Raw genomic sequence first — 130,489 nt, forward strand, 5'->3', positions numbered from 1 at the left:
GAGAAAAGTGAAAATAAAATACTTTGAATCTCAGCAGAGATTTGATGTGGATTTAATCCCAAGATAATTTTGTATATTTGGGCCATTCTTATTTACTTGGGGGTGATTTGTGTGGAGTTAAGAAAATGAAGGTTGGAAAGTTAGTTTTTCCTTAAGCAGCTGCATAAAATGGAGATTAATCTACAAGTCAGAATAGAGCCCTGACTATTTTCCTTTACATTTTAGACTTTGAAGAGAAATGAACAGATCTATATCCGTTATTTGACTTCTGTAATAGAAATAGAAGTATGATGAATATATTTTTCTATCAGTAGTCTTTCACAAAGGTTGTTTTCCCAGTCATATTAGAGCTATATTGTTTATTTTATCGTGTTACTTTCATGGCCACGTGTGGTGCAGTTTTTAACTGTGTTTGCAACATGATTGTTAGCTAATAAATACCTTTACAGCATGAGTAAAAATAGGTAATACCTGTTGCAGTGTGCTTAGCTGTAGAAAAGTGAATGCTAAAATAATTAGTCATTCAAAAATGGTTGGTTTTTGTTGTGGTTTTTTTTTTTTATTTTTTTTTGAAGTGACAAATTGCAGTTGTTTTTTTCTTCACCATTTGCTTTCCCAACCTAGAAGGTGTGGAATGAGTAGCACACCTTCCCTCTGGATTTCACGAATGAGAATTTTGGAAATTGCACAAATTACCTAGTAAAAAGGCATTGACTGTATTTTTGAAACTGCTAAAATGTTCTTTAAGGCTTGTTAAAACCTTGTCAAAAATTACCATTGCAGACTTCATTTCTTTTAAAGTGAATGACACAGCATTTTTTGGCAAGCAGATTCCATGTCAAGTTTTGTTACAAATTTAGTTTAAAAATACCAAATAACCCATTTCTCCTATTGTTTAATTAATTAGCCAACCTATGGGAAGGATTCAGATATGGGTAGAGAGAATTCTTAATATCGCATTTTGTTCTAAGTTGTTGGACAACATAAAATCTGATTTTTTTTCTACCATTTGTTATTATGAAGAGATTGTGAAATATAAACTGATGGGTTGAGAACCAGTCCTGCCCCCTGAACAGCAAGGGCAGAGGCAGCAGCAAACCACAGACTGAGCCCTGCACCCTTGGTCATCTCTCTACCATTATTGTCACACCTCTGGTGCAGGGGTAAACCAGGTCTGAGAGCAGCAGTGGGAGCTGGAATTGGGAAGGGGTTCCAGGTCTGAGGGTAAGTTCATGTTTATCCTTTCACACATTTTCTTGAGTGAATACAAGAATGAGGCATAACTGGAGGAGCTGTCAGGGACCATAAGCTGATCTGGTTTTCCATGGGCTTAGAGGGACATTGCTTCTGCTTAGTCAAGAGTGGCATGCCTTAAAAATCACCAATTGCCAAGTCACAGGCCTACAAGTAGCTGGGATTAGCTTTGGTTCAGCGTTTCCCTGTGATGCCATAACTCAGTACAATGGAAAGTCTTTGGCTCTGCTTCCCTCAGGGATATTCCCTCTGTGGCACAGAAGTCCTCACTGATGGGGAAACAACGTCCTTTTGCTGCTTGGCAGTAAGAAATTGTCTTGTGCATAGTCCTTGATAGTCTCCTTCCTGCCAAGTGTGGTAGTTTTTGTGTTTTCAAAAGAGGGATTTGTTCTTCTGACTGATTTTTCAGTGTAGCTTCTCCTCATTGCTCTTTCCTCAGCATGTTGCTAATTCTCACATATTCAAACCTTGGCTTCCTTGGGGGAAGGATGACAGGTAGCTCTTTATTTTATTTTTTTTTTATTGCTTCTATGACTTGCTGCATCCTCGACAAATCAGATGCTGTGCAATTATATATCTTGCATCTCTGTTAGCATTCCCATCAAGTATGCCTGCAGAACCCTGTCTTCCATGCAGTCAAGTTCTCCCTGCATGCCACCAAAGCAAGGGAAGCACTGCAAAGCATAAGGAAAAGTCCTCTTCTGGCTATAGAAACTTTCTGCAAATCCTAAATCTGCTGTGGTCACTGATCCTAGGGTCCATTCGTATGCCAGAGTGATTTTCCACTGCCAGAATGGGAGTAAAATGTCATTTCTGGTGAGTCTTTTTCTTTCTTTTAATAACTCAGTCTACTGTATGAGAAAGTCTTATGAAACTTGATTGTGACTCAAGCCACAGTTCAAGAACACCTTTTAATTAGTTTCTCTGGGACTTCAAAATTTTTTCCTGCAGTTAATTGTTGAAGTGGGGAAAAATACTATAGGATTTCATGGATGCCTAATGGACGTGCTCTAGAAAGTCAGACATGAATAATCCCACAGCTTGTGCCATTCTCTAATATTCCTTCATGCCTTATATCTGCACTTTTTATACTTTCTCATCTTGTAAAAGATTTTTTTTTTTTTTTTTTTTCCTCCCTATGACTGGATGCAGCATTTCCATACAGGGGTCAGACATAAAACAGGCAGCCTCTACTCTCCCAAGACCTTCTGGGATTCTGGTTAAAACATCTGGAGAAGAGTTCTGCACAATACACTGATGCAGCTTTCCACAGCCCATCAGGAAGAGCTCCAGGAGAGGCACTAAAGTAGTGTGGATCAGCTTGAGAGTCTCTCGGATATTATCACTGGATATGATGTCTATCTTCTTCTCCATCTTAAACAGTCGCAATACCATTAAAAGTCAGTTTGCTTCGCAGCAGAAGTGGTTGTGTTTCAGAAATGAGAGGAACAATCGCTGTGTGCACTTGCCAGATGAGTTTCTAATGTGCTTGGGGATTCTTTTCCATGCTGTAAATTCAAATTACATCTCATCATGTGCCTAGTTAAAGAACAGAATGTGTCACAGTAGAGAAAGGGAGAACCAGGGACAGATTGTGATCCTGTTGGCAATTATGGAAGTCTAGACTACTTCACTGTCATTTCCTATCCCAGGATAAATGAAAGCAGGGTAGAGGGTCTACTGGGGAAGAAAGCAAACAAACTTCTTATACTCATATTGGACAATTTATGAGAGAGTAGTTCTTGTATTTCAAGTGATTTAAGTGCTAGGAGCAAAGCAAATATGTAAACATAAATATTGTAAGTAAGTAAAAAATGTAGCAGTTTATTTTGATTTTTGGCTTTGTCATAATTTCTTTTCATTGCATCAGAGATTGCTTTGGGTTGGAAGGGACCCTAAAAATCATCTAGTTCCAACCCCCCTGCTGCAGGCTGGGACACCTGTCACTAGACCAAGTTGCCCAGAGCTCCATCCAACCTGGTCTTGAACACTTCCAGGGATGGGGCATCCACAACTTCTCCAGACAACCTGTTCCAGGGCCTCACCACCCTCACAGTAAAGAAGTTTTTCCTAATATCCAATCTAAACCTTCCCTCTGTCACTTTAATGCCATTCCTTCTTGCCTACCCATACAAACCCTTGTAGGAAGTCCCTCTCCAGCTCCCTTCTGGTCTCTTTTCAGGTACTGGAAGGCCACAGTTAAGTCAAGCCTTCTCTTCTCCAGGCTGAACAACAAAAACTCTCTCAGCCTTTCCTCATAGCAGAGGTGCTCCAGCCTTTGGATCGTCTTGGTGGCCTCCTCTGGACCTGCTCCAACAGCTCCATGTCCTTCCTGTGCTGGGACCCCAGAGCCGGCTGCAGCACTGCAGGTGGGGTCTCAGCAGAGCGGGGCAGAGGGGCAGAATCCCCTCCCTCCATGGTACTTTGGATGCAGCCCAGGACACGTTTGGCTTTCTGGGCTGCCAGCACACATGGCCAGCTCATGTCCAGCCCCCCATCCATGAGCACCCCCAAGTCCTTCTGGGCAGGGCTGCTCTCGGTCTGTTCATCCCCCAGCCTTGTTGGTACCAGGGGGTGCCCCAAGCCAGGTGCACAATCTTGCACTTGGTCTTACTAAACCTCATGAGATTCCCATGGGAGAAGGAGCCTGTCCAGGTTCTGGTGATACTGCTGTGTCTTGAAGCTCCCAGGGAGTGGATCAGGAAGGGAATTTACTTGTCTTGTATCACTGGCCACGCTCAATGACCCAGGCAAAATGTAAAATTAATTAGCTTTTAATATAAAATTTAATGTATGTTTCCAGAACGCTGTAATGAAATAGAAACTAAACTCATATTCCAAGTAATAATGAGTGATGTAGAGACCTGAAGAAATGTCAGAATCTAAATCTAAGTAAATCCTCAGGGTGTATCAAAAATTGTAGCGAGCACGTTCCCTACAGCTTCTCCATAATTTTTTAATCTTTCATTAATCATGTCTAGCTTTATTATGACCATCTTTGTGCAAACCCTGATGTGTTCATATGTGAAATAGACATTTTGTGTAATAGACTGTATTATTTGCTATGCATGGAATTATGAGTTTGTTTGTTTGTATCATCCCAGGAATGAGTGTGTCACTTCTCCTGGGCATTTAGTGGCACAAAGCCATTAAAATGCACCAGCAATGACCGCTGGTGCTTTACAAAAGGAAGCGATAAAAACTTTCTTGTCATGTTTAAGTGGCAGGGGAATTTAGGTATGTTCTTCAAAATGCAATTATTCAACTTGGAGCACAGCCAAGGCAGTGAGACTAACAATGTGTTTAATCTTTTGAAAAGATGGCATGGGATCTTTAATGACCATGTTTTGTCGGTATCTCGGATTTATGATGTCTCTCAGAGACAGTTCTTGTGGTGTCGTGCTCAAAAGACATAATTAGAAGATCCGTAACTCTGCTGAGCTTTGTTTCAACTGGTCTTTTTCAGAGAGATGTGCATTTATTCAGTTTTATTTCTAATCTGTTCAGTGCAGCCTTGTGATGTCGGGGAGCCAGCCCTGGGAGGAAGCAGCTGGTCTGACCCCATGCCATCCATTGATGGGGAAGCTGTTTCCCTGACAACGGCAACGATGAGAAACCAGAGAGCGGCTCTTTTCCAGTTCATGTTTCTTTTTCACTCGCTGGTACAGGCACTCATTAGCTTCTGAGGAAGAATCAGATAGCTCCTATCAATCCAAACTAAAGCCAAGTGGAACGGTGGAAATGTCACCACATTTTCAAGATTTTCAAGGTTGTGAGCTTCTGTGAAGCCTCCCTTTATCAACATTAATTTTCTACTTAAAAGTATTAACAAACTAGGATTTTTTTTCCCATTTAGGAATTATTAATGGCACTGTATCAAAACAAAGAAGTGGGGTAAAGGGTAAAAATTGCTGCTGTACCAGCTTTGCTTCACGCTTTGTGCAGGATGCCTTTGTGTGCACAAGAATGCAGTTAAAAGGGAGGGTTTGTGACTCAGGGCTGGAGAGCTGGTGGACATGGAAATACATATCTGCCTTTTTATTAAAACTCCTGACATTTTGAGTTTCCTCAGGAAAAAGAGAAGCTGAGAGACAAGAGAAGGAGGTGACAGTCAGGTTGGCACAGGAGGCTGACAGCAAAGGCATGCTGGTGTTTTGATGCCTGTGCAAATAAGACCTGTGAGTTGGAGTCCACTGTGCCTCACGTGAACTCTCACCCGGGATACTGTCATTTCTCTGACGTTTTGCAAATGTTTTTTTCCTTGAATGTCTAGTGAAAAGGACTGCATGGGTTGCAGGGCAATAATAAAGAATCCAGAGCTTTTTGACTTTGGGGAAGGGACCCTGGATTTATTCTGCTTCGTGTAAGAAAAACCCAATTTCTTGTTTTCTTACATTTAAGTTAAAAAATACATATATGTGGCACCAAAACAGTGAACTGAGGAATTACTAAAACATTAATTCAGCAGAACATAAGCCAGAATTCTTATTTTATACCAGTACAAAATATTTGAGTAATTTAACACATTAATTCATAAAGAGCAATTTTTTTTTTCCTATGAGAATGGTGTTACCACAAAAGTTTTGTGAGGCTTTGAAGACTCCCTCTGACCCTCCTGAGAGATTCCTGTAACAGAGGATTTTGTGAGAGGAACCTGGTCCAATTCTCCAGATCCAGTATGTCTGGTGTGTGTGTGTCATAGATCATTGCACTTCTAAAATACAGGCTGGATTTCTGCCAATTCCTGAGGTAGCTTAAAATTCTGGGCAGACTGTAAGATGTTGCTGACTTACCAGGTAGCATGAAATGCAGGGAATATACACAGATATCCAAAACTTGAGTCTTAGCCCTGCAAAGGAATTAGCCATTCCTAAACTGAACAAACAAGTTATAGCTATGAATAGGAAGCATAAATCTTTCATTTTTGTAAAAGAACTTATTTACAAAAGCTCTGTGCCTTTAAACAGTATTGTGGTTATGAGCTATAAAACTTAATGACAATCATATTGTTGTAGGCACTGCAAACACAGCATATTTTAATGTCTCAACAGTTACTGGTCTTGCAGATGCTCTGAGCAGACCACTGATCTTTGGTGTTTGGAGATGGATAATGCCTGGGCTATGGGATTTATTTATTAATTTTCCCTAGGAGGTGTTAAGGCAGCGGAATGGGTGTATACGAGAGGCTGCCTTATCTTGGATTGCAACATGACAAATTTTTATGCAACATCAGGCTCAATTCATGTGAAACTAAAGCTCTTAAAGCCAGCACACGCTGATCTCCTGCAGGAAAGGTAGCATCCATCCTCCTGCCCAACATGTAATTTTGCTGCAGTGTCATTTCATGAGCAAGCATTTTTCAAACATGCTTTTGGTTGGCAGAGGCTTGGTAGCAAAGAATAAATACCAATTAGCTGTATTCAGCTGGAGGGCTGTTTGCTGAGGTGGGGTCAGAGAGGGCCATGTTGTTAGGAGATGGTTGCTGTTCACTGCAGCAGCTCGTCTGTAAAAACAAAAGCAGCATTTTAACAAGGGAGAAAAGAAAATTGAGGAAGCTGGTGGTCAGAGTCTGAGCAGCAACATGTTAAACATAAACATTAACCTTTTATTCTCATGGCTGTGGCTTTTTTTTTCAGTGTAGTAAAGGGCCTTCTCAGTATTCTGCTATTGCTTTGCTTTGTTTTGGTTTAAACTGCAGCATTTTAGCATATACTTAGCTGGGTGATAACACATTCTTCCCTCTAATGTCCAGATATTGTTTTATCTTTTACTTACAGCAACGTCTCTACATATGCAGAGACAAGTCTGATTTATTTTTTTAGGCTCTTTGTAGGGTTTCCCAAAATAAAAACTACAAATGTATTTGGTTTCCTTTTCAACACTCAAAACTGTGCCACCAAATTAAATGTGATCAATAAAACCCTTCATAAAAATGTAGACAAAATGTGTTGCTTGAAAGGCTTCCAAATTCTGTTCTGTGCTTTATTTCTACTTGAGAAATGCACTGTAGATCATTATTATTATTATTATTATTATTATTATTATTATTATTATTATTTTGGGGCTATAATCTGTTAGGCAGTGATCAAAGTGAATGTCTGAATGCAACACAGCCATGAGACTGAAGGAGGTGGTAAAGGAAATGGAATTGTGCATCCCATATTCAGTGGGATTTTGGTGACAGAGGAAACTCCTTTCCCACTTTATTTGCAGGAACACAGTGAGACTGGTAAATCATGGACTATGTCTGTATTCTTCTTTCTCACAAAAGACTACACTCAAAACCTCAAAAATCTTAAGCATAGCATTCAGAAGAGGATCAAAACTAAATCTTCATGGCCAAAATGTACTTCAAGACTGGAAGAGGTGCACTCTGATAATCAGGTTCATCATACCTGGTCAGTGTGGAAGGCTGATGGAGGCCAGATGAGGAATGCTGGTGGAACATGGACACCCTTTTGATGTCCATGATACCTCTGGAGGTCCCCTGCATTCAGCCTACTCTGCAAATCTGGCCTGTGGTTTCACCAGTCATGGTAATGCCAAATGAGGGCAATGAAACACAGTTTGTAAGCAAAAATCCACTACAGGGATCCTCTCAACCCCATCCTTCTGCTGGCTTTGGAATAAATAGAATTGCAGCAAAAAATTCAAGGATTCCATTTAAACAGGGATCTGTCCACCAAACACCTACCTCAAGTATAATCAAAGCTAAATATTTGAACCAGAGCTGACTCAGCCAGCTATGGTGAATGCTGTGACAGCAGATATTAAATGTTACCCTGTATCAAGTACAGAGATATGAAAAAAATTGAAAAGTGACACCTGTCTAAGGTTGAATAAAACTCCAGTTCTCTGTGAAAAGGAATAAGTTGTCCCTTCCTTACATGCTTTTTTCTGCTCCAGAAGAGCATTTACAGGATAGCTGCTCATTACATGTGCACTTACCCTGCAATGCAAGTTAAACCTCCCCTCTGATTTCAGGGGCCCTCTGGGCACTAAGCTCCTGCTCAAAATCCTTGAAGTCTGTGTCAAAATGGCAGCTGAGAGATGAAAGAACTGCCCTCCAGGTGAGTGAGGGAACGATGTGTAATAAGATGCAATTTGCCTAAATGCAATTGTACCTGCTGAACGTCATGGTGCAGCTTTTGGGAGAAGGCCTGGATGGAACAGCAGAGGAGACCTGAACTGCTCCAGCCCCATCCCAGGGGCTGGAGTTACTCATGCCAAACCCGGATTGGCAGGTAAAAAACCTTCACTGGAACATCAGCAGTTCCAGAATAGTGTTGGGACGTGATGCAGACTGCCCTTGCTAGAGATTTATACGAAGGCAAACTTAAGGGGAAGGAGGAATCTTGCATTTCCTTGTGGGAGGTGTTGAGCTAGAAAGAAGTTGAGCTTGGATTAACAAGTTCCCAGTGGGTGGAGGTGCACAGCACCTGCAGCTCTGTTAGCTTCCATTTGAAGCTCAGCTTTTTGGAAACTCTCCATGCTATGTCACTTCCTCGGAGACAGCATTTTGAAAAATAAAGGCTCAAGCACCAGAAGAAATGGGAACAATCCAGGATGGGGGTTTTGTGCTGGGTTTGGGAAGGTCTTTCCTATGCATTTGGATATGGTTCGGGTTTTTTGTTGCTCCAGAAATTATTTATATATATAGTACCTAACAGAAAATGTAAAGCAAACCTCAGCACAGAGGTGTTTTAATCGAAATGCAAAATTTATTGCTTGAAATAAGACTGATTTAAAACAAAAAAAAAAAAAAAAGAAAAAAAGAGAAATCCCTTTTAGACAGTGTTGTCTCATCCCCTGAGAGACTTGTGATCCATGAGCTCTTTGATTCAATTCACATGAGGCAGAGATACTGTCTAATTACTGAGAAATTAATTTGAAAACCAAAACTCAGACCCTTTTTGCAAGCACTAAACACCCATCCTGTCCTGCACAAATTAGCAAACTGTGTGTGTTCCCTATGAGTCCCCATAGGATAATTTACAGATACACATGATATTATCCATTTTGTTCATGTTTCCAACACCTTCAAAAAATCCAGCAATGAAAACATAGCATCTACCCATATTTGACAATGTTGATATAGAGGAAGCTAAGTATTTGAGAACCCTTTTTAAGTATCCTGCAGTTCTTGATGTTATATTAGGGCATGTCTAGTGTCCTAGCCATAGGCTTACCTAAGCTCCCCAGGGAGCTTTATGACTCACTCCTGGTACATATATATTTACTTATATAAATGCTGTAGCCTCACACACAATCTGAATACTTCATACATTACCTCAGCCTGTTTTAATTGCTTTTGCATCTCCTAAACTGTTACATGTTACAAAACAGGCAAGGGGAGGATCCCTCAAGGTCATCTGGTCAAATCCTCTCTTCATGATGAAAGATTATTTAATATACTGTATTTTTTAGTGCTTGGGCTAGGCTTCTTTTGAACATCTCAAATAATGAGGTTTCTACTGCCTAGCAGGAAAGATTATTTCACATGGTAACAGACCTTGCCAGTAGAAAGTTATTGTTTTTTATTTCCTAAAGCTCTTTATCACCTTCCAAATGCTGTAGTGAGATTTATACTCTTTGATAACTGTCTTGAAACACCTATAATGAAGCCCTGTCTGGAAGAAATGCATGAATTTCAGTAAGATGAGGATAGCTAATTTTGGAAAATTGAATGAAGATAGAAGGATAAGGCTGAATGTAATGCACATTATCTATCCATGTATTCAACTAAAGGAAAAAAAAAGACAGAAAAATTTACTTCTACTTCTGGCATAAAAATACTCTCCACCTTCCCCTTATTTCTGATCAGAACTAAAAGAAGTGGATACTTAATCTGCTCAGAACTATGATATTTAGCCACATTTAAAAAAACAAACCACATCTTCCTTTCAAGTTCTTGAAATCTATGAATCTGTATGAAATCCTTTGGATTGAATAAGATTATATATGCTAATAGACATATAGTTATTTGAGGCTGTTCCAGGGGGCTCTTGTGCATCCTTAAGCTGTCTTGAGCTAGCTTAAGAAACTTGATTTTTTAGGAGATACAGGACTACTCTTATTTAAAAACAGCCTTCCCTAGGGGAATATAAATGCACATTCACTCATTGCTTTCGATAATGTTGGGAACGTTGTACTGAGACAGCTGAGGGCATGAGAGGGTCACAAAATTATATCCTAGAGATATAATTTTTTTAAAGCTTTATACAAAATATAGTTTTTAACATTAATTCTGTGATGAATTAATAGCTATTATGGGGCCAGCTTGTATGTGTTGTTGGCATAATCGGAAGGAAAGAGTCTGAGCTGAATTCAAATGAGAAATTTGAAAATGTGGTATCATTTAGGCTGCAATATCCCCAGCTGTATCTAATTTACCTTCCATAGGTTTGTGCTGGTCTTTATTTGCCACAAACCCATCAACTTTAAAGAATTAGGGACAAAAATTGGGGAAATGCACACTAAAGAAACAGGGCTTGAAGTGATGTTTCATCTGGGTTTACCTGTCAGAAGTGGAAAAACCATTTAACTTGCTTTACAACACACTTACTGTACATTAGACCAGAAATACAGATACCCTAGAGGGGGAATATAAAAGGCAGAGCTGCCAAAATACTTGGTGAAAGATGAGTTTTATATGGCCCATGCTGCAATGGGAAGTGGGAAGGGAAATGTGGAAATTGTGTGTGTAGGGGAAAACAGGGAAGTGAGGCGGGATGCTTGAACTCATCGAGCAGCGCAGGAAGCTGAAGCTCAGGAGAAAGCAAGCACAAAATCTGTATGCAAGGAGGAGGGAACAGAAGGTCATGCAAAGGGGGAGGCCTGTATTTCGCCCATCTTTGCTTAAAGGTTGGTGTCATTTGGCTGAAAATATCGTGGGGTTTGCAGTTGATCTCATTCTTAGGACTTCAACCTCCTGCATGTGAGATGAGGTTAAATTCCTAATGGTGCCCTCTTCTGCAGTTTTCCTTCATTTCGGTACAATGAGTCACCCATAATCACAAGAAACGTTGAGGTGCAACTTCTGGAGCCTTTGACCAGTTCTTTGGCCAGACTAAATGATGCCAGCTGTAACAGATGCCTCAAGGCAAGGCAGATTTGTGCTGTTTGGAGCAGTTCATGAAACAGTAATAATACCTTCATTCACATTGTATAAATTATTTATTTGTCTTCTATTGTCACCTTCTGCAGATATGCTAGCAAGCAAATTAATTTGCAGACTATTCGTAGAAATAATTGAAGAGAGTATTGAGAACTCTTCCATTTATTTTTGGATGTGCACTAAATATTTGGATCTAAGACCTACACTCTAAATGGTATGAAAAGGTTATTTTATTTACTGAGTAGATTCAGATCACCTTGACTGAGAAATTACAAATGTGTGAAAAACTTATTTGTTATTTTCAGATCAAATACTGAGTATTTTCTAAGAGGTTAATGTTAAAAATGTGAAGCACTTGAAGAAAATTCAACAGTAAGAGAGATGCCATATTTCCTGATGTATTTATTAACTATTTATTTAGTTTTTTTAATTCACAAAATACAAAGGCAGAAGGGCATAATGAATTATGAAATATATTCCTCTTCAGCTTAAGAAAGGCTAAATATATTGCTCTTCTAAATACAACACTGCTGTTTGACATCTTCTTTACTCTGAAGGCGGGAGGTCAAGAGAATGCATTATTTATTGAAGTGATACTTGTTTATCCTGGAAATTATAGTGTTATATATATTTATATGCTTGTGTATATGTATACACATATTTATGACTGTAAATAAATTAATATAGCTATATCCCTCATGACGAAAAAATGGGAAATGTTGGGTATTCATCATTGTGAAGCAGGGGGAAAGGGTTTTCCATGAGATTTACTGGAACTGAAAAACAGTTTCTCAACTGAAGAACAAAAGAAAAAAAATGTTAGTTTCAGTGCTTACAGATAGATAGGGATATTGGCATATTGGAAAAATTGGGAAATGCAATGATGAATCCTTCAAGAAGAGTATCAGGGAGCATTACCAAGCAAATGAGGATGAATATTGTCAGATAATGACCATCCAGTGCTCAATACACAAACAAAGCTGAACAAAGTTGGATGGGGATTGTTAAGTGGACATGAACAAATCAAGATGAACAATGAGAGATGATGGATTTTGAGTAGGCAAGAAACAAATTACAATAAGTGATGTCAGGTGGTGTTTATAATGCATCAAAGAAAGAGAAAAAAATGGTTTTCTTTCTTAGAGAGTTTACTTACCCTGGATTCCTGAGTAAAGCCTTTTCTGTATGAGCTTGCATGTTTCAAATTTAGAGCAACTGTCTGACAATTAGACGATATCAAAAAACTTCTAGTAATATATTTTTTTTAACACTGCAAATGTGTGCCATATTTTCCTGGTAGCTGGCCACCTCCTTGGATTTAGTTACAGTTATGACTGTTGCAGTGAGCTCCTCATTTAAAGAATAATGTCATACTGTGAGTGCTAAAGGAAACAGAAGGGCTTATTAATGCTCCTAAATTACATTAAGGTTTTTATAAATATGAATGCTCTGGCTTTTTCTGCTTATCTATTCCTCCCTTGTTGTTGATCATTAAATTGAAATTACATCATATTTTTGTCCCACAACAAACAGAAAATACACCTTGTTTTATTCAGTAATCTTAAGGGCTGTGGTGTATAACATCCTTATATTTTGTACTTGGATTAAGTTGTGATTTTTATTGATGATAAGGGGCCCAAGATATTGAGGTCCAAAGTGAGAGGCAGCTGAAGGGATCAAACCCCAGTTATTCGAGTAGATCTTAAGTCACAGCATCTTAGGCCAGAAAACCTCAAGAGACAGGTTAACTGGGCTCCCTTCATTTTGGTAGGTTTGGGCTCTTGTATCACTCACTGTTCCTCACATGTTTGTGTGATATTCTCTCTGTAGCATCTGCATTGGTGAAGGCAATTAATATTACCTACTTAATTAAACTGAAGTGCTTTCTACTTTAAAGCAAAGCACGATGCAGCACTTGCCAGTAGCTGTCTTGTGGTGGTACTCAAAATATGGGCACATTTTTCTGTATTTGCACTGTCCTAGCCTTTCCCTCTTTCCTTGTATTGTTAGCCAGTGTAGATTTAAAATCTGATTTGTGCTTCTTGCACAGAAATGTGGGCTGCTTGCACCAGTACCACAGCTGTATTGTCCTGGTCCCTGCTAATGATGGCCCCCCTGAGGCACTCTGAGTGGGCAGAGAAGGTTGGGGAACTGTGTAACTCCTTCCTCATCTCTCTGTGGCTGAATGGAAGGCCCCAAAAAGTTGCTTGATGAGGCTTTTTGTTGTTCATGTAGTCTGAGTTGGATGAACAGGAGAAATACCTACAGGATATTCTCAAGGGGTAAAAACAACAAAAAAGACTTATTAGCAGCTTTAGAAAATCAGAGAACTTTGGTAAAAGGTTTAGAGCCACATTCAATCAACACAAAACACTTCTCAAAGCATTAACTTGGCCCATTCAACTTTGGAAACTCCAAGCTCCTTTTATTTTAAGTTACTCAAAAATTCCTAGAAGAGGGAATTAGAAGAAGAAGAAAGATAGAAAAGATATGGGAAAAGACACCTACAGCTACTGACTCCTGGGTTCCAGCAGTGTCCAGCTGATAGAAACTCCAGAAGGTAGGGCCAAGAACATCTGATTGTCTCATGGCTGGCCTTAAATACCCCTTGGCCTTCCCAGGCCCTTCCCCCAGATGGGTTTTCTGGTCATTTGGCCACTCAGGAGCTGGGTTAGGGGCTCCAGAGATGGGTGTGGAGCATTTCCTCCACTGTGCCAGGGATTGGCACCACTGCTGGCCTGGGATACAGGCTCTAGGGATGGGGGGTGTTGGGCAGGGCACTGCTTCTCCAGGGCAAGGCCCAAACTCCTCCTTCCCCCCCACTCATGCACCCCATAATATCTCAAGATATCAACCTTTCCAGTCTCTCCCACTGAGTCACCTGCAGGTGATAATTTCCCATCAGATTTTCATTCCAGGTGACTCAGTTTCATCAGGCTGTGCTGTTTTCCTCCATGGTCTCCAGTCAGATGTGGCAGAAGCGATGGGCAGGGTGTGACTCACACAGGTTCCTTAGGCTGTTTCTATCAAGACTTGTATTTTTCCATATCACTCTGCTACTTGGAACTTCTTGTTCTTGACAAGAAGCAAAAGGAAAAAAATTTAGAAAAATGTCTGTTTCCTCCCTTGGAGGGGTAGGTCCTCCTGTATTAGTAGCACTCCTGGAAGAACCAGGGCAGTGGGAAGCCATTAATGTTTATTTAATTAGCAGTTGCATTTAATTATCCCTTTGGTTAGGTTTATATTTATGCGTTTGTATAAGAGCTATCATTTCATCTAAGCTTAAGCAGGAGTAGTTTAACCTCTAAAATGTTATGATATCAGAACTTTAACAAGGCAGGAAATTTTCAAAAGCACTTAGCAGATTAACTGGCCATTCTAAGACACAGATACTAATTACCATTATGTCTGTCAGGTACTGTCATATATTGAAATATAGCAGCCAGAAAAAAGAAGACTATTGTCTACTATGAAAAATCTAGGCTTAGAATTTCCATGCCCAAAGCTGTCTTTTGATGTACCTTTATCCTGTGTAGCTGAAAACCTATCAAAAGCTATTTTGTAAACTGTTAACTTTTAGAAGTGTTACCTAAAAAAAGAAACTGTCTTCTGTACAATTAGTGGGGAAAATGTGGGAATATTTGGTTTAAATTACCAGGAACATTTATGAATTACAAAAAAATCATTGATATTACTGCAGCTGTGAATCCTCCAAAATATCCAGATGTATTTTCCAGTCTGAGCAACAATACTGTAAGCACATGTAATATGACAAAGTTTTTTGTCATTGTCTTAAGTCCTGCCAAATTCAGTGCCTCTGGGCTCATTTCCCATAGTTTCTAGTTATCTCATGACTGCCTTACAAAGTGCGTAGTCTCGAATGTTACAAAATGGACTTTCTTGGTTCCAAATTTTGGCGTGTTTCTCCTTCGAAAGCAAGGATTTTTATTTGGTGTGTTTGAAGACTCCTAGTACAGCACGAGCTGGTTCCAGGTCAGATCCAGTGAGAATGACTTTTTCTTTCTTGTTCATGATTGTCAGGAAAAAAATGTGCTTCTTGGATATTGGTCTGCCTATTTTTGCAGTTTGGGAAAGAGAAAATTATTAGCTGATATTTTGGTTAAAAAAAGCACTGATGACGTTCATTTGCAATATTTTAGTATCATCACAGGATATTTTTTTTTTAGTCAGTTTGAGGTTTCATGCAATGAAATTATGCAACATTTTTCTCCCTAATACCACTATGTGCCATCAATCTGCCATTCAAACTTTTAAATCTGAATACCCTTCAGCTTGACACTTTAGATATGTTTGTGAATAGAAATTGAGCTACTTGTTAGAAATGCTGCACACCACTGTTTTCTGGGTTTTATGTTCCTTCTGTCTTCTTTTTGTGTATTCTTTCTGTCTCTTCTTAGATATTTCAGGCCATAAAGCAGCTAATGTAGGAAAGTTAAGTATAAAAGAAGGAGGCATTAAATATAAAAAAGGAGGCAATGTCTAAGTTTATGAACTTTTAGTAATTGTATGACCTTTGATAAGTACGTCAAGGTCTGCAATTATGAAAGCTATTTATAAATAGCAAAACAAAATGCATATATGTGCTACTGAATCAAAAGAAATTGTTGAATTTTGCTCTAGTTGGTACAGTTTCAAATTTTTTTGTCTGTAGTATAAAGCACCTTGGCCATGTAGTTTGTGCATTTTCTGAGTAGCCTTTTTCCCATACGCTGTTCTTGCCTTTCCCTGACACTCCACCTTGCTGACACCTGTAAAAAGAAGTGATATTTAATTAATCATCACTTTAAATATCATCAGGAAAGAAAATGGAATTGAAACAGCCCCAAGCCCCCTAAGTGCCTCATAATATCAAAACATTAATGCTTCAGCAAAAGATTACTTTTTTCCACATTAACCATCTGATAGTGTATGAAGAAAAAGAGGAAATAATGTGTCCAGCTACTGGCAGATTAACTAGTTTTCTTAGTATGCTTATGGGGTAGAAAGGCTGATCTGCTGCTACAGGGATGGAAGCTTCCTGTTCAAGCAGGGAAAAAAAAATAGCTCTAATCCTGATGGAGGGGTATAAATCTTGAAATACTGAATTCAACTGGCTGCACACAGTGTTAGGCTTCAGATGTACTGAGAGGTTTAAGCTAAACTCTTTGGCCAGTGACAATTACACTTTTATTAAACTATGCTTGCCTTGCACTTGAAAGTGCCAAAAAGGGAAGCAATTCCTGTGGCCCTGTCATGTTGATTGTCTACCTGAATGAAGCTAATGAGGTCTTAATACTGCACTGGTTACTCAGGCAAGGTTTTAATTAATAGGTGTCACATTCTTAATGTCTCATGCATCTTCCCTCTGTGGTGTTTCCCTTTAGCTTTTAAATTCAGAATTGATTATGTTGAATGCAGGTCCCTTCATTTTGTTATAATAGAAACCTTTTCTATTAAGATAAATGGAAGATACCTTTTTTTATCATCTTGTGATGTTTCAGTGCATAGTTACTATTTCAGGCCCTGTGAAATGGTAAGCAGTATCTTAAAAGCTTTTTCTCAAGTTTTGAGAAGGCAACAAAATTACAGTCAAGAAGCTGCTTTTTTAAATTTTCCTTTTTTTTTTTCCTTTTTTTTTCCTGTGTGTGTGTGTGCTCTTTTCCTCTGGTGCTAACCAGTTATTAGTTCAAACTCCTGTCTGCCAAACCCTGTAGAATAAAATTTTTTGAAGTAGCATCTGTCTCTTCTAACAACTTGTGTGGATTGCTGTGGGAATGCAATTCCTTTTCACTTGCCTCCAGTTCCAGAAGTGCGTGTGTGTTCTTATCTATGAAGAATGAATCTGCAAAAGATCTATATGCAAGCCTTTGTATGATAGACAAGAAGGGTTTACCTGAGGCACACTCTCCTCATACTATAAGCAAATCAATGCTGTGCCCTTGGAGTCAACCAAGACCTAGAATGGAACTCTTTTATAAACTCATAAATTGCAGAAAAGCACTGCGTCTTTTTTTTTTCTGTGCACTAGAATAGTGTTTTGTTCTACAGATCAAAATGAAGCTGCCTAATAATGAGGCTAGCCTGAGGTTTCTGGTGAAGTTTTTTCACCCTTATTCAGCTGGTTCACTGGCAGGATACCTTCAGATTTTGATGGCCTTTATACTACTGCCTTGTTTTTTGGTCTCCATGGAGTGGCTGGAATCCATCTTTGTGGAACTTCACTGACATCTGTGGAATTTCACATTTGAAAAAATCATTTGAGGTTTGCTGAAATATTATTGCACATTACATCTGATTGGAAACATCAAAGGAACTCCTGTTTTGTGAGATTAGATGTGATATTTTGCTGTGTATTTAGCGCACAACAAAAACAATGGGTTTAGGCTCCTAAATAGTGTGGCTGCTTTCAAGTAGCTCAGCCATTGCTGCTTATGTTAGCTGGGAGAGGTAGAGGAGCCCAAGAAAGGTGAATTACATGATTTGGTATGAACATGGGATGTTCACAACCAAGCAGGCAACTTCAGAGGGTAGGCAGTAATCTTCTGTGCTGGTGCAGCTCTAATAGCTGAGACTGTATGACAGCCTTTCCCTTCCTGGCTCTCTAAGGCTCACTTCCTACAGAAATTGGAAGTAGTAGGACAGTCACAGATGGTTCCAGCTGATGGCTCTGTAAAGCCCTGAATCCATGCCTGCTGAGTACTAGGGAAGCAGCTCCTCAGTTTTCTGTCATGTCCAGCCAGCTTCTGTGACTCTGTGTCTGGCTGTGCAAGGAAGCTGTGCCTGGCTAGTGGACCTGAACCTTATGGCAGATGTGAGATAACCTCATGTAATTTTCTTCCTGCCCCAGCTGTGTTCTCACAGTGGTGGTTTCAGTCAATTTGGTGGGTGAGTTCTGCTTTTGCATTCTTATTTTTGAGCATGCTAGTGTTTCTTTAATCTCTGTATGTGCCCATAGTGTTTCAAGGCAAGTCCTTAATTACATGTTGTTTTTCAATTCAGCACCTAAAGGGCTCACCAGATAGTATTTGCAAAATTGATTATCTTTGCAGCTAAGCTCTAAGATTTTTTTAGATCTTCTAAAAGAGGAGTTTGTTTGTTTACTTGCACTCTGTGGACCACAATTAAACATTGTTGACATACTTGGGTTTGTGTGTGGTACTGACCAGTAGAATTTATTAATGTTTCTGGATAGCAAGGCAGAGCTTCAGCTGTCAGATCTATGGGCTGTCCTCACAATGAGGACAGCCTTTTTTCCCTGTGGTTTCTTAATAGTGTTATACCCATAAAGCTGAGAGTCTGTTTGTCAGCTTTTCTGTTCTCTGGATAAATGCATGAATTATTCTGCTTTAATTGCTTCCTACAGGTATTTGCAACTAAAAACTTATATTGCATGTTGTCTATCCAATCAGGAAACAGAAGCTAAACCAATCAAGCTGTTCTGGGGTTTGGGACGCAGGAGAGGTGATGTAATCTCTCTTCCTCTCTCTGGAGGAGGAAAATTCTTATAGAGAGCAATTTCTAGATGTACCATCTGGTCTTTCATACACAGAAATCTCATGACCTGGACTAAGACTGAACACGTTGTCAAATAAACAGGGTGTTAGAATAAACTGTTTTCCCATCCAAGTCACTGCTTAGTTGTGTGCAAAAGATACTGCTAGGGCCAGAATGAAGATTTGAGCCTCACAGGCCCATGTGATGGTTAGGTGCTTCTGTTGAAAGATTGTTTACCTGAATTTCTGCTCTGCTGGTGCTGCTTTAGAGTAGACAGTAGAACCGTGTCAGTTCCTATGAGATGAAGACTTGTCCCCTTCATATCAAGAAGGAAAGGGAAGCCTATTTATTTAAACATTGTGGATATTATCACAACCATCCTTTATTTTGTTTATTTTTGAAACTTTATCTTGGCAGAAGATCTTGCATCTGGTGGAATGACACTGTTGAGTGCTACCACTTGGGTTGCTGTTAATATTGCTCTGTGATTTGTCTGGGAAACAGGATTATCAGGGCTGCTGACAAACCTGTGCAGCAGAATTTCCTGCTGCACAGACCCATCTCTGACAGCTTTATTTTTTTCCCCACCCTGGATGATTCCTCTCTCTTCAGAAGAAGTGACAGATTTGACAATATTTGTCCTGCCACCATTTGTTTATTGTGTGCCCAAAGCCTGTGAATTATGATCTCCTGACAGATGAAAAGCATCCGAAGTTTATTTTTGTACCTCCACAATTACTATCATTATCTGGTGGCTGAAAAGGAGAAAGAAACTTCTAGTGAGTACTTTTGTTAGGCTAAGCATGTTTGTGGGCAGTCCTTGACACTTATCATTCTTGTGTCCAGTTACCTCAGGTTTGTGCCTGGCAGTCCAGTTCTTTCCCATTCCCAAACACCCAGTGTTGGGAGTGGATTAGTCTGGGATAGGCAGATGTTCACATGAACCACAGACCAAATCTAGGAAAGATGGTTAGGCAGTAAAATATCTTGCTTGCTGGGGGGTTTCGTTTTTTTCTCCAGTTAAATTTACTTTGTTTGAGTCACTTGTTTTGCAGCTCATTGATATCACATTTCCCTACTTCCCATTTAGGAAGGAAATAAAATGCCTTCTTTGAGGAGTATGGCATAACCAGTCCTTCTCACATCCACCTTCTCCTTCACATATCTCATATAAGAAAGGAGGAGATCAGGTAACATCATTCCTTTTGACTCAAGCCCTGGAAGGCCCTGAAGGAGCCTCTTCCCAGGCAATCTCGTGAGGGTCTGCTGCACTCTGCCAGCCTGGTTTACTGTGAACTCTGAGTCTGTCCCTTTTAAATCACACTGCAAAGTATCTCATATTTAGCCTTGCATGGTGCTGAGAGCTAAAAGAAGATTCTCCATCCTCACTTCCCCAACAATATTTTGCTATTAATGAGTTTAACACCTCTGCTTAATACAGCCTTGTTTGGCTGCCGTTAGAGATGTGACGTCAGTTCAGAGTTAAGAACTCTCAAATTATTTTGTCTGTCTCACAGGTTAACTGACTGATTAGGGATAGAAACTGTAGGTCCAGCTGATTCATCAAGCTAATTAATTAAATTAATTCATCAAAATCAGCTGTGCCAAAATATTGTACTGCAATCTTGGTACTGTGCTGAAAATACAACTTATGTAACGTTCCATGAAACCCTGTTTTTTCAAACATTAAAAATACTGCAAAGGCAAATAATAATGCACCAAAGAATAGATAGATTTTAAGACAGATTTAAGCAGTGACTGTGCAAGAAGTCCCAGAAAAATACTTGATATTTTCTATTATTTTACTAGCTCTAGTAGAAAAGAAGGTGAAGGGAGAATCTAATGGGTAATATACTTAGGGGAAAAAAAAACATTGACGGAGCTTTCTAGCTATGAAAAAAAGAAAAAAGAAAGCTTTCATATCTGATCAATGTTTAATCTAACCTCAAAGTGGAATGTTTCTTTTCCCTTAGCAAAGAGTAACTTTTTTCTTTTTCTTTCTTATATAAGAAATCTTTGATTTTTGAATGCTCAAAGAATTAATATGTTTCATTTTTACGTGTATTTAAAAACTGATTTTTGTATTTTTTTATCCTTTTATTTCTCTTTGGCCTATAGAGATCTTTAATCTTCAACAATTCAGGTGTGTATGAAAATGCTTCACCCAAGCATTTGTGAATGCTTTAGTGATTTTTAGTAGCTTTGAAAATTTATTCTTTTTAAGCTAGTATTAATATTGTTCAGTCAATCTAAATTTATTGTGATTGGAGAAATGTTGGGACCCTGAGTTCTGAGAATTTCAGCCTTTCAGTGCTGAGAGGCAGTGATCCTCGGAAACACACTGTATTGGATCCAAAAATCCTGGGAAAAGCTTCCTAAATTGTGTGATAACACTGAGGTTGTCGCTGTGTAATTAAAAGTTATGTCACTGGGTGGAATATGTAGAAATGTAGAAAATTAGGTTTAGAAGATATAGGTAATAATAGGTTACAATATGGAGGATTTTGGGTGTGGATTTACGTCTTCTTCCTTCTCGTCCTTCTTCACAAATCTGAATGTTCTGCCATTGGGTCAAAAGTTCTGCACTGCAGAACATGAAAAGTTACTAATTGGATTGTAAGTAAAAACATATCTCATAATTGCTGAGTTTAGACTTTAAAAATGTAAACTAAATTTCACTACACTTCATAGGAAACATCAACATTTGAGGCTTGATTTTAGATCTGGGAGAATAACAACAGTGAAAGTGGTGGCAAACTTTGTGACTAAACCCACTTGTCTAAACTGGGATCTAAACAGGGTTTTATCTTTCAGTAGACCAAGACATAGGAGAGCTAAATTACGCCAAGTAATGTCCCAATGAGACCCTTGTTGTGTGCTTGTTGTCAATACACAAAGGTATTGAAAGTGGTTTTTGTTTTTAGATGAAGATTAAGTTCATTTCTTCCTCAAGGATCTTCCCTCCCTTATGATTACAGCACAGGATGCACAGTCTTTCAGTCTCATGAACATAAGGTCTCTTTGAACGGGGATGAGTGATTTTTCCTACCCCTCTTTTCTACAGCCTTCTTTATACCATTTTGCTTTATGGTAAATCTGAAGAACGTGGTTTTCTTCATGAAATATTGAGTTTTAAGGAGAAGGATTATACATATTTCTTTGTTAGCACTGATAGCAATCTTTGTTGTTCAAGATAAAGCAGTCGTGCTCTCAGATGAAAACACACCTGGGGATCCAGCGCTCTCACTCCCGGCTCTGGAGCCACAAAGTGCAAAGCCTCTTTATACTCAGTGCTGAAGGGAGGAGTGTTATCAATAAATGAGCCTCTCTTTTTTGTTTTCTGTGTATTTCTACCATCTGCAGGAATGGGAGATTTTCAAACTGTGTTTTTTAAACAAGGAGAAAATGAACACAAGTAACTGCAGAAGTGTTAATAACATTTAGAATAAGTTTTCACATATTGGAATAGCTTTTTTTCCCTCCACCCTGGGCACTCTGTCCCGCTCAGGCTGTGGAAAGCAGTCAGAAGAACTGAGCTGCAGATGTCTAGTTGGCATCAGAGAGATGGACTGGCTCCACCATCCCTCTCTGCCTCTCCACACGTCACCACGGGGAGGTTTTGGAAGCGTAGGCAGGAGAGAAGTGGCTGCTCCAATGTGGTATTTCCAGTAAGTGACACAAGCTGGAAGAATTCTTGAGATTTCTCTTGAAACAGATGCGAACAGACCAAGAGCAGCTTTGCTTAAATAACTGGTTTCTTCATGAGCCAATTCTTCACTGAAAGGATTTTGGCATAGAAGTACATAATAGCTGTAATTTTTCTACTGATATAGCACTGTTCCTTTTATATTCAAATAAAAAATACCCTTGCCTAGTACATATGTACAATGTAAGTTCTATGGAGCAAAACCCAATCTTTACCATCATTGTGTATTTAGAGTGCAGAAGGGAGATTGTAAAAATCCTGCACGTTGAGCACCAGCAAATGTTCCTGTCCAGATGTGGATGGGAACAAGCTTCGCAGGAGGTTATTAAAAACCAGCTTAGTATAAGAACATTATTTGTTGTAAACATTTAAGGTAATCCCAGGCTCCAGTGTGGTTCTGTAATAAGGGGTTGCTGCATGTCATAGCTGATTTACTTTGTTCTTCCCCAGTTAACTTGAGGGAAGGTGCAGTTCTGGTAGAAAGCAGTACTCTGGGTCATTTATGGCCAATAGAATAATATGTGGATAGTGGACGCTGTGAAACCATTTAAGTTCAAAGGTGCTCATTTTGACAGAAAAGATAAAAGTAAATATCATTACTTAGTGACAAAGCAAAATGCCCTTTGTGTTTAGCAGAGTGCCAAGAAGAACTTTTAGACCACTTAATGAAAAATATCATGCTATTTTAACTTTTCTACTTGCTTCTCCTTTAAAATGATGGCTTTTTAAACACTGGTAGGTAAATATAATATTTTCTTCGAAGACATTTTTCTCTTCTTGAGACAATTAGATTGCTTAACCAGTTTCCAATTCGATTGCTCAATCAGTTTCCAACTTTTGTTATAGTATCTGCAAGTATTTTTTCTTTAATTAACTATTGGAATAATATGGAAATAAAACTTGAAGTGAATGTGACACACCTGGGAGAAAATATTTTCAGCATAAAGCTGCCTAAGTTTCCGGTTCATACCATTCTAATTGCTTATACAAAAGCAATGCTTTTTTTTCTTGAGACAGCAAATCATAATAATGGGAATCTTAACTATGGGAATTTCAGGTGAAAAACAATTTTAAAAACTGGTATCAAAAGAGAGTGTTTATATTTTACACTAATTATTCTTTTCCCCAAAGCACTGCGTTTTGTTGCCCTTGAATGAGCAGCAATGGGACACCCAAGAAAGGGTGTGAATCAGAGTCTCTTCAGTGAGTAAATCAAACTACTGCAAATCACACAAGCAGACGATCTGGCTCGGAGTCCTCAGCTGCTCTAGCAGCTTTCCCAAGGGTACAGACGTTGGGATGATCTGCTGCTGTTGGTAGGATGGCTGTTTACTGTGGTGCTGCTGGCACACTCCCATCACTGCCTGCAGCTCCAAGAGGAGTCAGTGCTGTTCACATGGGGCCTTTGTGCCAGAATAAAACTGGCCCTGCCATGATACTCCTCATTCCCTCAGTGAGAAGAGGACTGCTCCATTTGGAAAGGACCATTCTTAACATTTAAAATACCTCACTGGTTTACAATGCTTAACAGTGACCCTGCAGAGAGGGACAGAATTAGTTAAAACTTGCATGTGGAAATTACACTTGGAATGTACTATCATGCACGTACATTTGAATCCTCTTATGTAGAAAACCGATTTTCAAGGGATTTTCCTCCAAATATTCCAGTAGGATACTGGAAGGAGGTAACATTCTAGCAGATATTGTTTAATATGGAATTTAAGCCTGCTGCCTGTGAGCTTCGGTGATGGTCTGCAGTGGGTAGGATTGGGAACTGCTGGTTCCTTTTGTTTTTTTTGGAACACAAATGATTTTATAGACCACCATCAGAACTCCCCTTAGACATCTCTGTTTCAGGTTGTAGACCATAGCCTATTTATTCATTCCTTATGCTGAAGATGTCCTGTTTTTCTCCATTCTTGTTGCTCTTTTAATGAAAATTTTCCAGTTCTGCTACAGACTTCTGGAAAGAGGGGTCAGAACTGCCAGAATTATTCAAAATACTGGCATTCTCTGGGTATATACACAGAGAAAGAATGATCTCTTTTCTTTTTCCTCTGTTCTTTTTCTATCAATAGATATTGTTTGCTTTATTGATTGCCTCTCAGTGCAAGAAGGGAAAGAAATGGGTGTGCTTACTCTAAGGCACAGCAAGAGTAAGCATAGTTGATGTCTAATTTCTCCAACATCCTTGGAGGAATCTTTCCTTGACTTCAAATATGAATAATGTAGTTTTTCTTCTCTTATCAAAGACAGATTTGGGCAGAGTTAACTTACTGTGTTTACTTTGGAATGGGGAGATTTGTAGAGAGCATTTCAGGAGGTGCTCTTGAGTTTGAACACAAGAACTAATTGAAAATACATTATTTTTTCCTGGACACTGTTGGTCAGTTTTTTTTTCCTGCTTTCAGTGAAGGCAGACGAGGCATCAGAGAAAAGCTGATGCATTTGATACTGGATTTCCTGTGTTCTGTTCCTCCTGGCACCAGGAATCAAAGAATTAGCACGTCTCCTTTTTGCATTTTGCAGGAGGACTTTTCTAAGCAAAGTGCTGTGGGAGTTCTCAGCCCAGCCAGTCCTCTCTCACCTGTGAGCACTGCAGGGCTTTTCACCTCTGAACTCTGGAGATGACTGGTTTTTTGTCATCCCTGCTCCAAATGGAAGCTGGAACACAAGGAGTACATCCACCACTGCTCAACTGATGCACAGAGAAGTGTGGGCAGTTTTACAAAAGTGCTGGCAGCAGATGTTTTGCTGGTGTAAAGCATCTTCAGCGATCCTGTAATGCTCTGCACCAGCTGAGGATCTGCTCCTGGTTATGCATCTGGGACTTCAGGGTGCACTGAAAGCAGTTGAACTTCCCCCATGATCATTTAGAAGAGATCTTGATCCTTTCAGAGCTTGTGTTTTTCAGGCCTTGTAATGACATGTGCTGGTCGTTTCATTCATTTAATCGAAAATAATCATCAGATGGAAAACATTGTGACCGACAAAAACAAGGAGTTGCTTCATGGCTCATATCACAAAAAACTTGAACTTACAAAATCAGGCAGGTCACAGGGCCTTAGAAATGTATCAGCTTTCTCCATAAGCAGTATATCCTTCAAGTCAGTGCATTAACATGGGTTCTATGAGCAAAAATCTGTCTGTTTTTCTCAGTGACTCAAGCATATTGCTGCTGTTTTGTATGTAAGACAGGAAGGGGCACAGCAGTTTCTACATACTGTGTTGTAAGAACATCTTATGAAGTGTCTGTGCCTCTAGTTTTGTCAGATTACATTAATTGGCAGTGAAAATCACCCTCAAAAAAGATGTATGCAAATGTTTTTTCTGACTGCTTGCACCTGAGACATTTGTGGGATTGCTCACCTTGATCTTGAGGGTTATAGCTCTTCATCTTTAGGTATTTTTTGTTGACATTTTCAATGGATGTTTTCCCTAAGAAGAAGAGTCAGAAAACCATGAATGGCTCTTTAGGCAGTTACATTACTTTAGAACAGCAGTAGGAAGAGTGATAACATTAATTCTAAGCTCAAAATAAAAATCCAGCCACATTGCACTGTCCACCTTTTCATGGTTACCTTTTTCCACATGGTTGTCACACATTCACATGGTAAATTGCTGGATTCTGAAGGTTTTCACTAAATACTACTTTTTTTATTTTCTTTTTTTCTTTTATTTTAAAAAATTGTTTCAAAGTAGGTTTTGCAGTTTTAAATGCATGTGTTTCTGAATGGCTCATTCAGGAAAGAAATAACACCACTCAGCTTCACAGAGTACTTAGTGGTTATGCACTCTGAATTTACAGTTCATAGCAAATGGATGATCTACTTACAGGAGAAACATTCTCAAGAGTCCTGTAAGCAATGAAGTGGAGGAACCGTGTGTGTTCATAAATAGAAAAATAGGTAAAATCTACTGAACAGAAATCATTAACATTTCTGTTCACAACGATAAACTAGAAGGAAAAATCAATAGGTAGGATAGTTGTAGTAAAATATTGTTCTAAACTATCTATCAGGTAATAGTTTCCATGGCAGATTTACGAACCTCTTCTGGGGAGCTTGAAGCTTGAGTGTGTTTTATTTTGTTTTTAAAAAAGCATAAAATCCCATCCAAAAGGAAGGGACAAGACATCAAGGGGATGTTTTAGTATCCATCAGAACCACTAGAAAATGAGCCATTTGCATTCAGGGCGTGTGAAGCACCTGTGGTTTATTGCTCAGAGAGAGTTGGAGGATCATGGGCTGGCAGGGGCACACAGGCTGAAGCTGAGAGCCTCTTAAAAATTCCTAACACTGAAGACATCAAACTGGGAAGTGGAAGGACATGTAATGCACTCTCTTCTAACAATACTTAAGGAATGCAGGAGGTATGCCTTTCCCAGATGCAATTGCTGAATGTTAAGATTCAAAGTGTCTCAACGTTAAGGTTAATACTGTCACAGAGTTAAAGATGGTTGAATAGGAACTATAAATTGTAAGACTGAAGTACTGCAGGTGTCTTGTTGGAAACCTTGTAACTGCAAGTTATGTCTGATTTTAATCTGTTGTACAACTGCTAATGCAAGCTCCAGAAGCCCACATATTACGCCATAATTACTGCTGGTCTTGAAGCCTGCAGCTGTCCGATTCCAAATATCCCAGACACCACTCGGCATGCCACTGCTGTAGCACTTTCTCTTCCACTGAAGCTCTGAAGAACTGGAAATCTCAAGACATTAAAAATATTAGTGAACACTCAGAAAAAAGGCCTGAAACTCAATAAGTATGCTAATACCTCTTCTCTCCCCCCACACATTGTCTGAGCTTTGTCAAAGGGTACTGAATAAAATCTGTAAATTGGTTTTATTTAGTAACTTGCAGTTCCACTCTCCAAGGGACTTCTTCAAGCTAGCAGGAGGTCTAACCTGGCTTTTGGAATTGCCCAATGTAGCTTTCACTGAAGACTGTCCAAAGGGTTTGTCAGCACCATAAGTTTATTAGGATTTTGTCATTTTCATAAAAGCCTTGTATCTTGAGACTGTCAGACTGACATCAGTCTACTGGAAACCACAGGTATGATTAAAACAAGAGATAAGCTCCTGGCTACAAAGCTGAAAGGGCTGTTGCAAAAGGAAGGCATAAAGCAGGGAAATGAAAGGTTTAAAATGTGCCTGAAAGCAATCTTTTATCCAAACCACCACATAAGATTATGACTGATCTTAGATTCCATAGCTGAGGGCTCATGCACAAAGCTGGTCAGAGAACTGTTTTTGAGAGCAGATGTGTGAAATGACTTTGGGAAGGGAGCAGCTCAGTCCTGCTCTCCCTGGGCACTCTCTGACTCAACACATCCTATTTTTCCTTGGTCTCACACAGGTCTCTGGGAGTCTCTTCCTGTCCAAAAAAGAAAATGGCTTTGTTAATAAACATTTCTACTTGTACTTACCCTGTCTTTCCTCTAATTTTCTGATGCATTCATTTCTCCTGTATTGAGGAACCTACTCCAAATGTGCATTGCCATTTTAGTCCTCACTTAGCACGTTTCTTTGGGCCAAAAGGCTTTTCGTACTCCACACATTTTTGCTGTTTGAAAGACTTTATTTTAAATTTATTATGTTTTCTAACTTTTTCTGAGCTGACAAGATGTTATGACCCACCCTTGAAGGTGAAGGTGGCTGAGAACTACAGAGATGAATGTCTGGAGTTACCACAGAGCTGTAGAATCTCTTGACATAACTGGTCTGGGACATGAAGAGACTGTGTGAGGTGCTTTCATAATCAGAACAACGAAGAGGAAAGATCTGAAGACATCATGAAGCAGCAAACCAGACGGTCTTGTTTAAAATAGGTAAACAAAAATAATTTAAATTTTCTGAAGAATCAATGGTTGCTCCAACAGAAAGCAAGGGTGAGTCTTTTCCTTACCAGCTTTTCTGTTTTAAAGGATGGAGGGAAGGTTAACTATAAGTTCCAGGCTCTAATGATTTTTTTTTTTCTCACTTTCCTTTGGAATTATGCTAAAGCTAATTGCCTCTCTGGGGCTAATTGCCTCTACTGCCTGTGGTTAAAAAAGATCCATCTTGGGTTTAGCTCATACTTTCTATAATTCTTTAACATAGAATTCTCATTCAATTCTTCAGTTCTCTTTCTCTAGGAAAATAAAAACAAAACCAAAGGAATTAATTTACAACCTTTTTGAGTTTCTTATGGTATCAACCAGTCTTTGGAGCTTCTTCTTTGTTGCTTTGGAGAGGTTAAGAGCAGTACCCCCATGATATATTGTACTATGATCTGTTTCATGTGCCTCAGAAAATTCAGGTGCAAAGTAGACATCCTAGAAAACTTATCTGTGAGGTAAAGATTTGGTTCTTCAGAGTGAAACTCCATCACCTCAATTCATCAAATGCATATTTTGTGTAGGCAGTGTCATATGAATTTTAGATGGTTTGTTGTCGCATTTTGGACCTGTTTTTCCCTGACCAGTTAAGTTGGAATTCAGTTATGATTAATCACACGACCTCTTCCAGTAGATAAATAGTCCTGCTGCAACCTTTTACCAACACTCTTCCAGTTCACAAAAAGCTACCTGACTGCAGAACTGTGACCTACGTTTCTATGAACAATACATTTCTGATTTGGTTTAGTTAGGCTTTAATTTTTTCATTTGCAGGCAGATGTTTGAGAGACATCAATGTGACAGCTTCCAAGTAAAAGATCTTGTTTTTTACCCCTGTCCCTTATAAATCCCCTGATCTCCCTGTTTATTTGAAGGCACAAGGCAAATTTCAAAGGAACAGCCAGCAGGGAAATGCTGCATTTTTCATCTGGGTGATACATATAGAAAGTGAGAGACTGCTGAGTCAGGCACAGTTGGCTGTTTGTTGCTGCCTAAAATCATTAGCAACATGAGATTATACAAAGCACCTGCTGAAAGTTCAAAAGATCTTAAGGGAAACCTTGGAGAATGATATTAAAGTCAGACTTGTAGTCTGTATCCTGCACAAAAATATAAACAATTTCTTTTTCTGAGTGCTTTTATGGCTCGACTAAAAAAAGGTGGGAAGGCAGTGTGATATTCCATGGCTTGGCACAAGCCTTTCAGATTGCCCAACGTGATCTTTGAAACACATAGTGAAAAGGAGGAGAGGAATCATTCTGATGTTGTTACATAGAGAGGCAGAGCGCAGCCACATCCTTTATTGCTTTTAAATCCACTTTGTTCATCTTGGTAGGTGCGGGTGGCAGTGCTCAACCAAAACTACAGCTTTGAAGTGCTTTGTTGGCTGATGTACTCAGCTGTGCTGTTCTGAGTGTCAAGGGCCTCTGTGTAATGCAAGAGGGGAGCTGGGTGCATGGAGAGTCAGTGCTTTAAAAGCTTGAGTTAACCAGCAAGAGGTGCTGGACTGGGGGATATGGCTGAAGCCCTGCTCCTTTCAGAAGCAAAGTTACCATATTGTACTGTAGGAGAGCATCTATCTCTAGGCTGATTTTCTTCTGGTATGAGAAAGAGTAGACGAAAGCACTCGATGAAACACTGGTGAAAAAGTAAGAAATGATCATGAAACCTTTTATTCATTTCCCCCAAAGTTAGAGCATCTCCTCCAATTTTGCAGCTGAGTGCTGTAGCTGTCTGCTGCTCTGCAGTGCCAGATTCATGAGTCACATCAGCTTGAAGGTTTTCACTCTGTTTTAAGTCGTTAATAATTCATTGGGCTGGAGTGGAAAAAATACAACCACAGCCTAATGACTTGGGGGTCTCTCTGGGAGAAGTATGAAGTGGGTTTCTGCCTGCACTCCACTACGTACTTAGCATTATGCATTCATTGAAACAAGCTCTTGCTGGGTCAGCTCCTCCCTAGGTGACTACTGAGATCACCAGGATGTGGTTCTTCCTGCTCGTGTCTATCCACTCTTTCTCTCTGTACTACACTCCTCATGGAAAATGGAACAGTTGATAGTATAGAGTTTATCAAAGTGCCACTTTTGAAATTTTACATGTCCTGGTAGTCTGAATCTTTCCTCTGGTGGTAGGAGGTACAGGTTCCAACCCCTTCAAGGAGAGGATGGAGATTTGATTGTATCTTGTGAGTGAATGGGGGAAGGCACTTGTTCCTCAGTTACAGTTTACTTTGCAATCCATCTGAATATTTGTACTCTGAAAACCTTCATTCTCATGGAAGAAAGGAAAACTGCACCAATTAGTCATAGTGGTTCATTTGGAAAGGGCCCGTCTTAAAGCCTAGCCTTAACTTCTGAAGTGCTAATTGGTCTTTCAAATATTATTGCTAACTTAACCCCTTTGTGAATAGCCAAAAGAAAATGAGTGGTGTTTTTGATACCTTTGAAATCATCATGTAGTTATGACAAAAAATAAATTCCTCCCTATTTTCAAATCTGACCCTTTCAAAAGAAATTCAAAACTTTTGCTCAGCGGGACTGTAAAACTTTTCAACTATTATGTCCAAAATGAAGCAGGAAATAAATGTTTAAAATTACTTTCTTGTGTACTTTAGAAGTGTTGCTTTAAGCCTTACTTTTCTGTGGAATGGCAGCCTCAAGTAGAAGGCTGTGAATTCGCTTGCTGTTGGCATGTTTCAACCATGTCCTTCCACCTCCTGCTGTTGCCAAAAGCAATCAAAATGCCATGGATGCAGTCCCAGGAGGGTTCTTCAGTGGAAGGGGACTTCCTGTGGCAAGGAATCAAGGTTTTTATTCTGCTGTCTATCCTGGTTGTGGGAGGTGTTTGGAGAAGGAAAGGTCTGCAGCCAAAGCGCTTCCGAGCCCTGCCAGTCCCTTCTGCTGGAACAGGCTGGTGGAGCGGTGGGCGCTCAGGTGTGAGTTAGAGCAGCTTTTTAGTGCCTCATGCTTTGTGCCAGGGCTTGGGACAGTTCCCAGCCACTCCCAGAAGGCAAACAGGCTGAATTCCTCTGAGTCTGGCACAGTATCACGACGGCTGGGTTTGAGAGTACTTTTAGTACTCAATAGCAATTTTCTAGTGCTGTGAACATGACATTGTCTTACCTTGCACATTCTATTGTCTTGGCTCCAACTGAAGAGTCATGACATTCCAGGAAGAGACTGTGCATGCATTTGTAATAGCTGTGTGTCTTAAACACTTTTGAAAGACTTTCAGTCTTTATATATTCCAGTCTGAATCAGATTTTGGATGGTCAGGAGTCTGAAAGTAAGGAAGCATTTGTTGCTAGGAATGATGATAATAAACAGAGAGAATGAGAAAAAAATGACCACCTTAGGAAAACAAGGTATGAGACAAGCCTGGAAGAGAAAACAGCAAAGAATAAGCCCAAAGAAACCCCCTCCCCATCCCCCCCCGAAAAAAAACCCAAAACCAACCACCACCAAGAAAACAAGCAAATGAAAATCAAGCCCTGAAAGCCCAAAGTCTAGGAGAAAATGAATACATGGCAAGCTAAACGGATTTTCTTTTTTTTTTTTTTTGTTTTGTACCTAAAGAGTGAGCTTTTTCAGAGCTCACTAAAGAAGTAGGTAAAGGCTCATTGTGAAGTCTTTGTGCTTCTTCTGGAACAGAGGGCTTTAGTTCAAGTCAGTCAGTCAGGTCAAATTTATCACTTTAGTCTGGAAGTTGGCACATTACTGCTAAAATCAGGGAATGTGTTTTAAAGAGGTTTTTTGGCTTGATTAGAGATTAGAAACTTCCTCCTAAACTTTTTCTTTTGTATAGATGCATATGAATCCTCTACATTTTTGTTTTAGCACATTATTTAATCAATAGATTATTGTCTGTGGGTTTGTAAAATTGAGAAGATATTCCAGGAACTGGCACAGCATATCTGATGGGAATAGCTGTACTTTGTTTCCCTTGCTTTGTGTCTGGGAGCACTTTCTTCTGCCTCTTCTGTTGTTAGAAGTCATCCTTTTCCTTCTAGATCCAACCAGGAAATATCTGAAAAAAGTCTGATAATCCCCTTTCCAAACATTGCATCGTCTTATTTAAAGAGAATAAGAGGTATTCTCTTAAAACTCTGAAGTATCTGAGAGCGATTCCTTTCTCATTTTACATATGGGCAGTTGAGGCAGAAGTACAAGCCATGAGCTAGTGTCTACAGAGCCAGGTTCCCAGCTTGGAAGCCACCCAGTCAGCTCTTTTTTTTCTAGAAATGGAGAAGAGACATGCTTCAAATTACCTTAGCATGTTGATGTCACCTTGCCAGTGAAAGCTTTTATCCTAGGAGGCACTTTTAGAGATAAAAAGTACAAAAACCAGAGGCAGGGGGAGGCATAGAGTAGCCAAAGTTCCTTTAAATTTAATAGGATTCTAGCTGGACAGGTCTTAAATTTATTTTTCACTGCAAAGAAATGTGCTTATCAGTGCTTATTAGATTGTTAAATGTGGTTTTTTGGTCATTCTCCTCTATATGGAATTATCCAGGGTACAGACAAATAGATATTAATGGGCTGTGAGGGTCATTATTATTCAGTTCTGAATGCCAAGTTGTGCCGGATCCTTTTCATTCCTCCTGCACTTATACAGCTGTGAGTTATCTATATTTCTATTTTCTACTGTCTTTTCCCAGCTGATCCTTTTAAACATACTGTTGTTTGTTTCCTTTCAAGTACAGAATAAATGTCGATTAGTTCCTTGCCTGTTTTGTGACTGACCCTTGAATCTCAAGGGTGTAAAATCCAGGTAGCTCTGCATGTTGTGCTCATCTGAAAATGGAGATTCTGCCTCATAATATTTAGCTGCTTTGCACTGACAAACTTTGAATCTAATGAAAGGGTTTGCATAAGAACAGAGCCCAGTGAGTACAGCAGAACAGGGGAGTTTGGGCACATTTGTCACCATTACCTTTGTAGTGTCTCTTCCAGTAAATAGAGGATTCCTTTCAGTTACGTTCCTGCTGATTTCCCGGTGTCCACTTTCATTCCGAGATGAAAAGAATCCAATTCGATTTTCTCTCTCAGATCTACATATTGTTACTGCTCTGCCCTTACTGTACTTTTTACCAGCTCATTCTTGCTAATATGCTCGTACAAAATTTCTCATAAATGTTTAATTCCTAACAATAGAGTACCGGAATAATTTCCGTGGTACAGAAATGTTCTGCTGACCAGCTTACCGGAGTAAAAATGCTAATATGACCCTTGGGTCAGTCACACAGCCGTCTTTAATGTAAATTTAATACAGTGATTCCCCTGGAGATGGAAGATGGCAGGCTTAGCAGAGCTGCACTGAATCAAAGTACCAGTATTTAGCAGCCCCTGGTTACCAGGCTACTTACTGCTTACCTCTGAGACCAGGGAAGATCATCACAGAACTGCGTTTTGAAGCTACCCATCAAATATACAACTGGCTATGTTGTATGGAGAAAGCTTTTTGAAGATTTGATGAGAGGTTTAAAAATAATAAAGGACTGGGTAGGAGGAGGCAGGGGGAAAGGCAGAAGATACTGGGTTCCAGTGTCCCGCTCTCTTCTCCAATTGTTTCTGTGTAGAAAAACCACAAAAAACCCAATCCATACACTTGATATCAAATAAAACATCATATTTTTCATAAGCTGAATAGATGCCTTGGAAAGCAGCCAATGAGGGAATTTTCCACTTGTGCTGCCTTTGCAGCCTCTTTCAAACCTACTGTTAAGCAGCAGGGGCACATACGCACTTCACTCCCTTTTCTATTATGCAGCTATGACACATTAAGCTCCTTGGAATGGTATTCATATTTTATCAGCTCTCCTAACGTCAGTTCTTTATTTATAACTTGCTTTTTTTCTTTTTTTTTTTTTTCCCTTTTCCAGCCTGTATATCTAGACTTAGTAAAGAAAGAGACCAAAGCAGTTGAAGAAAAAAAAAACCACCCCAAACCTCTCTATGAATTTAATCATACCTTTCAGGTGGTATGTATGTTTTCACTCAGTGTTTAAGAACTCAGCTGATCATTATTTTCTCTTTTCATACGCAGCTTGCCATGGCACCCTCTACAGGTCATATCTGATTTGCTTACTTTTAATATAGCACCTTTACTTTGAAGAATAGCAGATTTTATTCCCTAAAGGATGATATTGAATCTGTGCCTGTGATCTGCCAAACTGCTGAGCTTTCTGCACAGAAAAGCACCGAGGGTCTGGTCAGATTTGTGCTTATTTGTAAATGCAATGATACAGGCTTGACTTTAGTGAACAACGCTTATGTATGGGTAGCCTTGTTTTTATAAGCTCAGGAAAAGTGTTTTGTGCTATTGAGGAAAAGACTGATTAGTTTATATGCAGATTGCTATCTCATACTGTTGAAAGTAAACTGTAATACCAACAGGAGCTGAATTTGCTACCATAACTCCACTAACCTGACCAACTAGTCAAGAACACTTTGTGTAGGTAGAGGAACTGGTAACACTTTTGGTACAATTTCAGTATGTTTGTTTTGTAAATAAGTTCTGTTTTTTCAGAATATGAGAGAAACAGCCATCAGATATTTTTCCTATTCTGAAAAACCAGGTCTGCTACTCCAGGAAGATCTGTCCTCAGTAAGACTCTCTCTCTCTCTTGCTCTTGCTCTCTCTTTCACTCCTGCCTCCTACTTCCATCATATATTTAGGCATTTCTTAGCCTGTGTTTCTACAAGCAGGAAAACATTTCTCCCTGGCCCACACAGGCCAGACCTGAGCCACAGCCAGTGAGTCCCAGCCAGAGGTGGGGGTTTTGGTGCTGAACAAGTGTAAATAGCTCCCAGCACAAGTGCCTTGCATGTGAATGTAGTCAAAGCATTAACAGCAATGGGTAGATGAAATAATGTCTTCACACCCCCATGGATATCAGCAGAGGATTGGGATTTTATTGGCTGTTTGGCAAGGCTGTATCACAGGAAAGGCAGGTGGTGGGGGGAATTGAGGATGCTTTCTTTGCTTTGTGAACAGGATTTTAATGTTTGCATTATTTGGAAATCTTGAATGCCAAGAGAAAAGCCAGCATCTCAAAGCTGGGAAAAGACATAGAATAGAAAAAGAAGTGTTAAAATCTCAATCCTTCCTACTTGGAGGACACTGCTAAAGGAAAAATTGTGGAATGTTGGCTACCTCTGAGAGGATGAAGGATGAATTTGGCTTCATTTAGCAGAGCAATAGCAACGTCCATGGGACAGACAGCACAATGTATTCCCACCCCTCTTGGTGGGGCAGGGTTACTGTTCTTGGGGAAGAAAACTGGAGTCTACTGTGATGGCAGCACAGCAGGGCCCTTCTTATGTATTCCCTCAGTTTAAGCACAGGCATAAACCTAAGGGATGTGACTCACTGTCTGACGCTTTCCTGAAAAACAAACAAAAATAGAGATAAAATGAACAACATGAAAAATCCTTTGCCCACTGTAAAGATAAGAATCTAAAAAAAAAAATCTTTTAGTAGGACTTTTGTTTCACTTTCCTTCTTAGGTACAATGTGTTCCATGAAAGATTTCAAGAAGTTTTGAATAGAAAAAAATGAAACAATGTTTTAATCTGGTGACTCTGCCATTGGCTTTAGAACAGCAATGCAGCATACAAGTGGAGTGCAAAAATATACAACTTTAATGCCATGGTCAAAGAAATGATGCTCTTCCACTCTAGTCTATCAAAAATATTCCCTTGAGATCTCTGCTCTCAATGTGATTCCCTCAGTGCTGGGCATTTCTCAAAGCCTTTTGCATCTGCAAAATGTACTGCTAATATTTACTCACAAAAATGTTGGTGCAAGAAGTTGGAGAATTAAGGCCTCAGGCTTACAGAAATGAAAGGAAACCTGCTTCACTTCAAGGCTGATTTTTGATCTCGGGCAGTTATCATTAGACCTGTTGATTTAGTTAAAATTTACCTGTATGTTTCTCAACTTTCAATTCAGTATTCTTGAACTCTGAGTTTTAAGAAGTAGTTGTAAGAAGGGAATTTGGAGGATATGAACACATTTAGGTGTAAAGGTTCATAACCTCTTAGAGTAATCCTTTCTTTTTATCAGTGTCAGACAGTTTCAGCTGTACACAGCAAGCAAAACTGGATATGACTTTGAAGTGTTTGAGGAGGATACCACATTCTTGGTGATAATTCTAAAGTGCACTTGTGCCTGTGTTGTTTTGTTTTTTGGGGTTTTTTTTGCTATTGGCTTGTACAGATCAACCACTTCTATATCTTTGGATTAATAAAAAGGTAAAAGACAAAAATAAAAATCTTACATTGAGTACAGTGTGAACACATCAGAACAGACAAAACCAAAGGCATAAGCAGGTGCAGATAAAACACAAAGCCTGTGTCAGAATTCATCACAACCGAGTAAGCTGAGATTCTCTTTAACTTCTCAAAGTGGGAAATCTGGTGAACACTGCCATGTTTGCATATGTGTGAGAGTAATTTCAGAGAGAGGAGCTGACCACTCAGGTGGTTCTACACAAATTTGAAAGGTTTTTATCACCACCTTATGTCCTGTGGAGTACTAGAATCCACAGGGAATAAACACTGTAGCAAGAATTCAAAGGAAGGACTCCATAGGCAATGTAAATCCATGGATATTCTTCTGAATATTGAATTTTTCCCAGTTTTCACCGGTGTAGCTAGGAACAGATCTTGGCACTTTCCTGGTTTTGCTAGGAAATATAAAATGTCAAGTAGCGATTCAAAAAATGCTTAAGTCTGTAGAAACTTTGGTTTTTTGCAGACAACTTTTTTCTTTTCAGTGAATTTTGGTAAGGTTTTATTCAGAGTTGTTAAAGTAGTCTGCAGAAATAGAGAAGGAAATATGTATCTGAGCTACTGGTTTCTTTAATACGGGATCAAGCTTCTTTAAAGTCACTCTAATTTGGATGTTGAGATCACAACACTTATTTCAAGATAACGAGTGTAGTGAATTTGGGGGAAAATGCTGTAATTCAAAGATATCTTTTTGTAAAATAAAATGATCTCTCAGACACAAGCATCTTGATCAACCATTTTGCTTCTGCATTTTAATGGCAGGATGAGCTGTAAAGAGCTTAGATTTTGAGGCCAACTAAAGCAATCATTGTGTGTAATTGCTTCTGTTTTACATGTGCATTCTGATTAAAGTCTGAAATGTCTGAGCTGAAGTGACCTGGTTGAGCCTGGTTGTAAGTTTAAGAAAGTGATGGATAAAAATGTGTCATGTTTACATCTAAGGTTATTTTGCTGAGGAGTAAAATTGCATAATAAAAAAGGTTTATTATTGAATGCAAATACTTGATTTTAAAAAACCATTTTGATATGTAAGATATACAGTTTAAACACTTTTAGCTTGAAGTCTTCTCTGGTAAGTGGAAGCAGAATCCATGAAGTATTTCTTTAAGTTTAAAATGAGATTTAAATAATTTTAAAAGGTTTACAGATTTGAAAGCTATGTTATATAGGACAATTATAGAGCTCATTAATACAGATGGAATTGGTCTCAAGCTGCAAGACTGAAGCCTGAGGCTTTGTTTCAAATTACCTTAAATGTGGGTTTAAGCTGACAGCAAAAAATATGCCTAACTTTCTTTGGCACATTCATGTTACAGAAAGCAACTGTGCATAAAACATAGCAGGAATTTTGTTTTGATGCCTGAATTATATTACTCTGAACTAAATGTTTGCCCCTCACAGTGCAAACAGTGCCCTGTACAAGCCTACAGTTTCACACAGGTACTAATTATAGAGAGAAAAATAAGTTGGTAGTAAAAATCAAACCAGCAGTATCTTTATTATTTATATATTGTTTATTTTCTTTTGCTTCTCCTCTTAACCACCTGGTTTGTGGAGAGCTTGTAGAAGGGAGCCCTGAGGGTTTAAAAAAACCTAAATAAGAGGATTGGTGGTGTCAGCTGGTTGTGCCAGAGCTTTAACAAGATTGTGTTTTAACCAGAAACTTTTTAAAAATCAAAACCCCAGTGTATGGCAAATATGTAAACAAAAAGTGGGGAGAAGAGGAAGAAAATAGCCTAAGTGGAGCTCTGTGCTGTTACGGCAAGACTGGGTTATGGTTAAACAATCTTGTTTAAATCAAGATTGGCAACGTCTGTGCTGCACTGCAAAAATAATCATATGGGGAACACAAAACTCATCCCTGAAAAGAGAGAGCAAGAAAAGAAGCAGAGAGACAATCAGGACAGGAATCGGAAGCTTGGAAATGGAAAAAAACTTCGAAGGATGTATCTTTGAGGAGAGAGAAACCAACAGGGTTGACACCCGACAGAGAGTTCAAGAAAGGTGAATGCAGAAGCAGGAAGCTGGGTAGTATCATCATGGAAAAAGTGAACAAATTAATTTCATTTTGAATGAACATTCACTTTAAAGAAATCTGTTGAAAAACAGAAGACACTTTTAGCAGGTTCAGGCAGGGGTTTTGGAGGTCTAGCTGAGTCATTAAAATGTTCCAAGTAGAAATAGTGAAAGACTGAACACTTGTCTCTCAAAAATAGTACATAAATCCTTCTTGGTTGGTAACTGGCATAGTACAAAACAGAAAATCACTAATTAAATTTTCTCTATGACATAGATGGTCTGACATTGGCTTAAATTATGTATGTTCAAGACAAATTAGCACTTGTTTTGCTGCTTTGCTACTCTTATACCCTTTGACTTAAAAAATGCCTTTTATGTGTTTACCTACCAAGAAAAGCCTTTAAAATTAATCAGCTTCTTGCATGAAATGAAATCATATCTAATTACTATTTGAGGTTAGTTTAGTATCACATCACTTCATGTTGGGCCAAGAATGTGTCAGTATGATTCAGTACACATCCTCTTCCATTGCAAGAAAGAAAAAGTGTACCTTTTTTCCTCTGGGAACAAAAGCCCTTTTTATGCCTGATGGTGCCACTAGGAAATTGTTCAAAGTAATTATATGATGTTGTCCTGCATAATCCCAAATGTTTAAAACGATGTACCAAAAGTTTTATACTGTTAAGATAAGTTATTAAACCTTAACCAAGGTATTATTTTATAAAATATGCTGCCATTTAATTTTGTTCTCGGTTTTGACTTAAAAGCAATCAGCTTTTCCAACTGCAGACTTGCCACAATTTGTACTTCAGTTTTAAAAACGTAGTGGTTAGAATAAAGTTTTGAGAGTTAGTTAGTATACTGTAAATTCTGGATGTTAAGTGTGTGTAATTGTTCTGGGATAATCTAAACCAGGTAACAAAATAAGGATATTTCTTATGAAGTCCATGACCATAAACCAGGAAACACATCATATGCTTTGGAGAAAAGCATTTCTCAAACAGATCAAAATGTCTTTGAAGATTATTCAAATCAGATAAAATGCCACCTTTTTGTTTGTTATATTTATTACAATCTTTACCTTGAAACCTGTGCAGATATTCTTACTGCAGATATTATTCTCATGATACCATGAGCAAAGCTGAACGACCTTCTCCGTACCTTCTAGAAAATGAGACATTTTAAGACACTGCAGTAGTTGCCATAAGCAGTATAAAAATGTTTTTGGAGATTTTGACTGCCTCCTTTTTATGATCCACTTCACAAAGATATTATTATTTTTTTGAATCTGGAGTATTGTTTTTCTCATCTGCAGAGAACTATTGCAGATTCTGTATAAGGGTTTAAGAATTTTTTATTAGAATAGGAGGACTTCATGTCTGCAAGGTGCATGGTGCACCCTCATTGTAGCCAGCTTCTAGCACCACCCCATTTTCCTCTCTGTAGCTGCCACTAAATGATCTCCCAAGGTGCAGTGGTAATCCTGTTTATTGCTTATTGTGCAGAAACTAGCTGAATATCATTCATTTTCTGGTTGAAATGAATATTCCATTTCTAGGGTGCAGGGTCAAGCTCATTTCCTTTTTTGAGATACTCAGAATCTCTGTGTTGATGGTGCTTTTCAATTATGGATCAGCAGGAATTTAATTAGAATTCACAAGGCTTTCTGTAGGTTACTAGAGGAAATGTGGAATAAGGTATTGGAAACTGCTTTGGGTAGAGAAATCTGAACTTTCCTTAGCAGTTCCAGAGTAACATTAAACTCTACTTTCTTCACACTGGTATCTAAGGAAGCTTCTAGGATCTCAGTTTCCAGCAGATTTCAAACTCAAAGAGACTTCTTTGGAATTTGCACTCCAGGAATTACAGTTCTTGGTAAATATTAGCAGCACCATAATATTTAAACAAGGGGTGATTCCCATTCATTGAAGAATGAGAAGAGCCTCTACAGCTCTTCGAAATGACACCTTCTTTGTGACCATGAATTTGTAGCCATAGGTTTGTGTAGCTCTCAAGTTCACTTTAAAATAGATAAGATTGATACATCAATCTTGCATCTTTTATAATTTTTTTACTTTATAATCTGCATTAATTTTCCAGAACATTTTGCTGTGGCTGAATCTTTATTCTTCATTTTCTTCCAAGATCTACCATCTGCTTCAGAATACATATCAAGATGTGAACTATCTTGGTTATAAAATTATGTCATTTTGAGGACTTGCTGAGACACTCTTTCAATTTATTTTACTCTTTTATTTAAAAAAACCCCCTAATCCTGGATTGTGTGTTTATAGAAATGCACCCTGTCCTACTCCACACAGATATGAAGGAATGAGCTTATGACAGTTGTGAGGCATTTTTAAACATTCGTTTTTTCAAAGCAAAATTCCTGGTGTTAAAAATAGGCTTCAACAAACTTAATCTCTTTAATCATATGGCTATCAGTAGTCCTCAACTGCCTGGACACTCTGAGAGCTGGTCTTTATTGTTGTTGTTGATTGTGGGTGTTGTCAGTAGAGGTATAACCACACGTGATAGAAAGTGACAACCTGAAAACAAAAAGAAGGAGCCTGCTGTTAATAACTACTATGCAAACTGAATTTTGATTTTTAAACCCAGTTATTTTCTGTGTAAGCCATCTCTCCCTGCAAATTATAGTGGAACATGTCAATTTGTTTCATGGTGATTCAGTAACAGAGCTCATCAAGCGATGTGTGCTGCAGACAGAGGGAAGTAGATAATGATAAAATGATCCATAATAAAAGAAAAGCTGGCCTGTCTGCCTTCTCCTGAAGTTGAGTGATCTGAAAGTAGAAACCAGGAAACAAAAAAGTGAGATTCATTAAGAGCATTAGTCCTAACTGTGGTATGGTACATGGAAATGCAATCAGAGGAAAAGATCTGTGGAAACAGCATGAGGCCTTTGGAGAAGAAACTGAGAAGGAATAAACATAAAGATTGCTTGTGATTAATGAAAGGGAGGAGCAGGGATTTGCTAAATTAAAAACAGTATGAAAGGAGATCCCAAATGTTGCTTTTACAGGGTGTTTTTTGGGTGAACCTCTGTGCCTTCAGGAGGAGAGAATGATACAAATTCTGGCACTCAAAAGACAGCTCCTTCTAATATTGATGTGGAAAAGCATTTCCCACATTAAAGGAAGCATGGAGGAAATAAAACATAAGGAGTTTCTTTTTTTTGTGTCTATCTATATTTATTTCATTCATATATATGCATGAAAATGTAGTGCAAAGATGTAATGTGTGATTATTCCAGATGAAGATTAAAACAAATACAGACTTTCCAAGATCTATGATAATCTACATTTTGAAAGTGCATGGAAACATTTCTGGAGAAATTGATCTATATCTCCTGTCACTGTACTCGACTGAAATATAATTGGAATAAAGTGTTCTAAGAAAAGTAATGAACACTCACAAGAGAGATGCTGCAATAGCCAAAAGTGTAGCAGAAAATCAGCACCTGAATCTGTGCAGAAGAGCAGGGTTGGTACAAATGGCTAAAGAAAGAGTCAAAGAAATCCTATCCCTCTAGGAAAATAAGGGAAGTCCTATAAAGATGTTTATTTAGGTACGACCAGCCCTTAAGAAGGATTATGATAAAGGTTTTGCAGCAGTTTTCTTGGGCTGAGAGGCAGGAGAGTAGAGAAATGACTGGGGAGCCGTGTGCAAATGAAAAGGGTCCATTTTCTACCAAACTTTAAGGAAGGGTTAGAAGCAATTTTGACTTCAGGAATAAAAGTCATTGGTCATGCTGGGCAACACTTTTAAAAGGTAATTTCTGTTAATGTCGCACAAAGCTACTGGTTTTGTGTATGCAAAAGATTTGAATCATCTGGTCACAATATTCTTGGAGGTTCTTTTTGTGGAGGGTTGTGACTTGTCTTTTTATTTAAGACAAGGTCTGTGAATCCTGGTATTATTTTCTTTCTCTCCTGTCAAAATAACAAATCTTTTGCTTTTGTACCTGTGTACTATGTTTGAGATTAGTGAGGTTGTCTCCAGAGAACCACTGGATCTCAGCAGAGGTGATATGTCCATGGCCTGCATATCTAAGAGACATTTCTGCTGAAATAAAAGATATCAGAATTTCTGATATTTTGGTGGCCTCAGAGTCAACTGTGTGTATTTCTCATGCTTGAGCAGAAATCCCCTAGATAACAAAGTATTCTGCAGGGTAAGCAGAGGCCTCAGCAGCTGCACAAACAATCTGAAACCCATGTTCTTATGAGCCACTGTAAAACAATATTCAGACAGTAGCAGTATTCTGATTTAATAGCTCTTGTTTACAGATCAGAGAGTACCACAGCATGCAAATTAGGGCACTTTTGGCTCCCTGCTGATGACTGTGCTCATTCCTTTCTAATGCTTTCCAGAGTACATGCTCCTCATTTCTGCATTTTTAGCTCACGCTTTTCCTGGTGCTTACTTAGTGAAGCCAGTGCTCTCTTTTACAGTACTTGGAGGTGTTTCTAGAGCTGTGTGCATTTTACCAGTAGGGCTGGTGCTTTATCTAGAAGGAGTTTTATGCATTTTAATGTGAAAGAGTATTTGGCGTCACTGAATTCTACAGTATAAAGCAAAAAAAAATTTGGGGTGCTAAACTTATTCTATGATAACAATATAATAGTTCTGACTTCTGAGTGATGATGGAAAGGGGGTGATTACTGGCACAATGCCATGCTCACTTGCCTAACCAGATCTATGCCAGGTTGCATTTAACTCACCTTCTTTCTCAAGGATAGCAATCTAACAGAGCCGGGCCTCCCAGTTGCTTTATGAGTTTTTAAGACTGCATTTTCAACTGGAAAACATACCAGTTAAAATCTGTTGTTTTGAGGGATCATTCTTGATTAAGAGGAGCTGGTCATTAAGTATTTTCAGGGGGCATTACTATCTGTTCTCATCACAATGAAGATGGTAGATTTTTGTAAGGGAAAAAGAGAAGACAGAAAAGATCATCTGTATAATGTCCACCAGGGTAGGTCCTTCCAGATGTTTTTGGGTCAAGAGTAGTAAGATAGACCAGTCCTGTTAGCAGCTTGAACAATGTTTTTCCAGAAGAAAATTCCAAGGAGAATTCAAAAACAATTTGTGATTTGGGTAGGCATTGAAGCTTTTTGGAATACCTGGTGTTGCTCTGACCTGTTATTGGTATCATTCCCAATCTATGCCTTATGGTTATACTAAATTTGTTACAAAGATGGTACAGGGACTGCTGTCCACATTACTGGGAACGTGCTAAGTTGATTAGTCTTGGAAACAAAATGTTTCTTTAGAAGTTATTGTAGCCTAAAATTGCTCTTGTTCTGATCAGAATAGCTTCTCAAATGCAAGGATAGTTAAAAAACCAAACCAAACTCACAAAAAATCAAAAAAACCATAAACAAAACCAGCTCTGAAATCTGTCTGACCTTATCAATGTAAACTGTGTTGACAGGTCTCATCCATGGGTACATGCAGTTTTCCCAGCAGGCATCAGCTTTTCTTAGGTCAGCTTCTGTCTTTGTCAACAGCAGGTTTGAGCTGCAAGGATGTCTTCCCATAATGGAGAAAGAGTTCTCAAAGCCCCAGTCTTACCTTCTTCTAATTACAGCAAATGTAACTTTAAATTTGCATCTGTTTAAGAATAACAAAATAGCAAACATTTTGTGGGCAAAAATAATGTACTTTTATGTGAATCTTTTGGATCTGCTTCCTAATGTATTTCTCTTGCCTGCAAGATGGAAGAGGAATGCTAATGTATTCTGTGTACTGTTATTTTGAACCTGCTGTTATAAATTTATATGAATATTGATGCTGTATGAATTTGTACTGGGACATAACAGGAAGATTTCCATAAATTAAATGAATACCATAGACAGGAGCATGGAAAATCTTTACCTGAAAAGATACACACTGCAGACAGGGCTCTTAATTCAAATGCTGAAGAGAAACATAGGTGGCTTGCCCATCCCAAGTGGTCATGAATTACCACCTTCACATTAATGGCTGTGCATTGTTTGTATTCATGCTGAAATTGATACCAAGTAGTCAGGTGACTGCACAATATTTCTCTTAGGCTACAAGAATAAAGAAACAATTAAATTATTCCAGATGGACCCTCCTCAACATAAGCCATATCATCAAAGGCTCAATTAATTAGTTCCATGACTTCTCAATACATCATGCTCATGTCATCATCCCACAAGCAGAGAACAGCACCTGCAGCACTGTCAGATTACAGAAAGGAGTGGGCAGAAATCTGGTAGGAAAATCTAGGTGCCTCTATCTTTCCAGTATTCCTACTATTATTTTTTTTTCTGGTGAAATGAGGCATAAAACTACTGGAGTGACTTTCTCAGGATTAACCAGGAAGTGAGTAGCATAGCAATGATGCTGCATCATCTAAATTACAGGTGATTATGTAATTGAATAGGCAAAGCCTCCTTCCAATCTTTTAGAAAGGTCATTTTGATATCTACAAAATAAATTTTCAAAGACAAATAAAATGATGAGCATTTTGTGGGGAAGCTAAAGCACACATACTAAACTGACAGAAAGCGATGGCAAGTCAGCATGAGAACGATATGTCTAACCAGAGCAGATGCCCTGGCCTGATGCTTCCCTACCACCTCATCACTTCCTCTGGGCCTAGGCATTTCTTTTGTTTGATGGTATTTGAAGCAGTCTGAATTACCATGTGCTATTTTCATTGTGTAAATTCTTAGGCAAGGACCTCTTTTTGCAAACCGATGCTGTCTAATTTTTATGTAAAGCATTTTGACCCAGTCGTTACCCATAAAAACATTCATTCAGTTTCTAGAACTAGTCTGGCATTCCAACACACTATTTATATTCAGTTTGCAAATTAAAAGACATTTTTATTGGTTTAAATCAGTTTAAAGGTGCTTTGATCCAAGAAAGTTGTGAGGACCCACCTGCAAATTAGGTGATCCACAAGCCATACCATTCAAAAGCTGTAAGATTTTCCTGCCTGAAAGAGCCAGGAACAACAAAAGATTGGTGAGTTATAACAATCCAGAATCTCTGAAATCTCCTTTTCTGGTTACCTGAATCAAACTGAACTTTTTAAAAGCCATTGTTGGCAGGCACTTAAAAGATTAAATTGAGAATGGGGTGGGTGTGTGGTGACAGAGAGGGAGAAAGTATAAAAGATTTTGCTACATGCTCTTTTTTATTTTGTCTTCCTATGAATATAAACTGTAGCAAAATGCTTTCCCAAGGCTGTAATAAACCAAATTAATCTCCAATATATTAAGATTGGTCAACATTCAAAATGAGGATATTTCCCTTCTCTTTTAATATCACACTGCTAATTTGTATTTTGTTAAGACTGTTTTTTTATCTCCTCTTTCAGTGTGACATTTTTACTTGGAACATGAGATTTAATAAATAATTCTAATGACAAGTGAAAGAAGAAGTCTGTTGATATGATGGATAGGTCCATAGAGGTGAGAGTTTAAAAGGTTTCTTTTTGTTTGCTTGGTTTTTTTTGGACTGCATTTTTTTATGGGGACAAGGCTATGAAGGATACCTCAAAAATATTCACAGTCTGTTACTAAGGCCTGTAGTAAAGCTTCCAGTTTTGGTGTGTCAAATAAATGCACTAATGTTGGACCAGTGCCAAAAAATTGCACAAAACTCTATTCCTGTAACAGCTATAAATAGCAGGAGGTGCTCTGTGCTAGGGAAAGCCAGTTTTTGTCTTTACTAGCCAAGCATCCACTGCCATGCTGAAAAGATTATTTCTTGCGTTGCAGTACCAAGCAAAGGCAAGCCTTTCAGCAGTCAGGAAAACACTATGCCTCTGTTTTGTGGAATGTCAGACCGGACTGATGGTCTTTCCTGGCTTAAAAATGTGTGGCTTTGCTCTGTGCCTTAACCTTGTAACTTTTATTTCAAAAGCCTGATTTGAGTCCAGAGGTCTCTCCTAGTCCAGGGGGTGTTTGCCTGAGGGCGTTCTGTCTCTAGATGTGTTCACTTCTCAGGGGAAGTGGATGTTGGATGTGGGCCACACTGCTGGATATATTTCACAAAAATATAGTTGCTGGAAGATCACTCAGTAATCTGCTTCAAAATATTGTATTGTCTTACCTGATTGCATGCAGACATGAGCTCAAATCTCCCGCTCCTCTGCTTGTCACGGTCTGCCTAAATGAGGAAATGTTGTGAGGGGTTTGGCTTTTGGGTCACTGCAGATGTGTGACTTCAAAGCAATTATTTTTGGTTAGATTCACTTTAGTTCTGCAGTGCTGTTGTTCCCCAGAATTCTGGGTTGTTGTTGTCACCAACATCTCCATGATAAAGCTGAAATGACGTGGCTCTACACTGCCCTTGCTACAGCTGCCTCCTCATTGAGATCACAACCGGCCTTTTGACAGCCAAAGGGAATTAAATTCCAAGAGGAATTTAAGAGGCCAGCAGAAGACAAAACTAGAGTGCTGAGGAAGCAGCACCAGTCATAATGAAACTCACGGAACTTTGAAATAGAGGGAAAAATTGTAAACAATGGTTCTTGAAGAAAACTTTGAAAGGTTCCTTCTATTACGGTAGAACCCATTTAGTATTCAAAATTTTCTCTGTCCTTGACAAAAGTCTTTCTGAATGGTGATTAAGAAATAACAATCATTGATGCTTTTGGTTTCAGCATTTTAGAGAACAAAGCGCTTTTTAGAACCACATCATGGACAATGAAACAAAAGCACACTTGTGTTTGCCGTGCTTGGTAGCTCTTTTTGGGTTGTGTGATCTCTAGCCTACTGATTTTTTTTTTAGGTATTTTTAAAATAAATGTATGGGAGGGGAAATTTATCAGCTCAGGTCATTCTTCAGTCTTATTTGCTCAAATTACAGGCAAATCCATTTGCAAATTCCTAAATCTTGAAACAATTCTTTGTATATTGTGTAGAATTTTAGGTTTTGCAAATAGAGGTGGTCCACATCCCATGCCACTAACTTGCTGGATGAGACAGTGTTCTTGCCTTTTCTACCTTGAAAATAACACCCTCCCCTTTCAGTGCAGATTGTTTTATGTCACTTTAATTCATTTAATGTAGTTTTAAATAATTTATGGTTCCTGAGCTATTAAACTAAAGTGATTACTTCAAATGACATTGCTCTGTGACACTGTTACAGAGGGAAGGAGTTCAGTGGAGGAATCCACATACTATTATCACTCCAATTTTAGTTGAACAGTGCAATAATTATTTGAATTAAATGGTTTATTAGGTACAGAATACATCTTATTGAATCACAACAAATAACCCAGGCTGAGGACTGGAAGCTGGGTTAAATTCCCAGGGGATAAGTGTGCTTTTGTACCATACTGCCTCTCTGTGTGGAAGAAGCCAGTACAAAGAACAGATTTCAGTCACCTCTGAGAACAAATCTGTGACACTGTATTTCTTCTCCTTAACACTACATTTAGAATGAGAGATGTAATAAAATTTAAGTATAAGACTCTTTCCTGCATTTCCATTGACTCAATAGTCTGTAATGGAAGGTAAGTCAGAGCAAAATTCCTTTTAATGGGTTTGAACAAAATAAATTATCATTATTCAGTAATCTTGAAATAGTTCAAGCCCTTTCTGAGAGTTTGAAGAGGAGATGTCTACAAAACTTTGGTCACTACCAATGTTTCATAATCATGACCAGGACACCAGTAATTAATTTAAAGAAGAGACTTCCTAGCCTCAAGGGCATGAAATAAACTGAAAAAAAAAAAAATAGTGCTCCTGTCAAGCGTTTGGTAGGTAAACTAGGCAAGGAAGCCTTCAAGATCTTGCAAATAAAACATTTACCACATGGGAAATGCATAGGATTCTTTGTGGTGTTTAATTTTTTTTTTGTTTATTCAGTGGTTTATTTGTTTGTTTGGTTTTGGTTGTTGTTGTTGTTTTTGGGTTTTTTTTTGCGTTTTTTTAATGATGTTAGGCCATATACAAGAAACAAGTTTTTATTTCTCTATTTGGGTAGATGTTAATTCCATACCAGGAAGTTCCCTTTGATCAGCTGCCTGTTAAATTGAGTTTTACAACCTATTTGTCTATGGATTTGGGTATTTTCTGTTGTCAATTCATTTGTTTCTACCATCTTTATGTAATTTCAGGGTTTCTATTATGTGTTACATATTTGGCTTTCCCTGTGGATTGTGACAACCCATTTGAAAAGAGCAGGCTAAGAAACGAAAAGAAAATTAATGTCACCCTTCTGAGATTCTCTCTATAAGAAGTGGGCTCTCTTTGAAGTATAATCCTGCAGGACTCCAGGTTGTTTGGATTTCTCTGTTTTTCTTGACTCAGGTTAGTTTTAAGACTTCATATGCAGAAAAGAGCTTGGTCTTCTGTTGTGGTTGCTTACCTCCTTCTGAGAGTTGCAATGGTTTGCTGCCCTTATGATTCATAATGGTTTCCCATCTGCTACTTGCTTCTGCTCAAGATGCTGTGCATTTTTAATCTCTGAATTGTTAGGTCTGAGTTGGTTTGGGGATACACAGCTCCCTCAGAGTGTCTCCTAAACACAGGATTCTCCTCCTGCCATTTCTTCCAGTGGGAGGTTGCCGTTCTGAGAAAAAAAATGTCTATAGTGCATGGGTAGGGGTGCTATGGACAATGAAACTATTTCTGAGGAAGAAAATTTAGGTGGTGTCAGTACTGACCCATTGTGGTTCCATTTCTGTCTTCAAGAAGTGTATTTGCAGTGTGGGCAGCATCTCTTCTGCTGGCTAGGCTACCTTTAACACTTCCTTAAAATAATAAACTGGCATCAAAACTGCATCTGCTGGGAGGAGATGTGATACAGAGGCAAAATAAAATGCATGTGTAATTCATTTCGACCAGTCTTGAAAGTAGCTACAGGTCCTAAATCCTTCCTTTTTTGGGTTGCTTGGTCTGACTTGTTTAAAGAATATCTGATTTACAATGAAAAGAAAGCATTCTGACACTGTAAGATGTCTGAAATTGCATGAATTTTAAAAACCTAGGTTGAAAATATTAATTTATTTGTAATACTTCTACCACTTGATCTGAAACAGAAATGCAGTTTTTCCTCTAAAACTCCCATCAGGTAACAATTAAGCAAATGACAGGTTATTCCTGAATCAGCTTCCTCCATTCAGGAATGAGGATTTGCACATATTTATATTTACATATATATATATATATATATATATATATATATATATATGAAGACACAAATGCACATATTGTGTTCATTCCCCAAAGACATAAATAACTCAAAAGGAACCACAGCAATATTTCCTGACTTTGCAGAAAATCACCTTAAATCATGGGCACAAGGCTTCAAAGTGCTATCACAGCTAAATGGCAGAAGAGAAAAATTTTGGGGAAAAAAGCTACAAACCCAGCTCACTTCTTGACTAAATACTTAATCTTGGAACCATAGGCTACTGCAGCTAAAAAATGACCTTATTCAATATTTCTGCCTAAAATTTGCTATTAGGTTTATTTGCTAGCTCTAGCTACAGCCCCCACACAAAGTTTGCTGGGCTTAGTTCTGATCTCAGTTTGATGCTAGTTTTGCTGGGACCATAATTTGTTTCTTCATGGAATTGTTCGTGGTTGTGTGATTTAGCAGCACTGTGGTTTTCTTCTCCTTTGAGAGCCAACAGGTAACAAGAAAAAAGAGCCTAAATACCTTACTCAGATAGTTCAGCATTTCAAGGCAGGATTGAGACAGGAGAAGAGGAAAGGAAGGGACAGATTTTCTACTTCCAATGCTGCTTTATCTTTAGCCTTGTTTATCCAATGCAAGTTCTAGCCTCCAGGGAGACTTAAGGGAGAGTCAGCAAGATTTTGGGGCTCTTGGAATTATTTAAACCATTTTTGTATTATCTATTATTTTTTTTTCTATGGATCAAGACATGCATGCTCTGGGCGAATTCTGCTACTCTGAAAACCTAAATTCATGCCACATGTCAGAATATAAAAAGCTTTTGAACATGTTTTTGGTGGGTTTTGTTAATTTGTTGGGTTTTTTTAATATTGTCACAGAGTAAAGAATTTTCATAGTCAAGCCATGCCTGAAATCTGAATGTGTTCCTAATCAATGTCTTATTGTTATTGCAAAATGGATGTCCAGTAAAAAGCATAGAAATATACTGAGGATACTTTTCTATCAGAAAAAAGAGGTCTTAATATATTGCTGCAACCATCTGAGGTGAACACCTCTCTGCAAGTTTCTGTCTGTTTTCAAAATTTTTTCATCATCTTCCTGAGAAGAGTAATAAATCATAGTTGACAACCCACATAAGAATTTACCCTAAAATATTATTGGTTTATTAGATGGCTACCTGTGTTTGAAAACTGACAAAGAAAAAGAAGAATCCCTTTTGAAGCTTCCAAGTTCGCTGATTTGAAACAGATCCTCAGATCACTGTAACTCAATTGATCTCAGTGAAGCAAGGATCATTCTCTATCATTCATCACATTTTGTGCAAATAAGTTTTCTAATTCATGGAATTCTACAGGTACCAAATAACGGCTCTGTCTTCTCCTGTCTGTAATTTGAATAAGATGAAGAGCCTGTTTGATCCTTGGAAATGGCATCTTGGGCAAGCTGCACAGAGATAACAAGCACCTTTTAAAAACAGCTTCATTATGCTCCCTTCAGATACTGGCAAGGGCTGGAGGTGAGAGAGTGGCTGAGATGGATCATTGAGCTGATCAGATATGGCAATCCCTGTGTTTTCTGTGCTCTTGAGGATGGCAAGATTTTAAGCAAGCATGAACATTTCACAGCTGCCTGGTAGAAATCTGTTTTATTGGTTAAGGGTTCCGGGAAGAAGGCACATTTCCCAGAGGTTGTGGGGAAAAGTCTATAGCATGGATGCCTAAGATGATGATGGATTTATATTTAAGTGACAGTTTGCAACAGACAGCTCACTGAGGAGCAGAGCGCAGAGTCTTTTATTATTTTGCAAAAATGCAAAAGTATTTGTGTTACTTCTGGTTTTCACAGGGGTTGCCATTTTAGAGGGGAACAAGATATTTAGGATTTTTACCCCAGGAATATAAAAATATTTTCTGTTTGTTCCGACTTTAAGATGGGGAACCTGAAAATGGCAAAGACGGGTGCAATACCTTATATGACCCGGTAAATATCTGACAAATAAAAATGCTCATGATTGTAGATTTTTTTAGCATATTTGAGACAATAATCTTTAATTAGAAGAATTACTGTAAGAGAGTGTTTTACTTTGGTATTCCAAAAAAAAATATAGCTAAAGGGTAAATTAAATTGTGGCATCTAGTAAGGAGAGAAGTGCCTAAAAACCATTGAACATCAGGGGGAATAAGATACTTAACTCCATTAGACCCTTTCATAAATCTGCACAGTCACCTGTAATCATCTTAAAAGCTTAAATATTCCTTGCAAATTTGGCTTCCAGACTGCAGCTCAGAAAAATACCCCAATCGTGGGTAGCCCCATAGCACATACTTAAAGCTCTTTGGGGCACTGATTTGCTTCATCATGTGTGTTCCCATTTCCCAGCCTTAAAAAGAGCCTGTGAGAGTGATTCTGGTCAGAGAGTCTTTTATTTCCATGTCTGAAAGCTTTGTGAGCCTCAGTGAGCTAGTGCTAATGAAACTTGCATAAGGAAACACAGAGATGGTTTGATTTTTTTCCCTCTAATGCTGTTTTGGAATGTCCTTACAAAACTCATCGCTTTAGCTGTGATCTCTGTTCCCAAGAAAGAAGCTTGATTTGAAATGAGAAGGCCGAAACAAGAATCTGTTGATGGATTAAGCTATAAATACGAGTGATAGGAAGACTTTAAGCAAAAAGCCTGTTAACTACCCTTTAAATCTAATCTTGGCACTAGTAGACTCAGAAATTCAGAGAGGAGTGTTCAGAGCTGGAGGGGACACAGAAACAAAATAGCTGTGACAGTGCCCTGGTGTAGGAAGTGAGAAGCCCACTGGCACCCGGGCTGGCTGAGCCCTGGAGAGGGGAGCATCCCACTGCCAGCTCCTGGAAAGAGCCACATGCACCACCAAGGGCCTCTCGGTTTTTTAGATGAGCTTTGATTTGAATTTCCCAATGTCTGTGTTTTCTAAGGGACTCTGAAAGAAAAGCACGCGACTTCCTGGGCTTTCCAATGATATTCACATCCCTTGGGGCTGTTTGAAGAGCTTGACTGGGGTCATATGGTGTCATATGGTGTGCTCACAGATGTGGTATGTTTATTCAGCAGTGTGCATGCATTTGAAGTGAATTTGTGTGCATGTCTGTGTGTATAAATATATGTAAAGAATCTCAAATTATATAAATATATTTATATAAAATTAGACCACTCTATTTTCTCATTTTGATGTACTGTCCTGAGGTACCTCTGTTGTGGCATGGTGTTAACCTTCATGTCACTGCTGCTTTTCATCTTTTGCATTCTGTCTGTATTCCAGCTAAACTGGAAGGAAGCACTCAGTTTGTGGTACCATATAGCCTAGAGTTTTGTGGAATGACATTTTATATGTGCTACTTTCTCTTCAAATTTCCTGGAAGTTGTTTCAGCTTCTGCATTTCACTGTTGTCACCACTTCTGTCAAATAAAATGCGCTGAATATGTCTGCCTGTAATCACATGTTAATGATTTGTAGAGGGTGTTGTTTCTCTGACCCTTGAAACATTTCAATATTTCATATCACTTATTTTCACCTGGCCTCTGTGGGTGTGTAATAAGCAGAAAGAAAAAAAATTTCCAAAATTAAAGTCCAGTGTCTTGAGCTTTGTTAATGCTTCCAAAGGAGTAATGGTAAAAGGAAGGTTTTCGTAGGACCTGGTTTGACAGGTGGCAGCATCTCACCTGCACGCTCCTTGTGTTTCCCATCTGGCATGAAGTGGTAAGGACAGTCTACAAAAAAGTGTTAATCTAGTTTTGTTTTAATAGGTTGTTTGTTTTCCATTTCACTAAAGGTTTCCTGAGTGCTGACGGTTGCCTGATGAGAAGAGTTTGGGGCCGTGGTGCTGATGGAGCTCTGGATACATGACGTGGATGTCCACAGGTATTTCCTGTGAGGCTCAGAAAGGGGAATTGATGCTCCCCAAACTGCAGAGAGCTCCTGGGACCACAAGCTCTGGTGGCTGTGGTACCCTTGGTGGCCTTGAGCACAGATTAACATTGGCAGACATCCTTTGCCTTCTTCCCAGAAGCAGCCTGAGCTTTCCTAGGAAGCCCATTGGAGTGGTCCAACATACCTTTGGCAGAAGTGACCACATGCTGTCCTGGGGTGATTCCATGTCACATGGTGTCTTTGCTTTGCTTAGCAGCAGCTGAAAGCCCCAGACTCCATTATTTCCCCTGTTTCTGCAAAACTTTGCCTGCAATGCAAGTGTTACTGTATGAGCTGCATGTGAATCCTTAATGCCTAATTGAGATATTATTTGAATGAGTTCCCACGTCTCTTCATTTGGTTTTAATTAAAATCAATGAGGATATTGATTAAAAGACCATAATCTAATCTTTATTTTTAATATAAAGCTATAGATGAAGACTGTCCCCAAAAAAACCAATGGAAGTCATCCTTGTTGCAAATAAAGCCAGTTACTTCAGTTACTTGTTAATATCAAACTTGGATTTCTTTTTGTTTGTTTTAATATTAGCACACATCTGTATTTCACTGTAATTGTAGTTAATTTGCATTTGCACTGCTGCAGAATCTCAAGGGCACAAAGTCTGTTAGTATGTGTTGAGTAGCTTTTTTTTGTTGATTATTTCCTAACTTGTGTTGGGAACTTCTAGTCAGCAAACAGTTAAAGCAGTCAGAGAAATCTTTTCAAATCCTTTTCTAGTTTATCATCACCTTTCCAAGGCAGCACAATTACACATTAGGTTAATAAAAATAATAAAAAAACCCCCCCATAAACAAACAGATAATGAGAAAGAGCTCTCTTTTCCTTTCGCCCACGTCATAAAACTGATGTCTCCATAGGAAATTTATATGAACATTTATGACGTCTCTTTCTGTTTTGAAGTGCCCAGAATCATCTCTGAACATTTCTCCTTTTTTCCCCTCCTACCTCTTCCCATCTGCCACTGCTCACCACAGTGTTGGAATCATATGCTCCCCTCGAATCTTACTCTGAGGGGGTCTCACGTGTTCCTTCAGTTTCCTCCTCTCTCAAGAATTTTGGGGGCTCTTGCCTTTCTATCAGCACTGCCTAAAATCATGCTCTTGTGGTATCTGTGTTAACAAAACTCTTCTATCTCCCACCTCAGCCTCAGGTCACTTTTTTCCCTCCTTCCTTTGCTCTTGTTTATCTCCCAAACCCCTCTGCTGCAGCAGCTTCTCCTGCATCTGTCTTCTCAAGTCTTTATTGTCTGCCTTCTGCCCTTTCCCTACCTCAGAAGCAGCAAGAAGCAAGGCTCCTAATGAGCCATCCCTTGATCAATTTAAGGTGTGTGCCTCTAGCTTATTCTTCTTGATGTGACTGCAGCCCTTGACAAAGATAATCACTCTCACCTCCTCTGCTTTCTCTCTTCTCCTGCCTTGTGTGATTATATGATATCCTGATGACATGTTGTTGACTGGTCACCTACAAATCTGGAGCAGCAAGTAGTCAAAAGGACAAATAGTTCTGGCACCTGCAAGTGAAAAAATGATCTCTGCAATCTATTAAAAGAATACTTAAATTCCTTTCTAGATTTAGCTGGAGTTCTGTGTGCAAATGCTTCTCAGCTGAAATAATTGCAAAGGAGATTCTGATATCCTTACTGTGAATAGTACAAAAGCTCCAGGTTGCTCCACTGAGAATTTTCATCGAAATCAATGGGACTATTCCTGGAGTAAACAACAAAAATTACTGGAACAGGGTAAAAATAAAAATTCTATGAAATCTTGACTACTGTTTAATTAGAAGTTTCACTGCAGGATTTGACAATATTTTTCCCTTGTGGTGTCCAGAACAACAGATACTGGAGGCAACAATAATAATTCTTAAATGGCTGAACCGAGTCTTACAGGTAATTCTTCCTTTCTTTCTTTGGGTTGTAACAAACAGATATTGTCTGGCTTTTTTTATATAGTCAACTCTTCCAGGTAGGGAATTTGTCACACTTAATATTCATTAAGTTTCACTCAAGTGGAGTGTTCTGTATTAGTAGTAGATGATTATCATCAAGGAGTTATTATGTGCAAAGTACAACTGGGCTTACCATTTCCATGAAGAGTATCATAAGATATTTGTCACCACTCAAAAGCTCTCACTTCAGTGTTTGAAATAATGGGAAGCTTGCAGTATTGAAACTGATGGAAAACAAAGAGGCAGAGTAGATAATAAGGTTATAACAATGTTTTGGGGATTTACATTGTTTGAAATGAAAGCATGACTTCAAATGCCTAGAGAGATGACACAATTACACACCTGTTAAAATTTACAGAACCAAGAGTTCTCCATGGTCTGCTGATGATTAAGCTTGGGCAGCATTTGTGTCTGTAAGATATGAAGCTCATCCTATTTGAAGTGTGTGTCACAACCCTCTGATTTAATATAATGTTCACAGAAGTCAGAGCTTGCAGCATATCTCATCCAGAGTAAACTGCAAGACCAGAAAAAGCCCCAAGTAGACATATTTGTACACTGCACTTTATGTGAAATTCAGAGTCAGTCTTCTGTCAAGGTTTAATGTAGTCTGTTATTTCCCTCAAGGTTTTTTCCATTCTCTTCCAGATTTATTAGGTTTACAAAGATCTCAGTGGTTATATTTCTCTTTTAAGTGAATTAAACCCCTCTTCAAGTAACCTTAAGGTATCAATAAAATACATTTTGCATATTTTCTTTTAAAACTTTGTTTAGACTAAAGCCATTTTCACTTGGGTCTATCCTTTTGAAAAACGTAACTAATGCTTAGCTGAGGCACATGAAATCTGCAGTTTTTGTATCAAAATTCTACTGTATAAAAATTAAAACTGTGCAGTTTCCCAGTGTCCAGGTAAGAGACTGCGTGTGTAGGGGTGTATTTGTGTGTAGGTACGCATGGAGGTTTGTGTGTTCATGTACTTTCCAAAGGACATTTAAAAGATTAAACTCTCACTGTCTAAGGGAGCTTGAGGCAACTCAGTCACGAGATAATGAAGTGAAGCACCCTGCTTATTGAATGTGCTTTGTCTCAATCCTGCAGGAAGGTCTTCATGTCGTAGAAAACATTAGCCATTGTTTGCTGAAAACTTGGCTGAAATTCAGTGAAAAGATTTTTTAGCCTTCTGTCACTGTGAGCAGGGTATTATCCCTGCTCCTTCCGTTGTCCCCCAAGTGCAAAAGTGTCTTTCTTTTTTCCTCCTTTGCAATTTTTCTATACTTGTTTCATACAGAGTCACTAAAACATAGTCAATTCAATTAAAATGAAGTAGCCAGATTTCATCTGCATTCTTTTCCTCCTTGCTAAGGATTTATTTATTTCTTCATTCATTGAGAAAGATGCTCTGCAACAGAGTATATTTGACAATACATAACTCACAGTGCTCATTGTCATCTCTGAATTACATCTTTGTTTTGATGTAAGGGAACCATGCAAAGGGAAACAAAGCAAACAAAGTAGAAATAGTCCCTCACTGACTATACCAGTTATGCAGAGAGCCTGTCTGAGTTTTTGTGTGGGGGTTTACTGATATATTATTTGATTATATCCCGAACTTCTCATTTTTGATCGTCCAATAAAACTACCCCCCTCTGATGTTTTTAATTTTTATTTTGAGTGCAAAGAGTAGGTCAGATGTAACTATTCTATGATAGTTTCTTTACCCACCTTTTACAGTTATTCTAAGCCTCTTTCAGTACTGCAATATCATAAAATGATATTTCTTTTTCTTTATTGATTCATTCTTTCATGGAAGATTTATGTACATAATAAATTTTGGGTTACTTTTTTAATACTGAAGGAATGAATACATTCTACTCTTTCTCTAAAATTCTGCTTCGTATTTGGGGCAGTGAAGCAGAAATTAGTTAAGGCTGGGGGTGGTTTTAAATTCAAGTGTGAGTTCATTGCAGTTTTGAAGATGCCCCAGAGAAGATTTATGTCTTGCTTGGATGAACAACATATTTGCATCAAGGCCAAGAAAGAGAGTTATGAACCACAGGTCCCCATTCTGGAGATTTTGTAATCATCACCTCCTTGCTTTTACCAAGATGCCATCAGTAAACTACAATTTGGAAAGAAGCACACAGCTTTGCTTTGATATTTGAATATTCCCAGGCTTTGAGGCTGAATCCTAGTGAAGTCCTCAACACTAGCAGACTTGGAAATCTGTTCCTCTGTCACTGGCAGTGTTTCAGAAAGCTGTTACTGAACCTCGCTCTCCTGCAGCTTAAAGCATCCTTCTGATTTTCAACCTAAATGTATGAGCAGCCAGCTCAAACCAAGTTGTTCTCTGCCAGCATTGACCCCTGCAGTTGGTTAGCCTCAACCCATTCTATTATTTCTGTTTTCAAGGTCATTTAGGTTTTTGAATGGTATCTTTACTTCGCCTTTGATAGTACCATTCAGCTCCATACCCTTAGCAGGTCTTAAGGAGTCCACACCAATGTTTTGTGCCAAAGCTGTTAAAGAAAATAGGAGATTGAACTGATCTTGAGAGCCTCTTTGAGTGGTTCTGCTGGTAATCTGCTACATACAAATGTGAAAAGGTTTCTTTAGGTTCTTTAACCATTCTGCAGTTCTTTCTTGCAAGTAATATCAGTTTGCCACACTATGCTCAGTGGTTTTATGAAGACTAAGTACATTGAATATGGGGTTTTATATTTCCTAGGAAATCTCTAATCAAAGATTGGTTTTACGCAGAACAGGACCGGGACAGCACAGTTGCACAGTTAGGGTTGGTTACTTTTTATACTTTCTTTTCCATCAAACTAGGTTCTCCTTTCCCTTTCTTTGTCTCACAGCCTCTCTAAGGATTTGATAATAAATTATTTTTATTTTAAAACCCAAAGATAATTGTCTAACATGATTGCCGGCAGAAATGACACATTTATCTATAAATTAACCTGCCGATTTTCACTGTGGAATGTGCCGCTGAGCAACATAAAAAATGTATTCTTACAAACAGGAAAGGAGATGTTTCTGTTGTGCTAATTGGAAACTGAGGCATAAAGCTGATAAAAGCCATTTTAATTGGACACAGCAATTGTTCCAAATTTCTTCTAAGAGTGTGGTCTTCACAGCAAGAATAATCCTAAGCGTACCAAGAAAACTGGCCAATGATTCTCACTTTTCATTGAATGATGAAGATTTATAGGGTCATAAACTATAGCTCTGGCATTAGGAGAGTTACTATATAAATACTCTTGAATGCATTTTGAAAAATAACTTTTTTGCACACTTTCAAAAGGATTAAAAAAAAATCTGTAAGGCTTGATGGGTAATTCACAACAACTTATTTGCTTGACTGACCTTGAGAACAAATCCTCCAGAAGAAGTCAGTTAAGATTTTTTCACAGCTGTTTGTTTTTTGGCATTTCTTATGAGGCTGCCAACATGAAGATATTTTGACTATTGCTAGTAGCTCGTATACAACCACCACTAATTTTCCAAAGATAAGAGATTTCACAAGGTAATAATTTACAGTAATTTTCAACTGATTTCTCAGAAATCTTTAGTGGTTTTGAGCTCATCTAAACCACTACGTCTTTATTCTTATTCTAGTTTCTAACCCACCTACATTTTTCACCCCCTTTCCTTCTTGAAGTCAGGAAATTAGGAAAACTTATTGAAACTTATAATTTGCAATTTGTGCATATAGTTTCCTGTGTGCCCTTTCCCAGCTGTCACTTCTTTTGCCTTTTTCATAGCACCATTCTTTATCTTAAAGTGAAATTAATTTACTCCTTCATCTCTTTTTATCAGTCTTGGCTTTTCCTCATCTTAGATAATTTCTTCCTCTCTGTCTCCGTTTACTCAATGAAATTTCAAGCTTCTTCACTGATATACTTTTGTCTCTGAGCTATTGAAAAAATACTCCTTAGATTTGTCACTCATGTGTGCCATTATGATCATCTGTCATTTAGAATATCATTCCATGGGGTTTTATTTCTTTGTTTTTTATTTTTATTTCCCTGCTGTTTTGCTTGAAGTTTTACAATTAGGGGTCACCAAAAGTATCTAATTCCTACCAGTCTTTGGGTTTATCTTTATTACTCTAAGCAGGCTTACAAGCTGATTAAGATACCTGGAGTAGTATCTTGAGATATGGGAAATACTCAAAACTCTTCATTAACATTTGCTGTTTTTTGTTAAATGAAAAGTAATTATGAGTTCCATTGTGTCACACAGGTAGTCATTAGTGTTGAGTGCATCTTTGGGAAATAAGAGAGCAGATCAGAGCAAGGCTTTAAGCTGTGTACATCTATTTGCATACAATAACTATAATGACAGCCAAGAGACTCAAATGGTTCCTGGTGCAAGTAATTTTTTATTGTTTTTCCCCTTCTACTTTTTTGGGATGCAAGATCATTATGAGTGTGTAAATGTAGCAAGACAATGTTGTGTTTCTTTCCAGTGAAGATTTGGTATTAACTGCCTTATTCCAAATAACAGAAAAATAAACATTAATATTGGTGACTAATACAGTTTTTAAAATGTGCTGATCTTGTCCTTTTAGTTTTCCAGAAGATGAAGGTTTTCCTGTGACCCACCTTTTTGAGACTGAGGAATCCTTTGGAACACACCCAGGAGCTCCCAAGGGCCCTGGCCTTGCTTCACCTGGAAACAGAGACCGGAGGAGATGAAGTATGCTTGAGGCTCCCTCTCAAGCCTTGGTTCTGTCTATAGTAGCTTTAAACTGGATCAGATTAAGAGAACCAGAGAGGATAAGGGTTTAAGCCAAAGAAGCACTTGAGACAAGATAAAGGTGTGCTGCTCTCTGACTGTCTCAGGCCTAAGGGGAGGTAAATAAATCCAGGGGAGAAGAATGTATCACTGATAAAGGACATGAAGAATGCAGAATTTATGGGTCACAAGGAAAGCCAACTCAGCAACTGTGCTGAAATCAGCTCTGTCTGAGCAAACGGTAATTCCATCAGGGGGAGATCCTGATCACTGGCTCAAAAGAAGAGAAAGGCTGCATGGGAATAATTAGCATTGGAAATGAGGGAATCACTCATTGACCAATAGAATAGGAGAACTGTGTAGCCAATAAACATGAATTCCTTTGCTTGCTGAAATGTATAAATAGTGAAGTTATGTGGGACCTCGGGACCCGCACCACCAAGAAGCCCAGGGTGAAAAAAGACCAACAGGACTCCACTGGATCCTCACCTCTCATCTGCTTAAACTCTGTCTCTCTCTCATACTCTCTCCTCCACCCACCTCTTTTTTATTTCTTTCAGACTCTCTCCCTCACACTCATTTACTGTTAAATAAATTCCCTGCTATTGACTTTGGCAGATGGTCTCGTTTGCATCTTAATTTGGGCAGAGGCATCTCCTGTAATCGGATCATAACAGGGTCTCAGAGCCACGCACTGCTTTTCTGTAAAGGCAGTGCTCACAACACATCTGTTACTCCATCCATTCTCAACCAACCATGTAAAGCCTGCTTTGCTCTTATCTCGCTCGAGAACTTTGAAGCTCTGTTTCATTCTTCTGATCTAGCTGTCTAATGCTTTGCTTTTCCCCCAGAGAATAAGCATTTCATGTGCCAATGGGAGTGATAGGTTTAGCCACAGGGAATGCTGTGTGCAGACAGTACATTTCCTGCAGTTTTCACTGACATCTATCACATTTCTTTTCCCTGTACACAATGTTTATTCCAGTGGGTCTTTACCACAGGATTTTGTCAGCTTGCAGAGCTGTTTTTATGGTGCTGCGCATCCTAGTGTCACTTCTCACCCAGGACTGCAGTGGAAGTGAGTCTTCCATAAATATCTCAGGGCACAGTAAAAGGCTTGAATGTAGCAAAGAGAACATCTGCTAAAATTGAATGTTTATGCCACATGCTCTGTTGTCTATTGTTTCTCGATGCATTGTATTAAATTGCTGAAGTGCTGTGCCTGTGTTAGGTGGGTTTATAACCTTTAAAGATTTCTTTAGCTTTTTGTATTGCATTTCTGAACAGAAGTCAGGCAACCGTTGACTTACATTTTGACTCTTGAAGGGTGAAAAACCACAGTAAATAAGCCTTTCATCACATATTTTGCAAAATACAAGCAAGAAAAGAGAATGCACACAGTGAACACTTTACACATGCCTTGGTTTTGCAGAAATTATTTATCAGGGAGATTTCGCTTACCTAAAACATACCACCTTCCACGAAAGCTAAAAGAAATAAACTATTTACAGGCCCTCAGGTACTATCACAGGGTGGCATTTTAGCTGTCTGCCTGGAATATGAAGAACCCCTGTTGCAGAGACTTGTGGGTTGCAAGGAAATACATCTATTTTATGTTCTGTTAATGCACATAAACTAAGTTAAAAATCCACTCCTATTTTTCAGCTCTTGTGACATAGTGGGGGGAACCCAATTTATTTGACCCATCTTTCCTGCCTGTTTCTCCCACCTTCTCCTCAAGTTCATGCTTACTGCTACTTTCCAGGCAAGTATATTTTAAATAATTTTTAGAATTTTTTTCTGATTTTTTTTTTTTTTGACACGAGTTTGGAAGCACAGAAGCTGTAATAGTTTTGGTGTGATAAATTAGAAATCTCTTGAGTAATAAAACCAAATAGGAAAAATTCTATCAAGTTCAAATGTGATGATGTAGGTGTGCATGAGCAATTATCCTCATAGCTGGGTACAGACTGCTGACAGTAGAAAAGCAAAATTGAGATTTTCCCTTGTGAAATAAGAGATTTTTTTTTCCTCCCTTTTGCTTGCCTAAGTTTTCCAACTTCTTAATTTTTCAGCATTGGAATTAAGCTTGATCCAAAGTTTGGATATCAGTAAACATAGTAAGCAATTTCTTTGAAGTGTTAGTAGTCTTAAATACGGTTCTAGATGTTCTAAATTAAGAAATATGATATTTTTCTGAAGGGATTGTTGATGAAAATGGTAATTTTACTTCAATATTAAATATATATATATAAAAGTATAAAGTACTGAATTGGAATAAAACAACCTATACTTTAAAAAAAATTCTTATGTAAAGAAACTTTGGGTGGAAGGGGTTTTATGTGCAAAGGAAAGTGAAATGCCTTGTGTGGGTCTTTAAGCAATGGCTCTATACTTGTTCCCCAGTACTTCATCAATTATATAATCTCTTCTGGAGCTACAAGTGTGTGGTGACTGCCTGGGAAGCAAAGCAGGCTAATGTGTTTCTTTCAGCAGTCTGTGGAGCCCAGCAGCTTCCTAAGTGAGGAGCTGTCAGGGACAGGGTTAAGAGTCAGGGAATTCCATGCCTCCCTAGTTGGGAATTGAGACATCCCAGCTGCTTGGTGCCACTCCAGAGGGACCACCAGGTTTCCTCTGCCTGGTCCCTGCCAGCAGTTCTGCTAGAGATGTCTCTTCCCTCAGCAGTGTCTCTGCCAGAGAAAGCACATCCATCAAAAAACTTCTAACTATGCCTAGTTGGAAAGTGTTTGCCAGCTTTTAAGGACACTTAACCCAAAGCCGTGGTTTCCTCAAGGGCTTATATTGTGTCAGGTTTCAAGCAGCTACTCAGGAAAGGAAGGGACCCTCACTGAAAGTTTTCATACAGGAACCAGAGGAAGTTATTGTGATATTTTAGAATGAGCATAGATAATGAAAAGAACAAAATTTCCAGCACTGAACCTTGACATTGATTGGTCTAGTCAAGTCTGGAACTCCCTTAGTTAACAGAGATTTATTTTTCAATTTACACAAGTATGAGACAGGAATATTTTCTTCTGTCTAAACTCCTCACCTATAAAATGCAAATTATACACCTACCTCAGAGGAGTCTTGTCAGGAGTAATTAGTTAATGTGTGTGAAATTCTTTAAGGTTGTGGAATAAAACTGCAGTGGATTACATGCTGTTACATACAAAATGTAAAAGCTAAGTGTGAAATATGTGTTGTCAGTGCAAGGCTCTGCATGCGATCTCAGAAAATTAAGCTGTTTTCATGTTGGCATTTTGGCAAAAATAGCCACAAAGTTGCTTCAGTTTTGTTGGTTTGGTTTGTTTTCAATAATTTGAGTCACAGTGGTTCTTCTCTGTAAGTAACTATTTTGTGTGTGCCGATTGGGAAATGATTGTCAGAGGTTTAAGCACAGTCTTGGACTGTAGCAGCCTCTCCATTATTTCTGTTTAAATTTAGGCATCTGACTGCCTCTCATGGTAAGCGTCTCACTCATTGTCTTCTGTACTAGCTGAGAAACCAGTACTAATGAAAATTTTGCTTCTGGTGTTCAAAAGAGCCATTTTGAATTGAAAACAAGAAAGAAGAAACTGTCCTCCTAAACTTCTGCAAACTCCTCTCCTAAGTCTGTGCACGTGGAGCCACTCCACAGAGGTCAAGCCAGGCTCAGGGCAGGCAAGACCTTTGAGAATATCACCAGCATCTTGTCATAAGTCTCAACCCTTGTATAACAAATTATTGTGGTTTAGGTACAGTATTCCCCAAGTTAGTGTTCCCACTGAAACACCCCAGACCATGTGCTGCTCACTCACACAGCCCCACTCCCTCTGTGGTGGTGTGGAGAGGAGAATTGGGGACACAAAAAGGTAAAGATCATGGGAAGAGATAAGAGCAATTTACTGGAAACAGCAATGAGATAAGAAAACAAAAAGTACCAACAGCAAGTATTGACAAACTTGAAGTTAAGTTTTTATTTCCTTCTAAAACTCCTTGCTATCCTGCAATTAATACTAGCCTGTTTTCTGGAGGTGGAGGCACTCCCATGTGTAGATGCAACAGTGTCAAAGGCACTCCCCTGCCTTGTTTAAGGTTTTGAGGACAAATTTCCAATTCTTTCTGGAGGTCTGGCAGCGCATTTGCAGCGTGACTTTCTTTGTTTCACTGATAGTTTTTCCTATTGGTAAAGAAGGTTGCTTTATGCAGAGCCTAGTTATTTTTCTTTTAAAACCTAGCAAAATAAGTTTTTATCACAATTTATCTCACTACCAATCCATGCTGCAAGAAGTTGCTAGGTCAGGTTTTTTAGTGGTGTGTTCATGGGCCTGTGAGGGAATCGATGCAACTTGTATCGAGATGAGGTAGCTAAAAGAGTTGGCTCTTTTTCAAGTGAACCTGCAAAATTCATTAGGGCCATTGCACATCCCTGCTGTTGGCAGAAATGCAGAGAGAATACATGACAACTAATGAAAAAAGGAATCCTGCCTGGTTTCTGGTAGCAGGAAGAGGAAAGCTGAGATCTGAGATATTAGAACACTTGCTGTAGCAGAAAATGCTCCAAGCGCCAGGCAGGAGTAACCAAGGAATAGATGACAGAGAGCTCATAACTGTGAATTCTCTCTCACCCACCAACAGGACATTTGCCATCCAGAAAGGTGCTACTTCAGGCAATTTCAAAGCCTTGTGATTTTTGCAGGTGTTTGAATCTGGATTATATCTGCAGCCTCTAAACTAATAAGCAGTCTGAAAGATTTTTACGAGAAGTTTGTTCTCTATCATCAGCTTGGATGCCTTGATTGCAGAGAATTTGCTGTTTGCTGAAGCTGGAAGCTTTCCTCTGATTTGAAAGGTTTTCTAGGCATCAGTGATAAAAAGTACAGTGATATTTTTTTAATCTTATTGTATTTTTGGTATGTCAAGTGCCAAGGAGGAACATGATCCAGTTTACCTTACTCTGGGAATACAATCTCTGTCAATTGGTTTCCTCAATAGGACTTTACCTGCCACAGAAAAATAATTCTGCCATGCAGCTTGGGCAAAGGTTGCTATCAAAAGTGTAAATAGGCTGATTTCTTTAGCAGTTTGATCTTTTGCAAACAACAGAGAAACCTGTCTCAAACCAGGCTCTAAAGCAAATGCCAGCATCTCTAAGTGTAGTTTTCTTGCTGGCTGGAATTAGAAGGCAGCCTCCTATGTACGTTCTCTTTGATTATATTGATCTAGAAAGTTCCTCAGTAAGCCTGCCTGAATGAAACTGCGAGTCTGCCAAGTTTTCTGGCTGAACAGTTTTAAGTTGCCTGCCTTCTGGAAGCAGTGCTGGAACCAGAAGTCCTGCTGTGATGGTCGCAGTCTACCAGGTCACTTGTCTGGGTTGCATGCTAATCAACTCAACCGAAAATGCTGATGGCATTGATATAATCCGTGTCACTCAGGTTGGTTGTCTGAAACGCAAACACCTTATTCTTGTCACAGAATAGATTCACCACCCAGGAAAAGTAAGACTCAAAAGTAAGACTGAGGTATTAGTCTGACACCTTTATCTCATGCCATTAGTGCATCAAGCTTTTATGGTGGAGGAAAACGAGTTCAGCTTTCCCTTTACTCTGTCATGCTCTCTGTGTCCTCTTCCTAATTTTCACATTTTCTTTCCCCAGAAACTCTCATTCCACCTATATGACACTTTGAGTGAATCTAATAAGCAAAGTCCAAGTGAAGTGACTTTCAACCTCAAAGAGCAAAAATCCTTTGTGCTGTGAGTATAGTCAACAATGAGAATTGAGTTTGGGTTTTATTTTGTTTTTATTCTTCTTCTTACAGTTTAAAAATAATCGAACTGTTTTGAACTTTTTTGTTAAAGACTTTGAAGTATGGAACATATATGCCAATCATGCTTCACCTTTGAATGAATTTTTGGGACAGAGTTTATGCTGAAAGCACTGATGAGACGTGACCCACCCCAGTGTGCAGTGTGACTCTAATCTCTGCCTCAACTAACAATGAGATTGAACATTTGGTCAAATGGGGTTATTTTATCTGCCATAAACTCCAACTAGATAAGGCTTGAGTGCAACTGTGAGGGGAAGACATCTAGTAGAGCCAGGCAGAGTTCCAGTTCTGGAAAAAGTAAAAATCCCATGTAGACTGTGTATATATTTGTATGAGCTCATGACAAAATCAGTTTCCCAGTAATCCAGAGGAATAAATTAGACTCATGCATAGGATGACATGTTTTGAACTTTGTCATCTTATTGGCACACCACAGAAGTAATGAAGGCTGTTTCTTTGACATGCTGTAAAACAAGGAGAAGTGAGGCTGGAATCAAGTCCTGGCATTTCAGCTGATGTTTATGTAAAATGAGCAAATAACCCAGGTCAGTCTTCTACACTGGACATTGCTCAAAGGTAAGAGAGTTAAATGTAAGAGAACCTCCCTTCCATGAAGCCAAACCAAGGCAATTACCAGCATGAAAAACAAGGAGAGAAGATTTGGGGGACAGTGGGAAAGTCAAAAACTCTTTCCAATATCAAAATACACATTCACTTTGTAATCTTGTCCTGCAATGCTATCAGAAGGTTTGAGTGTGGGAGGAGAATAGCTATGGCAGAGAGTGACTATTTGTCACCGTGGTTTGGGCACATTCTGTTACTTCAACAAGGAGAAAAAGACCAGGATAATTCTGAAGAACGATGTAGCCTCCATGGCTCAGCAAGCGAGCTGCTTCAGGAGAGCTGAGGAGTCTATTTTTTTCAGTTGTTTGGGCTGACTGACTGCATCTTGGGCACAAATAGCTTCTCAAATGGAGTGGTAAAAGTGTGGAGATTTGTGGGCTGGCTGTTTACCAACTCTACCGGCTGCAATCTAACAGAGCAGCCATAAAAAAATAGTTTGACAAGTGGAATTCTCCATCAGTTCATTGTCTCTGTGAGATGCTAAATTTATGGAAACAGCTCCTTTGAATGTTTTGTTCCTCTGAAAGCTGCCCTTTTCAAAGACAAAAACAAGAGTTCAGATATGTTTCATTTTTCAAATGAATTTCATATTTCAGTCTTTCTCTTTAATCTGGAATAGAGAAAGGAGAATATCCAATATGTGAACATCCGTCATCAGAATTTGATTAAGTCTCACGGATAATGTGCACTCTTCATGCCAGGTGGAAGGGGAAACTGGGACCAGCTGTTTGAACTCCACACTCCCTTGTGCCATCTTCCAGTTGATGTATAGGATTTACATATTGTTTATGCAAAAACTGATTTAAAGTTGTTTTCACATAGCAACAAAAATTAGGAAATTTTCTTCTCTGGTTACTGCCATTTCTTAGGCACATGAATATTAGTTTAAATAAAGGCTTTCAGAAAAATTTTTCTTCTAATAGTTTGGAAGCAGGCAGTGTCACAGAGTGAATGGAAATGTGTCAAATCTAGGTTGTTCTCCTTTTTTCCTGCTGTTGATTCTTTGAATCCACTTTGGCAGCTCATTCTCATTCCCTTTCCCTCCTTTTAAGTACCAAGCTGCTACAGTGGTCTGATACCTGTCTGTGGAAGGGAGGTTGGAGAGTGGAGAAGGAAATCCACACTGTTCTTCCGTGGAATGCCTGGGAATTTGGTGTGGTATGGAGATCTGATATAGTATTTCTGTGAGTATTTTATAGGGCCTATATATACCTACATTTTTATCACTGACATACTGCTCTACTATAATCACAATATATTTTATAATGCTTTTTTTTCTCAAAGTTTCCCCAGTATTGGCCCTCTAAAAATGGTTTTCACAGGATGGTGTTCTCTTCACAGAAATTGGGTTATCAGGTCTTGTTTTGGAAGTACCAAATTTCCCACAGATCTGTAGAGGTTTTTGTGGATTCATTTGCATTTAGACAGACCTCTCCTGTAGATGAAAAGGTAATTTTAAAGAAGTTCTCCTTTTGTTTGTCTTTATGGTTAGTGGAGAATTTGACTTTTTTTTTCTTTTTTTGAAAGTTGAAAATGTTCATAGCTTAATGATCCTTTCCTGCTGAACTCTTGAGGTGATAGTGGGAGAAAAGAAGGCCAGTTATGCTCAGGTGTGGGACTACCATATAATAATATAAAAGAGATGGAGAGCTAATGGCATTTACCTGAGGTGATTATTAAGAGACCTGTTCTACATGTTGTGCAGAGGAATTAGACTAAAGGCCATGTTTCTGGTGCATTTTAGCAAAAATCTGTATTACCTCTTGATTTGCAAAGTCAGACCTGTGCCTTGAAGAGGACTGGTAAACGAAGGGATACATTCCAATCAGAATAATCAAATCCATTTAAGACTAATCTTGCCCTTAACATTAGTACCATTTAAATCTGTAATTTTCTTTCAGAATATGGAAAAGGAAAGTTAAATACTGCCTAAAGACATCATGCAACATTTTAAGACGTAACTTATGTAAACTTAGGAGTTTATTTTTGCCTCTTTAAGGCTCTGTTGACCATATTACAAGTACTTTAATAGCTCTAAAATATAAGGAAATTCTACCCTTTCTAACTCTTTAATACCTTTAAAATGGTATTAAAAAGTGACACCTTTAAGATAGTATATTGTGAATATGCTTCATATTAATTTAAACATTTGTTACCACACTTTTTTGATTAAGCATTTTTATTTATAAGTAATTCAGGCTAAAAAAAAAAATTATGAGCACACCTTTGTGTAAATAAGAACAAAAAATCATCAAAAATAATGACAAAGGCTATTGATTGGTTTTATTTTGTCTGTCTAATAATGGATCCTTCATTCTTTTGCTCAGGCTGAAGACAAAAAATGCACTTTAACTTTGCGAGTCTATTTAAGTTAAGGTGCATATACCATTCCTTTAGAAGGGGTTTCAGGTAAAAATCTCGGTTCTCCTGCATCACTCAACTGAATATCAGTACAAGTTGTAGCTGAAAACCTCAGCTCAGCATCTATGTCAGTGGATGACAGATTATTTTTCCAGCAACACCACTGAACTGTACTATTCAGAAGTTGGAAACCATATATACTGTATTTCCTCCTCAAAAAAAGTTGTGCTGTTTCACTTTTTAAAATTTTTGAATTTAACTGCTTTGTTTCTAGTCTGCTCATTTTCAAACTGGTTTCTTAGAGTGTGGAAATGGCTCCTTCAAACTCTGCACTTCTTTTCTGAGCCATATGTTACCTGATGGATGTCCTGTATGGTCCCATTATTTATAAAATGTGGATTTGTTTGACTGATTCTTTTCTACCTGACTTCTACTGTCTGATTTCTATTTAACCCCAATGGTTATTAAAGCAGATTTATTGTTCTGCCTTTCAATTATCTCCCCAAATATGCAGAGCTGGGTTTTGGTTGGGTTTGGATTTTTTGCGGAAGGGTTTTCCAGGGGTGTTGACACTGATCAATAGCCTTCATTTTATTCAGATGAATTTTCAGTATTTTTCTCTCTCAATCATAATTGAGTTCCACTATCAATATTCTTCATGTCTATTGAGTAAGAGCAAGACTGCATTGCCTACAGTGCTTCTGGAAATACCTGTGCTTATACTGAACCATGTTTCTTTCCAATCCAGCCCAAAGAAATACTGTTTTAGGTGAGCTTTTACAAAACTTTACAGAGATACTTTTTTTTTTTTTTCTTTTCTTTCAGCTGGAGAAAACCTTTACTTAATGAGAAATCTGATTTTCAGCTTTGACCTGGTAAGGAGGAATTGCAGAGCAACACTGATCTGCAATATCAGGGGAGCACGTTACTTCTTTTTGCAAAATGCTTATTGGAAAACTTTTTTTTTTCCTTCTGACTTTGCACTATATATTGAAGTAAAGCTTATGTAAAATTTATTCTGTGTTCTAGGTTGTCTTTTTAAAAAGTATTTATTCTGATTAATTATTTCCAAAGATAGCTGCAGAACAGATACCTTGCTCTGTATTTTATTGTTTTTCTTTTTCCCAAAGAAGGGGATTTATATTTCTGCACAGATTTTGAGTTTTCATATAGCTTAATTGCTGCAACCATCACAAAAAGAAGGAAGGTTTTAGAGCACAACTACAATGTTATTTATTTCTGACATGGGCTCAGGCACTTCCTCTCAGTTCCTTGGGAAGTGTCCCATCACTCTGACTATGATTTGCAGCTCCACAGACTTAGGGAAGATGCAAAGGCATCAGTCCTGCATCAGGTCATTGTTTCAGTTATCTCATAAAACGGCATAATAATTGTGTTTTGTGCTAATGAATCACGCTTCTTGCTGTTGGTTACTCAGCACTCAGGCAACACACAAAACATGAGCAAAAGTAATCAGTAAGTAAATATGGGATGAAAAGAAATGACTGTGAGTGTTTTGATTAAAAGGTCAAGTGCAAAGCAGATATGATGACACATGGAAAATATTTTTTCTAAAATAAATAAACAATTAAATTGGTTCCCTAGCCTTCATTATACTGTTGAAATAGCTTAAGCTAATTATGATAAATGAGGCTACACGTGGTGTGCCTCCTGAGTAAGGATATTCAGACAATTTTCTTGTGACAAAACCCAATGTCAAATTTGCCAAAGCCATTAATCATCACAAAGATGTTACCTCTTGCTGATGGGCTTAGGGGTTTATATATAGAGATACATAATATATTTCGTAATACATTCTATACATACCTATATAAAAAGGTGTGCATACATCTACTTTTATATGTACAACTCTAACGTCACTGCAGTGCAATGTATTTTAGAATGAATGTTTTCTATGGGGGACAAATCGTTATGTCTTCTTTAAACTGGTTATGGGTTATGGCTGAGGTGTACTAACTTTAATTAACTTTACCTTAGCAACCAGCATACAAACCAAAGGAGTAACCCACCACAGAAATATGTCATGGTTATCACTTAGGAAGGTACATCTGTGATCATGCAATCTGTAGGGGACCTGGGTGATCCAACTGGGACACAGAAGTTGTTGAAAGTTACTCTGGTGTTTACGACTCCGGGTTTTTTTACTTAGTACTGTAAAGAAACAGTTTAAACATAAATTTTGGAATATACTTCTGTTGTATGCAAGGGCCTTTACAGTGCATCTCCAAAGTTCTTAATACACCTAAGGAAGACAGAGAAAAAAAGATAAGGAAGGAAAAGCATTCAAGAGTTGAATAATGAACACTGGAAACGCTTGTATTGATCTGATAGCTGGTTTAAATTTTAAGTAGTTGATAGAGTGAGCAATAAAGCAAAATTTGTTAATCAGAAATACGGAAGAGCAGAACTTACGCTGAAAATGTGATGACCTGACTGCTGTGGTTCTGAGTGTGCTGAGGGAGGTAATTCCACCTGGGAATTTCTGAAAACTTAGGTACACCACAGCATAGTGTGTCTGCTGTGACTTTCAGGGTAGGACAATAATAAAGCCTCCCAGGGGTATGAGAGCAATATGCAGGTGTGAACATACATAACACCTGTTTATATGTACTACAATTTAAATCCTTCTCCCTATAGCCACTTTGTAGAATATTAATAAAGAAATAAATAATTTTTAAGTCAAAGTCAATGTGACTTATCTATGTAATGTTCTTTACTGGATTTTGTAGCTGTGTTGTCAAACATAATTGCATTTCATATTACATTTATTCAAGGTATCTGCTAGGTTATGTGATAAAAACTCTTCTGTACACCCACATTGGAGCTCAGAGAAACAAAGGCAGGATGGGGAGACCAAACAGCACCCTGATGGCTGCTCCCAGGCCCATCACTGGGCTGTGGGACATATTATGGGATGCAGGAGAAAAGCAGTTTTGGATTGCATAGGACTAATTTGGGGATGTTTAGGGGAGAAACCTTTGGGAGGGATGCATTTTTATAATTCCACTATCAGCTCGCATAATTTAACATAATGAAGCATAATTGGATAAAATGCACATTTTTTATTTCTTCTATCATTTAAGTCCTCTTTACTTAATTTCCTGGAATAGATTTAAAAAAACCTAGTATTTCTTCAGGGTTCTGTTTACATGGAACCCCACAACTGGAACATACTACTATTTTAAACTCTGCTTTTGGCCTTTTATTTTGGTGCAGGAAGGATTAAAATTGCTAATGCGTGAACACAAGAAATTGCATTTCATTTTGGAAAGATTCTAAGAGATGTTGGCCCTTGTTCTCCAAGGTACTTCAATACTTGAAAATATAGCTGGGCTTTTAGCAAGACTCTGAAAATCCCCTACATGGCACTGATGCATTTAAAAGGGAAATATGAAAGCACTTTATACCTGATTTTTTTTTTTAATGTAACTATTCTGTCCATAGATATTTTTGAAAACCTGGATCTGAGGCATTTTTCAAGTTTGTACTCATATTGCCTACTGAAGTGTTTTATCTTTATCTCTCCTTGAAATGATAGTGTAGAAGGGAGCTCAGGTGTTACGAACATAGCATTTGACCCGAAAGGACCAAATCTCCATGTTTTCCTTTTCCTTTTCTTTTTCTTTTTTTTTTTGGAACTCATTTACCTCATTTACTTCTTTTCCTTTTCTTTTTTTTTTTTTTTTTTGCCTCCAAATCATGTTATTTGCTCTTGGAGCTTCATGGAAAATGCATTTCCCAGGTCCAAGGCCCCTGTCATAACCTCCAGGCTTGTCCGCTGCAGCTTTTACTTGGCTTCTTAAACAGCTTTGGTGTCTTGTACTACAATAACTGTGTGCACTTCTCATCACTGCTGCTTTCCCACTCTTCCCTGGGCTTCTCTCAGGTTTCCCAGAGCAATATGCATCAAACGGTGCCTCTGCTCTTTCAAACATTGTGTGGGTTTTTTTATGGTACAGAGATAAAAGTGGTTTCATCAGACTATAAACACTTTTATATTATTAAAAAAACTTGGGAAACCTTGGATTCAGCTCATGAAATATTTTGGAGTGACCTGGTCCACTTTGAGCAGTGTAATTTCACTCAGAAACCATGCTAACATAGTTTGAGGAGGTTAAAGGAAATATTTAATCTTTCTCTGTTGTTTACTTACAAGCATTTTGTTATGTTTTCCACTGCTTCTGGGCTTATAAATCAGCATGTGTCCTCTTGACCTTCCTGTGGAGCGATGCCCTCCCAGTCCACATCCTTTTGTTGGACCTAGAATTTTTGTGGCCTTTGACCCAATGTCTCTTCAGAGATCTCTCTCTTAAATTATATTTTCTGCGCTGATGGTTTTATTTTCCTCTTTTCCTTGACCATTTTTTCTCTTCTCTAAGTCTCCCTTTCTCTAAAGTTCTAGCCAGCAAGAGCTCTCTCTGCTGGGCCATAAGCAGCTCCTTGTCAGCTGTGTTCCCCAAAGAGAGGGAACCAAAGCACACCAATTCCTACCTTTGTGGGTTCATCAGCGCTTTCTTGCTCTGTTGGTGCAGGTGCCGATTTCCTGTCACCAGCTGAACCCCTGTGACTCCTGGGCCAGCCCCGCCCAGCCCTGCAGTTGATGTTTGTTGTGAAATGATCTTATTTTTCTTCTGACTGTGTCTGATATACAGTGTTCTGGACTAGGGACATGTTGTCTGGTGAAGAATACTATGGGAGGAGTTTGGGATCATCCCCTGCCCCAGAATCCTTGCCATCAGGTGTTTTAGGAGTCAGATCAAAGCACAGAATCACACAAAATGGCTGAGGTTGGGAGGGATCTGTGAGGGTCTTCTGGTCCAGCTCCCCTGCTTGAGCAGGCTCATCATGAGCAAGTTGCCCAAGACCATGTTCCTTTGGCTTTTGAGTATGTCCATGGATGGAGACTCCACAATCTCTCAAGGAATTGTGGAGAAACTTCTTCCTTTCAGTTCTGTCATCAGCTGTGTGACTGCACTTTGGTGTGATGGTGCAAAGCAAAGGGGGAAGGTGCTGCCATCTGTCACCTCCCCTGAAGGTGGGCTGCAGCAGAGAGGATGCCTTAGTGGATTTCCCACCTCTGTAACAAGAAGTCCACACTCATTTATGAATGTGACTGCAGGTTCCTCCTGTGCTAGTCATGGTGCCACATCCCATGGCAGGGCAGGAGAGGTTCCCAGCTATGCACACCACCCTGGGAACAGCCTCTGCCCTCTGTTCAGAGCGTGGGCGGGGAGTGGATGGGGGGCATTTCCATGTCCTAAATCCCTGGTCACCTTCAGTTCCCCACGGGGAAGGTTAAAAGCTGCTGTTTTGGCACCTCAGAAGGAGCCATGGCTTGGGCAGCACCTCTGTCCTGCCCCCACCATGTGGCTTTGTCATGCCCCTGTGTCCTTCCCCACAGGGCAGGGCTGTGCAGGCTGGGGGATACTCCAGGAGCAGCTGGACAGGGGAACACAGATTCCCATTTGTGCTGAGGTGCCTCTGCACCTGTGGGCAGCTGTCGGTCAGAGCTGCCTGACAAGAGAGGAGAGGCATCTTGGGGCTCATCCAGCTCTCTCCTTGTCCCTTCCCCTTGAACAGGACAAAGGGAGCCCGAGTGACCTGTCACCCAATTTAAAATTATATTGAATGCATCAGACATTAAAACATATAGAGAAAACCAGAGCAAATATTGTAATGAAATATTTACTGTATATGACTGTATCTCAAAAGACAGCTGATGATGAAATCAACAGGCCATGTTAAAACGCGTTTTTTTCCCCCTTGAACAAGAATATTTTAAATAGACATTGAATTGTGAAATCAAATATACTTCCTATTCAGTTGAATTCCCTGTTTATCAGCCATTTCACCTACCACGCCATGCACCTCACATACGGAATCAAAATTACCGTCTGCTAAATCAAATACAAAAAAGCAGTGGAACAAGTACATTCCCTAGAAATTCAAATCAATATTAAGTAAAATACATCCAGAACCCAATAGTTGTCTGCTTTTAAATTATTTTAGTTCAAATATAGAGCTCTTTCATATACAAGGGTAACTGTATTATTTATTTACATATGTAAATATGCTAAAATATGGATATTTATCTTTCAGTTGTCTCTAGAGATAACCTAAAGGAGCTTAGTGTGGTTCTAAGACTGTCTGATACATTTTTTTTAACACTTAATAACTCAGAAAGGCAACAATATATTTTGAATAACCGTACCAAGGTATTCACTTGCTCAGTTTTAGCTGACACAGTACTGCAGTCTTAAAACACCAGAACATTGCAATTTCTTTTTTCCTTTAGTCTGTATTTGTACAGAATGTACTAGGAGGATTCTTTATTACTTTTCAGTTAATTTCAGAGAGTATAATGAAGAGATTTTCCTTTCAGATCAAAATTTCCATTAGCTCTACAGTTTTAAAGTGTTTGCAGCGTCACCACTTAAGGTTGCATACTGTGAGAAGCTTTTCTTTAATAAAAAAGCACCTAAGTGGTTAAATTTGGAAAGAAGGCTCATCCAGGTATTGTTCCTACTGAACTCTATAAACTTCTGTGAGATTCAGTATATCTACTGTTTACCTATCCTTTTATTCTGAGCTGTGTGTTCTACTGTCCTTGTTCACACTGGAGAGTTGGGAGTTCAATAAATGTGGGGTTTTTATAACATAGGTTTCTTTTGAAATTGTACAATACGTAAAAACAAACAAACACAGGCATAAAAATATACACAATAAAATAAGACCACTGTAGAACAATTGCATGATGTACAAAAGAGCTTCTAAGTAACACGCATGAAGATTTAATTTCCAAAACCAGTTTAAAAGTCACAGAAGAAATATTCCCAAATATCTGGTGAATCCTCTACTTGAAGCTTAACTTTGATAGCAACTTTCTCTTTAATAAACAATGTAATGAATCCTTTCCTGCTTATTTGATTTGTAATTTCAGTCCTTCACGAAGACCATTTTCAAGCATGTGATTTCCTTATCTAAGCTGTCATTTAAGAGCACACTCTTTCCTCTCAGCTCATTACACTAACAACTCTGTGTGCATCCTTTTGTATGAATATATCCTTCCCACCACTGACATAGAGAATCAGTGAATTGTTTTGACAGTATACATGTAATATTGAAGTAGAATATGTATTTTTAAAAACAGGTTGGATAATCAAGTAATAAAGTTTGGGTTTTTTTAATGTATATTAGCTCCTTTAAGTAATTTAGTGCTTTTTAGAACACTTCCTTAATTTCTAAGGGATCCAGTAAAACACACTCTTTGCTTATAAAAAAACTCTCATAGAAATCCTGGATGGTGATCTCTCTCCCTCTGAAATCAGCAGTGGGTCATAATTGTGGAACTTTGTCTCCCTAATGTTCGTATCTACTTGGCTGTTTGCCTTGCTACCCACGAGCCGAATTTGGGGTTGATACTATTATAGCTGGACCTGCTCCATGAAAGTTGTGTCCTGCTGTCCTTGCTGAGGAGAGGTGACTTTGACAGTCTTGTTGAGTGGACATTGCAGCTTTGATATTTCCAACAGGGGATAGGGGCTTGGAAGGATACTGCCAGACATCTGTTTGTGTGCAGCTCTGGAGCAGACTCTTCTGCCTGCTCAATTTTTGCATAATGCTCTGAAGGCGCATTAAAGAAATTGCTGGGAGAATGTAATAAATCTTAGTCAATTTAAGTGGCACAGTCAAGGCAACTTTTTCTCTAGTAAAGACAAAAATAGCACAAAAGACTACAAGTGAAAATTAGTGCCTCAAAACAATATCAGTTTTGCTGTGGTACCTTTGTTGCCTTCCTGTAAAACCAAAACCTGTCTTTACAGGAAACATCAGGAACTCCCAGACTGGGTTTTGGTATACTGCTGCCTGGGGCAGAATAACAGTGGTGTTTAGTTGTGAGTTTAATTCTGCTTCTTCTGAGTCAGTCTTCCTGTTAAAGGGGTTCCGTCTGGACAAAAGGTTACTCTGAATATCTGTTTGTCACTCTTTTCCTAGCAAGCAAGATGTGTGGCCTTGGAGTTCTCCTAAACTGCAATCAGGACTGGTGATGAGAGTTTCAACCCCTTTCCTTCAGCCTCATTCCTCTCTTTCTCTACAAGAAGTGCTAAAATTGTGGAAGAGTCCTGGTTTTGTTCTGGCAAAGTCCATCTCCTTCATATGAGGAGATGTAAGATGGATGCAGAGCAACTCAGAGGCCCAGGTCAGTAAAGGGGAGTCAGAGTTCTTGGCAACGTTACATATTTAAACCTGCTCCACAGGCAGGATTAAATCAGATAACATTTGGAAGATGAACAGCAAGTCAGAAATATAGTTTCTTAATAAGCCAGACTGCTCAGGTAAGGCTTTTCTAGTCTGCTGAGGGTCCTGGAGTAAATTAAGACAAGCAGTCTTTTGAGCAGGATGCTGAGGCAAGTTACTTTGTTCAGCAGTAGCCCAAACCCTTGAAGTCAGATGTGGCTTTCTACAAAACTAATGACATGTACCTCATATATAGAATCAAAATTATCATCTGCTAAATCATATGCAGATAAATAGGATATCACTATCAACTTTTTACCTCTAATGTTACCCTTTACTTCAAATGATACGTAATTTTGAAAAAAACAAAGTAAAGTTTCAAGTAATGGGACATATACTTGGAGCTGTGAGAATACACTTATTGGAAGAAATTATCAAATTAAAATGATCCTTAACTATAGACTCTAGGATGTTTACTAATAAAGGGAAAGAAAGTCTACCAATACCCAGAATACTCAAATCTTAATCAGTTTTAACAATCTTGAAATTTTACTGTTTCTGATGTACATTTTACCTGTGTGTGTCAGACATTTGGAAGCAAGTGCTGCAAAATTAAAAGGAGAAGAAAAAACAATATTGAAAATGTTTGATCAATTCCACATTTGATCTTCCTTCTGAGCAGAAGGCTGAAGATGCCCATAAATTAAGATAAACTTGACTGGATACCATTGCTGGTAGTTCTAAATTAACAGATGAGAAATCTGCTACAGCAGCATCCCTTCTGATACCACCTAATTTAAATTAATTGCCTGTCTGTAACTCCGAATCAAAAATTAAGAATCAGACCAAGCCTGCAGTATTAATATTGCACCTAAATATTTAATCCTGGAAATTGTTCTTCCAGAGCTCAGCTTCCAAGGACAACTGCTATGAGGTCCTGTGCTGGCTGTGTATGTGCAATGGGAATATTGATTCTTCTCCACCGAGCTGAGCTGCTCTAAAATCCTTTGGGTATTAAGCTCTGCATGCATGTCCTATACAGACCAGAGAGCTTAACCTGTCGAAATATATTTTACAGCTTCCTCAGAGAATTTGTGATGTTGTATTTTGTTTCAAAGTGAGGATATCCTAGATTTCACAATCCATATGCTCATCATTGATGAGAGTTACAGGTTATTTCCAGAGATTATCTTGAGAATGATGGATAACAATGAAGCATGTTTATAGGAAGAACATATTTACATTGAAGGAGCTTATCCCAGCTGTGCTGTATGAGTTCAATACAATCAAGTCCATGGCTGGGATGAAGATATTGATTAGAAGCTCAGTGTGGTGGATCAGGGAATGCATTTCACTAGTGGTGTGTATGGCTTTCTCGGTTATGGATTTGATTTAGTAAGTAAGGGATCTGAATAAGTTGGTTGTGACTTTGATGCAGTGTACAGCATCCCTAATTTGATAGGTCATTAATCTGCCAGGTTTAACTAAATAACAAATTGCGGCTTTTGTCAGCTCCAGAAATAAAACAAGGTGGAATCTGTGCACTCTCAACCTGCTCTTTTTCAGTAATTACATCGTTCAGGTGATCTAAGCTTCTACCTCGTGACTCATTCTTAAAATAGCATTTTAAAAGCAGGTATTCAATTCTAGGTGGAATTACATGAGATTTGCTGGTCAGCAGCTCTGTCTTTAAAAGCAGCTCAGTATTTCTGAGAATGTCTATAAACACACCCTGCTGAGAAGGCGTTCCTAAACCTACAGCTTTCTCAGTTTCTGTGGTCCTACTTTCCTTACCAAGGCAGGATTCAGATTTGACAGCAATAATGTTTTGATATAGACCCATGTGATCTGAAAGGTGATTTATTTTCTTTTAAAATTTCAATAGCTTTTGTTACAACAGTTAGATGCATACATGGCTACTTGTTTGACAGAACCTCTGATTTCTCTGAACAGTAAGAGTTCATCTCTGTATGCACAGCTGACCATGGCTGATGATGATACTTCTAAATATCCCTCAGTAACTTTAAATCCTGACCAAAATGCAGTGCAGCAGTGATCTGTTCAAGGGATTGTCAACCAAATTTTCATGGTAATAGGACAATGAAAGTATAACATATTTGGAAGTTCTGACAGGTCCCAGAGCTTTCCACTCAAAGTCACTCTTCCAAACATTCTCCAAAAGTATGCCAGCCAAAATTGCTCTTGCAAAGCTTTGACAATTGAAAGAATTTGTATTTTCTTGAAAACTAAAAGATGGTGACTAATGACTTTTCTAAATATTGATGAAAATTATGAGGGAGAAAAGAGTCGAAATTCATATGTATATGATATTTAATATCTCCTTGCAGACAAAACGGAGTATTTTTGTCTGAAGACCAGGAGTGATTTCTAAGATTATGGAACTGAACAAATTTCCTTCATTTTTTATAAATTATCTGTCTTATTATTTCCCTGTAACCTAATGAGTTATTATCAATAAGTGGGATAGATATTGAAAGAATAGCAGTAATGCTAAATAGTGGCTGAGTCTCCTTGCATTTCAAGAGGTCTAAATTTTGTACAGCTAAACATGCACAGTGTATGCAGAAATAAAGAAAAATAAGGTAAGAGAGGTAAGTAGGGAGAAAATTGAATTCAAAGATGAGCATCTAACAAGAAAGCCAAATGGAAGACACCCACTTTCTTTATGCTCTTTTTTGCTGGCTAACTTGTTTTTCTAAACTGTCTTTAAGATGCAGATGTAAGTGAGATTTAATTCAGTGAGGGAGAAGGAGTGCATTTCATTATTCTAGGAGAGATTGATCAAAACAAATACTGTACTGAGTAGAAAGCTGGGCGTGGAGGAGGGGCATGATTTCTGGATAAAATGGTCCAAAAAATTTAGAAATGTAAATTCAGTTAGGGGAAATGCATCCCTGTGGTGAGAGCTGGGAGAAGCCCTAGGCACCCTTCAGGCCTGCTTAAGCCCTCTGTGACGGCTAATTAGCTGCATAGCATGAATTTTCAATTCCGGATAAATATGCATTTTACAAATAGTCTGCAGAAAAAGAATTATTTATTGGACATGTTTGTGAATAATTTGAAGTCTAGGATGAACGCTGTCATTTTAAAAATCCATTAACAGACAGTTTACAAGTGGGTAGGGAATATAAAAAACAAGCTTAAGAAATATTTGTTTAAAAAACACCCTAATATTCCTAGCTGTTAAAAAAGCTCAAACATGCTTCATGGTAGGGAAAATGAGGACTTGCAGCTCCTTGGGGGGAGCTCTTGTGTGTGCCAGAATAAAATTTTTATTGTTTTATATTTTGGATCAGAGCATGTTTTCCCTCCTGGGGAAAGGAATGCTCTCAGCTTTGGGGAAGTGTGTGGGCAGAGTGAGATTTTCATGGTGTGGGATTCCAGGGGCGATCTCCTTATCCATTTTCTTCCCCTATGGAAAAGTTAGTAAGTTTCTGACCCCCACAGGATCTAAAAGTAGTTCTATAAAAATGAGATGGCAGAAGGATTTTCACTTAATTTTTCCTTTTCAGATGCCAAATGAAGTAAAACTATAGCTCGCTAGTGTTACGGGATACAAACATCCAAACCTACTCACAGCCGTGCATTCCCACACCTGAGCTTTGAGGAGAGGATAACACCAATATACTCCTTTTGAGGCTGAATACAGAGGAACTGGGCAGCTCATTTTTCCATAAATTAGCCTGAAAGCAGCTCTTCTACTTCCAGGTACTTATCCTAATTTCTTACCGTAATTAATTCATGGCTCATTTGTACTCATTTGTCCTTGTTCCAATATTCTACAGGTTGCTTAAGTAATTTTTCTCTTCCTTCATGTTTACATACCCAGATATATTTATAGGGAACAGTCATATCCCTTCTTAGCTATTGTTTTGAGAAGCTGAACAAGCCAAGTTCTTTTAATCTCTGCTTGTAAAATAAATTATCATTTATTTTGCTCGAGCACACTTGTTTACTAGGAGGTTATTTTCATTCCAGTCTGTGCGTTAATTATTCCTTGACTTTCTTATTTGTCAGGAGCAAACAAGAAAGAAAAAAATTGTAAAAAACCCAAACAAACCAGGCAATGTTTTTCTGTACCAAAGCAGGCCTGGGACCCACAATGACATATGTAAAAACGACAGCTGGATAAACACATGCAAAAGCTGATACTCTTATACTGCTGGAGTGCATTTGGGATGGACTCTTTTAATACATAATGGTACAGTGGGTGTTAGCAGGGAGCATTTGCAAATTCCTACCAGGAAATGCCAACTCAGGAAAACAGTCTCTTTTAAAAGCTAAACGGAATAAGTTATACCTTTTTGCGTAAGTTCATCAGGGAAAATTTCTGAATTGTCTAACTGTAGAGACTACTTGCTGCAGATACAAAATGATTTCCTTGCTGTATGTTAAGTTTGAAATGACTTGGTGTGAATAAAAAGGATTATCTCCCTTGTGATTAATATTCCAAAACTTGTCTTCTCACAGACATGTTTTATCCCAGAAAGTGACTTGGTTGCAATAAAAGGTATACTATAGAAAATGTTAATGAAGAAAGTATGTTTTGGTTTGTAGTCAAAACTGCTTTCTTTCTATAGGTCAGATGGAAACAAAACATTTTCTAAAATTAAGATTTTCATTAAATTTTCTTTCACTGGCAGTACAAACCTTTGTTTAAACAGCAATGTCCCCTTGTCCTCTGCCAGCCGTTTTTGCCAGTGCTGTCACACCGCTAGGGACCCTCTCTCGGAGATCCTGTTTTAGGAGTAGTGGATTTGACTGAACCACAGCAAGAAATGGCACTCCTCGGGTAGAACAGATTTTTGCTCAGCTCTGTTTTGTGCTACCCTACTTCACTGTGCAGTGTCATGCAGCTGTGGCAGCAGTGACAGAAATATGGTGACTATTAGGCGGGATCTTCTCTGGAGTTAAACGTGCTGCTTGGCAGAAATTAGTGACAACAGTAAAGCTTCAGGCAAGAGCACCAAAGAGTGGTCTTTTCCTCACTGCCTTATTGCCTTCAGTGCCCTCTTCCTCAGCCCCTAGCTGTGCTTCTGGCTCACCATAAATGACACTACTTTTCTTTTCAAAACTCAGAAACAGGGAGAAATAGGCTTTTGCACACCACAACATAGGACACAGAAAGTAGCCCAGAACCAGAAATAGCAGGATGACTCTGCAAGTACCTGCAGAGTGTCTGTACAAGCCAGAGCAGTTCAAGAAGTAGCATGGCCATGTTTCCCAGCGGTACACTTGATTTAATTGCCTTTGGGTTGATCAGAAGGTTTATAACCTTCACATAAATGTGCCCCACACATGGATGGCTACACTATTTTCAAACGTGTGCACAGCAGCATGCTGTCGTGTGGATTTATCAGCCCAAAGCTGCAAAGGACACATTTGTATTCAACAACAAATTGACAAATAAATTTCCAGTACAAAGGATTCTTTCCCGTGAAACTATAAAAGGATGCTGATAATTAGAAATAGTCACACACTCACCTCTTCCCAATTTCTCAAATACACAAAGTAGCTCAAAATAGAAATTCTAATATTTCACAAGTGTAGCCTATGTGTAATTATAATAACACCATATTCATTTAAATGTCATCTATTAAATGTTTTAATATCAAGAGAGTGCAAGAAAGCCTACATGACAATAAATAAAGATTCAAGTGCCTCATCTTTACCTGCCAGCTTAGAGGATTTCCTTAACCTGCTTTCAGATCCATGTTTTTAGGTCATTCCCTTAGATAATTCTTGCTTTTTGTGCCTTTAAATATTTAGATCCAAGTTTGGTGGATGAAATTCAGGTCAAGACATGGGTTAGGTAGGGATTAGGCAGCAGGAATCGCAATGTTGCAGCCAGCATCTTGGGAATCCCATGGTAATTGTAGGTCCAAAGGGATGCTCCTGGATCTGCTGCTTCTTCTTTCCTGGGACTTGGAATGAGAAGTAGATTGCAGATATTTCCCAGGGAGAAAAATGGTGTGATCCACAGATATTAGAACCTGGCAGCCATCATAATGATTCGGTGGAAAGGAATCTGCAGAAAAAGTGTAAACTCATTTTCTAATTTGTGGAGTTGCACTGGTGCTGCTGAGGGCACCTGAAGAGATAGGAATTAAAAACATTTACTTGCTAAATGACTTTAACTGAGACCCTAGAAAATATTTAACTATGACTTTTACTCTCAAGCTCAATTATTTGCCTGACCCACTGTAATCAGAGTCCCCTTTGGAATTTTAGATGTCTGTGTTTTGGTTTGGTTGCTTGGAAATGGTTTTTAGGGTTTTTCTTGTTTTGTTTTGGTGGGGTTTTTTGGGGTTGTTGTTTTTTGGTTTTGAGTTTTTTTGTTTGTTTTGTGGTTTGGGTTTTTTTGAGGGGCTGTTGTTCTGTTTTATACTCTAATCCATGATGAAAGCTATGATTCTTTTTAATTTTCCATAGGCAAACAAGGACTGATGGAAGCTACAGGAGTGATGTTTGCTATAAAAACACACTAGCAACCTGAGGAATTTGACTCTTCTCTTTATCAAGCATTTCATTGAAAGACTGTGATAAAATTGAAGTACATTCTGGTTTTCTCCTTTGTTTTTTGCTTGCCATCACCTGTGCTGTTTTTAAATGGATGCCACTATTTCCTAATGCTGTACTTTACATCATATTACGCTCCTTGTACCAAAATACCATATAAAACACTTAGCCAACAAAAGTTACTTTGTGAAGCTTTCTCAGATAAGCAGCATAAAATCATAGTGAGCAAACCCCAAACATCAATACCCTGTACCTTGTACCACGCTTCAGAAAGGTCATCAGTGTAAAAGAAGCAAAAGAAAGCCCCACAGATTTCCATTTCTTGGCCTGGTATCAGCATCCAGCCTGCCAGGCCTGGTCTTTAGAGACAGGTCTGACCTATGGTAAAACAGGCAGTTCCAGGGGTGCCTGAGCACAGGGACACACTTGATAGGCAGCTTCTAAATATATTTTCTGGAGCAGAATTTTCTGTGGGATGCTGTATTCATTTAGTTTCAGCCATCCTTTTCCTTCAGAAGTACTGCTGGTCTGGTTCCCTTCTCATGCTCATGCAGCCTTACTGACTTAGTGCTGCTTTGAACATTAATGTCAATGAATTAAAGAGCAGATTTCCAGACAAACAAGTGCATCACTGCTGAAAACATCTTGATGGAGGATGGGCTCTGCACCAATTCACTCACAGTGCACTGGGTTGGAGTACATCAGCAAGCTCATGCTGATTCCTTCTCTGAGCATTTCAGCTGATGGAGCAATTCACCTGACAGGAACTCTCTTGTCTGCCTATACTCTTGCTCTGTAACTAGTCTCATTGATTTCACTGGGTAAGGTGCTGAGAATTTCTCTTGGAGTCTGGTCTGCAGCACTTCATTAGGAGAGGAATAAATTAGCTTGCTAAATAAATTTACTTGAGCAATCTGCCTACTTTGGGGGGTATGGGGCAATCAGACACCTCTCTGCAGGCTGCTTTGCCTCTGGGTGTGAAAATACCGCTGCAAACTGAGTGCTCTCTATGGGAAGTGAAAGGATGACTGAGAATGTGCTCTTCAATGTGCTTCCCAGAAAACAATGGCAAATGATACTGCGGATGTCTTCCTGATTCTTAAAATTAATACCTCTTCACAGTCCATCCTTGGAACCAACTAAACAGCTTAAGTAGCAGCACTGGATTTAAAATAAAATTATTCTTAATACAGGCTTTCCTGGATTTTCCTTTGGAAGATAAAATTTTTCTTTGCTAGGAAGAAGCATAAATAGAACTTGAAAATAGTTGAAACATCTTGTTTTGTTTTGATTTGATTTTTGCTGATCTTCATTTCAAAAATAGACAAGCTGATTTAACCATTTTTCTTTTTAGCTGACAAGAAACGCGACGCTTTTTAAGAAATGAGTGTTTTATAAAGGAAGCATTGACAAGCAGTCTCACTGCTAGGTGCTGCCTGAATATCAAAACAGTTATTTTAAATGCCTGTTCTACAAGAGGGTTTTGTTTTGCAATTCAAGCCAATAAATAATTATTTTTAGTGCGTGGTTTTGTTTTCTGAGGTATTTAGCAGCCTGGCATTTTAATGATGGCTGCACAGAAAGAGAGAATCACGTCAACAGCAAGCCAGGAGCTGTCTCTCTGTCTTGCTTTCTCCTTATTTCCCCTCAGCCCTGTATATCTCAGATGACCCGATACATCATTATTTTTGTAATAAGACAGAACATATGTCACACTTCTGACCTTAAGAGTAAATTGTGCTCTTATTAAAAGTGAAAACAACAACCCAAATGCTTCTCTTTCTTTTTCAACCTACCAAAATGAGAAGCCCGAATTAATTGCCTCTTCCATAACTTAATGTGAACCCAAGCCCTGAATGCAGAACTAATTGAGCTTATTTTTATATTGAATAACATGGGCTGAGCAGGAGGTGATGTCAATTCTTGATTACCATTCTAATTGCCCTGAATATCTCCCTGTGGCTGTCAGCGAGGTGATGCTTGTATACATGACTAAATCTGGCACACTCTGCAAACCCAGTGCCACCAGGACAAGCAGCCCCTGAGTGACAGGCTGGCTTTGCCTGCTGCTTGCAGGGTAAGGTGCTGCTGTGCTCTACAGCATTTAACATAGGGCACATGACACTAAATCCCATTAGGAGAGGGGAGAGCAGCATGATTATTTACATTTTCAGCAAATAGAAGGGCCAGATGTGGTGGCAAAACCCAAGTGTTTTGTTTGCTAATTAGCAGCATCAACAATAAAGGGTAATCTTCAGCAAATATTTGCTGTCTAAAGCAGCATTTTTAAAGAGCCAAAAATTTCACAGATTTCAGTTTAATATCATTTCCTCCCGAGTTCACCTGCACAGTTAAGCTGAAATGGATTAAGTTGATCTTCTTTTCCCATTATTTGCATTTCTCCTTTTTTTGACAGAACCATCACATGAATGAGCAAGTGTCTTCCTGGATGAACTTTCATTATATCAGAAAGCCTGATTAGAAAGTAAAGAACAGCTGGGCTACATATTTTATGAGCTTCCTTTGAAAGAAAGTTTCTTGAGCATACCACTGTCATTCAGTATTTCTCTCTTTCAAGATTCTCTCCTTCAAGTTTCCATTTCTTTCAATGAGTGTTTCTTACTAATATGGCATACAGAACTTACCAGAAAAAGAATATGCTGAAAAACAAGGACCCATTTGATACAAACTCTTCTATTTTTTTTTCTCTGAAAGAAGATATCTGGTTTTCTCTCTTCAGCCTGATACTAATTGTGCACTGCTAGTTGGGAGTGTGGGTCCCTGAAGTACTGGATCTTCCTGCAGCTCCAGAGTTTCAGATCTATTTCCATCAAAGGCCAGCTGAGGATGTATTTATGCTCAGCAAGTAAAGACTTTTCTGGTGTCACAGGAGTGATCATGGAATATTGTTTTGAGCCTGTAAAATTTTATTAAAATACAGCACGAGGTCAATACAGACTCAAGGGCATGCTACTAACCTGGACTAAGGAAACTGAGGTTGGATGACTTCTATGGAAGAAGGTTCTTCCCCACTTTTTGACAGGGCAAATCATTTTGTCTCCTCCATCTCAGTTCTCTCAAAAGAACAAGACTAAAGGCACTCGTTGGCTCCCTTTCTTTGCCTGTCTCAAGTACATTGGCCTGCATGAAAGCAGCTCTGTCTTTTAACCCTCCCCCAGTTCAGGCAGCTGTTTTTCAGCTGCATTTTCTTTCTCAGCTACCTTCTGGGGCTGATACATTTAAGAAATAAACCTGTATATATATGTGTGTGTGTGTATGTGTGTGTGTGTGTACAATCATACCTCTGAAGAAACAGTGATAGTCTGATTTCCTAAGTCCTTTTTTTATTCTGCCCATGTGGCACAATCCAAGTGTCAGAGATGCTTGGAATGTCTCTGCTCTTCTTAGGAGTTGAGTGAACCTCATGACACAGGGAGATGGCTAGACAGGATATTTTCAAACTGAATGTCACTGAAATGCAGTCAAGAGTCAACTCTGCCAAAGAAGCAGAGATATCATCACAGAGCACAGACAAGGGTGTCAAATCCCTACGCTGCAGTATGCCATTTTTAATTTTCACATGCTAATTGCATTTCTTTCATTCACAACTAGAAGGTCAAAGAAGTTTGGTCTACTTAGAAAACCAACTTTTAAATCTTTCAATATGTGGGTATCTTGGGGTGACTTTATGATGTGTATCCTCTATTGCTGCTCTATGGCCAGACATGATTCCTGTGCCTTTCTGTGTCTTTAAGCTGGGTCTGAGAGAAAGGGAGAAAAAAACCTGAGCAGCAATAGGAGATAGACATCATAAAGTCAACCTGGTGGGGGAGGGAAGGCTGTAACCTGCCTTCTATCAGAGGACGTTCAAATTTGGACATTCCTCTGAATTTGTCTCAAGCTGGGACAATGGGCAAGTTGGTTTGTCTGCAATGAATCTGGAAATCTTTCAGAAAGAAAATAAAATTGCCTCCGGAAATCTTGCATCTTAAAATGTTAGGTGAGGCTGCACACCAGAGAGGGATTAAATCTTACACTGCAGAGTTTTCTATTAAGCAACTCTTTGCAATGTAGAAAACATGACCACATATTTTCAGCTCATTTTCCCTTGCCCTTCCTCTCATCTTTTTAGAAGTAAACTTTTTGGCTTGTAAGCTTAGCTGCAGAAAATACCTTCACTGTCAATTTTGCCCTTAATGAGCTCTTATTTTACAGGAGCTTTAGGTAGTTTGCAGGGCTAAAATGAAATGGCGTAAGTTCTGAACTGCTTGACTCCACAGCCAACAGCTCCCGGGTGTACAGGAAGAACCCCTAGATCTCTTGTTTTAATAGAAATACAGCTGGAGACCCCAGCTTCAGAAAATCAATGTGTCAGAGCTCTGTGGCAACTCCTGGTGGTTTGTCAGTGACATCTCATCAATGCTGCAGCCCCAGAAGAGAGAACATCATTGGCTTCGTACATATTTTATTGATATTATTTTGTTTCCATTGATTGCTTTCCACTGCAATGGAGTTGTGATGTATGATCTTCTGCTGCTTTTCCAGAGAGGAACTTCTTGACCTGAAGGGCCTGCCAAGCCCAGGGGGTCTTTTTTGCAGCCTTGTGTGCAACTTGAGCATTACCTCGATGAACTCAAGAGAGATAAAAAGAAGAGGTAAAGAAATAAGTGAGTCATTTTCTGAGATTCCCAGAAGCAGGAGATTAAGTTCCTGAGACTGCCTGTGTAGAGTGCATCTGGAGGAGGTTATCTTGGTGCTGTTTCACATGCAAAAGGTGATAGAGGCTGAGCCGTCTCCAAGAAGGGTGTTAAATGACTCAGGGAGTCTCTTTCATGAGACACTCAGGCTCTGAGGGGATGGCAAGGAGGCAATGGGAGGGGATTTGTGGAGAAAAAAGCATTCTTGAACTGCACTGGAGCATACAGGCTTATACTTGCTCTGAAGTGCCCACTCAGAAACTCACTAACTTCACAGAGCACAAAACAAATAGAAGATAAAAATATTTAAGATGAAAAATGGAGCATTAGTCACAGTGCAATGATACTTGACACCGCACTGTTGATGTGCTCCCTTAAGAATAGGCCAGTTTCTTCCAGCCTTTCTTGTAACACAGAATGAAACATAACATCAAACTGCTGACTTTGTCCTATATGAGTACATGTCCTTTTATTGAAACAGCAGGTTGACAAGGAAGGTGTTAGCTCCTTGAAAATACACAGCCATTTACAAGCAGATTTTAGTTACATAAAGCACACTTTTATTTGCTTTCAGGAAAATTACAGCAAATAAATCCCATTCTTTTGATTCCTTTACTCAGTTGATCGTGTCATAGCAAAAAGTGTTCCTGTTTGTCTTTAGCACGCTGATCTAGAATGCAATTCAGAAACACTCAGATCAGCAGGCAGCTTCTAGTTTTGAAATTTAACTATGATTAAATCCTCTCCTTAATATTATTTTCAACCTGTATATTGTTACAGGCACAACCTAAGTTGGGACGTGGAGATGGCTGAGTGAGTACAGCTGGCATGCTGTGAAACAGAAATTCTGCAATGGAATGTATGTTGGTAATGTCATTAACTCTCTGATCTCCTGCAATTCAGAGCAGGGGGTGAGAATGGTTTTAAGCAGCAGCCTGAGCACAGATGAAGAAAAATCACCAAGCTAAAACTAGCCGCTGTATTATTGATTATCTGCAATTTCTGACTTTTGATTTATATGACTGAATTTTTCCACAGCTGTTTTAAAAAGTTTGCCACTATAAGAAACTATTTCACATGACTGATATTTGAGATATGCCTCTTAATAAGGATTGTAGATACTCTAATTTAAATTTAAAATATTTTCCTCTCAAATTGATTCTATCCATTTTTAATACAAAATAAGACAATCTTTTATTTTTTCTTTCATTAATAGATGTCCCAACAAGAATAATTGATCTGTTCTCAGTTCAGTCTCTAATTTATCCAAATTAATGCAATTCTGTTCAAGAATTTGGTGGCACCAGAGTTTCCATGCTTGAAGGGAAGTCCTGAGAAGAGCTGTATTTTTTACACTGTAAAATGTACACAACCTCACCTTGTTTTACAACAATCAGTATGAGACTTAAGGTATTAAGGATTTAAAAACCACACTGCACTGGCAGGGAGATGAACTAACACCTTCATGTGATTCTATTAATTTAGTTTTTCCACAATTTAATACAGCAATCAGACAAGAGCTTTCTAAAACAGTGCCTATGTGTAAAGTAATATAGTCAGTGTTATTTTGACTCACAAGATTAGAGAGCGTTAGAAGGCTTGTTCACCATTAGCTTTGTTCCAGTTTCTTCCAGTAATGTTAAAAATAACAAAACCCTGAAGCCCCAGGCCTGTTTCTGCTTAAAATATAGCTCCTGGTCATCAGCTACTACTTCAGTGGTTTTATTCATCAAAATATTTTAATAGAGATCTAAATAATTATTTTCAAGAGTGTCTGAAGGGCACTAGAGATCAGTAGCAAACAACAAATTAACTGAAAAAGAATTTAACTTAATGTCACACAGTGCAAATAATAGTATGAATTGCACTGGTTGTAATTAGCATTTAAGACAGAAAACTGGGATTTACGTAGTGTTATAATAGGCTAATTTTTTCTTTTAGAAACAGATCAAGCCTGAGAAAAAGAAAGGTTCTTTCTACCTTTAACAAGACTCCCTCTCCTGTTCCACCTCCCAAAAGTGCAGGAAACTGGTTTATTCATATGTGTGTTTTCAAGATGCCGAATATCTCAGTGGTGACATGATTGTCAAGGAGCAACGTGGCCCTGGGTGGGAAGGTCAGGGTTCCACTGTGGCCTGTGGATATCTTGCTCATATGCTGAAAAAGACCCAGCCACATTGCCTCCCTTGTTGCCGGCCCCCCTTTCAGCTGAGCTGGAGGAGAAGCCTCAGTCATGGGGAGAAAGCCAGCAGAGAGGAGTTTGATCTCTCCTCCCATCATTAGCATAGAAATTACACATAGAAATAAAAGTATCTACAGCATTACAAAAGCATACTAATTATACAAGAATAGGTTGCAGATGTTTTCTCACGATGAATAGCATCTCACACTGCAAGGATACAGATTGGCTTGAATGGCATCACTTTGGAGGGTCCCAAAGTGCTCCTTGGACAGAAATACTAAGGAGAGTTGTGTTAAAATACATATCCAAGTTTCTTTTTGGAATATCTGAAGATGATAAATAAATGCACTATTAATTGTTTCTTGAAAGTATTGTATTAGCATGGAAATGTGATCACATCAGCCTGAACAGAGTGATTATACAGCTGCCACATGTGAATCAAATTTTATGACCACGGCTATAAGCTAAGTCTATAAGCTGGCTTGGTCACTTTTTGTAAGACACAGTTTGTAAAGGCATGGTGGTTCTGTTCTCATTTGTGATCCATGGGTAAGATTTTTGGCCAAATCAATTCATCAAATTACTTATAAATGTCTGCATGTCTGTGTTAGAAAAAAGACCAAGCTCACATCTTCAGCAGGCAGTCTTCTAGAAATAGAGGTCAGGATTTTGCTCCAAAGCTCATACAGGAGTCACAGAATTTATTTTTTCTTTCATATAGTGCATATCTAACTTTCTTGAGAGCAGAAGTATTGTTTTCTGGTATGGGTTGCATGTTGTGATATATCCCAGTCACATTGCAATTCAGTTCAGCAGGAAGAATGGTGAGCTTGATATGGAAATGCTTTTGCCATACATGAAAGGAAAGCTTCAGCATTTATTTTTCTAGGGTGAAAAATGAAAACGTGAAAGCTGCGTGTCATTTAATTCTGAAAAATGACCTGACCAGATGTCAAAATTAGTAAAAAGCAGCATGACAGCCCTTGGATACCAACCCTTGAAAATAAGACAAGCAAGACAAGAAGATATTGAAATAAGTGGACTGAAACTAAACTCTGTGTGTGCATTTTCTTAAAGGGGAAACAAAGTCTGTCTATAAAAATTGGCTTTATCATTTCCTTCCAGCAGTCAGGAATGTCAGCTGAGGCTTGCCAACTTGGGAAATTTCAGCTTGTGACTTTGATGACCTGTTAGCATTGTTTTGTCTAAGGAAAGCTGTCTTGGATATATCCCCCAGAGAGAATTTATAAAATGAATAGACTTTCTAAAATGGCTTTAACATGGGGGAGTGTTTTTTGCCTATTCCTTGCTGTGATTTCTGTTCCCTAGCAAAGCCTATTGGTTGCATAGGATGGACGGGAGGTGGGTAAGGATGTGAGAAGGCTTCATTGACTGTCATGCTGATGATAGTCAAGGTCTGAATGGCTACCCAGAAAGAGTTCTTGTACTTTCTTATTCCTTGTATAGGTTAGGCACAGTCATTTACAGGCTCACACGTAATGTTGGCATTGGAACCAGATAAATTATTTCATGATAATGCTTACTGTTCTACTGAGAAACAATTTTTGTTTGTTTTTATTTGTTTTTTTATCTGCAAAACACCTTATAACCTTTTCTCAAACTCCACCTTTGTCAGACAGGTTGCTGCAACCAGATGTTTAGCTAAGGTAATAGGTAAGAAGGTACTTATATCCTCTATTTGGAATTGAATCTCTGCTCCATGACAGAACAACAGACTGGTTAAACATCGGGTTCTTCTTCAGTGCTGCTGTTCATTCTATTCTTATTCTAGAAAAGCTAATAAAAAATGCTGGTTTAGATCTGCTTTCCTATTCTTAATTGTTGCTTTGGTGCAATCAGACCTTTATTGATTGATAAAAACATGAATCTTGCATTGTTCTGCAAAGATAATTGATTTTCACCATTAATTTCTGAAGGAAAAAATGAGACAAATTAATTTCTGTTAAAACTTTTTATAAACTATCTTATTTTTTTGCTACTGAAAGTTAATTATGAGCCACATTAATTTTTTTAGCATCTCCTAGCTGTAGCATTTAATTTATGAATTATAATTACACTATTTACCATATTTCGTAGCTGATGTCAGTCATCATCTTTCAGGAACCTATAAGTTCAACAGAGTCTAATGTTTGAAAGATATCAAGAAATTGAATATCAAAGTTTCTATAAAAAGTAAAAGGAAATAATAGATGATAATAACATATTTGGTTTGAGAAATCTGTCAAAGGACCAGAATTTTTTGAATAAGCTTGGAGGAACCCATCATTTCTCCACCATTTTGAGTTTCTCTTTGCTCCCAGTGACTCTGGGAGATTTCAGCGACCACTTTGTAACTACTGACTTTTTAGTAAACTGCTATTTTTTTCACTTATATCTCATATTCATGTCTCCTTAGTTGTGGAAAGGGATTAGATAAAAGTAAAGGGGAGGTGGCCACCCCCTTAACTTGTCTTAAACCAAGACAACATGGCAAGGCAGAATCCCAGGCAAACTGCAGATGTTCTTCATACCTTCCTATGATGAGGGTAGGTGTGGGTCTGAAGTGGGGGGTCCATCTGCTGAGCAAGGGTCAGCACAGCAGTTTCCATTCTGTGTTTCTTGGGACTCAGGATCTCTGTCTTGCCTCCCTATCCCACTGCTGAGCTCTAATACCTGCCTCCCACTCCTCTCATCCCATCTGTCCCAGGTCAGTGTCCTCCCAGACCTTATAGTTGCTGTCAGGCCCTCCCACTGACACCCAGAAACACATACAGTGGCAAATCTTCCAGGAAAACAGAAATCTTGGAGAAAATCAGAGTTAGAGACCCTGACATTTTATTTAGTAATATGTTATAGTGGTAATTAATCTTACTGCTGAAAGTTGTGCTTTTGATTTTAATACGTCTGCCTTTAACTCCCACTTCCTTGTCCTTATTGTGCCTTTTTCATAACTCTCTATTTCTCATTTTGATCAGTAGGCTGACTTTAGCAGAAGTTATTGTTATCAATGGTAAAAGAAATGTTTGATTTTTGATGAGTAAAATATGAATTAAAAAAAAATCAGGCATTTATGTAGTGTTAGTACACTACTTAGATTAAGATTATTGCTGGAGAGTATTAAGTGCCATCGTTAAAAAAATCATAATTTCAATAATTTTTTTTTTCTAAGGGAGGAAAAAAAAGAAACAAAAGTCCTGTACCATGTTACAAGTTGCATTGTGAAGTCAGAGATGCCACTATGTTTGTGAAGAAACAGCCTGAGATCTCAGTTGGCCTCTTGCACATGGATTAGACTCTACAAGGTCCAAGCAGTAGGACTCAGCTGAGCACCAATGGACAGGAAATTTTCTCATTAAAACAATATGAGCTTTGTGCTTGTTACTTTCAGCACTGTTGATTTCTGGAATTCTGGGTTCCAAAATCAGCGCTTGGCAGTATCCTTATTGGCAGTGGTCATGGTGGTGGTGCAGTGGTGTGTCAGGAGGTAAGTAAAGCTCAGTAAACCAGGTTTTAATTTGCATTGCACAAAAAAAATCATTTCTTGTCTTCAGACAGTCTCAAGGGTGCTGTGGCAGAAGCAAATTGAGTTCAAAAAGCTGCCTATGGCCCAAATTCAAAATTTCAGTACTGGGTCTATTCCAAAGAACAGAATTTGAAAATTTAGAGCTGTGATTCTGTGCTGGACACGTGCTCAAAAGCAGTCATGGCATAGGAAAATAGGAAACAAACATTAGCAAAAGGGAATGGAATAAAATAGAATTAGAAAACAAAAGAGGCAGATCATCTGAATTATTCGTCTGATGAAAGATGAGTCTATGAATATGGGGCCATTCAGAACCATGTTTAAAAAAGAAAAAAGCTTTTTTTTTCCTCACTGCCTCTGGGTCCTTGAGTACATCCTGACCGAAACAGCTTGATGGGCCTGATACTGCGTGTCTGTGGTCATGTCTGAATTAAAAACAGAGTTCTTGCAGAGATCCCCAGACTGCTGTGAGTGTCTTCAAGAGCAACAGAGCTATGTCAGCCCAAAGCAGAGCCTGTGTTAGCTTGTGCTGGCAAGTGACAGGTCCTATTAATGTACATAGGGCACAGTGCCAGTGTGTCTCTTCTGCTTTTGTCTCTAGAGGGAAGAGCATCTCCTGTGGCATTGCCCTTGGCCATGTGGTGCAACCTCTCACACGGGTACTGGTATGAGAAAGTCTGCGTGGGATTCATACACCCAGAACCTAGAGGTACTGAGAAACTGATTTTTTTTTTTTCTTCTTTCTATAAGCTTTAAAGTATTCTGGATGGGTTATTGTAGAGCTATTTTCAACTGAATAAGAAGGTGATGAATTTATTATGTGGGGATATGTATGACATTTGGTGAACCAGAACTCCAGAATCCTGATGTTGAGACACTTTGCCCAATTTTTTGTGTGCATGTTCCTTAATTTATGCTTGGCTGTAAGGCAATGGGGTTTTTCTAGCCATACAGCTGGGGAGGAGAAGATGTAAACAGTCCCTTTTTCCTACAGTTGCCATAAAAATGGTCATGACTTAGCCCAGTGACCTATATTCAAGAAACCTACATTCAGGTAAACCTGAGGCTGACCCCCTTTAAACCTTTAGCATGTTGTCCCTTGAATTCAGGGAATTTTTGAGCCTCTCCTGGTCAAAGGAAGCTGGGGTTGAGAGTAGCTAATAGCCTCAGTACCCATAACAATTTTAGGATTCGGGCCCAAAAATTAAGGTAGAGCCCTTACCCCTTGAAGAAAAATACTCTTTTGTGTTCTCCACTGTGTTGTGTGACCTTCAAGGATATGGTGCTTCTATTTTCACACAGCCCCTCATGTAGGACTAATCTCAATGTGCAGCCTTAGTAATTCACCAAATAAAAAGGAAATGTAAACATGATGGTGTGAACACTAAATAGTAATTCACCTAATAAAATGCTTACTGGTGGAGCTCTGTCACTTGCTGGCAAATGGCACAACTCATATTATTCAGTGTATATTAAACAAGCTGTCACCTAGGCATATTTGTGAGAAATAATACTGGATGAAAAATGCTCTTCGGGTATTTTGAATGTCTGCAGCATTTAATGTCTGCTTGCTGTATTCACCAGAGCCAGCAGAAAGTGTACTAGACTACAAGGACAGTGTCCTCCTGTCAGCTGAGGTACCCATATATTGTCAGCTCACAACACACCAGGAATGCTGATTGCCCCATAATTTAAAAGTATTGTACAGCACAGCAAGATCACAACTTCTGAGCTCATTCTGAGTACATCATAAAAACCACAGTGATAGTTGTCCATAAAATAATCAACAATGTCAAAGTATGAATTTCTGGGGTGAAAACTATCAGTCCAGGAGAAGTAAGATATGGAAACTTTCCATCCTCTCCCTTTTCTAACCCCAACAATGCAGGGGAGAAAAAGGCATGAAATTTGGAATACGGTACACAACTGTTTTTTCACTTGTGGACTCCTAGCTGGAAATTGATTTAGGCTGCCAGTCAGGCAAGGTAATTAGCAGACAGCTGTTCTGTGACATGCATGGGAGAAATTAGCTAATGACTGTGGTCCTTTTTCTTGGCAGACAGGTACCTGCATCTCATCCAGAAGAGGTCAGTGGCCTCCCGAGTGGTCCAGCAGCCAAGGACATCCTGGCCATGGAAATAAACCTCATCCCAAGGTGCCGACACACACTCATACAAGGTCATTGAAGGCATGGAGGAGAAACTCTGCACCTCTTCCAGGGATGCAGGTTCTTCCCCTGCTTTTGAAACTGTGGCAGAAGGAGGTAGGGATGGCCAATGGCAGTGGTGGTGAGAGCTGCAGCCCAGGAGTAGAGTCCTTGCGTGTCGCTCACCGCCACCCTGACCTGGCCTGAGCAATGCTTGATGGAGCTGAAATCCATCTACTGGGAAGGCCTGAACCAAGAGGAAGGCTTCACCTCAGACTAGTACTTGGGGGTGGGAGCAGTAAGTAAGGCACTCCTTCGTTTGACGGATATAAAATCAGACTGCAGTTCCAAATATTCTGCCTGCAAGACTTAATAATCCTTAGACTGAGTTATTTATGCTTGCATTCAACAGTGCTGGTTTCCTTTGTATTTACTTTTCATTTTATTGGGTGCAGGCAATGTTGGCTTAGCTGTGGTAAAGAAGTCTTTTCTGTCCCCAACTTTGTGGCATTTGATCTTTTCTGTTATTTTTAAGCTACAGTGGTTCACAGAAGCAAGTTCCTTATTTGATTTTTCTCTGCTTTGATTCATACTGTGTGCGAATACAGATGTAATGTGGTCATGTTGATTTCATGCCAGACCAGTAGATAATTCCTAATTTTATTCCTCACTACCAAATCTATTTCAGTTTCTGTTTCATGTCTCCACAGAGTCACTCAAAGCATCATTACTGGAGAAATGTCTTTGAAAACTTGAAATAGACTTAAACACTTTTTCAGTGAATAGGCAGACATTACTTCATATCTCAATAAAGTAAGCACTGGTTTGACATTTAAATGTCATTTTGACACACTCCTGACCTCTATGTCTTTGTTCCTATGAAAAATTTCAAGGGCGATAGCACATTTAAAACTATTTAAATCAATCTTAAAGGGAAAAAAACCCCCAACAATTGTCTGCTACATTCTAGAGACAACTATTTTTTATAAGCACAGAGAAGTGGTGATTCTTGTTCAGCATTAATATTTAATAAAGATTACAAAATTCATCTTGGTAGATAAGAAATTCACTTGAACTTTGTGAACCCAAGCATTTGTTTTGAGAAAAAAACAAAAAGGAAGTCAATTCCCAAACATGAGTGAACTTTTGTAGTGCTATATATATTCTTTGAATAGGTTAAAAAAAATCCTTTTCTTTCTTAGTATCAGAAACTGGGGAAAGTATTATCACAAATATCTTTCATTCCATGAAATCAATTGAAAAAACCTCTGAATTCAGTAGAATTTGGCTCATCTTAAAAGAATCCTCTGGGGAGATGAGCAAATCTTTGAGTAATATCTAAGATCTGATCTATTCTCTGGATCAATGTGTCCAGAGATACAGATAGGGATATTTTCAGGATTAGGGTCCTCACAATTTCACAAAGGGAAGAAGGGCAACTGAAACTTGTAGCAACAGGATGAGTTTAGAGATGGAGCCCTATTACTACCTGAAAGCAAAAACAAAACAGTAGTTAAGGGCTGTTTTTGTTCCCTTCAGTAGGACAGCATGAAAAACCCCCATTTGTTTGTGATTGCCTGTAATCCTTTAAAATAAAAGGAAAGGAATGTTTAAATATATAAACAGCTCTAACGTAATGTTGTCATCATCTCAGTCACTTCCAGATTACACAGGAGTAAATATACATGGCAGGAATCTTTAAACATGTATATCCTGCTAGGCTGTGTATTTTATCTCCTGTCTTTGCAACATCATTTGCAATCTTCTTCTTCCTGCTTGTCATCCACTTGGCAAGTTTTACATTCCGTATGTGTTGGCAGGGAAGATTTGCATTTTGAAGCAAAAGCCAATTTAAGTGCAATGCAGCTTTCTAAAAGACTTGGCTCATTTTCATAACCCATGAGGGCATGAAATGAGATAAAAATAGTTGGGTTTGCCGGTTTCTTTGAAAATGCCTTTGACCAGTAAGACATGTCTAGTAATTATTAGATGTTCCTGTTTTTCTCCCAAGCTCAGGAAAACAGGCTGTTGTGAAAAGGTTAAAAAGAAATCTTCTATTGAAAAATAATTCTTTTGATTTCCAGTAAAAAATTGGAAAATATCATGACACATTTGACATCATGTTTATTAGAAAATTTATACCATGGAATGCTATTTTCCTCTACTCTAGGGTATCAGGTCTGGAGAGGAGGTATTTGTAGGTCTGGAGAGGAAATATTTGTAGCTGAGCTTCTCAATAAAGTCCAATGCAACATTAAAGGTTCGTAAATCTGAACAGTGCTGTTCCCTGAGATGCTGTGGGGTGTCCCTTGAGACTTCCTCTGCACATGAAGCAAGTTAACCTGGAGAAGGGAATATTATGCTGTGTCCGTATGCCACAGTTTACAGAGGAGTATGAACAGTCTGCATGGGAGAAGTGATCAAGGAATCTCTGCGCCCTGGTAACCTTGTGTAACCAAAATCAGATTGTTACAGCCCTGTGCTGTAAGCACTCAGCAGCTGGGAGCTCATATGACATAAACTGCTGTGGTTTGGGCACTGCTCACAGTTCTGAGCACGTGGGCAGGGACGTGTGATCTCCTGAACTCCTGTCTCAAAGCCTGTGTTAACATTTTTGCCAGCCAACGTCCCACCACCTGATTCGGGACACAGGTGACGCAGTTAAACCTCACTTGCATCTATCTGCAACAAAATTACAGAAAAATCTCACAAATATATTCGCATTAGCAAATTAGCTACACTCTCAGGAGCTGTTGGAGAGTTTTGGTGGAATATCCTGTGTTAATTCAAACCTATGTACCAGAATAATTCTTTTATCCCAGGGTGTGTGTGTAGAGTAGTTTTAGATTGGTGATCTTAGTAAATAAGAACACCCCACTGTGCAGTGTTTGTAGATCCAAACTGCTGAGAACAGTCACAAAGAACAACAGAAAGTCTTACAAATGAAACAGAAGAAATTACCATGCAGAACATGTATGAAGAAGCAATTTAAATGTTTATAGGAGCCTATAAACTTTTTTATTCTGTAAAGACAGGTTTTCAGCTTGTCTGCCTCTGAATAACTCTTAAATAATACAATTTATTTTGGATGACTGATTATGGGACTCCAACCAAGGCAGTTTAAATTCCATCTCCTGTCCACTTTAAGAAACAAAATGATTTTCTAGCTTTGACATCATATATCATGTTAAATTTGAGCCATAATGCAGTGGGGGCCCAATTCTGTTAGTCCAGCACATAGCCATGAGGCTTGTATTTTTACTGTCTTTAAAGCAGCCTTGACCACAGCAGGATAAAGCTGTTCATCCAAGAACAGAAAGTTACTTTTGGTCGCTTGATATATATATTTGGTTGTGGCTTGAAAGCAGGATGGCAGATGAGGGCATTGATGGTGTATTCGCAGAGGGATCCCTTCTAATATCTACCAGGGACGGTTGCAGGGAATTCCTATTTCACTTGTTCAGAGCTGTGTTTGCAGGAAATACCTTTTTTACTTGTTAAAGGTTGTGTTTCTCAAGCTGCCCATAGTTAAACTGGCAGGCTGCAACCACAGGCAGTCTCCTCAAGAACTGTGCAGGCATATCCCTGTAATCATAAAAGTAGATTACTTTTTGTTATTATCTCTAGGCCCTGTCAGATTATTTGGTAAACCTGCTTTTATTAATGCACTTATAATGGACAGTGAAAGGCAGATGAAGTTTGGATAATTTTTCCTTCCTGAAAATCAGGATGTGCTTAATTAATAATGCTCTATAGATGCAGTATTTTTAATTCCAAGGATATCCCAACATTATTTGGTCATCTTTTTCTGTTTGAAACAATTAAAATAAGGTGAGATGATGCTTTATTTTCCCATTTAGGAGGAAATGCAAGGAGTAGTACATCTCCCTTGCAAACTGGAAGTAAAAACCACAAAGAGCTGATTACTGAGCAGTCTTCCCTTTCTGTGCTGGACATGTTTTCATGCTGCAGAGTCCCTCAAACTGCCATCTCTCTTCACGCTCATCGGCTTCAGACTGGAGCCTTGGTGGGGGTGGGAGGGATGATTCCTCTCCCTGAGGACATTGACATTAGCAACAAGCAGTCAGTCATAAAGGATGCAACCAGAAAGGCAGAGGGGGAAAATGACAGTGGCCCTTCATAAATATTAAAGAAGCTTCTCTAAGACAGAAGAAGAAGTGTGTGTTGACAGTGTCAGAAGATGAATGGCTCTATACAATCAATTCCTTTTAGGGAAAACATTATTTTTTCACAATTATTAATGTAGTATTTAATTTTTTCTATTTCCTTTCTCCCTCTTGCCTTCCACAACCGTTCCCCCTCTTTACTTGAGATTGGCTACACTGGTGCTTCTATGCTTTATTCTGCTTATTCATTTGTTGTCCAAACTTACAGTTCCCTAGGGGAAAAGAGCATCATGTAGGCATTGGTAGCTTTTCTGCCTTCCTTCCACGACTTACTTCTGCTGAGCATCCATTTAACATAGACACTTGGGGAAATGCCAGTCATTCATTTCAATATATTTCAACCTTGAATATAGTTGAGGTTTGTGGCTTATGTCAGATTAGGCAGTGAATGAGATATTTACAATTCCAGGTTAAAGGTTACAAGTAAACCTCCACAGTTCTCTCTGTATGCAGGTAGCACATCACCTGTAGCTCTTCATAATGGGGAGACCAATTTTTGAAAGAATTTATCATCACCACAAAATTCTAAGAGTATAAAATTGAGATATGACTGCAGTGAGAGTAATCCTAATGTTTTCTTGGCTAATGTAAAGCCAAGTTTTAATGGAGGGAAAATTCACTTTTGCCTTACATTTGCAATCCCCAGGCATATTCTGACATCTTAAAATTATCCTGGATTGTTTAAATGAGGTAGTAGCTTGTGTTCTTCAGAAATAGGTTTTGACACATTATCTTGCCAGTGAAGACTGTGTACTTAGTGAGTCAAAGGGAATCATTTTCCAAAACCCTATGATATTTTGAGTGGATATTCATCATTATCATTATCACCAGTCATCCTGAATGAACAGCAGGGAAGCTGTGTATTAGTCACTGTGAGAGGTGCTAGGTTGAACTATACATCACTGCTACCTTCTAATAGACTTTGAAACAGGGTGGTGTGATTTACATTTCTTCACATTCTGAAAAAGCAGATCAAGGCTCTTTTTCAAGTCCACATGCAGTCATCCTGCTGAAATGGCACTGGTTCTCTGCCTTTCATTAGGGTAGGTATGGAGGAACCCTCAGGTAAGGGTGCATCCTGTCCCTGCTGGCACATGGGAGACAGTAGTTGGGATTTGTGATATCCACCCTCTGGAGCATTTAGCAATCCCACTGGAGGGCCTGGTGAGACCCTTTAGCAGCCCTGCAACACAGTGAAGGAGCTCAGCTTCCCATCCTACCCACACTTCAACATGCTTCTCCTCTCTATACCCCACAGATGCTGTAGACCTAGCACCTGAAATGTCCTAGGTGTGGTGGCTCTGCCAACCATGCACTCTAAGACAGACTATCATTTTTCTTTGCTATTTCTGCTGCAGTATTTGCTGATTTGTACAATACAGAATTTAGCACAAACATCAAAAGAGATAATAAAGGTCTTTGTAAGTATGTCCAGACAGACTCCCCTCAGTAAGGAGCTCCCTTCGACTGAAGGCATCTTCTCATTACCGGTCTCTTCACATATCAGTCTGAAGCAGTGGATAAATTTAGTTATTTGAGGGAAACAGAAGAAATCCTGAAGTTCCTGAATCAGCAGGACTGCAGTTTATGTGCAGTCCCAGAAACCCAGTGTCTGGGTTTCTCAATTCTTAAATAGACACATAAGTGTGTCATCACCTCCAGGACATAAAATACAAGAATTTTTGTCCATTCAAACAAAGCATTCTTTAAGGGTTTTGCTATATCAGGTCATAGGAGCCAAAGAGGTCTCAAACCTGTATTTCTCCACTTGAATTGTTGATGCCATTATTATGTCAGATATTATCTGAGAGGTATTTTGCAGTGGTTGCAGATGAGTCATTTCCAATTGAACTTGAAAGAGTTTGTTGCTCAGAAAATAATTACTCAAATAATCTATCATCCTTTGCTAATTTGATTGAGTTTCCTTGGCTATAACTCATATAGGTAGCCACAAAATGTGCAAGTGATAGGTTGAATGATGATAGTTTTAAAATGTGCTGTCAGGTATCTGAAAATTCCTGGGTGATGATGTCAAACAACAGCAGATAATATGTGTTCTTGACTAATTTGGGGCTTATAAAAAGATTTATAAGAACAATTTCAAACTATCCTGCATTGCTACAGCACCATTACAGATGCTTGTGATTTTCATTTTCACAAGCTCCAATGTGGTTACACCTTACTGTACTGAGTTCATAATCTGGATAAACAACTCTAAAGTATTGATCACCTGTCAGAGAATTAGAAGAGGTGATTATCCTTTAGTTAATGTGCACGGTATCATTATAGTCATTGTGCAAAAATTATTGTTCTTGCAGTTATATATTATTGCTAAAATGTCACAGGACTCTTCAAGGCTGTGGATGGAGCTCAGGGAATGATCAGCCTCTGATTGTCTCAGACTCTTGCTTGCCACCATCTCTGCACAGGAATTAACAGAAGTAAGAGCCCTTTCTGTGTTTCATCCTTTCTGCAACTATGTAGAAAAAACAAACAAACAAACAATTTTTCAGAAAAGTTTCTATTTCAGTTTAACCAGACAAATGATAAACACCCATCCTCAGAATTAATCTCTCTGAGACAGTAATCATATTGATGGCTTAATAATAAACCAGATAGGATTGGAAAATTAATATTTATAAAATCTGACTCCTAAGTCTGACCAGAATGCTGACAGCTCATGCAAAATAGCTCATCTCCCTTTACTACTTACTGCGTTCTCTTCTCTGCTAACACTCAGAATGTTTCTTCCATCTGTTTTACTTCACGACTTCTTGCTATATTAACCATATATCTCTGCTCTGCAGGGAAAGTGAGAACTTCCTTTGGCATCCTGTCTTCGTGGTGCTGCCATTCTTGTTGAATGCAGTCCCAGTGATTTGTGCTGGCTGGATTCACACGTGGCATCTAGTTGTGAGTACTCATCTAATAAACAATTTAGAGACCCCTCAGTGAAATCAGCATATCAGTATCAACGTGCATGGATTAAAAATGTTATCAGAAAACAGATTCAAAAATGGTAGTGGAACCCTCATCTATGCTGCTACAGTAAGGAGCTTCTGCAGTCTGCTAGCAGAGAAGGAGAAATATGTAAATGAAGAAGGAGAGAAAGCTATCAGAAGACACCAGAAATTATGGTATTAGTTGGCTGCCACTCCTTATGAGGAAATTTTGTGGTCTGAGATTCTCTTAACTATTGAAATATTCTGCCAGTGAGACTGACAAACTGTAATCACTTAAGCCCTCTACCATAACCCCCCAATTGTAGCTTTTGCCAGCACTAGGGCTTCTATGTATGTAAGGTAAAAGCAATCATTTTCAACAAAGTTTCTAGTTAACTTTTCTTATATAGATAAATCTAAGCTGGAAGTGCAATGATTCAGTGTGGACTTGGATAGGAACACATCCTTTTGTTACTGGGGCAATAAAACAAAACTAAAGGAAAGAAACAAAACAAGAAAGTGTGGATTGTATGGGAAATAAATACATTTATAATCCACTTTCCAAATAAAATATTTATTCATTTAGACTGGATTAAAACCCATATTTTAACATACTTCCAAGACTGGGTTTTGATAATGATGCATTAGATGGCTTTTTTGATGAAATATTTAACAGTAGAATAAAAATCCTAACCATATAATAAGACACAGCCCCACAAAATAATGACAAATGACTGTGTAAATTCAGTGGTTTCAGGATAACAGACCAATTGAAGTTTTTGTTTTGGTGCTGTTTTCTTGAAATTAGCTCAGTGCTATCTGTCATTCATCTTGTACCTGCTGAAACGAAGTGGTTTGTGAGCTGGATAAGAAGCTGCTGAAAGTTTTGCTTTGTTAGAAGAACTATTGATTTTCTCTGTAAAGAATGTTGAACTTGCATTGTGTTTTATGTCTGTGGCACAAGGGTGCAGCATTCCCTATTTTAACTTTAATAAGTGCCACTTGACTGTTAAGGACAGGAGACAAATAGAGAAATACCCATTAAGCACTTAACAGTAGACAAGGGTGTGTAAACAAACGTGATGGAGAAAGACAAACTCTTTTCCCAGCTTGGGAAAAAATCATGTTGGAATAATGATAAAATTAACATGAGGGGATGCCCGTGTAAAGAACAACATTTTATTCCACAAAACTGGTGGCCTATCAAAACCTGGATACTGCAAGAGCAAATTTATTTCTAACTGGTACGACTTCCTCAGTATTTATAAGCTGCACTAACAGCCAAATGTTGCTGAGAGTGATGAAAAGGAAATGATGAAGGGATTTATTCCAGTACCACACACTTCTATATCCAACTCAGTAGCTGTTTAATAACCATGACTTTATGTAATTGGATCTGTATGGATAACTTATCCTCACCTAGGAATGAATCTTGCAATGGTATGCTGACCAACCAGTTCATTGTTCAGTTCACGTGAACACCCTTCTTTTAAACTTTTAATAAACACAAGCTCAGCCTTTGGAAAAATCCTAAGAGACTAGAAGGACTAAAAACCCCAACAATTCCAAATGTTGGCACATGGGAATTGCCTGAGTGGCCCACTGGATGGGACACTGAACTGTGACTGGAGAACTGGAGTCTGCATCAGCTGTGCTGTGTGATTTGCAGTCATTCACCTAATCCCTCAGTACAGCAAGTGTTCTGAGCAGGAACTCCATCCTGGATTACAACACTAAGCACAATAGGACTTGAGGGGTGAGATCTCTCTGGGAACTGTAATCTAAATAATCATTTTCTATTAACCAACCTGAGACCCAGAGCAAGCTTTCGTGCTGCATCAGTGCTAAAGTCTGTGTGCAAAAATGAATCTTGGCTATCCTGGTATCTTTCCTTTATCCAGCAAAGCAGTTTCCAAGTTAGCTGCTACTCCTTCACTGTTCCTTGGGAACCAGCAGCTGAAAGAGAAGAGAACCTGCAATTTTACATTCATATTACAATATCTTAATCCAAACAGTACCTTAAATATTTGTATGGCCTTTCTCCGTAACAAATATGTTCATTCTCTTTTCAAACACTCTTTAGAGAAGGACTTGAATAAATGAGAAATGTGAATTGCTCTTTGTGCCAAGTTTAGGTGCTCGGCACCTTGTTGTCTAGAGCTGGATGGACTAAAGACAGAGAAAATCTCTTTCTTCCATACATGATAGAATGTCAAGTAGAATTCTGTGTTTGTGCTAGAAAAATACATGTGCTGCAGTTAAAGGATTCCAAGACTATGAATCTTCTTTTTTTTCTATAATTTCTGGTCCCAACTCTTTTATAAGGAAGCACACTTCCAAAGAAAAAAAAAAAAAACCACAGGAACAGCAAGGTAGAAAATTGATTGACTTAGTCAAGGAGCTTAAAATGATCTTGCTTCACACATCTTCTGTCATGCAAGGTCAGAGTATTTGTTTGATTAGTGCTTTTACATCTGAAATGCTTTCCTTGGGTTTAAATTCCTGTTGGAGGCAAGTAAAAATTTCCCCATTTTTACGTCTGTGTTCTTCTTTCTTAACAGTGGTTCTGGTTCATGACGAGCTGTAACCTTTCCTTTTGCAAGCAGGACGAAATACGTGTGTATTTACAGAAATACATGAGCTCCACGAGAGGATTTAGCAGCTTTTTCCTTCCCAAACCACAGACTTGTATTACTACAGCTTCTGTTTGCTTTTCTCTGCTTTTCCTGTTTTCTTTTTACCCCTCTTAGACTTGATAAGTGAGTCTTTCCACAGTCTGAATTGCAGTAATCCATTCTGAAGCTTCTCTTGTATAATTTTTACTGGTATATGGCTTTCTCATATATATGTTTTGGTTTTTTTTAGTGGAAAGGGTTTTATGTGGCAATGTGGGACTGCATTCTGCAAGTTTACTTGTACAGGAGTTGCAGACATAAGGAGGGGATGTTTGAAATTTTCCAACCATGGATGGGTGGGTGATTGGATCGATAAATGAGAAAGTTTTCCTGTCACATCATAATGCAAACGAATGGTGGCCAAATAGGATGACAGCCTCTTCATGGAGGTCAATTTTAATGTGAAGCCAAGTCCTAGTACCCTCCTTTGCAGGGCTTTCATTCTGCCTTAAGTGATTTGTGTGTTTGTGTTCACATCTGTGTGATGTGGCTGATGTCAGGAGTAGTTTTCCTATATGCAAATGGTTCAGCAAATGTGCCTATTGACTTTAATCGATACACAAATGCTAAAAAATCCCTATTTGCTGCTAATTTAGTTCTATCCTCATATCTCTGAAAATTGACCCCAAAAATCTGAGCAGGTTTTTTTTCCTTCATTTGTTGTTATTAAATAACAATAATAAAAAATGAAATACAAAGTTGTAATTTAACTCCAGTAGAGAAGAGAAAGAAAAGAAATAAAAACAACCACAGTGTTTTCCTTAACTTCTCCTCTTGTTCTGTGAAAACAGTCCCCAGCTTTCATGGTCAGACAAAGAGCTCTCCTCCTGCTGCCACAGCTGCTGTTAATATGTTTCTGACATTTAGTAAAATAATAAAGTTTTCCTAACATGGCACCCTTGCTACACTTCTAACAGAATTAATCAGAAAGGAAAGAACATCTTCTAAAAGTACAACTTTAAAATCACTTGAGCAGAATGTGACCCCATTGCTACAAATAGAGAAGAAATGTTGGAATGCTGCTTTCTGCCTTAAATTGGTGACACAGAGTAGAGCAGGTGGATATGGCAAGAAAAAGGATGCAGAGTTTTCTTTTGGAAATCAAATATCAGTCAGCTTGTGTTTCTCCAGTGCTTTCCTGTCAATGAAATAATCTGGAAAACTTAAGGGTTCTTCCTTAATTTATTAGTATTTGAATTTTATCCAGCCAGCCCAATTCCAGGCTATTGTGCTATTTTGTTATTTGTCTTGATTCTAGCCCCAGAAGAAGTATGAGCTGTAACAGAATGAAGCAAAAGATAAACTGTTTCTATAGGCCATAAAGGTGAGGCCTTCCAACACAACCCAGCCCAAAATTTCTGAATGTTAGGGAAAAAAATCCGTCTGGGCAAGCAATTTGCTTTCCTCTTTCCTTGAAGCATCATGTATTGCCTCCTTTAAAATATATGTCCAATGGAATACTTGACCTGAAGAGCTGAACAAACATAGGATTTCCTGGAATCCTTGATTTTAAAAATAAACTTTTTGATCTTTCAGCAAGTGTGTGTGTGTGGGGATTATTTGTTTTAGAGGGAGACTTGAAAGAAAATCATCCCTATGCTTTGTAAGTGACTCCTCTGCTATGGCTGAAAATGTAATAGAAATTTCATTCTGTTGTGGCTCCTGTCTGTTTCCCATTTCACTTGCTTCCTGTTTTCTGAAAAAAAATTATTTTTCCTACATGTGTTTTGGAACCAATCAATTACACTTTCTTTAGCAAGTCTGTACTTTGATGCAGCACGGATGTCTGAGAGCACTTGTTTCCTCTGAGGTTTCAATTTCAGGCAACACCAGCTTATGGTCAGAATGAAAACTTTACAGAAAAAGTTATTTTACTGTACTCCTAAGTAAGTTACGTATTTTACCTACCTGGGAACCATAGGGCTTCTCTTTAGCTATAGTCTGAAGGGTGTCTTCTGCAGGAAGTGATTCAGAGCAGGATCCAAGACAAATCTGAATAATCTCATCAGTAATCCATCCATTAAACGCAAAGGCCAATATCTCAATTTAGGTGTCAAAGAGTAGCTATTTAAAAACCTCTCTTCTTTCCTGGAAGTGATACAGAGCCACTTGTGGCCTCAGAAATTGGCTCTTATGAACAGGTTTCTTTTATTATAATGCTAAATCACAAGGAAGGAACCTTGATTTGTAATGGAGACTGGTGTGCACTTTTAAGACCGGAGGGACCAGAAATTGTAAGTGGAAAAAAGGAGAGTACCTTTTTGTGATGCCTCAAACACATAAGCTCTTTGTTGGATCAGGTATCTCTTGCTTATTTTCCTTCCCAAATCAATGAAAGAGTAAGAATGCAAAATGAATAAACCCACCTCATTCTTTCAAGTTGTAAACTTTCAGTTTGTCGACTGCATTGTAGGGGAACATAAAATTCAGAGATATATTTTACACAAAAATAAGACTATCTTTGTTTTAATTACAATACATTGAGTTTGGCCTATTAAACGAAAGAAGACTCTGCCTGCTAAGCTTGACTTGGAAAGAACCAAATGAAAGACACAGCTGAGAAGTACTCTTTTCTCAACACAGCAGCCTGTAAGAAAGAAAAATATTTAAAAAACAAAACAACTGTCTTTTATTTTCTTGAAGTTAGGACATATTCAGTCTCATAATGCTCCTAGAACACTCCTGGGAGAAACATTAAAGACTACAGTGCCGAATATCTTTTAGACATAGCTGGTACAAAAAGCACCCTGTGGAAGGGACCCATGGTGGAGTAGTTCATGAAGAACTGCAGCCCATGGGAAGGACTCGCTTTGGAGAAATTCATGGAGGAGTTTTCTGTGGAAGGGACTCCATGCTGGAGCAGGAAAAGAGTGTGATGGGTCCTGCCCCTGAGGAGAAAGGAGTGGCAGAGACATCATGCGATGAACTGACCACAACCCCTATTCCCTGTCCTCCTGGGCCCCTGTGAGAGGAGGAGGAGGAGGGAGAGAATTCAGGAATAAAGTTGAGGTTGGGGAGAAGGGAAGGGTGGAGGGAAGGGTTTTTTTAAGACTGGGGTTTATTTCTCATTATCCTACTCTAATTTGATTGGTAAAAATATCAATTAATTTACCCCAAGTCAAGTCTGTTTCTCCCATGATGATATTTGGTGAGTGATCTCTCCCTTACCTTATCTCAACCCACAAGCCTTCCGCTGGATTTTCTGCCCTCGTCTAGTTGAGAAGGCGAATCATGGAGCAGCTTTGGTCAGCACCTGGCCTTCAGCCGTGGTCAGCCCACTACAGATATTCAGGTAATATAAGAATGATCTTGAACTTGACCTGAACACTTCAAAAATTTAAAAAAAAAAAAAAAATCCAAGGATTTTCACCTTGAATTAGTATTCATTGTTTGCACTCTATGTACCACTTAGAGACTCTGATTAAGGTCAAGACCTTTATTTTCCTTATTTTCCTCTGGCTGTACAATCTGAGATGCATCCTAGGAATTAACAAAACAATAAGGGTGTGAGAGACTAAAGGTAGCTGAGGGATGTTACTGTTTTATGGGAGGGAAAACACCAGCATGAAAACTTAAGTGATTTGCCCGAAGTAAAATCGGGTATGAAAAGAACCCAGATTTAATCAGTCATAGAGCATTAGTGCAAGAAATTCCTCTTTCAAATGCATCTTCATTTTGGCGTGTGGGTTTCCTGTCTTGTTTCCATTCCTGAATCAAAAGTATCATAGGCTGTAGAAAAAACTCCTTTCATATGAGCTGTAGTTGAAGTCCCAGGACTCTTTTGAGCAGTTAATAAAAACAGGGATATATAAGGCACCATTCATTCTGTTGAAAAGGAAGGAATGATGATATAAACCCATTAAAAATTACACATGGGTAATCCTGTAGCCTGAAATCTCTTCAATTTTTAAAGGAAAAGATTAGTATCAACCGTGTGGCTTTAAATCCTAGAAATTGTGCTTCCTCGAAATAGGGGGAGAAATCTTCTGTGGGATTTGGGCTCCTAATAATACACTCCAGTATTAATTGTAAGTAATTGGGCGCTATCCTGACAAACTAGAAACGGTTTCTGAGAGTGCATTCAATAAAAATTATAGAAAAAGGTTAGACATTCATTTATTATAACAGTAATATTTTAGAAATAGAAAGGCCTACCTATAATTCTCTGTCAGAAGAAAAGTAACAGAAAAAAACAAACCTCTAAACTTAGACATAACTCTAATAAATATAGCTATTAAATCAAAGTTCTATCTCATTTTACTCCACTGACTTCAGGTGGATTTACTACATTGAAAATTAATTTGGTCTCCTAGTTGATTTTTCTTAGCCTAATATGATGGTATGGATTTATGAGATATAAAGAGAAGTCCTAGCCAAACCATTGGAAGCACATTAAAAATCGAACCTTTGTTTTCACATAACAGTCAACATTCAAACATGAGCGTCACTAAAATGCCTTCAAGCTGGATGGCTGACTCTCATCCTGGATGTGAACAGCCAGCCAGGCATTTCCACAGAACATTTGCAAACGTCAGCTGCTTTCATTTATCAGAAATTAGAGTGACACTTCTTAACATTTTATTCAGAGTTAGCCAAATGTTATGGAAATTACAGATGCCAGCCACCATGTCAAGGTTCAGCTCCAGGTTTCTGCTGAATCAATGAGCTGAAAACAGATTGTTCTATAAAGACCTTTTTATTAATTTCATTAATCTATACACCTGAGGTTTGAGAAATATAAAGAATTTAGAATTAAATTTATTCCTATTTTGAATTCTGAAAACATATGGATAACATGGTAAAGCTTTGCTCTGCAGCTGCAGGAGTTTGGAATATGCTTCTTTTTTAAAAAGAAATGTGAGATTTTTACTTCTGGGACTGTATGTTGAGAAAAAAAAAGAGGAGAGTAATCCATGAGCTCCCTCAGTCTGAACTCTTTGGCACACAGATGAAGGTGGAGATAGTGGTCTTTTTCTTTACCATTTTTTCTTTTTGGTGTTAAGGAGCTGTTCAAGGTGGTGAACTTGAAGCTTCAACAGGAATTTGCATTGTAGGAGGTAAAGACACCAACCACCAAAGTACATTTTTTCTGCAAGTGCAAATTGACAGCTTTTATTAAAAAAATGTTCTTTGTCACATTATATAATCTGAGCAGTATGAGGCTAAATGTAATGGATTGAAGTATTTTTTTCTCTCACCATTACAGAAAAAGGAAGTGGTTGCTTTTACAACGTGAAGTAGCTATTAAACTAAATTAATAGATCTAATATGTCTGGGTTCGTAGAAAGCTATTTGACAAAGTTTCCCTTGATAGACTATTGTTAAGTTCTCTAAATATGGGTGAGACAATACATTATTAAGATGGATAAGGAGTGGTTAGAAACCAGAGACATGAATTAAAGGTATCTTTTATTCATAGGGGTTGGATAAAGAATGAAACCCCACTGGGCTCTAATTGTGTCAACACTGTTTAATACTTGCTTTAACATTTTCAAAAGAGCTGTACCGTGGTCTTTTATATCTGTGGGTGTTACCAGAAGAAGCATAGCTCAGTGAACTGCAGCATTTATGGGTTTGAGCTAATAAATGGGTTCCAGAGCAGTGGGTCAGACCACACAGGATTATTTTCATCAGAGAAGTGAATGTCTGCATGGACAGAATTTAAACATTAACCAGCCAGAGCATTGCCAAACACTGGCACACATGGAAACACAGAGACAATGGTTAAAGTATGGGTAGGAAAATGTCCCAAAATGCACTAAAGCAGTGGAATTGTTCAAAAATATGTAGATGTGGTGCTTAGAGACATGGCTTAGTGGTGGACTTGGCAGCATTGGGTTGATGGTTGGACTCAATGATCTTAGAGGTCTTATCCAACCTCAAGGATTCTGTGATTCTAAAGCAACACTGGAGAGGTTTTACATTTACAGTGCCAATATTTTCATATTTGGGCAGCACTGGCAGCCTTGAGGGAAGGAGTTTTTTGGAGCTGCTGTGCTGATGACAGGCTGACAAACTGAAAACATCCTGAGTATGGCGTGCGCAGTCCTCATTTGGCTCTGGCAGGTGATGGTGTCCTTACCATGTACAAGTGCTCAGGGTAAGCTGTGGTTCCTAAAACTGAAACTGAAAATTTAGATGGAGAAGACCACAAGTACTCAGCCTCCCACACAAACCCTCTTAGAGAGTCAGCTGCAGTCTAAGCCACTGTCATACCTGATCTGTCACAAACCTGATTGAAATTCCAGTGAGGTCTGGAGACCACTATGTCTGGATTTGATGAAGTTAGATCATGTTATTCGCGACTGCCATAGCAGTTCCAGGCAGCTATCTGTGTTTCCATGCTGAGCTACATAGGTAAGACAGATTTGAAAGCAGTGATTTTCACAGAAAGGAGTGATTTTCACAGAAGGAAGACTCTGCACCAACTTCCTCTTGAGTGCAATGATTGCCTGACAGCTCTCAAGAAAAATTTCTAGACATTTAATTTTTCTATCATTTCCTTAATAAAAAAACCCAACAACCTTTTTCTTACGTAACAAGATCAGCTATATCAGCTTTTCAGACCATTTACATTGCTGATATTTATTCACATGGTACACAGTGACAGTGCTTGAAAATCAAACCAGCAGCTGTGTTTGATCCACAGCAGTGTCTGAAAACACTGTGTGCCATCTAAACTGGTATATACAACCCCCAGGGGCTAGGTGGTGTCTGAACTTTAAGGACACAATTACATTTGCAGAGATTGTGACATGAATATTTCATGTGTGACTCGAGAGGTTTTTTTTGCACTCAAAAGAAAGTGAAATGTAATTTGAATGCAGGCTGTCAGATGACTGACGCTTATGGGGAAATTGTAGCATAAGAATCAAAGTCTGAGACAGAGAAACCTGATATCTGACCAGAGAGAAAGAGATAACATGGTCATCAATATAATAGACAGGAGTTTTGGTACTTAGTACCAGCAGTACTTTTGCAGCTAAGTGGGAGAGAGATAGCAGTAGAGAGAAGAATTAATGTCACTCTGTCTCTTCAAGTTTTCAGATGCTTCTGACATTAAAAGCGTCAGGTCCCTTCTGGTTTAAGTATAACACGGATGTACAGAACAAAACCCTGAAAGAAGAAAATTAAGCTACCGAGATTTTGATTGCATCTTGCTTTTAGATGCTTATCTTTAAAAAATCTGATTTGCAAAAACTGTGGAAAAAGCAATGTGATAGCCAGGGACAGGATTACCTGGGGAAGTAGCCTGGATGGTTTAGTTCTGGTAGAGACAGCAGTGTAACCATAGTGGCCCAAAGCCTGATTTTTCTCTGCTGTGTGTTCATGACCAAACTTTTTGGATTCATGAAATATAAGTGTGCCCTATACTGCTAAATTTTTCCATTTCTCTGATGTCAGTGATATCATTGTAACTGAAAGGCAGTTAATCAGCCTGCTAACAGATGAAAATTAGCATTACAGTTGGGTTTCCTCTCCCTTAGCCACAACGTATATATGTGGACTCTCCTCTGACTCATGGGTCACTGTAGCTCACATCATTTAAGAGAAAAACAATGACAGAGCCACGTACAGACTATCCCAATTAGCTGCATATTCTGTGAGTATAACTTCTGTGGCAATATTGGGAACATGTGCTCCTTATTGCACATAATATTCTGACTGATACTGAAATCTGAGGAGGTGGACTTGACCACACCAGATGAGAAAGACTGAACTGTGGTCTCCCTGGACAAAAGCTTTAAAAATGAAGCTGATACTTAAATCGATGGGGTGGGGGACAAAACCACCTTCCTTTGGCTGTGTTTTAAAGCCCATGTTTAAGGCAGTGTGAGCTGGTTCCTTTGGTGTTGCTTGCAAGGTCAGTACAGGGAAAAAGAGCGTGACAGTTTGTGGACTCAGCTGGAATTTGTGTGTGGGAAAATACTGAGTTAGTTAGTAACACTAAGAAAGAGAAATTTCTGCACAAGCCTTGGATGTCTCCTTGGAGCTCCACTGTTAAAAATCAAACTCACCAAGGAGCTGAAGCACTTCCAGAGTTAGACAGGAGTTGAATAATTTCTCTGGAAAGTGGCTTTGGCCATCTAAATTTACATCCCAGCTGAGTAACAACCACGAGACATAAGGTCCAGCTCCTGTGAGGTATTTAGGTGCTTAATGCCCACTGGTTGCTACAGGAGTCAGATGTCAAGGTACATTTGTAAATGTCAGCTCCAAAGTTCATTGTGTTTAGCTCAACCAAAGAGTACAAGTATTGCCACTGTATGTGAAACAGCATTCTAGGCTAGATTGTGTATCTGTTCTTAGAGCCCACATGCTCTGCATAGTTTTGCCACCAGAAATGTTTAACCCACACACTGTTCTTTTAAAGGAAAATTAATGTTTTCTTTACATAGCACCAGGGATTTCACAGTTGAAGGCTCAATAATGTATCCTTTAAAAATAGTACTTTGTGCTTCATCTCCAAAACCTTTTTCTAACACTGGGCTCAGCCAGGCATTGAACTCCTCTGCCTATAGAGCAAGTTACAGATAGAGGAGCTGGCTGGATCAGTCCCACCCTTATACCCCTCCTGTGAAGTAAATTATTATCCTCTTGTTACAGACAGAGAGACAAATATAGACTGGGTTTGATTTGTAAGATTGGGGAACTGCTCACAAAATCAAGGCCATATTTCAAAAGAGATTCTATACATTCACTGAGATCACAATTTTGCCAATGCAGTACACAGTGAAAAAGGAATTAAGCAATAGTCTGGCAATGATCTGTACTTTATTGGGTTTAATATAAATTAATTCTGCTTTATAGTGAGGTGCAAAAATTATTAAACTCATTAAGAATGTAACATTATCAAGATCCCAATGGATAACACACAGATTTTCAAGTGGAAACCTTTACAATAAATTTGTTTCAATGAAAGAAAGGGTGTTCTTTCTCTGTAGTTATGTTTTGCTTCTTATTTTTAAAAAGTATGACTTTCAAGAGATTAATGCATTTCATGACAAAAATATACTTAGAAGTTGTCTGCCAGCAATATTGTTTCTGCAAAGTTAAAACTCTTTGACCTTTCTGGATGATATAAAATTTCTGTTGATTGCTGTGATTTTGCTAAAAGAGAAATTCTTAATTCTCAAGATTTTTTGAAAATTTTATGTTTTGAACTCTTCAGAGTCTGAACTTGCTTAATTCTAGAAGTGAGAAATAAAGCATACTCACAGCACTACTCTTCTTATATGCATCATAGCTGTTCTACACACAATCATCTTGATTTTCCTGGGACTAAGACCCACAAAAGTGGGCTTGTGACTCCATATATATTTCTCCTCATTGTGGAGAGGAGTGTAAATAAATGCCACTTTCAAAATGAGTAGCATCTGAAAAATTACTCCGCTCAGAAATTAAAGGTATGGATCATTGCATGTTAGCTGACTCTTGATGAAGAATTATATGATCTTTTTTAATACACAAGCCTGTGAAGTTACATTTATTATCTTAAATGGTTAACTTAATATCCCAAAAACACAGACCTGACTCCCACGGGAAGGGCATCTCTGAATGCAGTTTATGGGGTTGTCTGGGCAATTCTTTAAGCTGTCTTTCATCAACCACATTAGAACAGGGGCTCAGACTCATCAGGGGCTCTTCAGACTGAAGTTGTGCCCAGACTCCAGGCAAGAATGCAAATCTATCCTGTTGGTAATTCCACATCCAACCTATAACCTTTCTGTGTGTCTTCCCTGTAGTGTCTGCACACAAGACCGGGATTTGAGAAAAGCCACGTTTCTTTGTAAGCTGTCAATGAGCAGAAGTGTGCTGTGGCTGTACTAAGGGTTTCCAAACTTAAGTGACCTTATGGACTTAAAAAATGTGTCAGTCTGAACTTTCTTAGCTTCAATATACAGCTGCTGGGTCTTTTTGTGACTTTGCTGACCACTATATAATCTCATCCTGTGTCCTGCTGCCAGTGGTGGCCAACAGGAGGTGCCTGGGGATGCAAGTCTCTAGAGACACATCCTGCTTTACGCTCTTGACAAGAATTTGCAGCTTAAGGACTTCTCCAGAGAGATTTAGATAAAACTTTGTGTCTTACATCCCAACTGGAATTCTTGTCCATGGTTGTATACTTATCATCCTATAGCAAGGGTTTCCACCAATTTTACTATGCATTCAATAAGGATTCACCCTCTTTTCTCAGTGTGAACTGGCTTCCTGGGAGTTTCCTTTAATAAACTGTAGTTAATCCATTGGGAAAGAAAATACACAAAAGATTTCTTGGATATTTATGGGTTTACATGCCTCTGTCACATATTTGATCTTTGCCAGGCTGAAGAGTCCTGGTCTGCACATTAATTTTTACATGAAAAATATTCCACACCCGTGATCGTTGTTGTTCTTCTATAAACTTTTGTCAGTTCTGTCTGAGATGAGGCAAATAAAACTGCATATGCAGTATCTGGGTCCAAGATACATTTAAACAGTTATTCAGCACCTCCTGCAGTTCCTGGCAGCTGCTCCATCCTGAATAACTTATTATTTGTAAATAGTAACACCTCACCTCTCATTGACATCTATTCCTAAGTTGCTTATAAAGATGATGAACAGTTTTCTGACCACTTACTGACCATTTACTTTTATCTTCTTTTTCCTTTTACACAATTATTTACCCATGCAATTGTCTTTCTTCTTACACTGTCTAAATTTTCTTAAGGACATTTGGTGAAGGCCAAAACCCTTCTGAAAAAGCAATAGTCAAGCCCATATCAATATCATTCTCAACTTCTAGAAGCTTTACATTTGTGAGACAGGACTGCTCATCACAAAAGCCACACAGTTCTGTCTCAGTACCAGAGATAATTGTCCAAATCTGCATTAGATAAAAATTAAACTTCTAATAAAAAAGCAATCAAACTCAGACATTTGATGTGGAGAAAAAAGACAAGACCAGGACAGAGCAAGTAATATGACTGGAGAAGACTACTTCAGCAATGATGGTGGCAATTATGGAGGACTAAGAAATTATGGAGGATAAAGAAAGAGAAGTAGTGGACAGGAAAACCTAGCTTGAAGTAAATAAACACATATTAGCCTAAAATAATCCCATACATCAGTTACTGAGTACAAGCACCATGCTCAGTAAGCAGAACATCTCAAGCAGAACATTTAGCAAATCTAAACAACAGTATCAATTTCTGCCCAGCCTCCATCAGAAATGAACAGTACAGATAGCATATTTATATGACATCTTTATACTCTTCAATGCTATTGTTGCATCTGACACACTTTTCTAAGTGTCATTGATTTTAAGATAGGGGGACTAGCTAAAATGGTAGCAGGAAAAAAAAGACTTAGAAATGCTTTTACTGTAGTATTTAGCAATGTGAATGGGGACAAGGAAAAAGAAGAGGCACAGTTTAGGAGTATTGGGAATTATATTTGACAAGTAAAAATAAACTGTGGGATTCATTGCTGCAGGAGGCAAAATGCCTGTGATGGCCTTGAATCATTAAATGATTCATCCCAAAACAGGCGAAGGAAATCATATGGTCAAGGTAATAAAGATACTGGACATCAATCTGTAATAGGATAGAACTAATTAGCTTCAACAGGAATTGTTTTTTGAGGAACTGTTCCCTGGATTGAGCAGAACATGGTGACGTCCACGGTTTTCCACTTGAAGACTGCAAAGTAATAAATACGAAATGTTTAAAAAGTTTTTATTTTTCAAATCCTAACTTAAACCCCCTAAATTATAGAAGAAGCTAGGCTATGCAGTGTTTGTTCAACCAGCTAGTTGTCTGCAATATGCATGAGTTTCATGGGAATAACAGTAAATGTCAGAAATGAATGTAAACCCTCATGGCCACAGTGACTTAATTTTTCATGTCTCCATTTTAGTGCTATAAGGCTTAAAATGTTTTAAAATGCATTTAGAGAGTTCTTTGTTAAAAACCTTATGGGTGCCCCAAAGCTGGTATTTTCAAAAGATTTTGGAATAATGTAATATGCTAAAATGTCTGGAAATGGCTATGCATCATTGTGAAGATCAGTCTGGCTTATTCATCTTCCAGACACTCTTTGAATGTGCACAGTGAAGCCAAATCCAGCATTCTGATTTCGTTGTACCTGCTCTCTGACTTCAGAGGAGGATCTGCCCAAGGATGATCACAGGATTACCTGAGCAATAGAAAAAATAGATAAAACAGGTTTTCTTCCTGTTTAACAATTTTTCTATGACTCAGAAGCAAGACAAAGGATGAACAGAATACAGGAACTTATGAACACATCCTGTGTGATGTAAAATGTCTTAAATTGGATTGCTTTTAGAGGAAATTTGATTCGGTAGAGCTGAGATCCTTTTAGAAATTATTTATTGGAAAAAATCAGTCAATTTACAAGAAAAAAAAATCAATCTTTCAATGTGTGTAACTCCTGATTGCATGATTTTTCAGCTTTACATAAGAGTGAGTTACCAGCACTTCTTTGAAGATTATCATACTCTGATTTTGTTCACTGATGTATGAGAGTTTGAAAGATGTACAAAGAGAACAAATAATTTCACTGCAACAACGGTGAAAATAGGAGATATTTTTTAAGGGCCAGATTATATAACTAAGTAGCCAAACCACTCACTATTTGCATATTAAGGCAAGTGCAACTTTTCCTTTCTGTGATTGCTCTGTGAGGAGCAAAACTTCAGGTTTGCGATACCTGAGGGAGTTTGGATATTTCCCTACCCAGATCTGCACTGTCTGTGCTGTTATGATTGTCCCGGGTTGCAGTGTATTCTATTACCATCCCCATCAGCTGTTGAAACCAGGTGGGGCAGTGTTTCCTTGCCTCCTCCCCCCAGACTATCTTGCTGTTAATGGCCCATCATTGTCCTGCCACATGACTCAGAGATAACTCCCTCTGGACTATCTTCTGTTAATGAGCCTAATCAACACTTGGCCTCATGACTCATTACCCCATTGTGAGATGCTCCACCCAGAGGGAGGAACCAAGCAGCCCATCCTGGATATAATCTGAGACTCTGAACACCAGAGACACCCCTTCCCACTGGATTTCCAGAGGACAGGAGCTACACAGCCACCACTGGACCTTCTGAGGAAGAGCAGACCCTTTTCTACAGGATCACTGCTTCAGAGGACTGCAACCACCATTCTACCAGACTGCTACCACCACCCTGCCTAACAGGGACTCAGGTTGTACCTTGACTCTGTCAGTTTGAACCAGTGTTTTCTTTTAGTTTTTCCTTTTCTTTAATTTCCCCATTAAATTGTTATTCTGACTTGGTGCCTCCCACTGGTTTGTTTTCAAACTAGTACAATGATCCAGTCACTTGTCCTATATCCTGAGAACACTTCAAAATTTTTTTCACTGTAAAAAACATGGTGTGAATGATTAATAGAAGACAAGCCTCAATGGAAGGCTTGGTCTGTTCTTAAAACATTGTCAGAATATGCCCACCTATCCAAACTGCTTTGCAAATCAGGCTGATCAGAACCTACCATAGCTCAGCTGACAGGTGTTAAACTGCATCAACTTGATGCCTTGGGAGCATCAACTGCATTCCTGCTCTCTGCACCCAGAAAATACATTCAAGTGGTAGTTCTTAGGTATGTGAATTTAGAAAGCACTCATCTTGATGAACATCAAGGTCTTCAAACCTCTTCCCCCCACAGACAATGGAGCAGGGACCTCTCACCAGCATCTCTCGTTTCTCAAATGCTCCCTTGGGGAACCACCTAAACTTGGACTCTGTGTCTCAGGCTTATGGGAGGATGTTGCCATTCCTGGTACCCTTCCTTCCCCTCTGCAGACTGCTTAGGCATTCGACCTCAATTCCCAGAAGAGAAGGATGCATTCCAGTTATTAGTAATATTATTTATATGTAAAACCTGTATTTCTGGTGAACACTCTACAACAGATTGACAGTGTGATAGTCTTAACAGTTCTGTCTTATAGAAATCATTCTCATCTCTCAGAATGTTTTACAGTATTTCTTGTAATAATGTCATCTCAAACCTTCAGATTTTAAAAAAAGGATTTTGGGGAAAAATCCTGCAGCAAAATTAGAAAATTCTAAACTGTTTTATGACAACAGTTTAAAATGAAACTGTTTCAGCATTAAAAATCCATTAAAAGTTAAACGAAACCTCCCAGCACAAAGACAAATATCTAGGGATTCAATTACTGAAACTGCTTTCAATCTACTTATTTAAGTGGAAGATTCTTTCTTCAAGCTTACAAGAAAAAAGAATTCTTGAAATAAAGAAGCTAATGTCAAAGTTTCTGTACATCACAAAGCAGTAAAGCAATTTAATATGATATTAACATATGAAACAGAAGTTAACTATGCTTTTCAAAGTGTTCTTTAAACAGAAATGGAAAAAAATGGGCTGATGATACATTCTTAGGCTTCTGATTTAAAATTGCAGTGTTCCATAGTTTCAGATTAATGAGTAGGAAAGTTGGTTGTCATGTTGTATGCTTGTGCTTCTAGACCTAGGTCCATTCAGAATTAGAAATAGAGAATATTTGCTAAGATTTGCCAGATCTGAAAACAGTTTTGAATTTAGGCTTATCTGACTTACAAGCAAAGTGTCTAGGTCCTTTCCTTCCTAAATAAAATGAAATGGACAGAAACATGCAGTGCCCACTTATATTGATCCAGAACAGATTAAAATAGAGCACTGTGAGAATCTGTTTTAGCTCTCTGTTACAAGTGGTCTGGAGTTCAAAGACTTTGCACTGCTCTACATTTACTAAGTAATATCCATCATTCTGTACTAGCTGATGATTTCTTTAGCTACAGAAAGAAAAAAAAAGAAAAACCCTTTTATTCCAGAATGTTGATTCTCTTATGGAAGTTTTTCAACTGTTATTTCTTATCCTTCTAATAAAACTGAAAAAAAAATGTACAACGACTCTTCTCATCACTCATAGACCTAGCATACATATCAAGGCAAGAATTCTTTTCCTGCTCTGTATAACCTAGGTACATTTCTCTCATTTTTCTAGACGCAGACATTTTAAGCCCAGGAAGATGACTGTAAGTAGCATGTCTGGCCTGCTGCAAAAAAAAAGGCTTGATAATGTAAACTAGTCACTTCATCTCAGCTGTCTAGGGTTTGAACAAAAGCACACACTGATTTAAATTTCCTAAGTGGTGAAAAATCCACCACTTAACCTGGTAAAACCTTCCTGTGATGGAGTGATGCCTTTACTATCTGTGTTATGTCATTGAAAGGTGTTCAGGGCCAGCACTTGGCATGAAATGCAGCTGTGGTGTCCATGACATATGTTAGACAAGCTAATAATAACATTTTTATTCAGCTCCAAAGAATCAGTGTGCAAAATGTCTAATTTACATAGTTGACTATGTTGGGCTGGGTTTTTTTTTTTTACTCTATATATGCACAGGCAAGGCAAATGTAGAAAACCAGAAGGTTATTAGAGGAGTTTGAAATGGAAGATAAGTACTGACAGGAGAAGGGGATTATGAATTCCTGGCAAAGACCTACCTTCCTGTCTGTAAAATAGACACATCCCTGGTGTCACACAGCAGAGAAGGAGGGGGAGGAAGAAAAACCCAGCTGCAAAGAAGGCACAGTTTTGAGAAAGGCAGACAAAAGAGAAATTGCCATGTTAAATAGCAAATTTGGGCATGCCTGCTGAAAGCAATTTGAGTTCACATGGGTGAGAGCGAAGGAAAGCTCTGAGTTCATATATAACTGACACAAATTAGTAATAAGCTATTTATTCTTGCTGCTCCTGTCACCTTTGACTAATAACAACCTTTCACAAGAAAGTAATGATTAAAGTCATCATGACCAGATTTAACCCACTGACCAAGAAATCAGCAAATGAATCCACTCTTGTGACCAAAGTCAAGAATGGCCAGTGGTACAAAATTAACCCAGTCTTAATGATATTTGAGAAATGTAATTTCATGCTCCACCTCAGCTGGTTTGCCTTGACTTGTTATAGTTCTTTAGAATCACTCATACTGCTTTTGAAGAAGGAAGAAGCCCTTCAGTGAATGGAAGAGAAAGTTGAGTTTCATCCTCAATTCCTAAATGTGGTAATCTTAAATGAAATGTCTGAATTATGTGGCCATCACAGTTAAATGGCAGGATAATCGGGTTTTTTTATAGTGTCCAGTGTTGGTCCCTGGATGCTTTAAACACATGAAAGGCAAGATTATTATGAGGACCAGCCAACAGGGGTTTAGTTTAACCAGGGCAAATTAAGCAGATAATGCCTGAATAAAATTTGCTTCCTGTGCTGAGGTGGTTGAGGCTGTAGGGAAGGGGAGGGCAGTGGCTGTTCTGTGCTGAAGAAGTGCCTTTGACACAATCTCCCACAAGCTTTTCACACAGGAACCTCTGAAGTTTAATAAAAGTCACTGTGGAGTCTTGCATCTGGAATGAAATAATCCTGGGTACCAGTGCAGACTGGTTCTTCTGGCTAAGGAAAGGATCCACCTCTGCAGAAATGGATCTGGAGGTCCTAGTGTGCAACAGGTCATGGGTCAACAGTACGGCCTTGCAGCAAAGGCATCCATGAGTGTATTAGTAAGAAATGTAGATATCTTTTTGTTTCCCTGAGTAAATTGCAAATGCAATTGCCAGTGTAGGTTGTTTTGAGGACAGCTAAGTGCTGTAGTCATTATCCAGGTCCAGGAAAGCCATCCACCCCTTATATCTGGCATTTTTGAGACTTCAGGTGGAATCCTGTGTCTGATTTTGGCTTTCCCTGTACAAGAAGGATGTTGTTGACATGCTGAAAGGAGTCCAGGAGGCCTACAGGATAGTCATGAGCCTGAAACACAATGAATGAGGAAAAGCTGAGTGAGCTGGACTTGCTCAGCCTTAAGAAAATGTTTCAACAAGACCTTACTGGTTATCTACAACTCCTGTTACTGTGGCAGGCTGTGGAATCCCCATGACTGGAGATGTTCAAGACTTCTCCAGGCATGACCTCGAGTAACCTAACCTTATCAGACCTTCTTTGAGCAGGGGTTTGAACTAGGTGACTTCCTGAGATCACTTCCAGCATAAATTTTTCCATGATTTGAAATCCTCAGGGCTTCTTTGGGGAATATGAACAGGTCTTGACCAAGTGTTTATTCAAAATCTCTCACAGACTTTGTGCAGGGAATAAAAGCAAAGAACTGAATTAAAATACTTTGACAAACTAGATCACAGTTGAGTAATGGTGGGATGTATTAAAGTTGTAATTTTGATGTTGTAGGCTAGATGTGCTTTTAATATGAGTGTGTGTGTGTGAACTGAAGCAACTGAAGAGCAGCTGATTTCTTAAAGTTGTATTTAGCTTCATATTAAGTCTCTTGCATTTACTTTTCAAGTGGGTATAGGCAATTCTTGTTACTTTTAGATTAGTTTCATTTATGTAGTCTGCTTATTCACCCTTACAGCTAAATAAAGAAGAAATTTAAGAAACTACTTAGTCTGAAATGCACATCATTTACTTGTAATTATCCACCAAGCATCGTGAATTAACCCACCTTTATCATGCTCTTTTATGTATTAATTGGTTACCAAACAATTTCAAGCCAGTTAAATTGCTTGACCCTCTTAAATTTTCCCAGTCTGCTTTTATTCCTTCTTCTGTGCTTCAGAACTTCCTACCTTCTGTTGAACTGGCAATTAATCATAAAAACTCTGTTGGCAAGCAATTGCTTGCTCTTTATAGAACACACCGTATGTCTCTTGCTCACAGTTCTGTATAGTTTTTGGATATGTTAAAAATAAAGCTGGTTGCAAATAGCTGAGATTTTTAGCTAGAAGCTGCTTTTGGAGCTGTCTGTGTGATAGAAGCAGAGTATTTTTTGTGTCAGAAAAGATTATGCTGTTACAGGGAGAAGTATGAACAATACCTTTATAATTTCTTAATCAGTAAGAATAGACCCTATACAGTCATAGAGTTTTGACTCAGATTTCCCTCAGATATTTCAGCAATGTCTCCCACCTGAAATAGGACTGACGAACAGCCTGGATTCAGAGCAGAAGGGTTGCTCAAAATGGAGTTCAGCATGTGTTTTAATTGTGTATTTAAACCCAAGAAAGGCTTCAGCCTGTGCTTAAATCCATGAACAATCAGGAAAGAATTTATGTATACTTTAAATAGAAGACTGAATGGCTTTCTTAACTGCAAAGGAAATAGAACAGATTCTGGTTGTCAAGCTTAATGCAACCTTGTGCCCAAAGTGTGACTTGTTGGGATTTTTTTTGGAGGTTGAGGAGATGTGTTTGGCCTAATGTAGCTCATGTGGTAGTTTGAGAGCTGAGGCTTTACTGGTTTAAGCAATGGCATCATGATCTCTGTTTTAAATCATTTTAATAAGTCCAAGACTTCTCTTGGTTCAGGCATCATCATGGCTCAACTGCAGTGGGCAGAGTAGATTGTTTTGAGGGCAACTGACCATTTATCTTCAATCATTTGTGCTTGTTCTTCCTTTGCCAACACAGGGCTATTTTGAAAGTATAATTAATAATCATCTGAGATATATATTAGTATTTTTAGTCCAACAGAGCACCTTTTTTAGGTATGGAGGATAATTCAAAGTTTCTAGTTTTTTGTTTTCTTAACCAAAATCTATTGGTTCAGTGGAAAAAATTTGCTCTATTTTGAACTCTGGGAAGGAATACACAGAAGGATAAAATCCAGACTCGTGGTATAAATAGCAAACCATCCAGAAGAGTCCATGAGGAATTATTTTTGCCAACATGATACTGATGGTTGCTTTTGTTTAAAACAAAACAACCCAGCCCCCAGACAAACCACAAAGTATTCTTATGTTCTAAATTTGATCACGCTAGCACATTGAAACACACAGAACCTCTGCAAGCCAGACTTGCCGAAGGCCCTTTTCTGAATTGCAATTTTAGCAGTATTCTGACGTGCAGTACTGCACCTCGTGGTGTTTTGGGTGGTTTAATACTGTGCAGCAGCTGATTATTTTTGGCTCTGAGCAGTGCTGAGTCATAACAGAAATTATAAGAAATACAGGCACACACAATCTTCATGAGCATCACCCTTACTCAGGATCAGAGTCAGGCACTTCAAAAAGCAAGAAACAGCAGGGCCAAGGGCTTTCCCAGCTTTCTTCTTCCTCATCTGGGGGAATCAGCAGAAGTAGTAGTGGAAATTCTCCATCCTCAGTGATACAGCTGGCTTTTTGAGCTTTAGGTAGATATATATCAAAATATAGATATTTTGAGCTTGAGGTAGATATATATCAAAAGAGAAAAACTTAGAGGTTGCATGCTGCAGGAGTCTGAGGAAATAGTGATTTCCTGTTACAATCCTGAACCCATTGGTGGCAGGAGTAAAACACAGTTTTTTCTTAGGCTTTACTTTTATTACCTCAGATATTCATGTTTTGTGTAGAGGGTCTGACTGACTTCCAGCTTCCTATTCTTCTCCCCTTTTGGAAGCCTTTTGTTTAGAAATCTCCCATGACTAAATCTTTGTAAACTGTACTCAACCCAGTTTGAACATTCTGAGAGGTCTGAGGGAACAGGACAAGGAACTGGTTTTGCAATACTATTAACGCATTCTGTTTTGTCTCTTTGCTATCTTGAATGTGAAGGAATCACACCCTCTTTTAAGTTAAAAATAGTCAAAAAATGCCACTGGGCTCCCATTTGAGTCACAAGATAGAAGTTTCAGTGGCATGTTTGGTACAGGATTATGTGAGCCAGTCTCCTGAGGGTGCTGAGATGCTCTCAGCAGGAAAAAACCCCCTCTACTCTGAGATGGCAAAGTCTCCATCAGTGAGTTTCTTGTGTAGCCTACTGGTATGGCTGAAAAGATGCAGTAATGTTACTGGATGTACCACAGAGGAAAACATACTGAATTTCTCTGTTTTCTTGCTATATTTCTCTGTTTTCTTTCCTGTCTTATATTTATTACCATTAAGTAGTGAAATAGTAGCATGTTCCCTACCTTTCTTGACTTATATATATCCTTCATGAATTTGTGAGTACTTTGAATTAAAAAAACCTGAAACAGGAGTATTGCCTCAGCCAGGAGGGTTTTAAATTTGCATGTTTCTTCTTAATTCAGGGGGAAAGAAGATAGACCACAGAGAACATTTTGTACCCATTCATCATCTGCTTGTCTAGTCTGGCTTTTTGATTTTTTTGTTGACATTTTCCTTTAGTTAGAGATAATTTCCAGGCAATTTCAAGGCCTCTTTTGAATATGTAAATATTTTGATGATTTAAAGGCTCAAAGCCCTGGAGGGTATAGGAGGCAAAGAAATTTATTTAAAATTAAAGGATCACCTCCTAAGGACCACTAAGGCTATGAAGAGACTGGAGAATCTCTAGTATCAAGAAAGACTGAGAGCTGGGACTGTTTAGCTTGGAGAGGAAAAGGCTCTAGGAGGAGCCTTTATGGATGTGTGTAAATGCCTGGCAAGGGGGTGTAAAGAAGGCTGAGCGAACATTTTTCCATTGGTGCCCAGTGACAGCACAAGGGGCACAAACTGAAACAGGTTTCTGAACCATCAGGACCCTCTGACCATCAGAAAGCACAATTTTAAAGTGTCCAGAGAGGCTGTAGAGTCCCCCTCCCTGGACATACTTAGAAAACATCTGGACATGATCCTGGGCAAGCAGCTCTGAGTGGCTTCTGCTAGAGCAGGGGGTTGGACCAGGTGGCCTCCACAGATCACTTTCAGCCTCAACTATTCTTTGGGATTCTGTGCTTTGATTTTACTCATGAAGCCTCTGAACTCAGCCCTGATGCCAGCTGGAAAGGATTTTGTGATCCCAGGCTCCTCCACTAGGATTCACCCCAAAACACAATCTATCTATTCCAGGTTATCACATTGTGCTGTCTCAGCACCTGCTCCTCAATAAATGGAAGAAGACTGATCTAAAGTGAGGGTAACTATACAAACATGCAACCACCTGAAGTTCTGTTCTGCAGAAATAATGTTAAAATCAGGGCTCATGTCAGGTGGAAATCCCTACATGAAAGAACTTGATTATCAGCATAAGGTAATAAGGTAATAAGTTAAATAACTCAGACGATTAGACACGAAATGCACATTGTGAAGCTTTCAGCTGTCTGTTGTTGCTTCATGAGTCAAAGTATCAGAAATTCCTACATCCAATTGACAACACTTGATATAATAGTTATTTATAGTTTATAGAGGGAAAAGGGGTTTTATATGGAATGTGCACTGTAAGTGGATTCAAGGCAAAAAAAGTTAGAAAGAAATGGCAGAGGAGGTATAGATATGTTACTGGTGCATAAACAGAAAGAACAAACATCGAGGGTTTTCCCTCCTTTCTGAAGGAAGAAAACAAGTACAATGAAAAGAAGGATGTATCACACTATCTTATGGCCAAGGGAGTGCAGAATAAAGCATCAGGAAAAAACAGCTTAGAGACATAGGGTTAGAAATCATGTTAAATGTGTAAGTATCTGTATGTGTCCTGTACATTTTTTGGGTAATCACTCATAGTGTAACAGTGTGTTCAAAATTCTATTCATCTTGCACTTGCATTTCACATTTTAAAAATTCATAAGCATGAAGGTCTTATTTTTTATCTCCCATAGTGGGAGATGAAATCCAGAGACTTAGAAAAGTCAGGAATCTCAGTAGGAAACAAGAAAAAGATAACATGTCTGTAATCTTTAAAGCTAGAATTATTCACTAAAGCTTTTTTCGAAGACTAGCATCTAGAACATTTCTGTTCCACTGGAAAATAATAAAATTGGTAGAATAGAAGCCTTTTAAGAAAATAAAAAAGAGGGTGTTGATGATACCCAGCAAAAAAACCTGTGATTTTTATGCTGGATCTTGTGGTGTTTGGTAGGGTGCTTTAGTCCTGCTTTTTGTATTGCTTAAAGTCTGATAAAGCTGTATCTTGAGGTATAGGCTAAAAATATACCAGCTAATAAAATCTCTCTTACCTAATTCTGTGTGGGATTGGAGGATATGGGTCTGATTTACATTTCATGAAGTTTGGGTTTCTTAGTGGCAGGGAAACATCTCACCAGGTCTTTCATCCTGACTGCAGAAGGATCCTGACTGAAGAATAAGGAATAAATCAGCTGGTTTCTCAGACAGGGGTTCACACACTGTATGCAGAGAGCAAATGCTTTCAGTCCTGTGAGGAGCTAGGAACAATTACAGAAATACAAAGGCTGAAATGTGTTTGTGTGAGAAACTCCTAGACAGGAATGCTGGCAAAGTTTTACTGTTCCAAGTGAATTTTTGTGAGTTCAATACTGCTGCAGACTGAGGTTGGGAGAGTGGAATCTGACTCTGAGCTGGGGGGGTTTGGGGTATATATTTTTCTCAGTGTAGTAGGTATCCAGGTCTGGAAGTTTACTTCTCATCAAATAGCTGCATTTGTATATATAATTGAAAAAGTGTGGTAGTAAAACTTCTTTTCAAGTGTGCTGTTCTCCTGTATTGATGTTGAACCAGTTAAAGAACAGAGCCTGAATAAGTGACTTGTTTTGTCATGCATAATTCAGATAAAGGAATGACAATGCAGATCATTGTTATTAAGTGACCTGGGTTACCTACACAATTTTGTTCTATAACACAAGTGTGGTTAGCTTTGGAAATTATTGATGTTTTGACTGGTCAAGCATCAATTTACATTTGATCGTGAGTTAAAATTATTTTTGACAGTGACACAGGTAATTTAGTACGTATTTTATTAGGTTAGAATAACCTTAAATCCCATTTCTTTTCTTCCTAGAAAATTGCTTAAATGGCTGTGTAAAACCAAGTCTGTGTTTAGTGCTTTTCATGAGTTGGGATCCTTTTCTGAAGCTGAACATGGCTATCTGTGTGCTGTCAGAATTACCAGGAGCTCATCCTAAGGCCATGAAAATCAGTGGAAATATTCCTTCTAACTACAAGAAACTTTGGAGGAGACTTCCTTATGCTCATGGTAAGAGCAGGGTCATAGGCTCATAAAAAATAAGATAAATAGAAATGCCCACATTTGATGAAATTTTAATGATAACTTGTGCTTGTTATGCGTAGACTGAAACATTCCGCCTACTTTGTCTGCAGCTAGGACTGGTAACAATCTAGAAAGGAGTAATTATTTCAAAATACTGCCATTATTAGCTGAATAATTTATATGAGTATGAATACTGCAAAAATATTAATTGAATTATATTCAGTGAAAAATTGCATTTACTGAACAGTCATAGAATAGTATTGACATGATCTGCTTGCAATGCAATCACCAAAGTCTTGTTCTACTTGAGAAGAATGTCTTCTGAGAGATGAAAGAATTTGATCTGTGTTCCTTCTTCATATTGACAAAATGAACAGCTTTAAGGTAGCTTTGCACACATGATACTGAACCTGGTTAAATGTTTTTGAGAATAAAATTTAAAAAAACTTCACAGTACATGTATCTTTTAGGAAGGGAGAATAACTGAGAAATACTTGTAACTGTCTATCTAGAAAACAATGGTTTCTCTGTTGGTATGCTCAGTTTTAGTGCCATTAATGATAATGTAAAGTTCTCATATGCTATTTTTCATCTGAAAATAAAAAATCACCTTGGGAAATTAATCTCAGCCCTTTGTCACAATAAGACTCATGAAGTGATTAAAGCAAGGACAGCAGTGCAGAGAGACAACCCTTCTGTTCCAGGCTGGTGCTCTAACCAAACAATCAATATTCATTTTGGGTGCCCTAGGTCCATCAAGGAACTCAGAGCAGATCACAGCTAGTGATCAAGTAGTTTGTTTCCAAGGAAGGGTTATTCAGAAACAAAACAAACAACTCCTCAAGTCTGAGTTTTAATATTTTAGGGAGGCCAAAAGAGCACACTGGCAATATCCATGAGCTCTCCAAAGATTTAATGTCTGTTACACAGTAAATACTGCATAAAAGTGATACTCAAGGCATTATAAAGAGATGTTATATTACCATAGCATATCTATATTTCA

At 38.6% G+C, this 130,489-nt stretch overlaps 3 long non-coding RNA genes across 3 annotated transcripts; all 3 read left to right on the top strand.

Moving 5' to 3' along the window:
• The first annotated feature begins 55,684 nt into the window (after positions 1 to 55,684).
• LOC116442109 lies at positions 55,685 to 62,328 on the top strand. The gene is made up of 3 exons (XR_004239400.1): positions 55,685 to 55,769; positions 60,403 to 60,651; positions 62,235 to 62,328. It is a non-coding gene; the product is annotated as an uncharacterized LOC116442109 (long non-coding RNA).
• Positions 62,329 to 65,911: 3,583 nt separating this feature from the next.
• Positions 65,912 to 87,342, top strand: LOC116441356. The gene is made up of 6 exons (XR_004239039.1): positions 65,912 to 66,306; positions 68,057 to 68,188; positions 70,191 to 70,240; positions 77,382 to 77,586; positions 81,158 to 81,353; positions 84,078 to 87,342. It is a non-coding gene; the product is annotated as an uncharacterized LOC116441356 (long non-coding RNA).
• A 5,807-nt stretch (positions 87,343 to 93,149) lies between these two features.
• On the top strand, positions 93,150 to 100,415 carry LOC116441357. The gene is made up of 3 exons (XR_004239040.1): positions 93,150 to 94,527; positions 95,168 to 95,275; positions 96,626 to 100,415. It is a non-coding gene; the product is annotated as an uncharacterized LOC116441357 (long non-coding RNA).
• Positions 100,416 to 130,489: the final 30,074 nt, after the last annotated feature.

The sequence above is a fragment of the Corvus moneduloides genome, chromosome 3 (genome assembly GCF_009650955.1).
Source record: "Corvus moneduloides isolate bCorMon1 chromosome 3, bCorMon1.pri, whole genome shotgun sequence".
Lineage (NCBI taxonomy): Eukaryota > Metazoa > Chordata > Aves > Passeriformes > Corvidae > Corvus > Corvus moneduloides.